The sequence below is a fragment of the Bos indicus x Bos taurus genome, chromosome 5, assembly GCF_003369695.1.
Source record: "Bos indicus x Bos taurus breed Angus x Brahman F1 hybrid chromosome 5, Bos_hybrid_MaternalHap_v2.0, whole genome shotgun sequence".
NCBI lineage: Eukaryota > Metazoa > Chordata > Mammalia > Artiodactyla > Bovidae > Bos > Bos indicus x Bos taurus.
In genome coordinates, this window is record NC_040080.1 from 8,726,673 (window position 1) to 8,870,851 (window position 144,179).

Below are 144,179 nucleotides of genomic sequence, written 5' to 3' on the forward strand. Positions count from 1 at the left end.
CCTATATGCTGCAGCGAAGATTCTTGATTCCTCACCCACATCTCTGACCTGGTACAGTCAAATAAATAAATGGAGAAGAATAAAAAAAAGAATGTCATGTAGATCTAGTCATTTCCAGTAGGATCTGAGGAGATGGCTGCTGAAGGGCTTCCAGAAAAGGTTTTTTCTCCTTAACTAAAACTGGGGGAGAGTATGCCTCTTCTTCATTGTGATGAAGAATGGAACTTCTTGTGATGCCTGGAACTGCAACAGCCACTGAGAAGAGACACCACCGATGCTCAGAGGATGGCATCGATGAGCCATTGAATTCCACAAGCCAGAAATTTTCCTCCCTCTGGACATCTTATATAGGACATCACAACCCTTCTGGTCAGGTCAAGGTTCCGTGTTCTTGACAGCAAACCCTCCTAACTGGTTCTCTTGCTTCCTGGCCTCAGCCTCACTCATTTTCGTCTAGTCTTACTGGGGCACTCAGTAGACACCCTGACAAGGCTTACTATTAATGATAAAGGACCCAAAGGAAACAAAAGGCTGTCTTCCCGTATAAGTCAAAGACATGATGCCTCAGTCCTTTATCTGATGGCGGGAAACTGAAATCAGACCTGCAGTCGCATGTCCTGCTTCTTGCAAATCTGAATAGGCTTCTTCCCCAGGAGTCTGAAGGCATCTCTTATATTCCCAGGATCTGGCACACTTCGTTCATTCATTCGTGCAGTGGTGTGCCGGAGCTGGCTCCTATACGCTCGTGAGAGTCGATTGTGCACATCTCTACCCTACTCTGATTCAGTGATGTCATGTCGGTAGCTTGAAATCAGCCAAGGTGGGTTTTTTTGTTTTTTATAAACTTGAATTTTTGAAGCAGTTTTAGGAGAAGTTTTTAGAGAAGAAGATAGAGATTTTTGTTATTTTTCCTCCACATCCCCACATATGCTTAGCCTCCCCCATTACCAATATCCCCCACCAGAGTGGTCCATTTGTTCCAGCTGAAGAACGTGCATTGACACATCACTATCACCCAAAGTCCATAGTTTCTGTCAGGGTTCACTCTTGGTGTGGGTTTTGACAAATGCAAAATGACGTACAACCACCATTATAGGATCAGAGAGATGACTTTCACTGTGAAGCCCTACAAATCCCGTGTTCCACCTCTTCTCCCGCTCACCCTTGGCAATCTTTGATCTTTATATTGTCTCTATAGTTTTGCATTTTCTGGAATATCATATAGTTGGTATTGTAGCCATTTCAGATTGGTTTCTTTTGCATAGTAATATGCATTTTGGTTTCCTTCGTGTCTTTTCATGGTTTGATAGCTCATGTCTGGGTGTCCTGCAGTTTATTTATCCATTAACTTCCTGAAGGCTATCTTGGTTGCTTTCAAGCATTGGCAATTATGAGTAAAGCTGCTATAAACATTCATGTGCAGATTTCTGTGTGGATATAAGTTTTCAACTCTTTTGGGTAAATGCCAAGGAGCATGAGTGATTGATAGATCATATGTTAAGACTATGTTTAGTTTTGCAAGACACTGCCAAGTTTTCTTTCAAAGTGGCTGTACTATTTTGATTTCATTTCATTTGCATCAGCAGTGAGTGAGAGTTCCTGTTGCTCCATACACTTGCCAGCATTTGGTGTTATCAGTGCTTTAGATCTTGAGTTTTCTAAGAGGTGTGTAGTGGTATCTCATAGTTTTAATTTGCATTTCTTTAACGACATATGAGAAGCTTCCCTGGTAGCTCAGCCAGTAAAGAATCAGCCTGCAATGCAGGAGACCCCGGTTCGATTCCTGGGTTGGAAAGACCCCATGGAGAAGGGATAGCTACCCACTCCGGTATTCCTGGGCTTCCCTGGTGGCTCAGACAGGAAAGAATCCACCTGCAATATGGAAGACCTTGGTTCGACCCCTGGGTTGGGAAGATCCCCTTGAGGAGGGCATGGCAATCCACTTCAGTATTCTTGCCTGGAGAATCCCCATGGACAGAGAAGACTGGTGGGCTACAATCCATGAGATCACAAAGAGTTGGATACAACTGAACGACTAAGCACAGCACAGCACAGTGACATATGATACTGAGCATCTTTCATATACTTACCTACCATCTTATATCTTCAGTGAGGTGTCTGTTCAAGTCTTTTGCCCATTTTTGAATTGGGCTGTTCATTTTCTCATTGTTGTTTTAAGAATTCTTTGTTTATTTTGGATCTCAGTCTTAGATAACGTATCTATCACATAGGATTTTTGCAAATACTTTCTCCCATTCTGTGGTTTGTCTTTTCATTCTCTGGTCACATCGTAGGAGTGTTTACATCACTAAATTGACAAACATGACAAATCAGGGCTTTTCCTCAAAGAGCCAGTTGTTACACTTGTACCAGCACACTAAAGCATTCATGTTGTTGAGTGAACTGTTTGCCCTCAGAAATGTTCAGGGCAGTGGGGGAGGCAGGTTGAGGCAATGAAGTTCTGAGTGTGGGGACAGAGACAGAGCAAAGATGCTATGGGACATAAAGAAGGAGAATCCACATCAGCTGTGAAGTTGGGGTGGCTTTCCAGTGCAGAACGTGAGCCTGAAAGGGAGTAGCAGTTGTCTGGATCCAAACAGCCCAATAAGTAGGCACTTGGCTATCTAACTCAGCTGCACTGGACACACTGCATATACGACCAGAGGCCACCACATTGGGCAGAGCAGATAGACTTTCCCATCATTATTGCAGTATTGGACAGCACTGGTCTAGATCAAAAGTGGGAGAAAAACAATCCAGGCAGAAGGAACAGACTGGGAAGACTCAGAGGTCTGAGATACTATGACTCATTTTGGGCAGAGGTGGGGATTTTAGCTGAACAAACAAGCAGGAGTCAGGACATCACAAAATGTCTTTAGTGAGAAGCTAAGGAGTTTAAACTCTAGCTTGAAAACCACGGGGAGCCCCTGAAGGCTTTACTGGAAGCCCGATGTCATCAGCTTTGCATGTTAATCAGCTCTGGCAGTGTGGATTGAGAGGGCCACCCAGGAGGCAGGGAGGCCAGTTCTGAGACCATGGCAGTGACCTGGGAGGGAAGCAAGGGAAATCTGAAACAAGAAGGTGACTGTGGCACAGAAGCAGAGAGAGGGCAAGGTCAAGAGATGGGAAGGACCCAATGGCTGATTGTGTGTGGTCCCTGGGAGTGCTTTGTAAATATTTGTTGATTTCATGAATGAATTATAGCTAAGCCCAGATTGTACAACTTGAGTGCACATCTCCTGGGACATTACTGCACAAATGAAGAGGTACAGGAGCATTTTTTTAGCTGAAGGAGAAAGGGGTGATAGGAAGAGAGACAGAAGAGAGACGAGGACTTCCCTGGAGGTCCAGTGGCTAAGACTCCACATTCCCAACGCAGGAGGCCCAGTTCGATCCCTGGTCAGGGAACTAGGTTTGATCCCTGGGTCAGGAAGGTCCCCTGGAGGAGGAAATGGCAACCCACTCCAGTATTCTTGCCTGGAAAATTCCATGGAAAGAGGAGCCTGGCGAGCTACAGTTCATGGGGTCACAAAGAGTTGGACATGACTGAGCATGCACATGTACACAGACCTCAGCTAAGAGTTCATCTGCCACAACCAAAGAACCCGCATGGCCGCAACGAAGATGGAAGTTCCTGCATGATGCAAGTAAGACCTGGCGCAGTCAAATAAATAGACTAAAAATAAATTTAAAAAGCAACAATTTATTTTAAAGACAGAAAAGAGATGAAGGAGAAGGTGGCATCACTGTCCCATCTGATGGAGAGACTCTGGTGAGGGACCCTGGACCCAAGCAGTGCCTCTCTGGAGTCCAGGGACAAGGGCTACTCAGAGTTGGGTGCAGGTCATTCTCCACCCCACTCCTTGCCACGTGGATGATGGGGCAGATTTGTTTTCCTGAAGGACTGGGCCATTTCACCAGCAGACAGATGCAATACACAGTGAATCTGCAGCATCAGGGGAGACGTTGTCAGCAGACAATGTCCTGGGCAATTGAAGACGGCCAGAGTAGGAGATACCAGCAGACTGGTGCTTAAACACATGAGAGATACCATCTTCTGTCTTTTGGGCTTCCAGAAGAAGCTGGAGATTTTGAGGGCAGATGGCCAAGAGCCAGGTGGCTCAGTGGTAAAGAACCTGCCAATGCAGGAGACACAGGTTCAATCCCTGGATCAGGAAGATCCCCTGGAGGAGGAAATGGTGACCCACTCCAGTATTCTTGCCTGAAAAAATCTCATGGACAGAGAAGCCCGGCAGGTACAGTCCGTGGGGTTGCAAAGAGACACGACTTAAAGAGACTGAGCACGCACACGTGGCCAAGAGCTACTTTAACTCGGGCATCAATGTTAATATCAAGATGCTGGGGCTACAGTGGTTCACAGAACAGAGACGATTCTGCTCACAAGGAGCTTACCGTCTAATAGGTGATAGTAATCATTCTGGTACCATCTTCTGTGTATGTGCTCCTCAGGAGAAGTACCAGGAACCACGAGATAGTCTAACGGGAAGGATGATGGTAAGGATGATGATTTGTGGTTGTGCCATGTGGCTTGCAGTATCTTAGTTCCCTAACCAGGAATTGAACCCAGGCCCTTGGCAGTGAACTAACCACTAGACTGCCAGGGAAGTCCCGGGAAGGGTTTATTTTAGATTAGGGGTCAGGAAAGGACAATTTGAGAAAGTAACATTTAAACCAAGAGCTGGAGAGGTGTAGGAGTTGAGCCAGGTGAAAAGCAGGGGATATGCCTTCCAGGCAGAGAGAATAGCAGGTGTGAAAGATACGAGACAGATCCTTGGCCATCTGGAGGCTGAGAGAAGGCCAGGGGGGCAGGGACATGAAACAAAAGAGGGGAGATGAAACAGAGGAGGCTGGGGAGGGTGAAGGGGGGCCAGACCTCACAGAGCTGCGTTAAGACTTTGGATGTAAACCTAAGTGCATTGGGCGGGAAAGTGGTGCCATTAGACTCATGTTTTACAAAGCTGGCTCTGGGATCTGTATAGAGAATGAATTGGGGACAAGGGGCTGTGCAGGGAGAAAAGGGTAGAGGTGAATTCAGTTGCCTAAGGGAGAGATGATGATAGCATTTCCAAGGTGATAGAAGTATTTAAAGACTTGAGGGCATCCCTCGTGGCTCAGTGGTAAAGGATCCGCTTGCCAATGCAGGAGACACAGGTTCAATTCCTGGTCTGGGATGATCCCACATGCTGCGGAGCTGGGGTGCCACAACTAAGCCCACGCGCCACAACTATTCAGCCTGTGCTCCAGAGCCTGGGAGCGGCAGTTACTGAGCCCGCCTGCCCTAGAGGCCCATTCTCTACAATGGGAGAGGCCGGGACAGTGAGAAGCCCAGACACTGCAACGAGAGAACAGCACCCCCTCACCACAACTGGAGAAAAGCCTGCACAGCCACGAAGACCCAGCACAGCCAACAATACACAGTAAATCAAATACAACAGGTTTTTCTCAGGCTCTTTCCTTGGTATTCCAGGCCAACTTTACACAAAGCAAACGGCAAATATTTGAACCACGCCAGTCTGCCTCACGTGTGACCTGTTTTGCTTGGACTTAGCGGAGATCTCATGATGTCATAGGGCCAACCCCCTGCCTCCGAGCTGGACCACACCTGACAGGAGCGTAAGGCTTTCCTGAGAAAGCTTTCACGATTTCTATAATCTCTGCTTGTGTTTACAGTAATCACTGTTAGGAAATCTCTGTCTGTGTTTCATCGGAATGCCTTGTGCTCTGATGTTCCTTGATTCTTGATGGAGATGAAGACGCTAAAAGAAGATGTCTGGGCTGCCTAGTGCAAATGGTGTTCTGACAGTTCTGAATCATGTCTGTCTATTCCACAGCCAAAGTGACTTGTTAGCGACAAAGAGAAATGCCTGAGTATCCCTAGAAGAGAGATTTGATTAGATTTTGTAGCTGTTTAGCCTGCTGCCAAGTTCTTTCCCTTTGCTGCTCAAGTGTGGTCCATGGACTCAGCAACATCACCTTGGAGCTTGATGCAGGATTGAGTCAGACTCTGCATTTTACATATTCCCCATGGGGCTTCCCAGGTGATGCTAGTGGTAAAGAACCCACCTGCTAATGCAGGAGACAGACATAAGAGGTGCAGGTTCAGTTCCTGGGTCAGGAGGATCCCCTGGAGGAGGGCATGACAACCCACTCCAATATTCTTCCTGGAGAATCCCATGGATAGAGGAGCCTGGTGGGCTACAATCCATGGGGTCGCAAAGAGCTGGACATGACTGAAGTGACTTAGCAAGCACGCATTGGGTTTTTCCTGGTGGCTCAGTAGTAAAGAATCTGCCTGCCAATGCAGGAGACACGGGTTCTATCCCTGAGTCAGGAAGATCCCTTGGAGAAGGAAATGGCAACCTGCTCCAATATTCTTGCCTGGAGAGTCCCATGAACAGAGGAGCCTGGTGGGCCACAGTCCATGGGTCTCAAAAGACTTAGCGACTAAATGACAATAACCAGGAAATTCATAGGAACGTTGGTTTTGAGAAGTGCTGCCTCAGGTCACCCTAAGGCCATCTAAAAGTGGGTGGGAGGGGGCAGTCACAAGACGCTTAAAATGCTGCGAGCCTCGGCAAGCTTGAGGGAGACCAGACTGGTCCAACAGGAACTGGATTTTCTCTGGAAGTTCCTGGTAGCTCCCAAGTCACCCAGAGTGGTTCAGAGACAATGCTGTTTCCTGGTTGTGTCACTGGTGCGAGGCCCTGCGGGGGACCCGCCCCTGGTGCGGGTGGAGAGAGCTGTCCCGGGTAGGGCTAGAGGGCTCCCCTCCCCCCAGAACGTGGAGAGAGCTTGGTCCCTGTCCGCTTAGTCTGGTCCGCGTTCTCTCTGTGGGTGGTTAGGGTGACTCTGGCCTCCTTCTGAATTGAGCTGTCCAACAAGCAGGAGAAAGGCTCTCTGATCATCTCAGAGAGGTTAAAAGCTCTGGCGGATTATGGACATAGCTGGGATGCGGGGAGGAAAGAGAGGGTGGGATGCATGGAGAGAGTCACATGGACACATGCATTGCCATGTACAATGGATTGTTATTGTTTAGTCGCTCAGTCATGTCCGACTCTGCGGCCCCATGGACTGCAGCACGCCTGGCTTCCCCGTCCTTCACCATCTCCTGGAGCTTGCCCAGATTCATGTCCATTGAGTTGGCGATACCATCCAAAATGGATAGCCAATGGGAATTTGCTGTGTGACTCAGGGAACTCATACCCGGGGCCTGGAGGAGTGGGATGGGGTAGGAGATGGGAGGGATGTTCAAGTGGGAGGGAACATAGGTAACCCTATGGCTGATTCATGTTGATGTTTGGTAGAAACCAACACAATATTGTAAAGCAACTATCCTTCAATTAAAAAATAAATAAATAAAAGCTTTGGTGGAACAGAAGGTCCAGATCCAGGGGTTCTGAAAGCTTTACCCACACTGTGTGGTCAGCCGTTCCAGGTCAGTGACTCCTGCCCTCTGCCCAAGGGGTATGTGACACAGACACCAGACCCAGCCCAGAAAAACAAAGGCATTGTGTTTTATTAATATGACCGCTCTCCTGAGGAGTGTTTCAAGGCACAAAACCCAGGCTAGAATCAAGTTGTTTTCCTCTATCTTCCCTGGGACTGGTCTTCCCACAGCATGAGACAAAAGGGACCCAATCTGCAGGCCGCTTATAGCATGAGGTTTGTAAATACTGTAAAATCAAACACTACTTTTGGCTTTTATTTACTGTAACTTGTTCACATCGCTCAGCACTGGAATATTTATCAGGGCTCCTTGGCCTTTGTTCTTTGGTCCTGCCGTGTCTTCTCTGCCCGGTCCCTCCTGCCTGCGCCCTGTCTGCCCCCTGACCCATCACTCCAGTGTCTTCCTCCACCCCTCCAGCCTCTCACGCTGCTCTGGGATCTTTTGAAATGTCTCCACTCCCTCCTCCCTCCCCGCACTTTCATTTCCTAAGGCCGGCTTCCTCACTCTCACCCCCGCCCACCCCCCCCCCCCCCCCACCTCTCAGGGCTATTTTTCTCTTCCCTCCCAAGATCCACCACAGAGTTTTTTCATTTCCCCCTTTTCTTTAAAGGCGACAGGAGAACGAGAGATTTCAGAGTCCAAGACAGCCTGCGTTAACATGGACAGTTGACTTTCTGAGTCAGAAACGCTTCTTCAGTGCCTTGGGTGGAGGCTGCCTGGTCCCTCCTCAGAGCAGGACGGGTGGGATGAGGACAGAGCCCCAGGTCTGTCCCCCCTCGCCTCCCAGCCCCATGTTCCCTCACCATCCCTTCCGCCCCAGCCCTTTCCTTCACGTCTCAGGACCCCCGCCACCAACACACACACTGGCCCCCTAGGTGCCCGGGGCAGACAGGTTTGTTCCTGCTCTGCTAAGACCCTGGGCGTCCTCCTCCAGCGTCCCTCCCTGCCCCCCAGCCAGCCTGCTCTGTGCTTCACCCCCCTAGGTGAGCCCTGGGAGACAGGAGTCTATTTTGAGGTGAAGGAGAGACAGCAGCAGTGGGGTTCCTTCTCAGGTGCAGCTCGTGGGCTCGGGAGGTGCCAGCAGCAGGCCCACAGTCGGAGGAGCAGGAAGCTCTCTCAAAGCCCCCCGCCACCCAGGGTCACGGCCAATCGGTCCATGAGGCGCTAAACAACGTTCTTGAGGGATGGGCGTCTCTCTGTGCCGCTGGGCAAAGCGTCTTCAAAATACAGAAAACCAAGAGGGGAAAGAAACAGAGCCCTGAAGAGACACCCTGGGAACCACGAAACAGTAGTTCTAAAGTCCACCATCTTCAGCTGGGCCTTCTCCAAGCGCCTTACAGAGGCTAAGACGCTGCTTTCTTGGTTGCAGGGGGAAATGGAGGTTACACCCAAGAAAGCCAGTGAGGGATTTGTGAGAAACCCCACCGTTTCCCAACAGTGCTTGGCTCTCAGTGTCTCCGCTTCTTTACGTCAGCCACAGGCGAGAGGATTAGCTGAGGAATGTTCGCTTGAGGGAGCATTGGCCAGGGGGGCCAGCCTTGCCCAGGCTCCAGGACCCCCTGCTGCTCCAGCCCTCCCCTTGCACCCCTTCCGTGCGCCCAGCTCAGATCTGTGCCTTCATCCTCCACCCAGCAGTGCCCACCCTGGCGGGAGAGGAGGTCAGGGGCCCACACACCCACCCTAGGGCGGGGGAGAAGCAGGACGTTCAGATAAACTAGAACAAGCCCCGCCCTGCTGTTCCGTGTCCAGCGCCAGATGCGGACCTGCTTAGCTCCTCTCAGCGAGCATTTCTGAGATGAGGAGGGAGCCATGCTGACTTGAGGACAGGAAGCGTTTGGATTTCTTTTCCCTGCCTCCCGCTTCCCAACACCCCCGCTGCCTTCTTTCCGCACACCAGCTGAGGGGAGTAGAAAAATAACTATGAATATAAATCTCCACCTGAGTTCCTTTCACATCGACTAAGTAAGCAACTAACTTGCCAATAAATTACTATTTAAAAATGTGTGGACACATGGGCATATATATGCGTGTGCATATGAACATATACACACGCATATATATATACATGTATGTGTGTGTAGTTCCAAGCTTTTCTTCCTTGCCCCATCCCTTGCAGGCAGGCAGCTTCAGACAAAAGCCTCCATCCCCTCCAGAGGGCCTCATCGGATCATGGGTGCCACGTAGTTGGCAGGGAAGAGGCCCAGCTTGTTGTGCAGGCGGCCGGTCCACCAGGAGGGGTTGGAGCTGTCCAGGACCTCAACCACCTCTCCGCAACGGAAGCCCAACTCGTCGTCCTCCAGGGCCTCGAAGTCGTACAGCGCCCGGGCCCATCGCACCCGCTGTTGGGGGAAAACACAGAGAGAGGCCCTGCTGAGCCCGGGCTGGCCAAGCTGGGCTCCAAGTCACCAGCACACACACGGAAGACAATCTGCTGGCCCTGTGGTCCAGACAAAGCTCTCCATGAGCAGCCTGCCCCAAAGGCTGATGGATGGCTCTCCAGAGAGGTCTCAAACCCTGCTGCCACTGAAAGCAGACCTGGGTGCCTAGCCCTGAGCAACCTCTGAGCCTATCCCCCAAGGCCCCAAGGGGATCCTTGAGAGCTGCTCTTCCCTACATCAATAGCCGGTCTTCTTTATTTTCTTCAAGTGACAAACAGCACAGCGTGCCCAGACTAACAGCCCTCGGTGCCAGCACAACCTCATCAGTGATAAAGGCAACAGATCTCCCTCTGCTAGAATGGCAGCCAGGAAATATGAGAACCGGGCAAGGCCCGACAGCCAAACTGAGAACAGCAGGCTGGATGATGCCAGCTGGGATTAGCTCTGCCGGGGAACTCTCGCCCCACCATCACTGGCTGGGTTCCCTCCACCTCTGTGTGAACTCCGTGCTGTGTGAGGCCTCTTCTGGAGGACCAACTGTCTCTCTGCTTGGCCCCTCGGTCTCCTCCACTGAGCCCAGAGAGGGCTGTTCACATACCCCAGCCACTTGGAGTTGCACTGGGTCAGTGTGTCTCCGGTGCATGAGGGCGGCATTCATTTCGGTGCTCATGCCCAGGCCACAGGGCCCATCGTTTATGTCCAGGCTGGCTCCACGGCGTTCCTAGAAACAGACATGACGGACAGCCATCACCACACCGCTGGAAGCATCCCTCATGGGCTCCCCCAGCGCCTTGCTCTGATGCCATGGACACAGCCAGAGCTCCAAGAATACTTACTACAGAGGACAATAAACCCCAGATAAGGGAGAGAGGGTATAGGGTGACAAACAGACCTTAAGTTGTGAATATGATGCCAGATTTCACTCATTCAACCAAGGAATATTTATCAGGCACCTACCATGTGTCTAGGACTGTCTTAAGCATGGGGATGTGTATCTGGAAAGAGAAGGCCCCTGTCTTCAGAGAACATCAGTTCAGAGGGGGAACCGTATGCATTTCTGTGATGAGTGAGCAGAGAGAACTGTCTGAGTTGGCCTGGTGATCAAGGAAGGCTTCTTAGAGCAGGTGATGCTTGAACTCCGGTTTAAAGAGTAGAATTGACTAGGAAACGGCATTTCAGGCAGAAGGGACAGCAAATAGACTCAAAAGCATGAGAGAAAATGCAGTGAACCGTTCTGATAACTAGAGGAAGTACAACGATGCAGGGATATGTGTTTGCATGGGGAGGGAGCAGGGGAGGAGGCTGGAGAGGCAGATCGGGGCAGCTCACGAAGGACTTTCTGTGCCCTGCTAAGCAATTTAGGGATGTTGTTATCTGGCTACATTGTCCATCTCAGTGAGCCACCTAAAATCCCATCTGGAACAAGGCGGGGGATAAATAAATAAATAAGCAAGGCTCCATTTCTGGCCTTAATCCGTTTTTCCTGTAGATCTCGACAGCCAGATGGGTTAAGGGGCACAAAAAGGTATGGAATTGTGCTGATAGGAAAAATGAAGTCATTGTTCACGGAGTCCTCAGGGTGTGTGTGTGTGTGTGTGTGTATGTACGTGATTTTGAGTGTAGGTGTATGTGTATATGTGTGTGTATGTGTGTTTGTATGTGTGTATGGATGTGTGCATGTGTATATGTGTTTATATGTATACACACGTGTGTATGTACATGTGTATGTGTGTGTAGATGTGTGTTTGTATGTATATATGTGTGTATGTGTGTATGGATGTGTGCACGTGTATAGGTATATGTATGTGTGTATGTATGTGTATGAGTGTATGTGCATGTGTATATGTGTGTGAATGTGTGCATGTGTGTATATGTGTGTTTGTGTATGTGTGTGTATATGTGGTTAAGCAGGGACTCATTTAATTCACAGAGACGTCTTTGCCAAAAGCAGTTTCCATGTTTCTGCCCTCTGAGGACCCAGGATCTTTTCTCTGGGCTCAGTGAGTCCAGATGGGACCAGGGTTGGACCGGGACATTCCTCCCCTGACAGACGGTCCTGGGGCCACAACTGGCCCCCAACATTTATTTGTTTCAGTTGTCTCCGGCATTGTGGGGTTTTTCACACGATGAGTGGCAGTGGGGACAAGGCTGCTGAAGCCTGGGGGGAGAGCAGGTCCTCCTCACTCCCTGTGCCCATTTTATCCTTCCCAGGTACCTGATTAAAATGATGCTGCGGCATGTACCGCTGCTGCGCCGGCAGTGGGGCCGGGGGATACTGCGAAGGAGGGAGCAGGGGGTGATCCGACGGCTTCCTGTTCATCGAAGGCCGGATTTCTTCTCCCACAGCCCCGCTCAGGGGATGGCCTCCCTGGGACCGCCGGTCCAGGCTGTTGCCCCGCTGACCCTGGGAGAGAACAGAGATGACACAGATCCATCCTCCTCCCACCTCTCCTGGCCCGACCCAGCCCTTCCAGCAACTGTTCCCAGACTTAGCTCCTGACAGCTCCAAGAAACAGCTGATGGGGGTGGGAGCAGCTTAGAGAAAATCAATGGTTCAGATCATCATGTTTTCACAGTGGCTTGTGCATTCTCAGATTCTCCTGCTTTGGGAGTTTGGGTCTCTGGTTCATTCACTTTCCACCTGGTACCCATCTCGTCCCTTCCTCGTGGGCTTGTTTTTCTGTGTAATCAAGCTTAAATATTCCATTTTACTGACACAATGCCACCCCTCCTTATCGCATGTTGCCACACCGCTGGACATCCTATCCTCCTGATAAGCTCTGCTATTGACTTTGCATGATTTTGAACTGTCATTTATAGCCTGGTGATAAAGACCCAAACAGCAACGCTCTCACAGCACCATGGAAACCAGGCCTGCTGCTGGGCATGTAGGGAAAAAAACAAGACCTTTCTCCTGAATGCTACCACAACCTCATGACTCAGAGACACTTTCTTGTTATTTTTATTTAACAAACAATTACACAGAGCCCTGGGCTTAGCATATGCCAGGCACTGTTCTAAGCACTTGGCAAAATGAACTCATTAAATCCAGTTTAGTGCAGTTTTATGTTTCCTCTCTCATCTCTGCATGCACATCTTAGTAAATGAGTATCTCTGTCCATTTCCTGGTTGAAAGAATTCACAAGGTCCGTATTAACCTTTGTTTCCTTTTTGAACTTTTGTGTACATTTGGGAACACCCTTTTCTCCTTTGATTGTAACTTCTCAGGCTTAAAGTCAACCTGTTACTTGAAAGGGATGGTTTTCTTTACTTCTCCAAAGCACATGTTGCTTTGAAAAGTCTCAATGCCTTTTCAGATAACCTGTCTGTGGGATTTCAACTCTTCCACTCAGTGCTGGTTCCTATAATACCCGTCTCCTATAACCATGATATTTCCTTTGAAATATATTTTATAGATTGCGTGTATGTGTGAATTTACTTTTGGAATCAAATTAACATTTCCTTAGTGCCATCTGGGGACCAGAGTCTGTGGTGAGTGCTATGATTATATCTCACTTATCCTCACCACAGTTCAATGAAGAAGGCATTATATTCTCTCCATTCTACAGATGAGAAAAACTGATGCTCAGAAAGTTTTCTTCACTTGACTGGGTAATCAGGATAGTTAGCAATGAAATCAGTTTTTAAAGCCAGGTCCGTTGGAGATGCATTTTTTAAAAGATTTTTTGATGCGGGACCATTTTTAACATCTTTGTTGGATTTATTGCAACATTGCTTCTTTTTATGTTTTGACTTTTTGGCCCCAAGGCACGTGAGATCTTAGTTCCCTGCCCAGGGATAGAACCCACACCTCCTGCACTAGAAGGTGAATTCTTAACCACTGGACTGCCACGGAAGTCCCTGGAAGTATTTTCTATTAAGACAATACTTCATGTTCCAAACTGTTCCAAGAGCAAGAATTCCACCTCCAGTTTTCTCCTCCAGTGCCCCCTGCTTCTACCCTCCACACCCCCAAATCCTGTCACAAAGCTCTACTTGCTGCATTAGTCCTGGACTCGAGGTTCTAATATCCCCATGTGTAGCCCTACGGCTTCCTCCAAGTTACTTCATCCTTGGGTAGCTCCTGAGCTAGGCTGAAAACTGTGATACGGTAATGTCTGTGAATAATGAAACAACAGTGTCTATAACAAGAGCCCATGTATACTGAGTGCTTGGGGCGTGATTAGGAATGAAGTAAGGGATGGACTATATCATTCTCTAACCTTCAGAACCATCCTATGAAGTAGCTGTCACTATTATCCCAATTTTGTGGATGAACAAACTGAGAATTAAAGAACTTTTCAAAGTCACATACCTAGAAAGTGTTAAGCTAGGATTTAAACTGAGATCTCTGCTTTTCAGAATATGCAGGGACCTGCCCATCAAATGCATGGTTTTAGGGGTTCACATAGGGACCCAAACCGCCCAGAATCTCTGGATTGGGGGTGATGGGGGCCAGCAGCATACCTGTTCCTCCCGGGTCCTATCCCTCAGAAAGATCTGCTTCTGTTTGGAGATGGAATTCTTCCTGTAGTAGTCCACCAGCTTGTTGAGAGATGGAAACTTCTCTGTCCATAGGAAGTAATTACCCTTGTTGTCTCTCATGACTTTGAAGTGCTGAACGTCGTCCTCATGCCTAAAGAGCAAGACAAATCCAAATCATGTATCACGTGGTGAGCATGTCTCTGCCTCCAGGCCCGACTGCATCCAGGGATGCTGGAGTTCTGTTTGGGCAGGAAGCAGAGGTGTGGGTGGCCGGCCCATCCCTGGGCAGGTGGGCTGGCCTAGTCAAACTCTAGGGGTGATTTCTGGGAGAGGCGGCTTAGGACTCAAGCTGAGCTAGAGGGGATTTTTTTTTTTTTTTTTTTTTTTTTGCCACGAGGCTTGCAGGATCTTTGTTCCTCTACTGGGGATTGAACCTCAGTCCACTGCAGTGAAAGCACCAAGCCCTAACCACTGGACCACCAGGGAGCTCCTGAGAGAAGGGTTTCTGGGGTTTTTTGTTCTTTTTTACATGAGCAGAAAGCAATCTTTCTTCTGATACTGGAATCGCCCTTTTACAAGAAAAAAATATTCCAAGTGCTTTAAAGACTACAAGGTTGAGGACTTTTTTCACAATGTTTATTTGAAGCATGGCGACGCCTGAGACCTTACCAGGCTAAGAACTCTGCCAAGACTCAGAGGGGAGGAGTTTTTCAAGCCCTTCTTGTCTTTCAGTTAACAGAAGTAGTCCAAACCAGCTCCTTTAAGTTCAAAAACTACCCTGAGAAATCTGTCACACTTTGTTCTCTACATAGCTGGGATCTCTTGGTTGGTCTTGTTTTGCATAAATAAGGTTACAAAGTAGTTTGAGTTGTTGGGGGAAAAAATGTGCTGAGGCTCAGAGGTGGAGGGGCTTGATCAAGGTCACTGTTAAGGGCAGAGTTGAGGCAAGGACCCTGGTTCTCTAATTCCAGTCTAGTGAGCTGGGACTGTCACACCAAGCACATGCGCTAATTTTTTTCTCATGTTAACTTCTTTTATATCAGCACTTTTGACACCAGCTGAACTCAGAAGCGATAGAGCATGTTTGTACCAGGGGTGGAGAATTCAGATTTTATTCACTGAAAGAGGAGACTGGGCCTTTACTAACAGCCCCAGACATTTTCCACCACTAAGTCATTCTTGTTTGGATGTCAAGTTTTCTTGGTCAAATGGACACACATTTATATCTAAAAATAAACTGATGTTATTGCTATCAATTGCATGACCCAGCAGAAAGGTAAAAAATTTAGACTGTTGGAGAGTAAAGATAATTCTTTCTAAGGGGTGGATTTAGAGGTCTGTGTTCAGAGGGGATAGGCGTTTTGATCTTCCTCCTCATCTTATTTTCAGGGCACTGCTCAGAGCAGGCAAACCTATGCAGTGACCTCTGCCTAACTACCTTGGGGTCATAGCCGACACTTGGCAATCAATCCTTGCTTGCCCTTCCCCTTTTGGCTTCAGTCACTCATATATGCTTTCTTTACTCCAGCACCACACGGCTCGACTCACAGTCATCACTCCCCACATCTGGGTGAGGAGGAGGGAATATTCTTGTGACACGATTATTCATCCACCATCTCTTAGTCAAAGAACTGGGAATGAGGAACATTAACTCTTTAACTCCCATGTACTGACAGGGTGCATGTCAGGACTGTGGTTGGTCATCTGGCCAACGGAGAGAGAGGGGCTGGACCACTGTCCTGAGGTCTGAGAAGGGCAGAGAAAAGGGTGTAACTCAGGGCTCCAGAGTCTCAGTCTAGTGTTTCAGACCCTCAACTAATCCTAAGTGATAGATAATTACAATTAGCTTTTAATTATCTGTGCCAGGACAGAAAGCAGATGTATAAATACATTAGTGATTTTGCTTTGGAATATATTAGACTACATTTCTGCAGAAGAGGTAAAACTGATGACCGTAATAATCACCATCACAAGAGCTTGCATAGCCTCAGTGGCAGGGAAGATCATGGCAGACATCAAAGCCGATCGTTTTTTGTAGAATTCAATTTAATCAAGGAATGATAAACCCTAATTCCTCACTGAAAAAGCCAGCCTCAACATGCAAACCAAGGGCACCAAGAGATGCCTTTCAATCTAACAAGTTGCTTGGTGTTGCCTCTAACTGTGGCCCTGAAGAAACAGGTTTGAGTTGTAAGATTTATTAATAGAGAAAAAGTTCATGAATTAAGACCTAACAAGTTTAGAGTTGGTGATACATTAATACTGGCCTGAGCTAAAATTTACCATCATCCAAGCTATAAAAAAGAAAGCTTTAGTTAAGGGAAATTAAGAGTTTGAGTCAGCTTGCAAGGGCAATGCTTAAGAGACCAAGCTATTCTTGAGCCTGCTGGGGACACAAATGCATACAAATGCTTGACCCATTATTATTATTATTTTTAAATTTATTTCCTCGGTTGCACCAGGCCTTTGTTGCAGCATATGAGATCTTTAGTTGTGGGATGTGGGCTCTAGTTCCCTGATCAGGGAATGAACCTGAGCCCTCTGCCTTGGTGGCATGGAGCCTTAGACCCCGGACCACCAGAGAAGTCCCCTTAAGCCATTTTTTTTAAGTCCTTCCTACTTATTCCTTAAAGTACTTATCTTTAAAGTACCGCACTTTCTAAATAGTGATGTGGCCTCCGTTTATTACCCGAGATTGGATTTAGGAACTTAAAGATGCATGCCTTTCAAGTCACATTGCAGAATCCAGACAGCACTTCCGGTCAGGTAACTTGCCAGTGAGGTTTCACCGCACAGGTTGTCGCACCACTCCCTGTGCTGCTATTGCCATCCTTGCACTTTCACATGTGGTCACCAAGTCTGATGTGTGACTCGCCATCTCCAGCACGCTGACCACACGCGGTCTGTTCAGACTTGGGGCTTCTCTGTGTGGGGCTATGTCATGTTAAACTGAGTCATTTCCTCCCGAGGGGTGGGGTGCCGCACACTGGCGAGACTTTGCTGTCAGAGTGCCCCCATCCCAGGCCTCCTGGGCTCTGCTCTGTCCCTGTCAGTTTCACAGCATTACAGAGGGTGGAGGTAGGCTTTCTTTCTGTGCAGCCACCTACGACTACGGATGTGTCCTATGGCGGTGCCTGGGGGTTTTGATTTTTCTCTGCCCTTCTTCAGACATGCATTGGTAGTAAAAGAAAATGCTAAGATTGCAACCCTGGACTTCCCTGGTGGTAGAGTAGATAAGAATCCACCTGCTAACATAGGGCACATGAGTTTGATCCCTTGTCTGGGAAGACTCCACATGCTGCAGAGCAACTGAGCCCGTGAGCCATGGCTCCTGAGCCCAGCACCTAGAGCCTGCGCTCCACAAGGGAAGCCCCTGCAATGCATCGTGAAGAAGAGGAGCCCCTGCTCACTGTAGCTAGAGAAAGTGCAGCAACGGAGACCCAGCCCAAACAAAAATAATTAATCAAAAAAAAAAAAAAAGATTGCAACTCCAAGATGGATGTGGACCTCTGGAAATTCTGTTCCTTCTCCCTTCCCATTCCCCTTCCGCAGACACTCACCCAGTACCTGTTGGGTTTACATGGTGCTGTGAAACACACAGAGGTGAGGTTGATAAAAATCCTGTCTTTCCAGAAGCACCGGGGCTGGAAGGGGAGGCAGGTGAATGTATTGATACGTTGTGCCCAGGCCCCTTGCCACCATGCTCCTGAGGGATAGGTCATGTTTAAGAGGTCACCTTGTCGTTTTAGTGCTTTAGTAGGTCAGGGCGGAGTCAGGATTGGCCAGTACCTGACGGATATGGAGAAGTCCCCAGGGGAGCTCTGGCTGGCCCGGATGATGAAGCAACCAAGCTCCTTGCCCATCAGCAAGCTCTCTGCCTGGTGTCGTGAGAGGCCTTCGTGAAACCACCTATCAGGTGAGATAAAAACAGAGGATCTTGGTGAGATGCCAGACTGATGGGGTTTGGGAATAGGGAGGGAAGGAAGTCAGGGAGAGATGACCCACAGGGAGAAGGGTTGAGGAGAGACTCCAAGAGGGGCCAGGCACTTTTGAGACCAAACAAACGCTCTAGTAGTTTCCAGGCGAGGCAAGTGAATGTCCCCTTGAGGTACCTCCTGCCCTGTCCCCCCAGGAGAAGTCTCTCTCCTGCCTGCTTGGAAATCCTGAGTCATGGAAATGTGCCACTGCACAAAACGGGAGAGTGTGGGAGGGACTCACTGCAGCAGCGGCCACCTGCCAGTGGCTGTGAGAGGGACATCTCCAGAAAGGGACTGCAGGAGCAGAGGGTGCATTGGGAGGACAGGGACCCCTTCACGCTGGGATGGGCAGGGCCCTTGGGTGCTGGCTTCAGGCTGAGACCTTGGTGGCTGGGAAGAAGGGTCATAACCAAGGGTCTCTGGGTGGCGTGGGGCAGGAGTGGCTATGCCTTGTCCCTGGCAGACGCTGTGGGGCACCCAGGGAGGTCCCCATGCATGCTTGGAAGTGAACAAGGCTGGCGGTAGCCAGAGAGAGGCTTCTACCCGGCCAGCTCCCGGGCCCTCTCTAAGAAACCCTGCTGGAAAATAACCTTTGCTGTGGAAAGAAGGAACCAAGGAGAAACTGCTCTTTCAGGTTAGCAGTCAGGGTGGCAGCCTTTGGAAGTGTTGCTACAGGCGGTGCAGTGAATGTGAAAAAGGCTGAGCACTTGCACACAGGCAAGACAAACAGTGGCTCCAGCCGCAGGGCAGGAGGCCAGGAACCTCTCTCGCCCTCGGAGCAGAGCAAGTGTTCGCAGTTCATCGGTGGCCAAGGGTGGGGTGGGGGCGGTGTCCCTTTGCTGCAGCATAGCTACCTAATCACTGCCCCCGGAAGGCGAGCATGCGTGTCCCTTTAAGGTGAGCGTCCAACAGGTCTCTGTGAGCCCTTCCCTTGTGCCCTTCGGAACTTAGGAACTGAACCGACAGAGGTGGTGGGAGGATTATCCTTTTTCCAGACCTAGGACTGCAGCGGAAAGTTGGTCAGGATCTGAGGGGCCAGAAACAGGGTTTCTGACTGTCATCTGCCTGGAGATCCTGCTGGAGTAGGTGCCATACGAACCTACGGGACTGACGAGTGGCCACCACAGCAATATAATGGGGAGGGGAAAAGAATGGGACCCCCCTCCACAGCAGCCTTCCTCAGAGGAAGTCTCTTGAAAGAGGGAGCAACCAGAGAGGGAACTGTTTAGAAAATACACCCTTGTCCTCTATCTGGGTTTGTTGAAGTCACTTGAAAGAAGTGACTTCTTTCAAGACTTACAAAAATGTCCACACGCTACTTGTGAAATGAGTGCCAGAGTTTCATATTACACATCGGTTCCAAAGCTATTCATTGACTGAACAGCTTTTATTAAACATGTACTGTGAGCCGGGCCCTCTTCTGAGGCTGTAGTGAACGTAGTGGTGAGCAGAACAGACAAGCACCCTCATGGAACTCACATTCTAGTGGGGCAGACATATCATAAACAATGAAGTAATTAGAATATGGAGTCAGCTGATGTGATGCTATGGGGAAAATGAACACAGAGCAGAGGTGGGGAGGGGGCAGTCACTTAAAATGTGGTGGTGGGGAGGGCGGCGTTCTAACCCCAAAGGAGATGGGGGAGGGGAGGAGGAAACAGCAAAGGAGACGGGGAAGGAGAAGCCAGGGAGGTGGGAGGAGATCCAGGAGGAAGAATGTCCCTGAAGCCCAGTGAGGAATGTGACGGTGCTGAGATGATGGCCGACAGTTGACCACTGGGACCCGCAGTTCACTGGGACCTTGATAAAAAGGTTTCCAAGGAGTCATGGGGCTTCCAGGGAGAACAGGAGGAGAGGAATTAGAGGCGGCGAATATAATGATTCTTTGGAAGAAGTGGAGTTGTAGCGGGAAGGGGATTTGGGATTAAGGGTTTTGTTGTCTGGTTTCATGTTTGGTTTTTTTGGTAAGCCGGGGAAAATCGCAGGATCTTTGTTTGCCGCCGGGTATGAGCCAGCAGAGAGGCAGGAAAGCTGATGTGGGAGAGAGGGGAGGACTTCTGCTCAAAGCACAGACGGTTCTTTCCAAACAACTGCAGGAAAGGCAGTGTCTGAGCAGTTGCGGGATGTGGGTGGAGGCAGTGAGTCAGGACGGGTGGCATAGACGGGCTTTTCTGGGGGCCTCCGCTGTCCTGGAAGCCAGGCGGTCGGCTGAGAGTGTGTGTGGCCGGGGGTGGGTGGAGGAGCTGCAGGTGTTCCTTGCTCACCTAGAAGGGGACAGGGCAGCCTCAAGGGCCCCCTGGCTGAGGTCGGTGGTCATTCTGCTGGTTCAGTGGTCAGTGCTGATTCTCTGTGAGTGGTACGTTTGCACCTCACCAGAGTCACCAACACCGCTTTGGTTTTCTAACAAACCTTTGCTCTTCGGCTAGACCCTGACTCTCAGACAAGATTAGATTTCTATCTAACCCTTGTGGTCAATTCTTGAGACGCACATGACCCAATCTCAACTTTTCGTTTCCTCTTTATGGAGGGAATTTCCCCAACCTCTCTCACTGAGTGCAAGCATGGTTTCGGGAAGCTCATGGTTTCAAGAGCTTCATCATGTCATCCTGGAACTGGGATGGAGGGTGGGTTGGGAGATAGGGGAGAAGAGCTCTTGAAGCAGCAGCTGTGGAGGTGGGGTGGCCGACAGCGCCCCCACTGGAATTCTTGGAAACGCCATGGTTACAATCAGAGATGCCTTTGGTTTATAAATTTAAAATAGGCGATACTTGCACATGGTATCAAATTCAAAAGAGAATGCCGTGAAATGCAAATCTCCCTCCCACCCCTGGCCTTCAGCTGCGTGGTTCCCTCTCCAGAGGCGACCGTTTTTGACAGCGTCTGGGCTATGCACGGATAATTTTAGTGGCTACTGAAAAAGTAAGGGGAGTGTGTGTGGGCAGGCCTATCTCCACAGGCTGGAAATACTTACTCAGGAAACTCGATTTCTATAAAATTCTTGGGCACGTATCCTTCTTGGCTCCCAAGCTCCGCCTTGAACCACTCCCCTTGGTTACTTAGGATCTACAGGGAGGAGAAGGAAGGATGAAGTCACTGAGGGGAGGACACCAAGAAGCAGGAGAAATGGGCTGCAGGGCAAAGAACCTATGCCCCCCAATCCAAATTCCACCCAATCCAAAAGAACAAAGGCTTTTGAAGTTAGAGGAAAATAAGTCAAAGAAGGCTTCCCAGGTGGTATAGTGGTAAATAATCTGTCTGCCAGTGCAGGAGACATAAGAGACAAGAGTTTGATCCCTGGGTCGGGAAGATCCCCTGGAGGAGGAAACGGCAACCCACTCCAGTATTCTTGCCTGGAGAATCCCACAGACAGAGAAGCCTGGCAGGCTACAGTTCACAGGGTCACAAAGAGTCAAACACGACTGATCAACTAAGTGCGTACACACACACACACACACACACACACGCCAAAGAAACCACAGGACCACTGGAGGGGGAGCAGCAGGCTTATCTTTGGAGTTTGGCTTCTCTTGTCCCCAGGCTATTTTTGTACACTTGGGCCACCCCCTCATGTGACTCCACCCTGGTGTGGCCTCCCAAACTCAGTGCTCAGGGGCTTCTCCGAACCCCTCTTCTCCTGTTTTGAAAATTTGTGTCTCAGATCTTAGCACTTTAAGCTCCTTATCTAGGCAGGTGGTTCTCTGCCAGGTAACTGAGAACCTTTTACAATTTTAATTTGTTCTTTTTTACACTAGCGGATTAAAACTTAAACATCAAGTGGGGGCTAGCTTTGAAAACAGTAACTCTTTGTGTTCATATTCCATGTTTGCACAATTTGGACATAACTCAAGATACCCGGAATATCTCTTCTAAATTTGTTTTTAGACAGCGATCATAGGCAAAACCAGAAGTTTTTTCTCATTACTATAAGGTCTTACCTTGACCATAACCCCAAATGTTATCACCTGCCTTGATTACTTATATGACTCTCCAGACTTGGTTCTATGTGGCTTCTGGTCATTTCAGAAAACCTCCTATCATCAAAAGACAAATACTTGACTTCCTCTCCACCCTCCCCTACTGATATTTCTAAAATATGTAGCACAGACTCAAACAATAATTCAAAATGAAGATGGCAGAACAAAAAGATGGGAAGAACCTTGACGATGTCATGGAGCTACTGAATTAGCTGCTTAGGAGTCCTCCAACGCCTGGACTTTGTATGAGAAATTATAAATCTTTGTTATCATTTTTATGACAACCTAGATAGCATATTGAAAAGCAGAGACATTACTTTGCCAACAAAGGTCCGTCTAGTCAAGGCTATGGTTTTTCCAGTGGTCATGTATGGATGTGAGAGTTGGACTATGAAGAAAGCTGAATGCCAAAGAATTGATGCTTTTGAACTGTGGTGTTGGAGAAGACTCTTGAGAGTCCCTTGGACTGCAAGGAGATCCAACCAGTCCATTCTAAAGGAGATCAGCCCTGGCATTTCCTTGGAAGGAATGATGCTAAAGCTGAAACTCTAGTACTTTGGCCACCTCTTGCGAAGAGTTGACTCATTGGAAAAGACTGATGCTGGGAGGGATTGGGGGCAAGAGGAGAAAGGGACGACAGAGGATGAGATGGCTGGATGGCATCACTGACTCGATGGGCGTGAGTCTGAGTGAACTCCGGGAGTTGGTGATGGACAGGGAGGCCTGGCGTGCTGCGATTCATGGGGTCGCAAAGAGTCGGACATGACTGAGCGACTGACCTGAACTGATCTGAGGCCATTTTAAGTTTGTTTCTCATAGCTGAAAACGTCTTAACTGATGGAAGAGAAATGATAAAGAGGAAAGAAGAAGATGGATAGGAAAGCTTACTCGGAGCAGGGACCACCTGGGTTGCCCAGGTGAGTTACTAGGCAAAGTCTGATGACAAAATAAGTACTTCTGGGGCGTGGGGAAGTGAGGTGCGCTCTTGGGACAGAACTCCTCAATCTGGCGGAAGTTTAGATTGTGACCCCAGGAGTAGAGAGAGGGGAAACCAGGGCTACAGGGCCTTGTAGCCCACATTCAAAAGTCTGGATTTCTATCTTGAAATGTACGGAGAGCCATCAAAGGATTTTCATCAGGGAAACAGCACAGTGAGAATCAGTGTTAAGAAAAGCGTGGGGTATCACAACTTGAAGATGGACTGTGGGGGTGAAGTCAGGGGAGAGAGTGTAGGAAGAGGAGCGTAGCCATCCAGGCATAGACGAAGGAGATCTGGGCTAGGTGGAAGTGAGGACAGATTTCAAAGGAATCAGGAAGCACAAACGGGCAGGATTTCGTGACTGTTCGAGGAGCTGAGGGAGAAGGGGATTCTGGGATGGCTCTGGATTTCTGGCTTGGGAGACTGAGTGGGTGGTGATGCTTTTACCAAAATAGAAAAGACAGGAGGAGGAACAGGTCTGAGGGAAAGCTCTTGGACCTCAGATCGCCTGCGGGTGAATCAAGTTGCCCCTGGGACCCTCAGAGAAGGAAAGCTCAGGGAGCACTGGAGATGTGTGTCTGGGTTCAGCAGTGAGGTGAGGGCTGGAGCTGGATTTCAGAGTCATCCAAAAAAGTGGGTGGACTTGAAGCCTCTGGTTTCTGCCTCCCAGAGACGAGAAGAGAATTGAAGAGAGCAATGGAATTGAGAAGCAGTGATGACCTAGTTCTAATACCACTCCTGAGTTTGGAAGAAGCCCTTGGTCCTTGGGTCCTTGGTTCCCTAGATGTCTGACCTCAGGCGAGTCAATTATCATCTGCAAAATGGGGGCAATAATAACTGGCAGCCCCTTCACGGAGCTGATGCAAGGATCAAATGCTCCCTCATCCTTGGACGTCCTCCAGAGAGTACAGGCTGTGTTTTTAAATATAATTCTGTCCAACGTGATATTCTTATGAAGGAGAACTCCAGGTCTGAAGGACACGGAGGGTTGATAAGTTCTTTAAAGTGTTCTATGTGTATGTTTTGAATGTGATCATTTGTTCTGAAGAAATAAAAGTGTGTCCCATATTTGAGTTCTAGAATTGCTGAGAAAAGGAAACTTTATAGTTTCTAACATCAAATGTGACTGTTGGTATCGCTAAGGACGTGCGGGTATGTGTGTGCCGAGGAGGGTGGCGGGGGTAGGGGAGCAGGAAATCTAGGTCAAAAGAAGAACTAGGAAACTCGGCACCAGGGCATCGTCATCACATAAAAAACACAAGGGCATTTTACTCTGTGCCATCTCCCCCAAATTTCAAGGCTCTGGAATTCCTTTCTCCCATCACATGGGAAGACACGTGGGTTGGGGAGCAAATGTCAAATACCAAGGTGAGCAGGGATGAAGTAAAAGAGACCATTTGGAAATGGGCTCATCGCAGTAGGAATTACATTTTGCACTTAGCTCTCTGACCCAAAACTGGCTGTAATTTTAGTAATCGTGGCTCATACTCATTTACACCCTGTAGCCACCGAAAGATTATCCCACAATGCCATCCATTTTCCTCACCACGTGATACTTGGTCTGCCTGACATTGTGTTCCCAAAGAGGCAAATTTATAGGCTTTTTATGATGTATAAAAGGCAAGGGTTTAAAAAAAATCTCATTTTCAGCAAAGAAGAGTCTTTGGGGGGTGGTGGTGGTGGTTTCCTCCCGCCGTTGTTGGCAGGGCTGGTACTTCCTGTCCCTCTCATCTCTCCATCTCCTCCGTTTGTCTATCTCTTGTCCCCATCGTGCAAACCTGCGCAAGGAGTTCAGCCTAAACCCATGAGGTTTTACCCTCAACTTCGCTGTAACTTAACTCTTACAGTGTTGCCTCCCGGAATCATTTTCTGGGTTACGTGGCCTGAGAATAAGTTAGACGTGGGAAGAGGACAAAATGTACGGCTGGAAGAATTTCAAAATTGGATGAAATTATAGCTCTTAGAGGCATAGCAGAAATCAGAAGTGTTGAAGAAGTTAATTATGTAGGACTAACTCTGGGGGCTCTTTGGTCGCTGTTTTAGGGGGAAGAAATGGGGTCGTGTTAGATGAATTGCAGAAGCACATAGAGATGGCCTGGCTCAAGAGACATTTTTTAATAATGATTGGCAGGTTCGAGTGGGAAGTGTAACCGGGTGCTGTGTGCAGCTGCAGGTGGAGAGGTCGTGATACGCACATGAAACATTCAACCCCTGACTTTTGGAATGTTTCTCTTACAGGAGAAGTGGGATCCAGTCATGTGGCTAGAGTTCCATGTCTGCCATCTTGTTTACCATTCTGGGATCAGCATCTAGTCAGCAACTGCTGTTTGCATTTGGGTGCTGGGAATACAGAGATGAATAAGCTGGGGCCTACACCCTGGGGACCTCACAGACTGCAGCAGGCAGCTGGTGATGAGCAAATCAGACAGTTTTTGTATCTTCTAATGAAAAAGTCTGTTTAGTGTTTTAGAACTAAAGGCATAACATGAAAGAGCACTCAGGAGTGCATTGCTGGGGTAGTCAAGAACTGGCCTTGAAAACAATTTCTAAAAAACCCCCAAGAAACAGAACACCAATTTCTAGGCTCCGGGGGCTTGCTACCCATATCTGGAGGAGACAGTTGTATGCAGAGGCCCACAGGCGGGCCCACTGACCACCATGATACAGACCTTCCATGAGACTCAGCCAACAAGCCCCATCCCTTTTCCTCTTTACCACTATGGCTGCAATGGATAGAATTTGAAAGGAAGGAAGGGTTTGGCTTTCTGATAGAATTCTAAATGAGTGTGCAGAAACACAGTGTAACAACTCAAGAAATATGTACTGAGCCCCCATCTAGGGCCGTGACTTGTGTCAGGTGCTGGGAAGACACAAAGATGAAGCCGGCAAGACTCTGCTCTCAGACCAGCGGTGGGATGACCCACTCATTCATTCGTTCATTGACTCTTCCTCACCTTTCTGCAGGCCCAGCCTCCACCCCCGCAGAGCTCTGGGGAGTGAAGCAGCCACTGTGAGACCAGACAATCAGGATGGCATGGGGGGAGAGCAGCAGAGGTGGTGCTTCCGTGCAGAGAGCGGAGCTCGCCTGCTTGTAAATAGGGTGTGAATGCCTTGAGCAGAGTGTGTGAAATGCCATGGAGGAGCTGAAGAGGGCATAACGAGTTTACTGGGGTAGTGGGGGGTGGGGAGGATTCATGAGGGTTCCCCGGCAGAGGTGGTCAAAGGCATGTGTGCAGAAGAAGGACATTCAGAGTACAGGGAGAGCCTGAAAAAGGACAGTGTGCACATTGCAGTGTGACTTGGGCCATTTCATACACAAAGGTGTGTGTGTGTGTGTGTGTATACATGTTCTTGCACTTGAGCATGATGAGGTTGGGTGGTAGGTTGAGCTCAGATGGCTTAGATTTCCATCCACTGGTCACAGGGAACCACTGAACACTTCTGAGGAAGGAAGTAATATGATCTAATTTATCTTCTAGAAAGATCCCTCTGGGTCTAGTTTTTAAAATAAAGGAGGAAGAGAGAGGAGAGAATGGGGTCAGTCAAGGGGATGTGGCAATAGTCTGAACAGTCAAGGGCAGAATGGGTGATATTGACAATATGGGGATCATTTATGGATCATCCGGTTTCCTTTTAACTGGTACCAGGCTCCTCTCCGGTGAAGATGTGGGTTGCTTGGGAGACAGGATAAAAGGGAAATATTCAGAGTGGAGTACAGTGTTTCTGGGTGGGACAGGGCTCCTTTCAGATGCAAGGAGGGACAGTTAGCAGTTTCAAGTCCTATAGGTGTTTAGCAGAACATTCTACACTCAGGAGGTCACTGGTGGACTTTAACGAAGTGTTGGGAGTAAGAGTCAGATTCCAGAGGGTCTAGTGGAGTGAATGGGAAGTGAGGAAGTGGAGACAGCCAGCACAGAGAACTTTTCCCAGTGTGGCCATGAAGGAGAGGAAAGAAATTAGAAGCTGAAGCAGAGTTGAGGAAAGATTTTTGCTTTTTGTTTTTCCTTTTCTGGAGAATAGAGAAAACTTAAGTCAGATGATTTGGTTTGAAATGGGAGGTGAGGATGGGACTTGCCCCCACACCCACCTCCCAGGGGCCTCTTTTGGGTGAGAACACTGCAGAGTGGTTGATAACCGCATGGTCACAGTACCCAACAGGGAAGGGAGGGACTTCTCACCTTGTCCCAGACCCCTCAGTGACCTTGGTAAGGTCCTGAAGAAGTGAGGGTCACTTTTTCCTGGGTCAGGAGCCCAAGCAGTATTTTGACCTTGAGAAGCTCCAGCATTGAAGGCGTGCTCTTGGGAGCCACATTGCCAGATCTTGCACATTGAGGGCAGTTACATAAACACTCGGAGTGGGGAATGCATGGACGCTAAGTCGCTTTAGTCGTGTCTGACTCTTTGCGACCCCATTGACTGCAGCCCGCCAGGCTCCTCTGTCCATGGGATTCTCCAGGCAAGAATACTGGAGTGGGTTGCCATGCCCTCCTCCAGTGGATCTTCCTGACCTAGGGATTGAACCTGCCTCTCTTACGTCTCCTACATTGGCAAGCAGGTTCTTTACCACTAGCACCACCTGGGAAGAGGGCAGGAAGGGGATTGTTCAAATTCCACCTGGTTTGTGCCCTGCGGACACTTTCCGATTCCCCTGCTCACGTGTGACAAGGCTATTTCCATAGTAAGCTTTTATCTTAATGGAGAGACAACAGTGGCTACATGGACTGCTGAGGATTGGGGATCAGGCTATCCGAGGTGCTCAGAGGCCACGGTGCATGGGTGCCACAGACTCTCCCATCACTTCTTTAAGGGCTTGTGCTATTTGGCACTCTGAGATGCAGAGTCCATGCAAGTGTGGCGCATGGAATGTGGATGAAGTCCAAGGCCTCTTCAGCTCAGCAAACCGCCACTACAAGTCAAGTGCGGGTGGAAGACAAGCTTTGAGAAACCCCAGAGTGGCCAGGTGTGACTGGCCTTCACTGACCTGAGTTTCCTCCAGCAGCCTTTCCAGGCGTCCCCACCCACACCTTCCTCCTGTTCCAGCCGTGCTGAGCCTCCTAATGCTGACCAGACTCTGCCTGAGCTTGACCATCTCTGAACTTTCACCAAAAGCCTGACTCACCTTTACTGCTTTCCCTGACAACTGACGTTGCCACCCCTTCCTACAACCCCATCTTTCAAGGTGGGATCCTTGTCCCATACCTGTGCTCCTGAGCACTTAGATAAAACATCTATGAGAAGCCCTGCACACGGATGTATTTCCCACTCCAGACCACAAGCATCTCAGGACAGGGATTGTGGCTTATACAATCAGATTTCCTTCACCCCACCTGGTGGTTAGTGCACGGGTGCTCAGAAGAAACCATTTTGGTTGAGGTGAATTTTGGATTTTGAAAGAACTGTTTGTGTTTCTTGAGAAACAGTTTAAGCAGTTCAACTGTTAGATTAACTTCGCGATTAGACCAGAATAACCTAAACTCTCTCTGGCTCTCCTGGGCCCCATGTCACCTACCTTCAGAACATCGCCAGCGTGGAAGCCCAGTTCATCTTCTCCCGAGGCCATGAAATCAAACTTGGCAATGGCTTCCATGTTGTAACGTGAAGCTGGAAGAGAAATAATGTGGTCATTGTGTTTTCTGCCAGAAGGGCAGTCCTAGCGGTTGGTAGTGGAGGATCCAATGTCTCCAGGCTGGAGAGGGAGGTGCAGGCACACAGGAAGGGTTTTTGTTTTCAGAAAGAGCTGCCTGAGCCCCTAGGATCCGTTTTCCGACATCGTTCTCTGAATCTCCAGATGCCAGGAACAGGAAATGAAGGCCAGTGACCGCCTTCCCCCTCTCCTTTCATCCCCATTTGCAGTCCTGGCCTGTGATCATTTCTGGGGCATCTCTGTTTCCGGTTGATAAGGACAGAAGACTCGCTATCATCGCTACCTTGGGGCCTGAGGGGCTGGAAGGACTGTTCTGTAAACACTGTCCCTCGGCAGCTATATTTAACCAGCCGGTGTTAATTAGACAGATGCCATTTTCACTTTTACATCTGAATCATTTAAGAGAATTAGCTTTGGTCAGTGGGGAACTTAGCCATCTTCTACATGGTTTGAGAGTAGAAAGCATTCTCGTTTTAGACCTGGGAGACTCAGATTCCAACTTTTATTATTATTATTATGGAAGCCAACATGGTTTTGGAAATTTTCATTTTCATGCCTCTGAATTGAGTGAAAATATTGGCCCCTCTTAATAATATGTGAGACCTGTATAAAGATAAATAAGTCAACTTATGAATGAAATATAGTTGGGTTTTTTAGGAGACAGTGGGGTGTAATAGAAAGAGAGAAAAGTCCTGGTTTTGTTGATGGACAGCTGTGTGAGCTTGAGCAAGTAAACCTCCTAGAGTCTCAGTTTCCTTGTTTGTAAAAGGGTGATCATAATGTTCAGTGGAGAAGGATGTAAGATGAAATTAAATAATAGACACCAGATGTTATCCAAGACAAAACCAAGTTTGAATAATTTTGTAGAATGAATTTATCCTCAGCAAACACAGTCTAACCAAAAGCCGCAATAATTTTCTTCTGATTTTCCCCACCTCCTATAAAGTTTTCTCTTTGAAATTTGATGCTTATTCTCCATGACCCTCAAGTTCTTTGGTTCTCTGCTCACCGTCAGGACACCGTCTTGAACGCTGCTGTTTGGCATTAATGTTTTGCAAAATTTGTCTTAAGTATGAAACCCTGTAGCTCAGAAACCCTCAAACCTAACTGACTTTCTATGACCAGTAAACTGGGACCACATGTGTCCTCTCAGTGGGAAATTCTGCCCAAGTGAGGAGATTTAGGTAAATTACGAAGGTGGTTGCGGGTGGGAGGGGCTGACTTGCATAGATCAGGGGATTAAAGCTGACTGCTACAGCAGTGATAGCAAGGGGCGCCTCCTCTGATTCTCCACATTTGCTTGGTCTTCCAAAGGCCATTTGTAGGGATGAGCATGACAAAGCCCAAAGACATATTAAGCAAAAAATATCTCAGGAGCCAAAGTGAAATGTCATAGCTCACTGCCTGAGCTTTATCACCAGCCAAAACTTATTTCCAGACTCAAAATCTATATACTTTTTATGAACTTTCTTCAAGATCTGTCCATCTAAGGCAAATTAAAATTTTTGTGACCCGGGATGACCCACTCAACAGGAAGGAGTACTCTGTCCTCCTGGGTGAAAGCTAAATGCTTTTGCTGATTGGATTCACCCCATTACTTTCACATGCAAAGCTTTCCCTAATTAAGGCCTTGCCTCTGGTTTGCAGGATGATGGGTTCCTGTGGGTCACCCTCATGGTATCAGCAGCAGACACTGGTCACATCAGGAGATCAAGTGTCAGGTGAATGGTCCCGAAAACCAAGATCCCATTTCTATGCAAATTTACCTTAATAAGCAGAATGGAGACAAGGGGAGGGCAAATGCTAGACATATTAGAAAATCACATACATTAGAGATAAAAAAAAGAACCTAAGGCATGCTCTAGAGATGACCTTGAGCTTAGAAAGATCTTTCCTACCTTACATATAACTCAGATCAGGCCTGGATACTTGGTCCAAGCTGGCTCTAAGTCATTCAGTGAGAAGACTGGAAGCAGAAGGAAAATTGCTTCTGAATGGTGGCACTTTTCTCTGCCTTCCCCTAGGAGGCAGGTGGTGTGGCAAAGCCAACAACAGAGGCACACTGCAGAGCTCCCCAGCTTGTAATATTAATCCTGGCTCAGAAAACCCAATTAAACAGGCCCACTCTTCATGAAATCACTTTGAAAAAATTTGCTTGTGTCCCATTTCCATTTGTGAAATGAAATCTGTTCAGATGCTGCTTGGTGGCAGAGAGATGCCCCGGCTGGAAGGGGTGGGGGATTGCTCCGTTTTCGTTCAAATCACAGGGCTTTGCAAGCTCTTCCCTTGAATTTACCATTCTCTGCTTCCCTAATAGCAGAGAATGGTAAATGTGCCAGCCCCAGGGGTTGGTCTTCTGTTTGATCATAAAAATGCGTGGAAATTGATATCCTATTCCTTGCTATCCATTAGTTTTAATTTTGAAAAGTTAAAAATTACCACCCAGGGAAAAAAAAAAAAAACAGAGCTAACACAGTTTATTCAGTATTTATCCATTTTGTTTGATAGTCTGTACCTACCACTGCTACATACTGCATCTGCAAGAGAAAAGTAATAAATGATGGAGATAGAGCATGGTAGCAACAATTCCACGAGAGAAAAGGTGGGGGTGGGGCAGAGAGAGAAAGGGCAGCAGCCTCAAGAACTCAAGAACGCGGTGGAGCCTTCTCACTGCTGTTTGCAGTAGAGTGCTCCTGACCTCAGGGGAACATGAAGACAGACACCTCTTCAGAGAGCCGCACAGACGGGTTAAATGTGCTTTCCCTTCCAGTGATCAGTCTTAGAAATGGCTGCACTGCTACCTGCCATAGAGTGTGAATAAGAAGTGACGGCATTCAGGTGCCAAGCCGCTGTCAGCCGCTTCCCCTTATTCATCCCAGGCCTGGGGATGGTAGCATTTGTCCAGGAATCCCGCCTCTGAATTGCACAGGGCTCCTGCCCCAGGTGCTGGCTCTGTTTCCTCACCAGCCCTCTGCATCTCTCTCCCTCTCCCACTTGACAAATGGCATGGAATGCCCATTAGCAGCCCTGAGACATAGATCACCCCGCATGCCAACAGGATGCCCTCGGCACGATTTTATCTGCCCTTGTATTTCCATTTAAGTTTCTTGTACCACCAAAATCCCTGAAAAACAGTCAGGCTATATACTACGGATGTTTATCTGCTTCTAAAATATGTCACCACAGAGGATGAAAACAAAAGTTGGGAGACAGTTCTTTAAAAGAGTCTGCATTTGAAAGCCAAAGTCAGGGGATGTGTTCAGAAGAAATACATAGTTTCCATCAAAATGGTACCAGGGAAGCAACTTCTTGAACAATTTCAGCTCCTCCTAATTTGGCTATGAACAGCCAAGGCTTTCGTTTTCTGTATCTCTGAAAAAGAGTATTTGCATAACAGCCCAGAGCTGGTGGAAGATGCAGGCTCAGGCCCCAGGGAAAGAAGGAATCCTGTGTGCGTGCTCAGTCGTGTCTGTTTGTGACCCCATGGACTGTATCCTGCCAGGCTCCTCTGTCCATGGGATGTCCCAGGCACACATGCTTGAAATCCTCACCCTTTCAATCTGCCAGGCAAAGCCCTTCTTGGAGGCAGTGGGAAGGAAGCACTTCCCCACCTCCCCGCCTAAATTGACAAGGTCAGTGGCTTTTCAGATGTGGGAAACCTTATGCTGCCAGGAAAAAATGATGCTCGCTAAGCCTCACTGTACACAACAGATCTGTTCTTGAAGAGTTATTATGAAGAGAGTATTTGTAAATGGAATCATATTAGCGTGCATTATGGAGACTCATTCTACAAAGGAACCCCATGGTGAATCCCTGTATTAAATGAAAGGGAAAATTTGTTATGCAAATAGCTACCTTTTAATTTCTCTGTTTTAAAGGCTGGGTTTTTTCGTGCACTGAGTCTTAAAATAGATCGCACCTGTGTATCTTCTCCCACCTTACATAGTGGGTTAAATAAATTTAGTTTACCCTTTTCTTAACCCCCAAATGCTTTGTAAAAACCTATATATATTGATATATAACATTTTACCTTGGAGTATAGACGTGTGTGTGTGTGTGTGTGTGTGTGCGGGCTCAGTTGTGCCCAACTCTTTGCAACCCCATGGACTGTAGCCCACCAGGCTCATCTGTCCATGGGATTTCCCAGGCAAGAATACTGGAGTGGGTTGACATTCCCTCCTCTAGGGGATCTTCCCCACCCAGGGATCAACTCTCATCTCCTGCATTGCAGGTGGATTCTTTACCTGTTGAGCCACTGGGGAAGCCCGAGTATAGACTAGTAATCCTCCAGACCGTTTTTGCAAAGGACCAGAGAGAAGAGATTTTCAGCTCTGGGGGCTGTACAGACTATGCCACGACCAGGCGTCTGTCCTTTTTCAGGCAGGCAGCCTGAGAGAACAGTAAACCAGCAGGAGGAGCTGGGTTCTAATACAGCTGGATGCCGTCACCGACTCAATGGATGTGAGTCTGAGCAAACTCCAGGAGGTGGTTAAGGGAAACCTGGTGTGCTGCCGTCCATGGGGTTGGAAAGAGTCAGACACGTCTTAGAGACTGAAAAACAACAAGTTTTATTTATGCTCACTGAAACTTGAATTTCATATAATTTTTACATGCCAAAAGATATTATTATTATAATTTTGCCCCACTGTTCAAAAAAGTGAAAACCATCTCATTTGTGGGAAAAATACATGAGTCAAATTTGACCTACTGGCCATAGTTTACAGACCCCATATAGTCTTTAAAAATTTTCTTTTTGTTTTTTAGAGAGTTTGGGAATAGGCTATTTTTATTTTATTATTTATATACTTTCAGCCATGCCCTGAGGCATGTGTGATCTTAGTTTCCGGACCAGGGATCAAACCTGTGTCCCCTGCAGTGGAAGAGAGGAGTTTTAACCACTGGATAGGGAAGTCCCATGTAGATGTTTTTAGCTATATCCTATCTCCCCTGGTAGTCTGTAAACTTCCTGGGGTCTCATGAGTAGATGAACCTGTATTTGAACCTCAGACATGCCATTTACTTCCCAAGCATCCTGCTTCTTCATCCTCAACCTGATTCAGTTCAGTTCGGTCTCTCAGTCATGTCTGACTCTTTAAGACCCCATAGTCTGCAGCACGCCTGGCTTCCCTGTCTTTCACCAACTTCCAGAGCTTGCTCAAACTCATGTTCATCAAGTTGGTGATGCCATCCAACCATGTCATCCTCTGTCATCCCCTTCTCCTCCTGCCATCCTAACCCGGTAGCAGCCACCCTTACTTCATGGGGGTCTTGTGTGTAAATGTGTATAAAGACTCTGGCACACAGTAGGCATCTGATGAACAGTACCAGCAGTTGCTGTTATTTCTCCTTACATGCCTTGTGCTACCTCGCCAGTGCTTAGTGGCACCTAGCAAATGCTTGCTGAGAGACTGGCAACATGATGAACGACCTGCCATCAGAATTACAACTGTAATTGATTTCCTCAGAAGAGGGGCAGCCGATGGAAGGACCCATTTACAAGGATCGATTAATTTCCCATTCAAAGGTGCCCTGACTTCTTGGCAGACTCAGCCAGAGATAATGAAACATGCACCCACATTAAAGGTTTGATTTATTTAATCCAATAGAGGGCAATGGTGCGCCCCAAACCATGGATTTCATCTTGTAACTTTCTATGCATCTTGAGTCCCTCACAATCCTTCTCCAGACAGGTTGGCGACTGTCTTATTTGTCTCTGGTGCATTTTAAGGCATAAACTTTAACATTTCAAAGACTCTCAAACCCATAAAATACAGAATTGCTTCAATGGAAAAGAATCGGAAGACATCTGCTCCTACACATTTTCTGATGCTTCAGTTCTCCTTGAGCTCCCTGGGAAGCAGGTCCCCTTTCATCTCCAACTGACCAGCCCCTCACTCCTGTCTGTGGGTCTAGGTTGATGTGTGTTGAAACCTCAACTGTGTGTTTTCTTTTATCTTAACCTTCCAGCTGTGCCTAGAGCCCTTCTGCCTTTGTTTATCACCTCTTACAGGGCATTGGACAGAGCAGCAAACCGAGAAAGGTCATAGAGGGCCCTTCTTGAAAATTCATACTCATAGGGTGGACAACGGGGCTTCTCTGGTGGCTCAGATGGTAAAAGAATCTGCCTGCAATGCAGGAGACCTGGGCTCAATCTCTGGGTCGGGAAGATTCCCTGGAGAAGAGAATGGCGACCCACTCCTGTATTCTTGCCTGGAGAATTCCATGGACAGAGGAGCCTGGTGGGCCACAGTGCACGGGGTTGCAGAGTGGGACGACTGAGTGACTAGCGTGCACACACACAGGGTGGACGGCTACCTATCACTCACCTGTTAACCTTGGCTTATCTATTCTTTCAGAGACCCAAATCGATCTGTTTTGGAAAAGAAAGTGAAAACAAAGAAAAAGGCTGAGCATGACCAAGAGATCAAGGCTGGTCTTTCCTCACTTTGGGTTCTCAAATGACAACATTTTGCCTCTGTTCTAAACCAGCAGAATTCTTGCTCACAGGGTGCCTCTTAATCAGCCAGCCATGCTGGAAATAACCTTCTTGCTGAATGTCTTACAAGGCTTACAGATTTCTTTTCTGCGCCTGCTCTTGAATTACTCCTAACTCGTCCTCTGGAACTCTTATAATAAAGTGCCTCCAATCCTATTTTCATAAGATCCCTTTTCTCCTTTCTCTTGAGATTTGGATCTGAAGTCACGTGTGGAGGGTGAGGTGGGAATTGGAATCTTGGCTGCTACCATCTACGGCAGATAGCCATGAACTTGGGAGCAGCCACCAGGGGCTTCTGCTTTAAGCAATTTACAACCAACAGCTCCTGTGCTTCTCTGGATCTCCCGAGTCAGAAACGCAGGACCATTCCTTTTTGGGTTTAGCATCTCTGAGGCCTTCTCAGGAGGATCTGGCCTGTTTCCATAGGTACTCTCTCCATGGGATATAAACATTTCTGATTATTATCACAACCAGAGTGACCCAAGACAAGCAAAATGTACCCCACCAAACCATTTCTGGCTAGCTGGCTAAGATTTTAGTGCTCTCTAAAAGCCTCCATTTAAAATGATTTTGTCCACAGGGACATTCTTATTTTCCTCTCGTCCCCAGGTGACTCAATATTTCCTCCTCCTAAGTTCCAGGAAGGACTTCCCTGGTGGCTCAGTGTTAAAGAACCCACCTGCCAATGCAGGAGACGTGAGTTTGATCCCTGGGTCAGGAAGAGCCCTTGGAGAAGGAAAAGGCAACACACCCCAGTATTCTTGCCTGGGAAATCTCATGGTCAGAGGAGCCTGGTGAGCTACAGTCTATGGGGTCACAAAAGAGTTGGACACAACTTGGCAACTAAACAACAGTGACAACAACAAGCCCCAGGAAAGGATAAATCCCCTGGCATGTCCGCCCTGGGTAAAGACATGCAACCAGAGGGGGCCTTTGAAGCTTGTCCGAAGATGGTGATTCCTTGACGGCTGACCTGCTGATGCCAGTCCTGGAGCCACTAGGAAGTGGCTTATGAACGGAAGCCTCAGGGGACACGCCATCTCCCTGCACAGGTGTGTCCCACACAGAACAATGCATCCTCTAAATGCTTCCCTGAGGAAAGCAGCAACAGAGCGGTCCCTGATGTCAGGTAATGGGCAGCAGGCAGTGGGATAGGAACGTGGGCAGGGAAGGTGTGCTGCCCGGGATGGACTCAAGCTCAGCCCATAACCATCCACTGCAAGGCTGGTGGCACCCAGCCCAAACTTCTAACATCTCTCTCCATCAGGGCCTCCTGCAGACCCTCTGCCAGCCTCTTAGTTCCAGTCCAGCCTGGGATCCCCAGCCCCACCTGGACCCCTTGGCTTTGCCCTGAGATTTTTTTTTTTTTTTCCTATTTTCCAAATGGGAATCATCTCCCCAGCTAGAAGGCACTTGGTTTATAGGTTTGGAAGCTAAAGAAATATATTTCAAAGACTAACAGACAAACGTGACACAAACTAGAGAGTCCCTCTAAGCTCCTGATATCCTTATTTAATCAAATTGCTCTTCGGCTGGTCCCTGTCTGTCACTGTGGATTATGGAGATTTCATTGGTCTCAAGGATGCTTTCCTCTATTAGCTCTTCTTTTCCTCCTTAAGGTTTTTTGTTTTGGGCAGAGGATGGCAAGGGGAGGAAGGTAAAGAGGGAAGAGACAAGTCAGGAGACAGTCCCTGTGCAGGTCCCTCCCCTCCCCTGCCTTGTAAATTGAGTGATGCCCAGGAGAAGGGTCATCAGTCGTATAAGGATGTGAGAGTTCAACCATAAAGAAGGCTGAGTGCCGAAGAATTGATGCTTTTGGATTGTGGTGCTGGAGAAGACTCTTGAGAGTCCCTTGAATGGCAAGGAGCTCAAACCAGTCAATCCTAAAGGAAATCAACCCTGAGTATTCATTGCAAGGACTGATGCTGAAGCTGAAGCTTCACTACTTTGGCCACCTGATGCGAAGAGCCGACTTATTAGAAAAGACCCTGATGCTGGGAAAGATTGAGGGCAGGAGGAGAAGAGGGTGGCAGAGGATGAGATGGTTGGAAGGCATCATTGACTCAATGGACATGAGTTTGAGCAAATTCCGGGAGATAGTGAAGGACAGGCAAGCCTGGCATGCTGCAGTCCATGGGGTTGCAAAGAGTCAGATACAACTGAGTGACTGAACAACAACAGAAGAAGGGTCACTTGCTCTTCTTTCTTCCGAATATTTATTACCTTACTTTTCTTTCATCAACACCAGTGCGGCTTATAAAACACAACTTTCTCGTTAAACTCAAAGTGTACCGTATAAGATCTCATTCATTTTCAAGCTTTTTGTAAGAAAAAGATCTCTTTCTTTAAACGTAGTGTGTGTGTTCTCTCAAACTTTAAGCAAATTCTTTTTTTCCTGTCTTGTCACTCTGCCAGGTGAGGCTGCCAGCCACGGTGACCTGGTTTCAAAGCTCAAGTCTGTTGCTGACTTGGTAGCAGGGGAAAACAAGTTCTCTGTGCTACAGTTTCTTCATCAGGGCTTGAGAGATTTCTCACCTCGCAGCACAGTGTTTCGGGAAGATAATACAGGAAGTATGGCTCATTCTTGGGAACCGACAGTTTGGTGGATCTTTCTCCAAAGCACTTTTTGCCTCTTAGCTATCTACCATTCTGTTTTGTAGAGAAAAAAAAATTTTTTTAACTTCAAAAATGTCAAAACTCGTAACACAAGCATAAACTCCTTTGCAGCTTTTCAAGGCCCCCATCTCTGCCCCCATCTTCCTCTGGGCAAGTGTTAGCTTCTCCCTGCTTACTGAGAACCCCAGACTGCAATGTATCAAGTGCATTGTAATCAAGACAATCTAGTAAGTAACGAGAAAAGATAGCATTGACCAAAGGGAAGTGGGGAAATGGAAGTTTGAGAAACACAAAACTGATTTGGCTTCTGAACCTTATCCGTGGGCGCAGAGCTCGGTCACTGTGTTGCTATCTTGAAACAGGAAGTCCCAGCTCTTCCCTGTAGGAAGACCTCAGGGAACATGCCTCACCAATGCCTAGAAACAAGAACCAGAGAAGACTAAGTTTCATTCATCGGTATGATCCATTACGTGCCAAGGGCTTCACAAAGGGCCACTGTTTGCAAAATGCATAATCATAATCATTATTATTATTCACATTTTCTATATATTTTTTGTTGTGCCATAGAGCATGTAAGACGTTAGTCTCCCGACCAGGGATCAAACCCGTGTCGCCTGCGTTGGAAGCACAGAGGCTTAACAGTTGGACCACCAGGGAATGCCCTCATTCACACGTTATGAATGAGAAACGTTATGAATGAGATTAGGGTACATGTCTGCTGGCTCCTAAGGCTGTGCTCTTTCTTCTCTGTCCTAGCGAAATATGCAAGTCAGTTCAGGATAATTGCTAACTAGCTTAGGGCCCCCGAACCTTCCTGGGTTGCTGTCCTTCAGCCAAGAAATTGATGGGAACAATTCTCACATACCCTCAAAATTCAAGCCCATTGCTCTTTGGTCAAAGAGCAAAGACTCTAATAAACCTGGCTAACCTAACACCAAGCAATTGTGCTTTCTGGCAATTGCAGACGTGGAAACAATCTCAGTTAATAAACTTACAAGGAGCTGTCCTCTTCTTTCCTTTCCGTTCTCCCTCTCTTTCTCTCTCTCCCTCCCTGTTTCTCTCTTGTGATGCCATATTTTTCTAACCTTTCCCACCATCACCTTTTCCTACAACGTGTTCTACTTTTTTTTTTAATGTGGATCATTTGCAAAGTCTTTACTGAACTTGTTACAATATTGCTTCTGTCTTGTGTTTTGGGGTTTTGGCCTGAGGTATGTGCCATCTTAGGGATTGAACCAGCACCCCCTGCCCTGGAAGGCAAAGTCTTAACCACTGGACCACCAAGGGAAGTCCCTGCTCTGCGTTTTTTCTCTTTTTCTGTGTCTTCAAAACATCAGCGAAACTTACCATGAATCTAGTTAGAAAAAGTATATCTAAAATGTCCCTGTTTAAAAATCTTCTACACTGTTTGTATTTAAATAGCCCCATGAAAACATCAATCCAAAACAATAGCCACAAAAATGAAACAGAAAGAGCCCACCCCGCTGAGGTGTTACCTCCAGCCTGACTCTGCTGCAAGACGAATCTATCATTGCCACTTCCTCATTTTATCCTGATTGTTTCCTAAAGCAATAACAATTGTCTGCAGAAACACCACGAATCCTGCTGGCGAAACCCAACCAGGAGTGAAGCATTAAAAATGCCCACACAGAATCAGAAATTACTTAAGGAGCCCTGTTCAGAGGGCCGGGGGGGATGGTGGTATATGTGAGTGGAAGACAAGAAAGAGACAGCCCAACAGACATTTTACACATCCCCAGGCTTCATTTTTTCACTTCCTATTTTCTATTCACATCATGAGTTCCTCTGGAATTTATGACCAGGATTTTATGGAGCCTTCATGTTCTCTTTCCCTTTCCCCCTTCTGTTCACTTCGCATTTGTTTTTATTGATTTGGGCTCTGAAAGCTTTGGCTCATTTATCACATATTTGAAAGCCTTCATCTTCTTACTCTGCTGTCACCAGGGCTGTAACACCATTCACAAACACCACAAATACTCTCGGCCTCCCCCTCCCTTCCCGCACCACCTGTGCTCGGGGCCACCTTAACTTCACCAGAGCACACAGGGTAGAGTGGATGACTGCGTGACCACAGCTACTTCAATCTTCTTGTCACTTTTACTTATATTCCCCAGCCCCCATTTATTATTGGAATGCGGGTCATTGTTTTAGTTCACTGGTCACAAAAGCTTGCAAAAGCGGACATGAACCCTTATGACAGCTTGCCTTCCTTCATTTCATGCCTATCCCTGAGAAATTGGAGGTAATTACATTTTTATTGATCAAGTCACCCCATAAAGGTACTAAAAAGCTGCCAACAGAAGGGAGGATATTGTGAATTGCTTCCATCAAATGAATAACTGGAATATTCTTGTTTTTTGGATATGTAGGTCTTAATTTGAGTTTGTTTGAACAGAGGAACACCTGTATGGGCCTTGTTTAAAGTCCTTCTCTTTCTTTTTTAATTTCCAGTTTTATTCAAGCAGGCCCTAAATCTTGGATTCTCAAAGCTGAAAGTGATTCAGAAAGTTGGTCTTTTCCCAATTTTTAAGATGATAGAGAATGGACGTGGCGGGGGTGGGGCAGGTGGACTTGAAAGGAACAGACTAACAGCTTGGTGAACTGGTTACATGAAACCAAAATGTCTGATGATAATTTTCAGTCTGAATTTTTCCCTAAGAAGAAAAGAAAATACAAGAAGATGATGCTTATAAGCCCCAAATTCTTGTGTCTAAGCTTAAATATCAGCCTCCCCCACCACCATTCCAGGTCCTCCACCACACTAACTCCTTGTTCTCCGGGTCACACTGCAGTTTTCCAATATTCTTCTCAAAATGTGTTATCTAGAATTGGATTCAGGATTCAAGATGTGGTTTCGGCTGGGCTGAGTAGTAAAGGACTATTTAATTGTTAGATCTATACAGAAGGTCCGTGTAGTCAAAGCCACAGTTTTTCTGGTAGTTATGTGATAGTTGGACCATAAGAAAGCTGAGTGCCGAAGAACTGATGCTTTCAAGCTGTGGTGCTGGTGAAGACTCTTGAGAGTTCCTTGGAAAGCCAGGAGATCAAACCAGTCAATCCTAAAGGAAATCAACCCTGAATATTCATTGGAAGGACTGATGCTGAAGCTAAGGCTCCACTACTTTGGCCACCTGATGCAAAGAGCTGACTCACTGGAAAAGACCCTCATGGGGGAAAGTTTGAAGACAAAAGGAGAAGGGGGGAGGCAGAGGATGAGATGGTTAGATAGCATCACTGGCTCAATGGACATGAATCTGAGCAAATCTGGGAAATAGTGGAGGACAGAGGAGTCTGGTGTGCTGCAGTCCATGGGCTTGCAGAGAGTTGGACACGACTTAGCGACTGAACAGCAACAAGATTTTTATAGTGGTGTCACACTGTTGGCTCTGAGGGATATAGCAACTACAACAAAAGTCTAGGTGTTTCTTAATGTGAAGGAGGGTCAAGCCAGGCTTGTCCACTTCTTCAGGGGATGTTTTTGGGAAAGAAAATGTGAGGTTCAACTTTAGTCTCTCTGACTTTCCTCTTGTTTTTGTTCCCTGTTGGCAGGTCTTTAGTTCATCGCAATTTGCCTAGGTGTGGATCTGTATCCCTCCTCTTGCTTATCTCTTCCAACTGTCTTTCCATAAGCAAATTTGATGGCTTTTTGGTCTTTATTCCACAATAAACGGAACACGGGCTTTGCAGGCAGGCAGAGTTAGGTTTGAATCCTGGCTCCTTCATTTAATAATTGTGTGGTCATAAGCAAATTGGTTATCTCTGAACTCTTGTTTCCTTCCCTAAAAACTCCCTCCAGGTTGCCATTCACGTATTCATCACTATTTTTTGTGTATCAACTGCAAACCTGCCAGCTTCAGTAGTTATCTCTCTACCTGTCTTTCTTATCTTGTTCTCTAGGGTATCATGAAAAATGCAACCAGATGCCTTGCTGTGAAAGCAAACTGTGCCATGCCCGTGGCCCTTTCCAAACCTCAGGAGAAGAAAATAAACCAGAACAGGTCAACTCTTCCTTGAGGGATGCTTGGGGAAATACAAAGTGGAAGAAATTCGGCTTCTCACTCACTTTCCCTCTTATGTGTTTTCTGTTCCCCGCTCCTTGTCCTCTTTTCCAGTCTGTTGTTTCACTTTCTCGTGTCTTTTAGATCAGCTGCTGTCACGTTAGCTGATGCACTCCCATCCTCCTTCCACCCTACGCTGTCTGCTTGACGGAGCAAAGACCCCTGTGAGTTGAAGAGTCCTGACACACACAGTTTCTGAGGGTCATTTTTCTATTCAGAATTCGTCAATGTCATAGGTAGGTAAACAAAATTTAAAAAAAAAGTCAGGAACAAGACTAGTGCCTGCCTCACAGTGTGCTGCGGAAAAACAAGTGATATATCCTCCAACCCACCCAGCATGGGGCCTGGCACATAGGCGTTGTTAGCTATTTTGACTACTTGCATTTTCCTCAATTATTGAGACATGTGGCTCAAGGGGAGCACGAATGAGGAAGTACAAAACAGCCAGTTTAATGTGAATTTCAGATACATAACAAATTGTTTCAAGCTACCTCCCAGATCCACTCAAGTCTCTCTTGGGACTTCCCTGGCGGTCTAGTGGTTAAGATTTCACTTTCCAAGGCAGGACATGTGGGTTCAGTCCCTAGTTGGCAAGCTAAGATCCTACATGACTTGCAGCCAAAAAACCAAAACATCAAACAGAAGCAATATCATTGGCAAATTCACCAAAGACTTAAAAAATGGTCCATATTAAAAAAAAAACACCTTAAAATAATGACTCTCTTGTTGTCATTTCAGGCCTTCAGCAATCTCTTTCCAACCTGTCTCTCTAAACTGACTTCAGAGCACCACCTACCCTTTGCAAATGTGCCTTAGTGAATGGCTCTTCATTGCTCTCTAAGCAGCCCATCCACATCCTTCCTCTGTACTGGTCCTCCTCCTGCCATCTAACTCAGGCTGCCATGCATGTACAGCTGCGCAGGTTGTCTACTGAACAAGGACCCCCAAATCTTCAGTGGGGATTGAAGAAATTCACCTGGTGCCCGTCTAACCAAGCTCCCAGTCCCAGGGGGGGACTGCACGTGCCTAGAACCATAGGCACACTCCTCTAACTTAAATAAAGGCAGCTGGCTGAACTTCAGCTGCTCCTATAAGGCCTCAGTCAGGGGATCCCTGCTCACCCCCTGAGCTCTCACTCTCTCTTACTCTTCTTGGAGACTCAATGTCTCTACCCCTTGCCGGCTGTTGTCGCCTTGTCAAGTGAGACGAGCAAGTACGTAGGCTTTGCAGTCAGACTGCCAGAGTTCAAATCCTGGCTCAACTACTGGCTGCATGGGTGACCTTGAGCAAGTTATTTAATCGCTCTGAGCCTCAGTTTCCTCATCTTTAAAACAGAAATGGGGCTTTCCTGGTGATCTAGTGGTTAACAATCCACCTGCCAACGCAGGGGACATGGGTTTGATCCCTGGCCTGGGAAGATTCCACATGCTGCAGAGCAGCTAAGTCCATGAGCCACAACCACTGAAGCCTGTGTGCCCTGGAGCCCATGCTCCGCAACAAGAGAAGCAGCTGCAGTGAGAAGCCTGAGCATCACAACTAGAGAGAAGCCCCTGCTCGCTGCAAGTAGAGAAAGCCCACGATCAGCGATGAAGACCGAGTACAGCCAAAAATAAGTAGGTAAATAAAAATTTTAAAATGTCAGGAACAAGACTAGTGCCTGCCTCATAGTGTGCTGGGGAAAAACAAGTGGTATATCCCCCAACCCACTCAGCATGGGGCCTGGCACATAGGCGTTGTTAGCTATTTTGACTACTTGCATTTTCCTCAATTACTGAGACGTGTGGCTCAAGGGGAGCACGAATGAGGAAGTGTATATCTCACGAAGTCGGGGTGTGAGATAAAACACGGAACAGCCAGTTCAATGTGAATTTCAGATAAGCAACATATTGTTTCTAGCATAAGTGTGTCCTAAACATTTGCCTTGTCCAGAGAACTCTCGAACAGGTAGACTGGCTCACGGTCGAGGACGATGGCTAAGGATTGTTTGATCTTTTCACCCTCTCATCTCGATTCTCCCTGCTGCCCCTTCTCCCCACGCAAGGCCTGTCCCATGAGATCTTTCACACGAAAAGTGTGGCGGAGGCTCTCCTGAGGGATGAGACCTGAGGTCTCTGAATGAAGCCTTTAGGCGTTCTTGTGAAGGTTGTGGTTTGTGTGTAGAAGTATGTATTTTCCCATTCATATGCCCTGTGAGCCACAAAATGTCATACATCCCACTTTCTCTACCTTTCTGGTGTTATTTGCTGCTTTTGACATTGTGTGTGTGTTCAAAGACACGCTATTACTATTATGCATTCTGGAATGCTAAGTGTTTTGGTAAGTGGGTTTTATATACTGGAATTTCTCTTTTTGATAAGTGACTTTTCGTGTAATCCATGTTTGTGGTAAAGCTGGAATCCTCTAAACCTTCTTATGCATTCAGACTTTTCTCTTGTGATTATTCTGGCATTTCGCATCGTTATTCTCAAATTCACTATCTGCTCTCTCCTATCTATAACGTGTCAAAAATTTCCATGCTTGGCATTTGCACTACAGTAAAAAAATTCCTGGGCACCGGCCCCAGTAAATTATTAGTAGTCTCATCACGTAGTCATCAGGTTGACATTTACTTGTATCATCCATGTATCTAGTCCTGATGACAAATAATCCCTGAATGGGCTGCTGATACTTCATCCTTTCTTTATATGATTTTGCCTTCCTAGAGCCTTGTCTCTTCCTGGAATCATTGCAGAGGAAGTTACTAAACCACCAGCAGTACCAAATGTGGTTCTGTTCTTTTCATGATCTTCTTGTTTTTTATAGTCTTTCATTTCAAATCCTTCATGACTATCTCCCTGCCCAGATTCTTTCCTTTCTCTCTTCTCTGTCTGCACGACCAAGAAGCATCCATTTCTCCTCGTGTTAGCCTTCAGATTTTTTGCTGTTTGACCTCACTGCTCTCATGCTCCTTCTTCCTCTTGGGAGTATCTCCTATACTTTATCCTTTCACTCAACAAGCATCAGTGAGTGAGTGTCGAGTGAATGGATAAAGTATAGGAGATTCTTCTATAGGAGATACCTGGCATTGTGCCAGGCACCATGCTTGATGTGGAGATCTGGCACGGATCCGAGAACACATCCTACCCTCAGATGGCTCAGAGTCTTGTAGGACAGACAGACAGGTCGACCAAATAAGCAAGAGAAGTGTGACAATGGAGCCAAATGGAGTGGGTGAGGAGCTACAGGAGTGGCTCCTCATATCTGGCTCCTGGTTTGGGTACAGGCATAGCAGGGACCGGGGAAGCTTCCCTAAAGAGGTGCCAGTTGAACTGAGCCTTGTGGACAAGTAGAGGGCACGTATACCGCAGACAGAGGTGTGTGTCAGTAGGAGCTGGAGCGCCCAACTGGTTCATGATGGCCATTGTGGATTGGCAGGAGGTGGGGTTGGTGTTTCCGGTGGGGTCAGGTCATGGAGGGCCTTGCGTAGCATAGGAAGGATGTTGGACTTTATCCCTAGGGTGATGGAGACTCACTAAATGCTTTGATACTCTTTGCATTAGGTACTGTTTAATCTGGTGGCAGTGTGCAGGGTTAGAGGGCATGGTGGGCTAGAGATGAAGAAACTATTACAGGAGGCTTGGCCTGAGATGATGAGAGTCTGAACTATGACAGTGAGAGGCGGGGCTCTTCCTTGGCATTCCTGTGCTTTTATCTCCACAGTAAGTGCTTCCCATGTATCCTCTCACATTTATCCTCTTCATTTGCAAGAACCTGAAGGGTCGCAAAGAGTCGGACATGACTGAGCAACTGAACTGAACTGAGGAATAATAACTATCATTTAATCCATCTGATAGATAAGGAAACTGAGACTCAAAAAGATTAGATAATGCCCCAGGTTCACAGGCATCAAAATCTAGTGGAGCTAGAATTCAAATTCAGCCCGCTTTGCTCACATGGTAAACCTCGTTTTAACTCAGGTGAGTCACCAGGACTTTTTGACCAATTAGGAGTGACTAAAAGGTAAAGAAGAGTCTAGAGCTGGACCGTCCTATAGGAATAGAATACAGATCACAAATGCAAGCCACACATGTAATTGAAAATATTCTAGTAGCACATTAAAAAAGAAAAGGACAAATTTTAATTTATTCTATTTAATCTTATATATCCAAAATACTATCACTTCAACAAGAAATCAGTCTAAGATATAAAAATATTTCGTCTTCTTTCTCTGAGCTAAATCTGGTGCATAATTTACCCTGAATGCACATCTCGGTTTGGACCAGCCATACATGAGGTACTTAACAGCACACGTGTCTGGCGGCTGCAATATTGGGTAGTGTGGTAATAGAACGGCTTTCATCTTTCTTCTGTGGGCAATATGGTAGATGGAGATGACATTTTTGGAGGTAAGAGAATATAGGAAGAAATGATCCTTTGGAAGGAGTTTGAAATTCAAAACATCTAGGTAGAAACATCTAGGTAGAGATTCCTAGTCTCTGTCTTCTCTTGTCTGTTGGTGTGGATCTCAGCAAAAAGGTCTGAGTGGACATATACATTTGGGAGCTATTCTCTTTAGATGGTTGTTAAAACCCCAGGTAAGAAGGAATCACAGGGGGAGATTATGTAGATGGATGAGCCTTTGGAAACAGCGGGAAGGCATGGATGCCTTGTACAGATGAAGGAGTTTATCAGTAGCAGCAGGTGAGGTCTCTCCCCTTGAACAGGAATGAAGGACAAGATGAGCACGGATGCAGAGGGTAAGTCTGTGCAGGTAAAGGGTGGGGGGATGATGGCAGGGGTCCTCCTAGCTCATTCTAATTCTTTCTTCCCTTCTGTAGAGAAATGAACCCTGGCTTTTATGTTTGACTGCTCACAAAATGTGTATGTGAAAAGGGGAGGAAAAGGCAAACAAAATATAAATATTTGCCTAGCTGGGGACCAAAACCAAGATGAGCCTTTATTACTCCTAATTACCACCCCATTTTCTTTCTCTCTCATTAAACTTTTTATTTTGAAATCATTATGGACCCACAGGAAGTTGCAGAGTACAGAGAGTTCCCCTATTACTCTTTATCCTGCTTCCCCTGATAAAGATATCACGAAACTATAGTATCAAAACCAAGAAACCGATATTGGTATGATACTACTAACTGGACCTCTAGCTTCCCTTTTACCACTTCCTAGCAAAAAGTAAACTGACTAAAAAGGAAAAAGTGACGTAAGATGTAATGTCCAACCTGGTCAAGAGCTTGGTGTGTGTTAAAGAGGTTTATCCCTGTAACTAATTGACCTACAAAGACACTGCAGTAAATGCCACTAAAATGCTCAAAAATACCTTCTTACAGCCATTTGTAATTTGCTCCAGGATTATTTGGTTAAACCAGGCTCTTCTCGTTTGTATGGAGAACAGCAAGGAATAGACTGCTGTATTAGAGATAGGTATAGATATATAGAGAGAGATTCAGCAGCATCTCTGACAAGAAATGCATGGTTCAGAAGAGGGAAGCCATGTGCCCAAGGCTGTACTGTTTTATAATCTGGGTCTCGCTGACTACAGCACTTAAGCTCAGTTGACGACATTATACTATCTCTAGGTATGTGGCTATTTCATGCCCTCATCAACACAGAGGAAAACCGATGGATTAGGAAGGAGTCAGCATTCAGATAAGTGACTCCATTCAATGTTCAAACAGGGAGGATTTCAGAGGAACCCACAGCACCCAAACAATACATTCCTCGATAAACGCTAAGGGGTTAATCGAGCCAGTTCACAAAACAAACAGACTCAAAGGAGACAGGCGCATTCCTCAAAAGCAGGATCAAAGAAAGAACCAAGAATCTCTTTGCTTCAAGAAAACAAAAACCAAAGAGAGAAAATTAAGCCGACTTGAAGAGAACAGTGGCTATCCATCGACCGAGGGTTGGTCAAGGCGAATAACACATTTATTTACAGAGTGAGAGAGTTCTGCTGTATTTTCACTGCAAGTGATAATTTGTTAACGGGTAAATATGGAACGACTTTCTTTCTTCCTCGGTGATAAATGAGCTCACTTTCTCAAAAAAAACCCCAATATGTCTGGCAAGAGGTAGAAGACAGAAAAAAAAAGAAATATTTCATCCATTAAGATCTGAAAAGCAAAAGAAATACATATTTCTGATAGCTGGCTGGAAAGAGGTTAGCCTTGACAATTCCTGGGCGGCTGAAGAAGGAAAAATTTAGCAGGAACAGGCTGAATAAGGGTGGTCAGATGCCTTAAGGCTGAGTGATCTCTGTAAAATGACATTTTTCCTACACCAGCTCCTTATTTATTCTGTGTATCTACACCTTCCCTTATATCGCCGAGTATTATATGTGTGCTACCAGTAATAAAATAGTTTTTGTCAAATCCAAGAAGACAGGCTGAGAGCAATTTGCAGCTGTGGGAGCAGGACACAGGGTTTTGTCATCTGTTATAGCCACTGGGAAGGGTCTTCAGCCTTCAAGGGCCAAGACAGAGCAGCACACACGTGATAAGAACAGAGGAAATAACTGAAATCAACTCAGCTCTATTAATGTTGTTATCAAATAGGCAAGGGAGGGAAGAAGAAACAAGTCCCTCTTTTGATGGATTGGCTCTGCATCGACCCAAGATCAAATTCAGCCAAGAGGTCAGTTTTGTCATTGATTTCCCACCAACTGTGCCACTCGACCATTCGTATCGAACCCCAGCCATTGGTTTGGGGATGAAGAGATGCAGTCTGCATTTTGAAATCCGTGCAAATGCTTAAATAGACCCTGCTTTCCAGGCAGGCAACAAGAATAACCACCAGATACAACTTCAACTCACCTCACCTTCTAGCTGTTGAAACATGAGACATTCCTCCCATATCTAGTCCACTGCAGGGGAACTGTTTTTATCAGGGTCTTTCAAGACCGGCTCTGAGACATATCGTAGATATTACCACCAAAGTCCCACAAATAGACAATGAAATAAAAACAATGCCAGGCCGACAGGCACACCCAGGCAGGCAGAGAGGGTAGGAGTCTCATCACTGCCACCTTCCCCCAGATCACTTTGAACTGCAGATAAGCTAAGTAGGGCCAGCATGGCCACGGGGGCAGCATGTAAATGTGATCAACGGGGCATCTGGTTTCCTGTCTCTCTGCAGCGTTCATGGAAGCGATCATGAAAAAAAAAAAAAAAAAAACGGGAAGAAGTGAGGAGGAAAAATAAGGAGAGACAGGGCCCCTTCTAGGGAAAACAATTTTAGTCCTGAATTCTCAACTGTGCATTCCGGTGATGGCTTCTACTGAGCGCTGGGTGACAGACACGCTGAGTTAGATCCAGGTTGGGGCCAGGCAAGGGGCGGCAGCTTCTGCCTCAATCTTTCTGCTCTCCCTTTCCCACTCCAATCATGATAAATATATTTATACTCACTTGATTATGTCAGCCAGACAATGCTCCCCTAATTGGCAGTGATCAGGTTCCAGAATTGCTCAGGTGAACCCGCTGTCTCTATCAGGCAAATTGAGAAGGGGCCGCTAATGGCGTCCTCATTAACAGTTTCCAGTGGAATAAAAAGCAATCCCCCGACTCATGCATGGTAGTGAATTTTCCTAACAGCTCCTAAAACCAGCCCTTGAGGAACTCAGGCTTTTATGAACCTGCCCAGCATAGAATGCTTTTATAAATCTTCCCCACCCCCGGCTCAAGTGCACAGAAAAAAAACCCCATAGCCACTTCCTTCTGCTCTTTTGTTCTTTTACACTTTTTCTCTTTTCTTTTAGAGGGCTTATGGAGCTAACTGTCATTTTTGGTTCTTGGTTCTTTGCAAATTTCAGAGACATCTGGCACGCACTTTACTGCATTTGCCAGCTCTGGTGTTTGTAGATACGTACACGGTCTCTGCTGCGTGTGCCTGTGAACATGCCACGTGTATAACTTACCAGTGCATAATTTGGAGCTTGAGTGTGTTGGTATATACTGACACGTAAGTGTGAATACCACAGTACTGATCATAAGTAACTGCTCAATAAATATTTGTTACATGAATGCACTAAGGCAAATGCTATTCATTCATTCATCAGACACTTGAATGCTTCTTGGGTGCCAGGCACTGAGCTAGAAGCTGGGTGTTTGGTGATGCATACGAAGTCCCTGCCCTCAGGGAGCTCACAGTTGAAGGGCGGGAGGCAGGCACAGGAACAGGCAATTATAAGACATCTAAGAGACACAGAGATAGAGTATTGTATAGGGCAGCACAGAGCTCCAGGGAGAGAGAACTTAGCCCACCTATGGGAGGAGCTGAGGCTGGGTGTTTGTGGGGGTGTCTCCTGAAGGTGGTAAGGGTTCTGGACAAAGAAGACAGCACAATCTGTGGCAAGACACAAGAAACAACAGGATGTGAGTAGAGAACCAGAAGCCAGAGGATGCTGCAGGAAATCATGGAGGCAGGGGGTTGGCAGGAATGAAGAGGGGGCTCAGGCAGGGACTGGATCTGGGGGGAGGATACTGGGGGGAGTCAAGGAAAGTAGCTTCCACTGTCTCAGTTAGGGCCCCGATTTTTCTGGATTCTGTCAGAATGTGTATACGCACACCTCAAAAAAGAATTTGGACCAGCTGCAGAAGCTTTGCTGGAGTGCAGTCAGGAGTTCTGGTCATGCCCTTAGCCTGACATTGACGAGCTGGGTGAACCTGACCAAGGGCTGGCCTCTGGATGGGTACACCAAGGGGGTGGACTCTGAGGGCTCTAAGAACCCTCCCAGCTTTTATTCTCTAAGTTACCTAGATTTTCTGAGGTTTGCAGATAGACCAAACCTGGCTCTGGTCCATTTACACACCGTGGGGCACGAAAGGAATGAGACCTCTTCCGAGCAGCATTCAGGATCACAGAATCACTCACCATCTTTCAGTATGGAGTCAGCTAGAGTGCAGTTTCGTAGAATCATTAAGAAGTGCTGCGTGATGGAGATGCCCTACTGTCTTCAGCCTGGGTCACAGTCTCATTATCGCAATTCTGAAGACCCCCAGTTAAATTTATAGCACAGATCTCTGTTTGATTTAATTTCTGTGAAGCATTGCTTAGCTCACATCCTTTCTGCTCAAAAATTCTCAAGGATTCCACTTTACTTCGAGAATCAAGCCCCCGGATCTTAGAGTGGCATTCAAGACTACCCCTGATCTTGCCCCCTACCTTAGCTGCTACAACCTGCACCTCTGCCAGCTGGAACTCCTAGCAAAGGCATCCAGGAGTGTTCCTAGCACTCTTCTCTATCTCAGTGCAGCCTCCCCACTAAAGGTCCAACTCAAATTCAAGTCCGTCTCCTCTGGGAATGCTGTCTGATGACCCCTGTCCTTTCCTGAATCCCGTGGAGCGCTCACTGACCATGTAGTTCATTAGTAACTATTCAATTTGCCCTGTGGTTCTGGTCTTCTTGCCCTTGGCTAACTTGTGAGCCCCAGGGGATAGGAACCATGCCTCATTCCTCCTTGCAGGGTGTGGACCTGGCATAGTATCCAGTTCATGGAAAGTTTTTTTGCTGATGATAGGTTTTCTACATTGCAGCCTCTATGAGACTATTGAATAAAATCCATCAGAAGTGTGCTTACTATTACTGTTATCATAGTGATGTTGAAGTTTTTTAAAAAATATTTATTTATTTAATAAACTGTGCCAGGTCTTAGCTGTAGCATGTGGGATCTGGTTCCCTGACTAGGGATTGAAACTGGGACCCCCTGCAATGGAAGCACCTAGTCCCAGCCACTGAACCGCCAGGGAAGTCCCTGTTTTTCCTTCTTCTCGGGAAAAATGGAACCTTGGAGAGAATGGTTTGGTGCAACTGTGCTGGAGTAATGAGAACGTGAAACATTTCTCCCACGTTTCATAAACAGTATTTTACATGCGCTATTTGGGAGCTTAAAGTTCATCCAGGAATGAGTTATTTCACAGATCAGAAGGAGCATATGTGTAGTCCACCAGGGGCAATAAGCTCTCTGCTAAATTTAAAGGGGAAAACAATTGAACGCTTCATCCTGAAAGTAGAAAGGTTTTGACATCACCTGATCAGAGAGGAACATGAGGGACCTATTTAATTTCTGGCCCCCACTGTTCAGGTTTTCTTGTACATGTTCCATTGAACAGCACATGGGAATTTTCACAAAAAAGGAACTGGCATGAAATCAATAAGGAAAATCACCGTTTCCTTACTGATCCAACAGCATTTAAGGAAGCTGAGCTCTGCCAATTTGTAGCTGGGCAGTTTTTTAACTGTGCAGAATTTGAAACTGGGCAGTTAAAACCACCATCTAAGCTGGCAGCTGTGATTTTCCCAGAAGCAGAGCTTCAGGAAGAAAAATATCTTTTAAACGTCAGTTCCATTTTTGCAAAATTGGATCTGTTCATGAAAAATTGCTGTAAGTCCAGGGTTTTTTTCTTTTCTTCCCTCATTAGTAAAGGATATGATGATTTCTTTTTTGCCCACATGGAAATGCATTCATTTACTCAACAAATAAATATTTACCGAGCACCTACCATTAGCCAAACACTGTTTTAGGTGCTGGGGATGCGGATGTGGACAGAAGAGGCAAAGTCTTTGATCTTTGGAGCTTGTCCTCTCGTGAGGAGGGGGTGGAGAGACTGATAATAACCAAGTAAATGAATAAGTAGATATCTTAGTAGTTATCAGGCACAGATAACTGAAACAATGCTAATATCTTATTGTACCTAGAAAATCAATTTCCGGAAAATTAAACATTAAGACTCCCACATCAGTATTATCTTAGCTCATGTAAGTAACATATATTAAGGGGTCTTTTGAAAAGAATAACTAGTAGGGAATATACGTATATTACTCTTTGCATATGACATTGACATTCCCTGCTGACCTTTAACAAGTCTTCGAGGAGCATTTCTAGAAGGATTTGTGCCACTTGCGTTTGCTCCGTTTGGGCACAGTATGGCCCTGTGGCCCGCATAGTGGTCCACCCTGGAAACCTCTACGTCCTTCCGAGCGCCTCTCTCTCTTCTCCTCCTATTCCCCAAAACTGGCACCCCTCTCTACTGGGTCTTTATTTATTTTTAATTTATTTTTTAATTGGAGTATGGGGATGACAGAGGATGAGATGGTTGGATGGCATCACTGACTTGACGGACATGAATTGACGGACATGAGTTTGAGCAAACTCAGGGAGTTGGTGATAGTCAGGGAAGCCTGGGGTGCTGCAGTCCATGGGGTTGCAGAGAGTCGGACATGACTGAGTGCCTGAACTGAACTGAGCAAGATGATTAAAGAATGGAATTCATCAATGATAACATGGATAACTAAAACTGGCCATGAGCTTAGGATGAAGGGGGTACCATTTTATGACAAACAAACCTGAAACCTCAAGAAGTTAGGCTGTCTCACTGAGATCCCTATGTATGGATTGCTACAGCTTTTTCATAAAAACTGAAAACACAGTGCATGGATGGGGAAGCCTGGGGTACTGCAGTCCATGGGGTCGCTAAGAGTCGGACACAGACGAGCAACTGAACTGAACTGAATACTAAAAAAAAAAAAAAGGCTCAAAAGTCACCTTCTCTGTGCAGCCTTGCTAGATCTACCAAAGTGCTAATTGTCTGACTCTTTGTGACCCCATGGACTGTTGCCCACAGACTCCTCTGTCCATGGGATTTTCCAGGCAAGAATACTGGAGTGGGTTGCCATTTCCTACTTCAGGGGATCTTCCCAACCCAGAGGTCGAACCTGTGTCTCCTGTGTTGCAGACAAATTTTTTACCATCCGAGCCACCAGGGCAGTGCTGAGTTCTTCCTCCCTTTTGCTCCGAGGTTATCCTGGCACCTTCTGACTTCAAGTACAGCATCAGATGAAAGATCTTGGCCATGCTTTGTTTACTTCTGTGTCTTCTCTTCCAAACTATAAGCTCCTCTAAGCAGGGTGTGTTTTATTTGTAATCTTAGAGAATAGCACAGTACCTGGCACATAGTAGCCCCTCAACAAATATTAATATTTGATGAATGAATGGATGGCTTATCATCTTGTCTGGTTTGGCTTCTCCTAAACTATGCATTTGAGAATTTCATGACTATTGCAATATGACATAATAAAAGCAACTGACAAATATGGTAAAGAACTTCACTTTGAGCATATTAACACTAATTTTAAACACTTGAGCTAATGGACTGAAGCTGATAAGGGGTTCCAAAGCCAAATTATTCTAGACAATATTTCTGCATGTACTAAATTCAGAGATTGTTGAGAAGTTCAAATAAATGATTAACGCATGTAAAACAGAACAATTAAGTAATCTGGATCATTTACTGCAGAAAAGGAGCTTGAAGACACTTAATAATGGTTTTTAATGAAAGGAAAGATTGTATTCCAAGGATGACTAAACACCTTCATTCTGCACATACATAAAAAAAGAAGAAATAAGAAATTAAGTGCTACAAAGATGAAAGTTATGGGAATTCCCCGGCAGTCCAGTCGTTCGGAATTCACACTTCCACTGCCGGAGGCCTGGGTTTGAACCCTGGTCGGGGAACTAAGATCCTGCAAGCTGCGTGGTGTGGCCAAAAAATAAAAAAAGATTAAACTTAAAAATAAAAGAGAATTCAAGAGTTTCCTATTGGGATGTGTGAACCCATTTCAAGTTACTGTTACAAAAAACTCCCTTGTCTTGAGAGCTTGCATTGTTCTCAATGCTTCACCATTTATAATTTCATCTAACCTTTTTAACAAACCCAGGTGGGTTAGTTTAGTTACATTATTCCCATTTTACAGGTGAGAAAGTAGAGGCATGGGGTGGATAAGTAACTACCCTGGGTTGCACAGCTGGAAGACGTGTGTGTGCTCAGTCGCTCACTTGTGTCCAACTCTTTGTGGCCCCGTGAACTGCAGACCATAGACCAACTGTAGGCTCTTTTGTCCATGGGGATTCTCCAAGCAAGAATACCAGAATGGGTTGCCATGCCCTCCTCCAGGGGATCTTCCCAACCCAGGGATCGAACCCAAGTCTCTTTTGTCTCCTGCATTGGCAGGTGGGTTCTTTACCACTAGTGTGCTGTGCTGTGCTTAGTCACTCGGTCGTGTCTGACTCTTTGCAACCCCATGGATTGCAGCCCACCAGTCTCCTCTGTCCATGGGGATTCTCCAGGCAAGAATACTGGAGTGGGTTGCCATACCCTCCTCCAGGGGATTTTCCCAACCCAGGGATTGAGTCCAGGTCTCCCACACTGCAAGCAGATTCCTTACCATCTGAGCCACCAGGGAAGCCCACCTACTCTGCTTACTGCCGGCTTGAGGCTGAAATCCATCTGAGGATGGATGCCTAAAGCCAAGCTCACTAAGTTAATGGGACCAGTTTAAATTTAAACAAAATCATAATTGTCCATCCTTGCCAAGGCAATTAACTGTCCTGTGGGCTGGATTACACCAGTGTGTGTGTGTGTGTGTGTGTGTGTGTGTGTGTGTGTGTATGTATATGTGTAAATTAGAATATCCAAAAAATAAATCCAATAACAAAAAAAATAAAATTTTTCTGTTCTTCATTCTGGTGAACTGGTCTACCAGACCTTGTCTTCCTGATGAGAAAGTGGTTTTGTTCTGGGGAGTCGACGTACATGGTTTAAGGATCTACATGTGTGCACGTATTTATCAGACCTGACATAAGTCGAATCAAATTTAGATATCATGGTTTTACTTTCAGAGTGATGGAATTTATTCTTGGGGCTGAAAAGCCAGCATCTTCCTCCTGCTACTTTTTCCCAAGGCAACCTTGTTCAGCAGGCCTGGGGGACAGAAGCGATGGGGTTACCGGCAGCACAGAGCAGGGGCCGCTGGTTGAGCAACCCTGCCGTCTGTGCAGGAGAGAGTCAGCACTCATCTGACCTGCCGAGCTCTCCAGCCCTGAGCTACTCTGGGGCTGCAGGAGCCTGGAGGCTGGCTCAGGAGAAGCCAGTGCCCGCAGAAGCCCTGTGAAAAGGGTGTGAATGAGTCACTAGATTTTTCAGGTTGACTGAGATGACTTCTGTTGATTTTCTTCGAATTTAGATGTGTTATCAGTGTTCACACGTTGGGCATAACGGGAAGATGAGTGCACATTTTCTTGATAGAGCCCGACAGTCGGCAGCGTTGTGATAAGATTTGGGGTAAGATGTGACTCTGCAAGAAAGCTCTGGTCAGCGCGTGTGGCATGCATCCCCATGTGCCCCGGGGCCTCGAGGGGTGTTCTGAGCTGGGAGGAAACCCAGGGTGACAGGCATGAGTGTTTTGTGTCATTGTGCACAGGTCGGTCTGTGTTGCTATTTACCATTTTAGGGCATCAGAAGTCACTGCTAATTTGTCCCACTGTAATTTCATGGTCTGGGAAAAGCACTTGCTTCCTAACCTCGGGTTTCCACAATAACCAGAACAATGGTTGGTCAAAGGTTTGCGTGATAGAAGCACACTTAACCTCTTCTGGCCTTAGTTTCCTCATCTTTAAAAAGGATATAACCATGTACCTATCTTGGGTAGGGTTAAACAGACTAAAAAGTCAAAGGCTAAGAGTGGTTCCTGGTATTTAGTTTGCACCAAAATCACTGCAGATGGTGACTGCAGCCATGAAATTAAAAGACGCTTATTCCTTGGAAGGAAAGTTATGACCAACCTAGATGGCATATTAAAAAGCAGAGACATTACTTTGCCAACAAAGGTCCGTCTAGTCAAGGCTATGGTTTTTCCAGTGGTCATGTATGGATGTGAGAATTGGACTGTGAAGAAAGCTGAGCGCCAAAGAATTGATGCTTTTGAACTGTGGTGTTGGAGAAGACTCTTGAGAGTCCCTTGGACTGCAAGGAGATCCAACCAGTCCATTCTAAAGGAGATCAGCCCTGGGTGTTCATTGGAAGGACTAATGCTGAAGCTGAAATGCCAATACTTTGGCCACCTCATGCGAAGAGTTGACTCATTGGAAAATACCCTGATGCTGGAAGGGATTGGGGGCAGGAGGAGAAGGGGACGACAGAGGATGAGATGGTTGGATGGCATCACCGACTCGATGGACATGAGTTTGGGGTGAACCCCGGGAGTTGGTGATGGACAGGGAGGCCTGGAGTGCTGTGATTCATGGGGTCGCAAAGAGTTGGACATGACTGAGCGACTGAACTGAACTGAACTGAAGTTTATATGTATATTAATGCATGCACTTTGTTCATACAACTTTATATTTGACAGAGAGTCACTCCACTGCTTGCACAAAATAGATTTTTGGTAAATATTTGTTAGTGAAATACATATGCAGTAACCTGTTCTGACTGATCAGTAATCTGTTATTCAGGGACAGATTGGCAAAATTGGATATTAAGATTTTTATCTCTCATAAAGAAATATATATATACATATATAAGCAGAGAGTTCTGCAATCAAACATGTCTGCAGAGAAGCAGGGAGATAGGTAGTTTTGCATGAAGATCATAAAGGAAATGGCCTGAAGAACTGAGCTGAGGAATATCACTTGAAGAACAAGTAGCAGCGTCCATGACTCAACCCAATCAACAGAATTCCCTAAGGCAGTAAAAACAAAGAAACAATCCTCCCCAAATCACTTTAAAACTACAAAATATATGTTACTTTTGAGTCTAAAAAATAAATGAATATGAGAAACGGGAGTCAAATCCCTGACCTATATTTACTTTCTACTGATTTTCTAATAATGACAGCTTCAACTTGAATCATTTCATTTAAAAAATAGAATGAGCACTATAATGTTTTAGAAGCTGATACAGTATGACAAGAGTCCCTTAATGTTAGGCTGAATCATATGAAACTGCCACTTCTTTTGGTAAAAAAAAAAACTGTCAGACATTGTCAGTTTTGAATGGTGCAGTCTAATATATTAATACTTAAGCTAATTGACACTAAACCAAAATTCTTATATTACCTTACCCTTTATTGCTTTTAACTAAGACTATAAAACTAAATTGGCCAATTCCCTCCCTCTTAGTCTCTTAAAATTTGTGCACAGTAGGTACTAAACAAATGCCTTGTTAATTGAGTAGTGCTTTCCATCTTCTGTCAAAAATTAGGCCAAAATTTTGCTACCCTACCTAACGCTGAGACTACCCTAAAATATAATTAACGCAGTGTTAGCTTCATTTCATGTTTCATGATTTAGATAAATCCTCTCTGTTCCTTGCTGGGGCAGCACTGGGAAGATAATTAATACATTATTAATACATTGCAGAGGCAAACAAGGCTTGGCTTGCACACACAGCCACGACAAGAATAGATTCAGGTCAGAAATATTGTTGCTAGTAAAGAAAAATGTTATTATAATAATGAGAAATTATTGTTTATGTGACACATCACTGCATATTGACACATTATAGACTTATAAATGAAGCAGATGGTAGAATCAGGCAGGCTTGTCCCATCACTTAGGGTCTGACTTGGGCATCCAAAGTGCCCTGCGATGAACTAGAAATGATCACCTTGGGGATCCTAGGATTGAAGAGCCTCATTATTACTCATATAAGGTTTTATAACAGTTGGGATGGGTCCCAAACTTAGGAGCATTTACTGAAATAACTGAGCAGGCAACATGAAATGATTTTCAATTCAGAAAGCAAAGAGCTCCTTCTACAGTGGAAGAGACAGGAGAGCTCAAGAAGGAATGTGGATTACCTGTGAGTTATTGCACCTCCCTGGGCCTCAGTTTCCTCATATATGTTAATTACCTCCCAGAGGACAGTCATTCTCTGTAACATCTGTCATTGCATGGGATTATATCCTCAAATGCTATGTATTTCTTTGTTGGAGGGAGGTGGTGGGGAAGCAAGAGCTCTGAAATGTCTTATTTTGGTTTTGGTTGACCCAGTGCTGTGAGAGCAGCCACGTTGCATAAGCGGAGTTCTGAGAAAACAGAGTTGCTTTCATTTTTCAAACAGAAGAACCACAATCCTCCCTATGTTTGGATCCTTCTACAAATTAAATATATGGGTAAGAGAGAGCCCACGAAATGAGCAATTTTAACCTTTCCCTCAATGCTGTGGATTTTTCTTAGAGATTTTTTGGAGCATAGAGTAGGCACAGTTCTGCTCTATTAGTGAGATCCCAGCCCAAGGTGACATGCTCCTACAATAATGTCTTCACGCTAATTACCTTGTAGAATGGTTAGGGCAAGAAAGTTCCAAACATACTTGAGGTAATAACCAGTCACATACCCAGAAGGTCAACAGTTCAATCAAAGAGAGAAAAAAATTAGCATATCTTAAGAAATAGTTCAAGTGGTTTTGTACAAGAACTCTCATTTAAGTCTACAAGAATACTTAAAATACTGATAAGCTAGGTAATTCTATATTTCCCTTTTTAACTCATTGAAAGCCTCCGACTTCAAGGTGCAGTCTCAGAACAAGAAGCATCTGGCAGGTGAAGGGAGAAAGTGTGTAGTTAGGGAAATTGGCTGGAGTTTTAAGTGAGGGGTCTGTGCCAGGGCTGTAGCTCAGAAAGCTGGGGGGAGGGCAGTGCACTGGGCTGCTGATGAAAGAACAGAGGCAATGCTGAAGAGCTGGCATCAGATGAGGGCTCTGGGCCAATCTTCTATTATAGTAACAACACAGCTTTAATCCGTGATAACAATAAACCCCTCAAGCAACTGTACATTAAATCACTATAAACAAAATTACAATCTGCGCTCATCAATGCAGTTTCATAAAAGGTTTGATCTTTCCCCCAAATTTCCATTTTTCTATGATTTCTAATGAATACAAAAGAGCAACAGCTGGAAACCATATCCATTGCTGTCTGTTTGAAATGACTGGAGTCATCTTTTGTTTTGAAGGGCACAGTATTTTCATTTATTTTAAAAATATTTATTGAGCACCTAATGTGTACTTGGCAATAGTAACATGGTTAATCATTTTAGAGATGATTCCTAAAAAAGACTTTCTGCTCTGCCAAAGGTAAAGTGTTAAAATAATAGAACAGCCCAAGGATTTTTTAAAATGTGCTAAAGGGTAGTACTTTTCATTCTCCAAGAGCCCCACACTTTGCACACCGAGTTCCTTTCAATTACGGGTGCAATGCAAGGTGGAATTGTGTAGAATACAGTCCATGGGCTATTGATCTGAATGGGTACAGTATTCAGTAGATAAAATATAGCTAAGCTGGGATGCGAAGGATGGCTTTTCTCATTTAAACTACAGGAAAACATTGTGGCTGAAAATCAAGTTAGAATGAAAATAAGTTATTCAATTCAGTAACTTTTAAATAGGATGGGGTCTTTTATATTCATTTAAAAACATGAACTATGCAAATGAAAAGTATGAAAAAGAGTAAGAAACCTCCATGTACCCTCCACTCACAGGGTTTTTTTTATGTCTATTTAATAGACTTTGTTTCATTGCGGAGGGTCCTACAGTTAGTTGCTCAAGTGAGGACATTTTTGTATCTGGGACCAGCCTCCAGGGATAAAGCTTTTTTGTAGGACATTTTTGGCCCGTGGAATTCTCTGCTTTATCCTCTAGCCACTTTACTGTGAGCTGTTGGGGAGGGGTGGGCCTGACAAATGCTAGGATGGCTGTGTTCTTCAGCAAGTCACAGGGAGATGGACACCCACATACATAATTTAAGGCTGACATAAGTGTATGGATGTGAGAGTTGGACTGTGAAGAAAGCTGAGCACCGAAGAATTGATGCTTTTGAACTGTGGTGTTGGAGAAGACTCTTGAGAGTCCCTTGGACTGCAAGGAGATCCAACCAGTCCATTCTGAAGGAGATCAGCCCTGGGATTTCTTTGCAAGGAATGATGCTAAAGCTGAAACTCCAGTACTTTGGCCACCTCATGTGAAGAGTTGACTCATTGAAAAAGACTCTGATGCTGGGAGGGATTGGGGGCAGGAGAAGAAGGGGACGACAGAGGATGAGATGGCCGGATGGCATCACTGACTCGATGGATGTGAAACTGAGTGAACTCCGGGAGTTGGTGATGGACAGGGAGGCCTGGTGTGCTGTGATTCATGGGGTTGCAAAGAGTCAGACACGACTGAGCAACTGAACTGAACTGGAGTGCTGGGGACAAAGAGATGAATTCTGTCTGGGGAAGAACTGGGGAGAGAGAGCGGGTTTGGGTCTCACCTTTGAAGGTTGGCTGGCATTTCGAAAGGTGACTATGGGGGATGGGGATACTCAGGTAAGAGTGAAGGCCTAGTTCCAGAATGGTGAACAGACACAGTCCTTGGACCAGAGTGTGTGTTCTCAATGGGATGGGTGTGCTTTGACTGTAAAAAATGTTAAAGACTTCTAGCTTACTGATGGAAGGGTTCAATGCCCCCAATTCTCTAATTTTCTTTTCCAACTGGGTTACCAAGTCTTACTGAACTTTTATATATCATCCAGCTGCTTTTGAAACCCTAAAGTCATATAATCCAGTAATAATTTACTTTCAGAGAGCATGTTACAGTTTACAAGTGGCTTTTTTAATACACATTATTACATTTGATCCATATAACAGCCCTGTGACACCACAGACTCATCTCCAGAAGCTATTTCCTTTTGAAAATAACTACTGGTTATAGAAGCTACTAGCTATAGAAATCAGACAGATTTCCACTGGGAGCTTTATTGTGCTAGAAGCACAAGCCAAGATAAAGTCAGCAATTTGGGAGAGATGAAAGGAGGGTCCTAAAACAGACAGAGATTGAGAATCCCAGGAGGATGGTAAGATAGCAGTTTCGGAAATGGAGAGAGACACAGAAGAGGCAGGAGTGCAACAGGAAGTACAGGATGGAGTGAGGGGGTGGGGCTCTGGTACTGGGTGGGCGGTGGTCCCTGGCGCTGCGGTGAACACCCAGCCAGCCCATGGCCAATACTCGTTCACCCCTGTTCAGCAAGTGTTGGCTTGCGTGTATATCGAATGGTGCCATGAGAAACACAACTCAAAAATCTAAGATGGTGGCTTTTAGAACATGGATATTTAATAATATATAAAAACATGGATAAAAATATTGAACATGGATATAGAGTGACAAATTTTTTATAACATTTTTCTCACTTTACACATCTGCATGTTCTCTCATTCTATAGCATTCCCATATATCGTGACTTTGATAAACTGTTTTTCAGTGCACACACTGAAATGGTGCACTTTTGCAACTACTTAATAGAAGCTAAAGCAACCAATGGACTGTGATTGTAATCTAGCTGGAATAAATCTTACTGACGTAGGATGTATCAACATATCCATTTAGCTTGCTGCAAATCAGTTTACTTTTCTACTTAGAGACATGATGTGAAATGAAATTAATCCAGTTGCAACAAGGCAAGTGCATTCAGTTGAATAAATCCCTTTATGTGGAAAGGAACTTTGTTTTGCAGCTGATTTGAAAGAAAATCCACGTGGCAGTATAATGCCTTCCCTGGAACTGAACAAATGCATTTATCCCAGCTTTATTTACAGTTAAAGTCACATCAGACCTATTTTATATGATAGTGCACTCTATTGTCCTTAGGTGAAGGTCACAGTGAAAGCATTTGCAGGACAACTAAAGTTTTACAATGGAACTTGGCCTAAGGACTGTTGTTCTAAGGCTAGACTATGAACTCGGCAAAGACGGACACCTCCTTGGAGAGAAAAGAGACAGATAAAAACCAACAAAACCATGTATATCCTTTTCTATTCTGTCTCCTTTGCCTCCACTGTCAAAAGGGCAGTCTACACATACAGTGTATATTTAATAAATACATTTTGGTGGTGTCTATCACAAACAGGCAGCACTTGGAGAGGGTCCAGAGAATAACAAAGGGATTAAGAGGTTGGGTAGAGACTCTCAGGGTGACACGCTAATGAAATTGAGGTAAATTGAGCTAAAGAGCTTGGAGAAGGGAAGGCTGGTTTTGGCAGCTGCAAAGGTAAGTTGGTCTTGTTTACCATTGCCGAATGTTAGAAAGCACAGCATATGAAGGGTAGGATGAAAGAAAGTCAACTTACGTCTGGTAAGGAGGTACAAGATTAGCAATGCAGAAGCAGTTTTGACTTAGATGGTTTATAAGGCATCAACACAGGTCCTTAATAAATGTTTCTTAGGGGGACTTCCCTGGTGGTCCAGTAGTTAAGAATCCAGCTTGCAATGCAGGGACATGGGTTCAGTCCCTGGTCAGGGACCTAAGATCCCACGTGCCGCAGAGCAACTAAGCCCACCTGCTGTAAGTATTGAGCTCATGTGCCACAACTAGGGAGTCCGTGGCCAAAACGAAAGATCTCGCATGATGCCACGAAGATCCTGAGTGCCACAACTAAGACCCATCACAGCCAAATAAAAAAAATTTTTAAAGCAATCTTTCTTTGAAAATGTTACAGTTGAAGAGTAGGCCACCTTTCTGAAATGAGTTAGGTGCTGTGCAGTAGGGAAATGACTCAGAGGATCTCTCAAGTTCTAGCCAGTTCTTATCCTATGAATTTTCAGCAGCCAATGCCAGGAGCCGACTTGCTTCTTGTCCACCTTACTCCATAGCTGGAAGCCCTTGACCTCTTCCTGCAAGTCAGCCACACTGTACTCTCAGCCCTAAGGCTCTTCTTGGTTGGAAGGGATTTAAAAAGCTCACTCTAGCTAAGAGCTCAGCTAACTGTCATCAGGTCATCCCCTGCTGCTAGGCTGGCTCTGAGGTGTCCAGTTCTAACAAGTGGGGTTCTGCCTTGCACCTAAGTCTATCTCTTACTGGATTTACCAGAAATCCACCCAAGTCTTCCTATGATAACACCGAAATCCTTTCTTGCTTTCCAGGTCTAATGTGATTTTGGGATCACATAACGTATCCAGTCTAGGACTGAAGCTTTGTTTCAGCAATACCACCCCCCACCCCCAGCTCAGACTTGATGTCCAGTCTCTGAACCGCAACCCTGCTATCTAGGCAGTCTGTGCACAGAGCATTGGCGACAAGCTCTCTGAGATCTCTCCTCTCATCTGTGGCTGGATTCTCTGCTCGCCGGCCCCCCCACCCCCAGGCTCCCAGCGTCATAACTCAGGCCACTACCAGTCCCCTTGCTCTTCTCCTATCAGGTGATGACACGCCACATGGCTTCATTTTCCTGCATCCTGCTGTGAACCGTTGCACACATGAGTCCCTCTCTACAAACCACATACCTCTGCTATGGGCCTTCCCAATCTCGTTGCTATTGACATGTACGGTTGGTTCCGTCTTTATGGTGGGGGGTATTCTGTGCATTATAGGGTCCAAAACTAGTATTGCTAGCTTCTAGTCACCAGATGCCAGAGGCAGCCCCTCTCCTCCACCCCCAAATTGTGACAAACAAAGATGTCTCCAGGCATTGCCAAATGTCTGTGATGGGGAGGGTGTTTCAAAATTGCCCTTCGTAAGGACTTCCCTGGCGGTCAGGTGGTTCAAACTCTGTGCTTCCACTGCAGGGAAAAATGAGTTCAATCCCTGGTTGGGGAACTGAGATCCCGTATGCCACATGGCATGGCAAAAACAAAAGAAGAATGAAAATTACCCCCTTTTGAGAATTCTTGCTCTACAAGAACCCAGAAAGGCAAGAGCATTTTAAAGTCAGTTATAGATACTTTGAGGAAAAGTCGGAATGTTTAAATCTGGTAAACATTTAACAACTCTGCTCTGCTGCTGTTGCCGTTGCTAAGTCACTTCAGTCGTGTCCGACTCTATGCGACCCCATAGATGGCAGCCCACCAGGCTCCCCCATCCCTGGGATTCTCCAGGCAAGAACACTGGAGTGGGCTGCCATTTCCTTCTCCAATGCATGAAAGTGAAAAGTGAAAGTGAAGTCGCTCAGTTGTGTCCAACGGACTGCAGCCTACCAGGCTCCTCCATCCATGGGATTTTTCAGGCATGAGTACTGGAGTGGGTTGCCATTGCCTTCTCCGAACTCTGCTCTAAGCTAGTTAAAAAGAGTTTCCCAGGTGGTTCAGTGGTAAAGAACCTGCCTGCCAATGCAGGAGACTGGGGTTCAATCCCTGGGTCAGGAAGATCCCCTGGAGGAGCAAATGGCAACCTACTCTAGTATTCTTACCTGGGAAATCCCATGGACAGAGGAATCTGGTGGGCTAAAGTCCACGGGGTCACAAAAGAATCAGATATGACTAAGCGACTACTAACAACACAAAACTAGTAATAAACACCAAATAGAATTTTGTTAAGGTTTGTTTAACAACATAAGGGGTAAAGTGAGATGAAATCCCTTCACTCTAGGTCAGTGTTCCTGAGATCTTATTGTGCAGGAGAATCACAAAAGGACTTTTTAAAACGTTCATATCCTGATTTGGCAAGTTTCAGGCAGGATCTGATACTCAGTCCTAACAGGTTCCCAGGTGGTATCAATATCACGGGTTCCCAGACCTTCCATTGAGCAGCAAGGCCCTAGAACAAAATCACTCGTGAGAGGTAGGGGAGGGGCTATTTGAATCGTAATAGTTACAAGGTCATGAGAGCAAGATTAAAATTTGTATTAGAAGAACAGTCTAGAAAAATGTGACTGTTTCTTGCATTTTTCTGTAAAGAATAAAACAGCTCTCAGAGATGCGTTTTGAAATGTGACATTTCTATTCGCTTGAAATTATAAATATTATACAAGCTACCTGCAAAAACTGGTGAGCTGCTATATTAGTTTGGCAGAACTTGGAAAGGTTTCCAAAACCCTGATGCAAATCTGAACTTCAAGGTTTTCATAGTCCTTGTTTTAGGGAGGAAGAGGCTAGGGGTGCGGAGGCCTAGGGAAGGGGATGGAGAAAGGAGGATCATTTTAAATGGGGCCTTGCAAAGAAACAGATTCGTGAACCTGCCTCAAATGACAAATTATTCCGTGCTGAAATTATACTGACACCACATGAAGTTAATGCAACCTCGAATCAGATAACTCAGTTATGGCTATAAACCAGTTGCAAAAAATGAGTGCTATTTACTGTAATGTATAGCGATCAGGGTAATCAAATCTCCTGAAAGCTGCCGAAAGCCTGATACAAAAATTTCCTCTGCCTCTGAGTAACTCTGACTTGGAGCTTTGCAGACATCTGACTCACTGCTGCAGATCCTCAGTAAGGAAAGGCCCATTCACATTTGTTCCTAGTTTACAGTTAGAAAGATTTAGGCTCACTAGTTTGTCTAAACATGTAGATAATAAGGTCCTGACCCTTATGAGATCTCTTCAGGCCAGTGTTGAGACTAGCTCTGCCCTTATGCCAGCAGATAAGTATTCACCTTGGGGAAGGAGAACTAACACTCTAGCTCTGAAATATCAATATATTGATGGGTTGTTATCATTTGGATCAAGTGTAATAGAGTTAAATATCTCTACATTTAAAATTCTGTGCCTAGGGTTTTCTTTCTTTTCTTTAAAAAAAAAAAAAAAACAATAATGTAAGTACAGAATAAGGACGAACTGGCTTCATAGTAGAGCATGGGAACTCATGGGTATGTGTTGACCACAGTTTCAGAATGAGTCAGCATACTAACTGAGTGCCAAAAAGACTAATGCAAATCTTGGGCCATATTAATAGAAGTATAGGGTATAGATCAAGGGAGGTTACTATTCCATGGTATTCTGCACTGGTCAGACCACTCCTGGAGAGCCCTGTCCCATTCTGAGCACCATGATTTAAGAGATGCCTCACATCATAGTCCATCAGAGGTAAACACTTAAAATGATGAGAGCATGTAAAACCACATCACAAGAGGAATAGCTGAAAGAACAAAGGATATTTATGCTTGAAAAAGAAGATGTTAAGGGGACATGACGAGAAGTAAAAAAGAACAGGTTATCTGAGAAGAGTCTGAGGTAGAGTTTCCAGCAGCAGAAGTTTAATTTCTTTCTGGATCCCAAGAGCCTTCTTGACTCTTTGTCTTTTGCACGGTAAACAGGTCTTCATCAAAGAAGACTCCGTTCCTCCTACGATGTCCTTGAGTGCGAAGAGCTTATGTCCCTTTGCCAAGCCATCTTCCTCTGCCCCCAGAACCACCTCCTTCAGGAAGACCTCCCTCCAAAGCCCCACCTGAGTCCTCTTCCTCAGGAGGTGGCACTGCGGAAGCATTTGCTTTCACTCGTCCTAGATCCCCTAATAGCTTGTTAGCTCTTTAGAGGAAAGGGCCCCATTTTCTTTTTGTTTTGATTACCCTAAATGTTCTCAGTACATCTGGGTCCTTGAATTAGGGACTGAGGGGATATCTGCTGACGGCAGCCAAAAGATGAATTAAAGTAACCAGACAAGGTGATATTTTTTTATAGTGCCTACATGACAAAGCATTACAGTATGTTCTCTTGATGATAACAACACGTAATTGACCCTTTGCTTTATGAAATAATATGAGCTGACAAAGTTGGCTAGTATAGTAAATCTTACTTTTCCCTACATCTTGCATTTCAAAATAAAAGCTGTGTGTCCAGGGGACTTCCCTGATGGTCCAGTGGCTAAGACTCCATGCTCCCAGTGCAGGGGGCCTGGGTTCAATCCCTGGTCACAGAACTAGATCCCACATATCACAACTAGAGATCCCATACTCCACAGTGGAGATAAAAAATCCAGGTGCAGCCAAAAAAAAAAAAAGTTCTGTGTCGATGCCACTATTTAAGAGCCCCATCTTCCTTGTGTCAGGTCTTAGGAATTACTCTCCAGCTGGGAGATTCTTCGATTTCACACGTCTCCTTCTTTGTTTACTTGGATATTTGCAGGGTGCCGAGGGTAGCAAAGAGTCAGACACAACCGGGCACACAAGTACATGTATACCGGTGTCAAGTCACAACATCACACAGCTTCTGGTTTATAAAATGAATGAGTTGTCTATCTAACAACATTGATCTCAGACAGAGAAATTCCACAAATGAGTTTAAATGAGAAAGCACCCTGGTATGCATTTTTAAAAAAGAGAGGTTGCACATTTATATTATACCAAAGATAAAAACATCTTTGGGGGTAACGATGCACAGCTCTTCTCAAGTCTCCTGTGTAGTGGCTTAAAGAACAGAGGCATGGATGGGGCACTCTGAGTCACCCACGAAGCTGAGAATAGAATGCAGAACACAGAAGCCAAGTTCATGCTCTGCCATTCGCGTCACTGGACAGTATTACCTCCCACAGTCCAATGACCTGACATGGGACAGAGCAAATTATACACTTCTCGGCAAGAAGCTAATACAATTCCACTTTCCAGCCTGACGTTCAGGTAGAAAATGCAGTGAGCAAAAGGACAGGGCCCCCGATTTTTTATCATTGGCTGTTAATCACAAATAGAGACTGACACCTTTTTGGCTGCTGGGGTAGCCAGTCTGTCTGTGCTAATAGCTCTTGGCTCAGATGCTTCAGAAGACCAAGAGCAGGGTGGTTCCTGTGATGCGTAGAAGAACTTTGATTCTGAGTTACCACCGTTTGACAACTGATATTACAAAAGCCTGGTTTACTGACATCCAAAGCATGAGAATTTTCTGCTTGTTTTATCTTCCTGGAGAAGTCCAAAATAAAACTGGGGCTGTGTCATGGGTTTTGTATATCCATGCACTGTGGACACTTTTTAGAAATCTGAAACAAAGGCTAACACACAAATTTGTCCTAATTATACTGACTCAAAGATTCTTCAACCATCTCCCAAAACAAAGGGTTTGGTCACATCCTTTCTCATCTCAGGGCATCTGTGTTCAGTGCTGCTAGCTCTCTCTCAACTCCAATTTCCAAGCACATTTCAGAGACGTTAAAGGAAATAACTGTTAGTGATGAAAAATCAGGTGGAAGATGTGCGTCCTTCAAGAGAAATAACCTTTTTAGAAGGATAAGTTCTATCAGCCCCAAATAAGTCCATCAGCATTCTTTATTTCCATATCATATCCTGAACTACCCAAGAGGGATCATAAAATACCGTGGTACGTCTGTCTGATGCAGAGCACAGTGTTGGAGCAAAATTGTTGCGAGACTGCCAGCCCTGCAGGAAAAGGAGGCAACCAGCGGCACGACACACAAGTAGCCCACAAAAGCAGGATCCATGCTGCTAGTTTCTAACAGGATTTGGACATTAGAAAGGAACCCATCTGAACCGGACGCCAGCTCTTATGACCTACAGGGAAGGGTGAATGTTCTTGCCATCTGTCACTGAAAAGGTCATTTTTCTCTGCTCTCAGACTGCAGGAGGATGAGATAGTTTGCAACAGAGAACGGAAGGGGCTTCAGAGAACATGTGGTCTAACCTCTCACTCAACAGAGAAGGAAACTGAGGCCCAGAGAGGTTATAGTGTCACGTTCAAGGTCACGCAGGTAATTTCCAATAAAGCCAGAATTCAGATTTCCAGAACCTGCGTCAAGAGTTTCTTGATGCTGTGCCCAGACCAGTGTGGGAGAAGGAACCCTGGCTACAATTTCACAGCCTTGGTACTATGTCTTGGTAGACATTAGCAAAATTACCTTGAGCAACTCACTTAAACTTGCGAGCTTTGCCCTTCCCACTCTGCAACATGAGAGGCAAAATATGTGGTCTGCCTGCCTCACAGATCATAGGCAGATCAAACGAGATAATGTGTGAAAATGCTTTTTAAAACTTTATAAGGCTCAGGTAAAAAAAAAAAAAAAAGGTAAGGTTAAAAAAAAAGAATTCCATATAAAGCATGTTTTTCCTTCTGAAGATATATGGATGGACACTGTTGGCGGTGGTGGAGGGGGAGACAGGGAGTGTCCATGAGCCACTGAATATTCTGTGTAAAGGTGTGTGTGAATGATGCTAGGCATATTTTTTTCCACCCCTGGTGCTTCTATAGCTTTCATCAGCTTCCTAAATGTGTCTCTGAAACTCCCCTGCTCCTTTAGCCTCACCACCACCAGTAAGAACCTCTGTGCTGTGGATATCAACATGTTTATGATCAATGTAAAAGGTTGATATAATGTATTAAAATATGACAATTTTCTTAGATTTAATGTGTAGTTGGGATCTCCTTGCTAGCTTTACAATTCAATAATCCACATTTTTAGAATACAAATCTGTTCGGGAGAGGGGAATTAATCTGACCTCACGCTTTGCTCCCTAAACTACTAAAAGTCTATAACTTATAAAATGAAGATGAAAATTCAAATGATAAATCAACCAGGTTTTTTTTTTTCCTACTAGTGTACTTCCTTAGTAGAATGTCCTAGGTATTTTAAAAGATTTTTCTTTAAAATCATATTTAGCAAGAGAACTATCTACTTATTATTTACTGAGTTCCTACAGAGTTTCCAGCAGTGTGTTTCCAGTATTTTCCCATAAAGCACCAGACAATAAACACAAATCGTAAACCATTTGTAGGCTGCCACATTAAGCCTGTGGTTCTGGAAGGCTGAGAGGTGTGGAGAAAAACAAATGAAAAAGTATTATTCATGACCAGTTGATCAATTAGCCTGCTTTTCATTAAAAAACATAAAAAGGCAGGACCAATTTAGCAATGCTTGTGTTGGAAATGCGTAGAAACATTAATGTTGGATTTTTTTTCTCATTTATTTTTAGTTCTCTTTAGAAAATCATACTTGAGAGCTTTCTGTAGCAGCAATAGAAGGAGTGAATAAGACAGCACTGGAATCCTTTTTTAATGTTAATGAAGGGGTAGGGACCAATGCCTGGTTTGTGAGGCCTTTTCTGTGTACAGTTATGTATTTCCAAAGACACAGACTGACTTATGGAATGTCTGAGTGACCGAGATAACCAACCAGAGAAGTTACCTACTATCAAGACTCATCCATCATCCCATAAAGAAATCCAATGTGGTCTTTTATGAATCTGACAATGGCTATACTCTTGTGTTTTAGTGGTAAAATTTTACACAGTACAGTAATGTAAAAAACGAGAGGCATTTTCTCCCCTTGACTGTATCAAAATGTCATCTTCTGCCCCAAGACTCTGAGGTCTCATAACTCCCTTCTTGTATTATTCCTTTCAGTTTTTCCCCTTCCTCTTCCTTTATACTGAATAGTTCTACATTTTCCAGTCTTAACATTCTCTCTTTCACTTAGACTTTCTTATACAGAGCCTGAAACTATAGAATTGCAATAAGCATACTCATCTATGCTTACTAGAGTGCTATTATCAGATGAACAAAACCTAAAATATATTTTGGTAGCAAGAGTCTCAGGTTTTGAATAACTCAAAAGAACTTAAAACTTGGGCGGTGATAGGATGCCAGGGTGGGGGCAGGCTGTAGCTGCTTTTCGTTCAGTTCCATTTCTGTTCCTTCTCATTCCATGTGTCAGAAGCCTTTGGAGAGAATGCTCTGGAATCAGACCACCTGGGTTCAAATCAAGGCTCTACCATATACTAGTTAAGTGACCTTGTGCAAGTGACCTAAACTCTCTGCACCCCAGTTTCCTCACTTACAAAAGAAGGGTAATATTAGCCCTTGCTTCATTGCGCCCTTAGGAGAAGCAAAATGAGTTAACACTGGTACAGTGCTCTTGGCAAATAGCAATAACAGATACTGTTTCAGAAACTTTATGTGTATAAATTACTTAATCTTCAAAACAGTATGATAAGATAGCTACCATTATCACTCTCATTTTATAGCTAAAGAACCTAAGACATAGAAAGACTAAGTATCTTGTCCCAATTGGCCTAGTTAGTAACTGAAGGATTGGCTCTCAAACCTAGACCTACAGCAAGCTCTCAGTAAGTGTTACTTATTACTATCATCATCATCATGGTTGTTATTACCTGAACTTAACAAAACACTCAAATATCTGCTGTGGCTGCTGATAACAATGAATGTGTATGTCTAATCCTTCTTCAAAGTATACGGAAAATGTATATGACCCCCAAACAAATAGTTGATTTAGGAAAGGATTATCACCTAAAGCCATTAAGTGAGGTTTGTTGGGAAACAGGATATCATCACAAAGCCTAAGCATTATCTTGCCACACTACTTGTTAATTGCAAAAGGATCCCTGAACTGAGATCACTACCTTGAGCCCCGATCAAACCGAGTGTCACAAATAGAGGGGAAATCTGGAACTAAGTGTCTCCTGTTGAGATACAATATGGAGCACCTTGTAAAATGCGTTCAATTGAAATGTAATCAATGCTTTATTTCTAATTTGGAGTTTATGGGAAATATTGAGGATAGAGGAACAAATTAAATGACACCGCTAGGCAAAAACAAATTAGAACATTCAACAAGACAACACCTAACCTTTTCAAAAACACTAATGTTGAATAAAAGACATGAAGCCTTCATGTAAAAAAATATTTTTTTCTTTAAAAAAAATTAGATCTTAGTTTTTTTTAAGGTATGGAAGACATTTGGGGGACAAATGGTTAAGGTTAGATATGGTCTAGATACTAGATATTAATGAATCACTGTTCATCTTCTTAGGTATAATGATGGCATTGCAGTTATGTAGGAGAATGTTCTTATTCTTTGATGTGTACCGAATTATCTAGGGGTGAAGTATCATTTTGTCTGTAACTTACAAGTAGTTAGAAAGAGATACATATAGGTGGAACAAATATGTCAAAAAGTTAGCAGCTGTTGAATCTAGGAGGTAAGTATGGAATTATTCACTGTACAAATATTTCAACTTTTCTTTATGTTTAGACATTCTCTTCACTTTGTTCATAAGACGTAGGTCTTATATCTTCTTTGGAGGGCAGTTTAAGACTTTAATCTTCACGTACTTAGTAATAATTTCTTTTAATTACAAAATGTTTGCTGTGAATGGATTTTTTTAATCTGTCTTCTAAAAATTACTTACTGAATATCCCATTGGTTCATTGGTTCATTGAAACCTAATGTAATATTAACATTGTCGAAGAGAACTCAGTGCCTAGAACAAGGCCTGACATGTAGTAAATGTACAATGTGTTAATAAACATTCATTTGTTAAATGAGGCTACATTTTCCAAAGAAACTGTAAAGAGGTCAAAAAAAGATGCACGCACAGGAGGCTGTGTTGTTCCTTTGTAGATCAAGACATGCTGAGTTACGTACTTGAGGTGGACAAATAGGAGGGTCGGTTGGTCTCATCCTTTGATTCAAATAACTTAGGCCATAAAGATTCTTCACCAAGTTTTGAGTTTCATGACTGCACAAAAATGAAGCCTCTGTTCCTCAGACTAATCAAGTATCAACTATAACTTGTTTAAGAAATCCCAATGGAATCACCCACAATAACACATGTTTAAATGCGTGCGTGCTCAGTCATTTCAGTCGTGTCCGACTCTCTGCGATCCCATGGACCGTGGCCAGCCAGGCTCCTCTGTCCATGGGATTCTCCAGGCAAGAATACTGGAGTGGTTGTAGACTTTTCCTGAGTGAGGAAAAGAAGCAAGCTCTGTTTCAGGCACGAGCCCTGCAAATCACCAAAACCTACAGGTGTTATTCTCTGAGAATCAATAAACATGTGGGAAGTAGGCTCATTTTCAGCCCCTCCAGAAGGCAAAGACATAAAAGAGATGGCTTCAGGCAGTAAGTCAGATATATTTTGTATAAAAGGTGGGAAGAAAATGATCAAGATTCAAAGAAATCATTAATACTGATATCACCTTGTGTTTTCACAGCACCTTTTTCCTAAGCCATTTCATATCTATGTTAACTCATTTATTCTTACAATATCCCTAAGAAATAGATGTAGAACAATTGAAATTTTTAAAAAAGATAGAAGATTTTCATTAGGGCCTAAGATATGAAAGATATTCAAAAGGATATTATATTAGCAATAGAGATATTTCTTCATTTTGAACAAATCGATCACCTCCTTCCCCTATGCTTCAGTAAAGTCATTAAAAAAAATAAAATCTATTATAATGGGAGAATCAGATTACAGTTTACTATATGGGAGACATTCTAAGTTCAATCTAAAAATATAGTTTTATTCAATGATATAGGACTGTCTCCCTTTACCCAAAAAACCACTCCCAGTTCTCCAAAAGGGTACAAATCAAATTTTTTAAAATTTGAAATTTAAATACAGTTAGATGGTTCTCAATTTTATTGGTGCTCCTTATTTAATAATGAATCCTTTTGTAAAGAGGATCATTTTAAAATTATTTTATAAAAGTGAAGTTTTATAAACAATACTGGGTTGTTAAAGCAGAATACGCTTATACTCAGTCCTTTCTGAAACTAAAATAAGAAAAAAAGAAGAGAAAAGAAAAGAGGACCCACTGAAAAACTAATAAATCTATGATAAATGCAGTTGTAGGTAATGAAACATTTTTCAACCTGAGGTTTCCCACCCTCAGATGACAGAACATGAGCAAATGTAATCTTTTCTATTGGAGTTTTAGATCCTAAACATTTTTCCCTTCTCTTAATTCATCTGGGGTTGTATACTTTCAGTAATGTACAGATGAAGTTACATATACTTTATTAACAAGATCTAATTCCAGATATGTAAGCATGATATTTTTAAATTGGATTAATCTTTGGTGGGTATATTCAATCCTCAGGTTCAAAGAGTAGGGTGTCAAAGAGTTGTGTTCAGATTTTATGCCTGAACTGAAGATGGTCTTAGGGACACAGTGTTAACTGTTAATAAAAGGATAAATATAGACAACACTCTCTCAAATCTCATTTCAAAGTACAGTTTTCTTTTTGTAAAGGAACTCAATCTGGGGTTCTTTATAAAGGCAACATATAGGCAACATAAACACTAACAGAAGTAGAAATGCAAGCCCCAGGAACAAATCCTGACCATGCAGTACTTGTGTTCATTCATTGCTACTCTGCCCTCCACCTCCCACACCCACGCTAATTCGGAACAAATGCTGACACTGGTGAAGGGGAATTCCACCCTTGTACTCCCAGGTCCAGAGTCTTTCCCTGAGATGGCTCAGAAGTCAATTAGTGGAGTCTTCTTGGATAACGTTGGCTGAAAGGAGCAAGTCTTCTAGTTCATTCACTGGAAGTTGAATCCTACCACTACAAACACTGTTACAGAAAAAGATTTAGAGACCTTAGCTGATGAGCTGAAAATTAAAACCAATATTTACAGAGCCCAGGGGATTCATTTTAATTAGATTGACTCCAAGAGAACATTCTGCAAATAGTAAAAATCTGAGACCTCTAGAGCGTGTAGACTGATGTTGCATAAAGACATACCTTTCAGAAGAGAAGAGGTTGAGTCTATGGCTTTGCACCGAATGGTCAGAATTCTCTCTTGCAAGAAGGAAGCTGAATTCCGACGTCAAAATGACTGCATTTCAGAGCCCGGATCCACCTTGGGCTGTCGTCCACATAGCGCACTAAACCAGGGCACAGGCTCGCAGATCCATTGAGTGCCTCCTCCTCCCCGACTTCTTACTCCCTCCTCCAAACTACCCCCAGTCAGCCCAGCAGTCTGTATGCAAACCACACAGGAACTAGCAGATATGGGGCTTCAGAGAGTTGGGCGTGAGCCTTAGATTATGTGGTTTTGTTTTCTTGCTGCCGGAGTTGAACTAAAATGCAGGAGGTTCACTGAAACACTTTTGCTTCTTTATGCTTGGTTTCAGTTTTAACAAGTTTGCCCCTAACGATTATGTTCACATAAGAAAATTTTTAATCCTAGAGATGGTCCATTGGCAAGTTACTGCTGGTCTTAAGGAAAATGCACTTTCTCCAAGTAGGTATGAGCATCTGGAAGAACATTAGGACTTCTTAGGGGAACTTATTTAACAGAATCCTGGATCACTCACATCATTCAAATCTCAGGGGAAAAAAAAGCTTTTTTAGTGTATTCAGCCCATAATATTACCCTTAGCCCCTAATACTACCCCTAACAAAAGAAAGAAGAAAAACTCAAAACCAAGATGCATTCCAACCCCAGCTTTGCCATAACCAAGTGCGAGCTGGGGCTGGTTACTTAGATTTGGGGAATTTAATTTTCTCCTTAATAGGCTGGACTAAAATATTTCTGGGATTTGAAGACTTTTTTCATTGGCCTAACATTTTTATCACCTTCAACTTCCTTAGTTCTTACCTTCAGATTTGTAGCTCACGCGCCTCTTTCAGCTCCTTCCTCCTAGACCAAGTGTAACTTGCTAAGGCCTCTTCCTCTGTCTCTGCTTTTGCTAGAAAATGGATTGCCAACATTGCATCTTTTGCACAAAATTAGAGATATTGCGACTTGCTAAGAGGCACTGTTCAGAGTCGGGGGACCAGACCCAAAATAAAGATGGAAATGTTGGCTGACAAGATGTTCCAGCATTAATCAGATAAGACAACTTGGGGATCTCGAATTTAAACTTATTCCACATTGTGGAATGGTATCCTTTTCTCTTTGCCCCTTTATACCTAAACCTTGCTCAAGATTTGTTTTTTGGGGGGAGGGGGTGGAAATGTTGGTTATGATCACTCAACAATTTTATTGAAATAGAAAAGAAGAATCTGAGTATTTGATCATAGTAGGAGCTCAGCAAACGATTGGTCAGATGACTTAAAGGAAGTAATTTGTTCCTCTTAAATCTGTAATAGACGGCTTTCTCTTTATTCATGCAAGTCTGTCAAAGATTCTTGAATCCAAGTTGCATCTGAATAGGGTCCGCACTACTTCCACACGTTATAAAGACAGAAGTTTCAAGGTAACAACATGTGCCCAATTTTAAAACAATCACATCTCCACATGGGCCTCAGGGTTCTTCAGTCTCCAAGGTCTAAGGGTCTTCTTGGTGGGATCATCGTTATGCCTGATGACCTCATCCTTGGTTCTCAAACACTGGAATTCTCTGGCCACAACTCTTGTCCCAAGCCAGTGGTTTTGAATTGGGGAGAAAGCAGACTGTTGACTAGCGCTGTACAGGAAGCACCATGGTGTTCTCAGCACTCGCCCTAACGATGTAGCTGCTTTTCCTCCGGACACCGCCCCCAGGACACAGAACACAACCCCTTCTCATCCAAGAATGGGGCAGAGTGCAGAACAGGAAAATCTCACAGAGAAGTTCTTTCAGTAGTAAGTAATGATCGGCAGACGTGGTACAGAGCAATAGGGCAGGAAGCAAGGCTCCTTTAGTGGTTAATTTCCTAGCAGTTCTGTAAAGGCAGAACCTAAGAATAAAAACTCTCATGTGAGACTGTCAGCAACTTGGTCCTCACCATCAAGGGACACTCAGAATAGTGTGTCCCAATCAGCAAATTTGGGAGGATTAAGGAATATATGAAATCTGAATTTATCCACCATGGAGAAAATTTTGTTTGAAACCGTATGTATTTAAAAATTTTCAACAGTTCCTTTTGAGAGGTTGTTGTTGGCATCAGAACTTCTTATGTAAAATTACACTAACTTTAACTTCATGGTTCAACGTGTACTCTTCATCCAATAGCATGGGTTCAGACGTTCTCTTTCTATTCATTCAATAGACAGCGTTTGTACACCTACTCCTTGTTAGGTCTGTTGCAGGTGCTGGGATGTATCAGAGAACAAAACATAGTCCCTGCTCTCCTGGATCACACATTCTGGTAGAGGAAGAAATAATACGTGTGTCAGATGGTGGTACTGCTAAAGAGGATTATAAAATCGGGCAAGAGTCACAGACTGTGTGGCTGAAGTGGGGTTGGGATTTAATTAGAAGATCAAAAGACATCTGAGCAATGTCCAAAACAAAGCGAGGGATCTGGCCTGGTGGCTTTTGGGGAGAAATAGCTTTTTCAGATATCTGGACTAGCAGGAGCAAAGCCTGAAGGTGGATGCAGTGAGTGAGGTGGAGAAGAGTAGAGATGGAGGTCAGAGCGGGAGTAGGGACCAGAATACACAGGACCTCAATGGCCATGGCAAGGTCTTTGGATTTTACTCTTGAGATGGGAGTCAGTGGAAGATTTTGAACTGGGGTGTCATATGCTCTGTGAAAGTCACTCAGTCATGTCTGACTCTTTGCAACCCCAAGACTATACAGTCCATGGAATTCTTCAGGCCAGAATACTGGAGTGGGTAGCCGTTCCCTTCTCCAGGGGCTCTTCCCAGCCCAGGGATCGAACCCAGGTCTCCCACATTGCAAGTGGATTCTTTACAGCTGAGCCACCAGGGACTGTGTTTTAAGTTTTTCAAGGCTCACTCTGATCACTGTATTGAGATTAGACTGTAATAAAGCAAGAGAAAAAGCAGGGCGAGCAGATAAGAGGCTGCTGCCATGATCCTGGCAGGACATGATGGTGACTTAGGACTGATGGTGGGAAGTGTTGAATTCTTAATATACAGGGTAACAAAAAAGTCTGGAATCATAAATAGGATTATTTTATTGTGTATTAGAACATGGCATTGATAAACCATTTATTACCTACGGAGCACACATAACCCAGAATCAGTAACCACTCTGTGTCACAGGTGTACTCATGGATATCACAGGCTGTATGAGAGACAAAGAGAGGCGTCAGTGGTGACCCCAAGGTTCATGGCCTGAAAAACTAGAAGCAAGGATGTGTCATTCACTGAGACAGGAGAGACTGTGGGTGAGAAGGTCTAGAAAACCAGATGAGGAGTTTGCTTTTAGATGTATTAAATTTGAGATGTCTGTGAGACATGCCAGTGGGGGTGTCAAGGGAGTTAGGCACCTGAGTCTGGAGGTTAACACAGGTTAGGGGTGATGATGAAATCTTGACAGTTGTTGAGAGAGAGAAGGGTGTTGAAAACCACGAGACTGGATAAAACCATCCCGGAAATGAACACAGCAGAGAACTGACCCCTCCAAAGTTGAGAGGTCAGAGAAATGAGAGGATACCAGCCAAGGAGACGAGAAGGAGAAGTAATGTCTTGGAAGCCAACTGAAGAAAGTTTTGTTCACTTTTATAAAACTGTGAGTTCAGAAAATAAATTAAAACCCACACCAAGTTATTGGGGCAAAATGATGTCTATGTTCTTGATGCTACAGTATTGCAACTAAATTATGGTGCCCCCAAATGGAGGAAAGCAGACATCTGTTTGTACATGTCACTTTCAGTTCAGTTCAGTTCAGTCGCTCAGTCGTGTCCGACTCTTTGCGACCCCATGAACTGCAGCACGCCAGGTCTCCCTGTCCATCACCAACTTCCAGAGTCCACCCAAACCCGTGTCCATTGAGTCAGTGATGCCATCCATCCATCTCATCCTCTGTCGTCCCCTTCTCCTCCTGCCCTCAATCTTTCCCAGCATCAGGGTCTTTTCCAATGAGTCAGCTCGTTGCATGAGGTGGCCAAAGTATTGGAGTTTCAGCTTCAGCATCAGTCCTTCCAATGAACACCCAGGACTGGTCTCCTTTAGGATAGACTGGTTGGATCTCCTTGCAGTCCAAGGGACTCTCAAGAGTCTTCTCCAACACCACAGTTCAAAAGCATCAGTTCTTTGGCACTCAGCTTTCTTTATAGTCCAACTCTCACATCCATACATGATCCCTGGAAAAACCATAGTCACTTCAGCAGAGTTAATTCCATAGCAGGTAGCATGTGAGCCTTTTGCCTGTCTGATCCACTCAGTGACTGCTACCAGCCTCTCCACCTACAATGGGACTGTTGTCTTTGAGTTTGTGTTGTTCTCTTTTTTCCATCTGCCTATTCAATCACAACCTATGTATGTACTGAATATTCTCAAGTTCATGAGCCCTGCCCAGCACACTCTCCCTTTGTCCCAATTTTTTCTACTCAACTGTCTCCTGGGCATCTTCACCTGGTCACACCAGACACCTCACCTCACATTCAAAATGTCCAAAATAGAATTCATCACCTTTCCTGCCAAATCTGCTCCTCAGACTAGGTTCCTATCTTAGTGAAACTAGCAACCACCATTCACAGAGTCACCCCAAAAAGAAACTCGAGTGTCACTGTAGACTCCCAGATATATCTGGAGCCAAGTCCAATAGCTTCTGTGCTATAATTTCATACACAAACGTGTGTCAAAGGAGAATGAGTGGAGTGGATTATGTGCCACAACAATGGCTTCTGCTTTGGTTATGACTTTTATCACTTTATGTTTTAGGATTTTTTTTATGTGAACCATTTTTAAAATCTTCATTGAATTTGTTACAATATCGCTTCCATTTTTATGTTTAGGTTTTAGGGACTTGAGCTCCCCAGCCAGGCACTGAGCCTGCACTCCCTGCATTAGAAGGTGAAGTCCTAACCACTGGACTGCCAGGGAAGGCACCTTCATCACTTTGGCTCAGATGGTAAAAGTGTCTGTCTACAAGGCAGGAGACCTGGGTTCGATCCCTGGGTCAGGAAGATTCCCTGGAGAAGGAAATGGCAACCCAGTCTAGTACTCTTACCTGGAAAATCCCATGGATGGAGGAGCTTGGTGCAGGCTACTGTCCATGGGGTCACAAAGAGTCGGGCACGACTGAGCGACTTCACTTTCACTATAAAATTCTGTTCTTTTTCCAGTCCCTCTGTTCTGCTTGCAATCTAATTTTCTGAACACACTCAGAGATTCGTTCTGAAAGAAGAAAATGAATAGGTTTAAATTGAAAAAATTGAGATCTCTGACCTTCTCAAAATACAAAAGTTAAACTCATGACTGAGAAGGTCAATGGAGCTCAACATTAAGAACAAAAGATTGATTCTCAGCATAGGGGAAAGAGCATAGAAGTGTATACAGGAGATTTGGGTTCAAGTTCCAGTTAAATCCTTGCTAGCTGAATATTTCTGGACAATTCATATAACTTATTTGTTCCTGCAAACTCAGCTCAGTTTTAACTCCTCCAGAAAGCCTTTCCTAACCATGTTGTTTAGAAAAATTCCTTTTTTACTCTCAGATCAATCTATGTTTGCCTTTATCATAGTAATTTATCACAGTTACTGATTTATTCCTGTTTCCCTTATTGGACTGTAACCTTCTTGTATTCCCATGGCTCAGCATAGTGCCTGGCTCTAATGAAGAATGAATGCATGTTCCTCAAACTTAGCATTCTTACCTATAAAATGGGATAATATCACCTATATTTCAGACTTCCTTTAAAATTTACATAAGATATACATATGAAAATCTTCATAAACTATAACTCAATGCAAAAAAAAAAAAGCACTTTTGGTTTATTTCTCACTACTTTATAAAGTCCAACACCTTATCATGGCCTTCAAGGTCCTGAACCACCCGTTTCCAGACCATCTTTTCAATTTCCCTCTGCCTTCTGCTCTCATTACTCTATATTACAGCCAGCTAAATTGGTTATAATGCACCAATTTCTTTCGTATTTCCTATCATTTTATATTATACTTACCCATCTACATGCCAGTATCAACAATGTAGGCTGTTATTATAGTAATTATGATTGAAGCAGTAGGAACTAAAAGCAAAGGTAACTTTCATTTACTAAGCATTTTCCTATTCTCTACATGTGTTTTCGTCCATTCTAGTCAGTATTCCACACAGCCACCATGGTTCTTTAAAACATAGGTTTGATTACACTTTCATTGCCTTCTGGATAAAACCCACCTGGCAGTACAGACAAGGCGCTTCATGATCTGACTGTCCTCTGCCACTTCACCTCCCTCTGCTGTTTCACTAACAGTCTTTGTGACTGCCATGGTAGCTACGGAGCTTGCAGTTTTACCAGGATTATAGGCTCTCTCAGCTTTCAAGCCTTTACACATGATGCGTCCTTTGCCTCTAATAGCTTCCTCTTGTCTATGCAGTGAACTCCTGTCATCCTTTAAGAATCAGTTCAGATATAAATTCTTCTCTCAAGGCTGCCCTCAACTACTCCTTGGTAGAATCAGATGGTCTCTCCTCTCTCATTATGCTATGCATACCTTGTCACAATCTTCTGTGATGGTGCCTGTCACCTCCACTAGCCTGTCAACTTAATCGAACTCGATTCTATCTGAGTCCTTGATGCTTTAGGTGCTCAGTGAAAATCAGTTGCCTGTTTCAATGACTAGCCATCAGGGGTACCCAGGGCCCTCACTGGAAGCACTCAGTCATTTCCCATTACTTTTCATCTCTAGAGACTACTACTAGAGATTATATTCTTTGTCCTTCAGATCACGTTTCCAGTCAGTTAAAATTAGACTAATAACACGGATTGTAAAATTTATTCTTTCATTGAAGGATTAGGCAGTGCCACAGCCCAACTGATCACAAAAGGAAGACATCTGCCTTCATACCGCTGGATAGTCACAAGCAGGGATTATTTTAACCCGAGGCGTCTCCCTTCCTCGAAGTCCTGGGAGTACCGGGCATCAGCCGAAGGAAAGGCCGGAAGTGAAGAGCCGGAAGTGAGGAAGCGGAAGTGGGGGAGGGCGTGAGCTCTCCGGCCTGGTTGGAGGAGGCGGATCAGCTTGCGGGGGGCCGGCCTGGTGTTTGGTAGGGAAAAGGCCCAGATGCCAGGTGGCTGGACATTCCCCTCAGGTAGTAGCCTCTCATTTGGGGGTGGGGCTGGGGATGGAGGGGGCCTGGAGGGGTGCTCTCCGACTGCCCATTCCATGCGGGTCCCTACGCCTTGTCAGGCGAGGCGAGAAGGGGACAAGGCCCGCAGGTCTCCCTGAGGGAAGGTCACTGTTGTGTGATGGTGTTACATCACTCCCTCCTTCTAGAAGCTTCTCCAATACCCACTCCCACTACATTGCATGCTCTCTGAGGGCAGTCACTGGTCTGAGTCATCTGTGTGACCCAGTGTCCCCCACACGGCCTGCATGGAACACAGTGGTCGTTCTGAAACCACTGTTGAACGAATTAAGTGATGCCAAGGAATGGATACAGGAAGCGGATTCTTCCTCTGCTCTTTACCTTCAGTTCTTTGTGGAGCATGTCATGTCTTTCCCACCACCCCTTATGTGGTGATTTTTTCCCCTTATGCTGCAGATGGGGAAACTGAGGCTCAAAGAAACCTTAATAGGAAATGGCAGACTAGGACCTCAAATCCATGCCTCTGGAGTCCTAATTAAAGTAATGAGGTGAGGTACTGAATGCCTAGGTGTGAGCATGTTGTGAGCCTACAGCGAAGAGTAGCACTTACACAGCGCTTCACTGAAGGGACTCAGTGGTTAAGGATCCACCTGCAATGCAGGAGATTCAATCCCTGGGTGGGCAACATCCCCTGGAGAAGGAAATGGCAGCCCACTCCGGGATTATTGCCTGGGAAGTCCCGTGGACAGAAGAAGCCTGGTGGGCTACAGTCCGTGGGGTCACAAAGAGTGGGACACGACTTAGTGGCTAAGCAACAACAGCATGCCATTTACACCAGAGGGTGGAAACTGTGTCTTGTGCTCCTGTTTCTCTGTTTCTTAGAAATGGAGCCTGTCACACGGTAAACTCTGGGAAATAATAGTTGAGTGATTTAGTGAACGCACAGGCAGGACTCTAGTTTCTCTGCCTCTTGCAGTGTGCTTTCCATCAAAACAGTAACACCTGCTAATGCCCTGGTGATCTCTGTAATCCTTCTTCCAAAACAATCTTGGCCAGAGTTTATTTTCTCCTGAGTTGATCTCATGTCTGCAGGCAGAATCGGTATAAACACAAAAGTTGTTCTGTCTTCATAGCACTACCCTAAATGTGTCTTTCCAAAGATGCCTCTTGGTACTCAGCCTCTTAGATGCTGTTATAGTTAGTGTCCTAAATCTTTGGATAAAGTCAGTGTAGCCCCTCAATCTCTTATTCTCAATTCTGATATCCAAGAAGTTTTGAAAACCACTTTTTTCCCCCCTAACTTATCTAGGTCCAAGATTTGAACTGAAACAGCCATTTGTCTTTACTTATTACAAATATTTGCAAATTTTTATTGCAGTCATGTTGATGTGTTTAATTGTTCAGACCTCTTTACTTACCCCAGACCTTTGTGTGGATATCATGTAATATATAGTGTAGGCATGGCATTACTTTTCAAAAGGTTTTCACACACCCCCCCCCCCATTAAGTCTGAAGTCCCTAACTTATTTGGCCTCAAAAGATTCAGATAAGAGACTGTGGACCTGTAGTTTAATGTCAGTTGGCAACTTAAATAGTCTCCTGTTATTCAGGTAAAGTTGAGGGAGAAAACAGCCTTTGTCAAAGAGTTGAATAAGTGGGTAAATGGAGTAAGAAAATTAAGAGATGTTTTATACCTCATTATTTATCTTGGAAGTGTTAATGGGAGAAAGCTCCTTAACTAATTGATATTTTTAAATGTATGCAGCATGTTTTACATTTATTATTTCTTCCACAAAGCTATATAAAAATAAGTACTCAAGAAATACTTGTTGATTGATTTGAAAATGTTTGCTTTAAACTCTAAAGTTAAAACTAGATATTAACTCTAGTTTTAATTCTAGATTCATAAGCAAACATTAGAACTTTACTTGACTGTTGCAAGGGTTGGATTATATTTTTAAATGTCATATTTATAACCCAAAGCTGTAGAATCAATTCATGTTTGTCCCAAAGCAAAATCAATCCACCACTTGGTCATTCATGCAACATATTTGAGTGCCTGCTAGGTACCTGTTTATGCAGTAGAATTTACTGATAAGATGATCATGGTTGCTGCTCTCAAGGAGTTTCTAATCTGGTGGTGGAGAAAGCCGAAGAGAAAATGACAAACACGTAATTATACATCCTGATAAGTGTCATGAAGGAAATAAACTGGGTCTGAAAAGAGCATGATGGGAGGACCTAAGTAGTAAGTGTGGTGGGTGAAGGCCTTTCAGAGGAGAAAACCCAAATTTACAACATGAAATATCTTACTTCCCTATATATTGTAAGGACTTGGGTAGCCAGGCAGCCAAAATTCAGGTGTGAACATTTATCCTCTCGGGCACTACGTTTGTCTCGTATCACTATATTTACAATCTCAAACTTTTGAAGGACTGAGTAAACTGAGTGTTTGCATATAGCCAGGTGTCTAAACACATAATAAACCAACCTAATTTACAATGAACACAAATGAATTTCTTGTTAGCTTGAGAAGATTTCAAGATTTCAAGTAGTAGAATGGTGTGTTATGTATTCTGTGTTCATGTCACAATGTACTGTATGTTAGTAAATAATACTAATTCACTTATGTACTGTATGTTAGTAAATAATACTAATTCACTTATCCAGACATTTTTCTTTAGTTTTTTGAATGGTTAAGAATATATTTAATTTTGATAAATCCAGCACATCCCATTGTGAACTACTCTATTGGATGGAAGGCTATTATGTAGATAATTTTCTATGGCAGAAACTTCATCTAAGAAAGCATTTTTTTAATTTAAAAATGCAGGTTAAGAATAGAGGAAAACCTAGATATTACGATTTTGTCCCTCCAAAATATACATAGGTAGCTATTTGAAAAAGAAAAAAATTTTAACAACTGTATTCAATTCTAGCAAGTTATGATTCTAACAAGGCTTTTTTTTTTTTTAATAGACTTGTAAAGAAACAGATCAATATTTGTTGCTCCAAGCCAATGTCACAGTACATCGCTGCATTGAGTGAGCTTGGTAGAGGGCAAAAAAGGACAATAGAAAAAGAAAACCCTCATGACTGAAAATTTAATAGCTTATTGAAACACATTATAAGTCGAGTTTTCACTGTAGGAGTGAGTCAGGTAAAAATGTCTGTATTCAAAGTGCAAACAGGAGAGAAAATCAGAAAATTGTAAAAATACACAATTTCTCTTTTTTTGTCTAGGGTTGATGATGGTCTCTTTAGGAGAAATCTTAATTAAAAAGATACATTTTCTGCCTTGTTTATTTGAGAATGCGTTGCACTTCTACCAAAAAAAAAAATGATTACTTATTCCCTTCTTTTATTTTTTAAAAAAGAAGTGATAGTTTATTTAGGTTGCTTCTGAAAATTATGTCTTCCTTAAATACATACAGAGAAATTCATCAAACCTGAGCTAAAAATCAAGAAGGTCAAGGAAGAGAAACAAAACTAAAAATAGCAAGCATATTTGTTATGGATTTTTAGCATTTTTTCTTTAGTATGTATGCAGTTTCTCTAGTAAAATCTGATTATAGATTGTTGAGCACTCATTGGGTCTGGATGCTTATCAGGGAATATGTTTCTAAAGCTGAGTAAAGAAAGTAATTTAACCTTTCCTTCGACGTACCAGCCTTACCAGGACTAAAACATTGGTTTAGGGCACCGTGGGTTACATGTAGAGTCCACTGAGGACAATTTCTTAATAGTTGATGATCCTCCCTTCTTTTAGATTAACAAGAAAACAGACCATATTTAGATTTGATTCTAATGACTTGTAAGTTCTGAGAAGGATAGGACCAAAGGTCAGTTGATGATTGTAAGACTCAGTTTTCGCTTGATTAGTCTCGGGACATAGCATATTTATACGTGACAACAGATCTTGAGATGTCATAGTGCAAGTTCCATTTTCTTGTCCACCATTAATTTGTCCACTGTTCTTGTAATACTTTATAATAATTTTATTTCTGGCCAAAGAGGTTCAGGGATACTTTTTTTTTTTTAATTTTTGACTGTGCTGGGTCTCTGTTGCTGCGCCTGGGCTTTCTCTAGTTTTGGTGAGTGGGGGCTATTCTCTCGTTGTGGCGCCTGCGCTTCTCATTGCAGTGGCTTCTCTGGTTGCGGAGCACGGGCTCTAGAGCGTGCAGTCTTCAGTAGCTGTGATACATGGACTTACTTGCCTTGCAGAATGTGGAATCTTTGCAGACCAAGGATCGAACCCGTGTCCCCTGGCATTGGCAGGCAGATTCTTAACCGCTGGACCGCCAGGGAAGTCCCAGTGATACTTTCAATGGAAACTTTTAGGTCTCGAAAGACCACTTATGTTTCTTTAAATAACATAGGCTAATCCCTCGTGAGATATTTTCCCGTATTGATCCTAGGAACATTTACATGGTCCCCTCAGTTCTGGCTGATGTATGTGAGGCGCTGATTTGGAAACTACAGCTAGATTTTTCAGACTGAATTGCTCTTCTGGAGACTTTTAAAAAATGTTTAACTTACTTATTTTTCGTGTGTATTCCTTTGCAGAAAACTGAAACCTTGTCAAGATGGAGAGGAGTCATTTGTATTTGGGAGCAGCAGACTTGGGGACCAGCTACCTCTCAAGGGTTCTGTAAACCAATGACACAAGCACCTATTGTGTTGCTTTCAGCCCCCGTCCTACCTTCAGACTGGTCTTACCTATGGCATTCAGGAGGCAAGTGAAAAACTTCGTGAAGAATTACTCAGATGCTGAAATAAAAGTCAGGGAAGCAACTTCTAATGACCCTTGGGGTCCTTCCAGTTCTCTAATGTTAGATATCAGCGACCTGACTTTCAACACAATTTCTCTCTCTGAAATTATGAACATGCTATGGCAGAGACTCAACGACCACGGGAAGAACTGGCGCCATGTGTATAAATCCCTTACCCTAATGGATTATCTCATCAAGAATGGATCAAAGAAAGTTATTCAGCATTGCAGAGAGGGGTACTGTAACCTTCAAACGCTAAAAGATTTTCAACACATAGATGAAGCTGGAAAAGATCAAGGTACCAGATGAAGAAGTTTATACAGTGTGCTAGTAAAGAGTAAGAGTGTGGGAGGGGGGTTACTTTAAAGCAGAAGCTGGGGAAAAGTAGTTCTTAAATGTACGAGCTGCCTTTCCTCTGGGACAGTTTGGGTTTCCTGTTTAATCCTTTGTGTTGACTCTTGAGTGCCTTTGAAAACAATGTATGTATATTTTTCAAAATGATGTGTGAAACTAACACAGTTAGGTGCCTCATAAAAGGACACCTCGTAGACAATGAACATAAAAGAGAGATCATGTAGTATTCATCCTTCTCAGCCTGACTTATTTCACCTAGCATAATGCCCTCAAGGTCCATTCATGTTGTCGCACAAGGAAAGATTTTATTCTTTCGGACCTCAAGGGCATTATGCAAAGTGAAATAAGTCAGACAGAGAAAGACAAATATTGTATGATTTCTCTTACATGTGGAGTTAAAAAAAGGAAAAGTTTATAGGTACAGAGAGCAGATTAGCAGTTGTCAGAGGCGGAGGGAGGGAAGAAAATGTGTGAACTATTTTTGTTTTAGTCTAAATAAATTGATTTAAAAAATAAAGTGAAAAAAAAAATACACCAAAAAGTTAAAAAGTGGAACTTGAGTTCCTGCTTAATTTACATATGACAAAATAGCAATGAATAATTTTCCATGAGCAAGCTTCATGATTAAAGTCAAGGAACTATGTCCTTGGAGTAAATGTGTTATTTTAGGGAGCTAATCTAAAGTATTACTCCTGGTACGATTTTATAAAGATACAGGATATCATATTAAGATCTCTTTCATGAGTTAAAAGCTCAGAGTATTTTTTTATCAAATAGGGTTTTCTTTCAACCTGGGGTTGAATCCTGACTCTGCTGCTGCCTAACTGCATATACTAAGGTAACTTATTAGATTACCTCAGTTTAGCTCTCTGTACATTGGGATAAGAACAATGTCTGTCTCATAGGATGGTTGTGAGGAGTGTAAATATGTTTGCCTGTTTCTCCCCAAAGGATGTCAGCTCCATGAGGGCAGGGACGTTGTCTACCTTGCCCATTGCTGGTTCTCAGCAGAAGAGGCACCATCAACATTTGTTAAGAGAGATAATAAATGGAAGAAAGAATATGCAAATTGTCCCAATTTTGTTTAAAAAATTATATTTATGTATATGAAATTTATTATATAAGAGTTTAACAAGTGGTCCTGGTAGGACTAGAGATGATTTTTTTAAAATTTTGCTATTGTGTTTTTTGTTTGTTTTGGCTGCTGTGCACGGCCTGCGGGATCTTAGTTCCCATACTAGGGATCAAACCTGCGCCTCCTGTAATGGAAGCTTGGAGTCTTAACCACTGGAGTGCCAGGGAAGTCCCTAGAGATGATTTTTATTTTGTTTTATATAAACTTGTATGTTTTAAAACACAGTTTATAATTAGACCAAATAAAACTAACATGGCCCTGTGAAAAAAAAGAACAAAGTGAATAAACTAGGAAGCATGACAACTTAATATAATAATGTCACTGTAATTATAATTAGACTGGAATTTAGTCATAAGTGTGATAAACTGTTTCCAAAGACTATGGACTCTTCAGAAACTATGATGGGAGTAGTTTTATGAATACAGAAATTTAGGTCATGAAGTAATATTGTCGGGGGTGGAAGAGAAGTCGGGAAAGGCTGCATAGGGTATTGCACTGGGATGATTCAGTAGTGCCTGATATTGTTCTACAGTGGTAAAGAATCAGCACTTCCTCCCATCTAAAATCAAATTATAATTTGTTGAAGTGAATAGCCTAATGAATCATGAGAAGAGGATAAAATTCAGTGCAGTCTCTGTTAAGTATACCTTTTAAAAATAGAGTCTTTTTTAGAGCAGTTTTAGGGTTACAGAAAAATGATGCAGAAAGTAGAGTTCCCACACGCCCTTCCCCACCCACACATGGTTTCTCCTGTTAACATCTTGCATTAGTGTTGCACATTTGTTACAATTAAACCAGTATTGATACAGTAATATTAACTAATAGTCCTTAGTTTACACAAAGTGTTCACACTTTGTGTTCTGCAGTTCTATGGGTTTTGGAAAATGCATGATGTCATGGATCTGCCATTCCAGTATTGTGCAGAATAGTTTCACTGCCTTCAAAGTGCCCTGTGTTCCACCTGTCCATCCTCTCTCCCCTGCCTTGAGCCCTTGGCAGTCACTGATCTTTTTATTGTTTCTGCAGTTTTGTTTTTTCCAGATTGTCATATATTTGGAATCATTCCATATGTAGCTTTTTCAGAATTTTTTTTCTCTTAGCAATATGCTTTTAAGATTCTTCTATATCTTTTATAGCTTGAGAGCTGATTTTTTTTTTACTTTAAAAAACAGCTTTATTGAGACATAATTCATACACAATACAGTTCACCCATTTAGAGGTCACAGTCCTATGACTTTTGGTGTGTAATTAATTTTTAAAATTGAGATAAAATAAATGTAACATAAACTTTGCCATTTTAAGTGTATGACTCAGTGGCATTCATTACATTCACACTGTGGCACAACCATCACCAGTGTCTGTTTCCAGACGTTTTCATCACCCCCAACAGGAGCTCTGTAACCGTTCAGCGGCAATTCCCGTGCTAACCTCTAATCTGCTTCTGGTCTCTCTGATTTTGCTTATTTTGGGTGCCTCGTGAAGTGGAATCATGTAGTAGTAATTGTGTTTCTGTGTGTCTGGCTTATGTCACTTACCATGTCCGCCAAGTTCAGCCATGTTAGAGCATGTAGCAGAACTTCATTCTTTTTATACTGAATCACATTAATCTGCAGGTACTTAACCACATTTTGTTTATCTGGTCATCTGTTAATGGGCTGTTTTCACCTTTTGGCTGTTGTGAATAATGCTACAGAGAACTCTAGTGTACAAGTTACCAGACTCCTGCTTTCAGTTTCTTTCTTTCAGAAAGTATACTTAGGAGTGGAATTGCCAGGTCATGTGGTAAGTCAATATTTAGCTTTTTGAGGAACCACTAAACCGTTTTTCTTAGCAATGGCACCATTTTACATTCCCACCAGCAGTGTATTAATAGGAGGATTGCTGTTAACATCCTTGGTGATCCTGTTTTTGTTTTATCTTTTGTATTATAGCCATTCTGCTGGATGTGAAGCAGTATTAATACTTACTGTGGTTTTAATTTACAGTTTCCTGAAGACTAATGATGTTGAGCATCTTCTCATGTCTTTGTTGGGCCATTTATATGTCTTCTTTAGAGAAATGTCTATCCAAATTCTTTGCCCATTAAATTTTTTTTTGAAGAGTTCTTTATATATTTTGGATATAAGACCTTTATCCAGATAGATGATTTGCAGGTATCTTCTCCCATGCTATATAGGTTGTTTTCTTCCTTTCTTGATTAAATTTTGAAAAAGTCCATTTTATCTGTTTTTCCTTTGGTTGCTTGTACTTTGTGTCATAAGTAAGAACTCATTGCCTAGTCTAAAGTCACAAAGATTTACACCTATGTTTTCTTATAAGAATTTTGTAGTTTTAGCTATTACATTTATCTTGGGTCCACTTTGAATTAATTTTTATATATGGTGGGAGGTAGAGATCCAGACTCATTCTTTTATACCCAGTTGTCCCACTACTATTTGCTGAAAAGAGAATTCTTTCCTCATTGAATTATATTGACATGCTTACAGAAATCAATCAACCATAGATATATGGGCTTACTTCTGTACTCAGTTCTGTTCCACTGATCTGTGCATCTATTCTTATGCCTGTGCCACACTATTTTGATTATTGTAGCTTTGTAGTAAGTTTTGAAATAAAGGAATATGACTTTATTTCCAACTCCAACTTTGTTATTTTCTGGTATTGTTATGGCTGTTCTGGGTTCCTTGCATTTCCATATCAAGTTTAGCATCAGCTTGTCAATTTCTTCAAAAAAGACATCTAGAATTTTGTTTGACATTACGTGGAGTCTGAAGATCAATTTCAGGAATATTGGCATATAAATAATATTATTTCCTCAAATTCATAAACATAAGAAATCATTCCTTTTATTTAGGTCTTCTTTCATTTCTTTCAAACATGTTTTGTAGTATTCATTGTACAAGTTTTATTTCTTTTGTTAAAATTTATTTCTAATTTTTTTTTTTGGTGCTACTATAAATGAAATGATGGGTACTTCCGTGGAGGTCCAGTGGTTAAGACTCCACACTTGGGCTGCAGTAAGCATGGGAACTAAGATCTTGCACAGACCAAAAAAAAAAAAACCACAAACATTGTTTTCTTAATTTCATTTTCAGATTTTTCATTGCTAATGTGTAGAAATTCAGCTGGTCATCTGATTTTTGTATATTAATCTTATATTTTATTACTCTGCTATAATATTTTCTGTAATAACTATTTGCTGTAATACTTTTGGGGTATTTTGGTCTTTTTTTATATAGATTTCTTTGAATTTCCTACATACAAGATTATGTCATCTGCAAATAGAGATGATTTTACTTCTTTTCCACTCTGGATGCCTCTTATTTCTTTTTCTCTCTTAGTTGCTCTGTCTAAAACCTCCTGTACAATGATGAATAGAAATGGTGAGAACAGACATTCTTGTCTTGTTTCTGATCTTAAGAGCTTTCAGTCTTTCACCATTAAGCATGATGTTCCATCCATCATGTGCTCAGTCGTGTCTGACTCTTTTTCGATCCCATGGACTGTAGCCCACCAGGCTCCTCTGTCCATGGGATTTTCCAGGCAGAATACTGGAGGGGGTTGTCATTTCCTCCCCCAGGGGGTCTTCCCAACCCAGGGATGGAAACTGAATCTCCTGCATTGTAGGCAGATTCTTTCCCACTGAGCCATTGGGGAAGCCTCGAGTATGATATTAGGGATGGGTTTTTCATAGATACTCTTTATAAGGTTGCTGGAGTTCTCTCCTGTTCCTAGTCTGTTGAGCGACTTTCTCAGGATAGGGTGTTGACTTTTGTCAGATGCCTTTTCTGCATCAGTTGATGTTATGTGTTTTTCCCTGTTTCCCTTGCATTTTTAGCAGAAATCCCATTTGGTCATGGTGAATGTCCTCTTTTTTTAAGTGTTTATTTTAGGTCTGGTTGAGGCTTGATGATAAAACTGGAGAATATCTTCTTGAGTCTTGAGCATGCTGTACTACTTAATCCAGAAATTACAAAGAAATTACAAATTATTAGTTCCCTGAGTCATACAGCAAATTCCCATTGGCTCTCTATTTTACATATGGTAATATAAGTTTCCATGTTCAGTTCAGTACAGTTCAGTCGCTCAGTTGTGTCCTACTCTTTGTGACCCCATTGTCTGCAGTACACCAGGCTTCCCTGTCCATCACCAACTCCTGAATCTTGCTCAAACTCATGTCTGTCGAGTCAGTGATGCCATCCAACCATCTCATCCTCTGACATTCCCTTCTCCTCCTGCTTGCAATCTTTCCCAGCATCAGGGTCTTTTCCAGTGAGTCAGTTCTTCGTATCAGATGGCCAAAGTATTGGAGCTTCAGCTTCAGCATCAGTCCTTCCAATGAATATTCAGGGTTGATTTCCTTTAGGACTGACTGGTTTGGTCTCCTTGCAGTCCAAGGGACTCTCAAAAGTCTCCAACACCACAGTTCAAAATCATCAATTTTTCGGTGCTCAGCTTTCTTATTAGTCCAGCTCTCACATCCATGTATGACTACTGAAAAGCCATAGCTGTTACTCTCTGCATACATCACACCCTCCTCCTTCCTTCTTTCCTACCCATAAGACTGTCTTCTATATCTGTGTCTGCAGTGAAAATGAAAGTCCCTCAGTCATGTCCAACTCTTTGTGACCCCATGGAATAGTCCATGGAATTCTCCAGGCCAGAATACTGGAGTGAGTAGCCATTCTCTTCTCCAGGGGATCGTCCCAACCCAGGGATCAAACCTAGGTCTCCCATATTGCAGGTGGATTCTTTACCAGCTGAGCCACCAGGGAAGCCCAAGAATACTGGAGTGGGTAGCCTAAACCTTCTCCAGCGGATCTTCCCGACCCAGGAATCAAACTGGGGTCTCGTGTGTTGCAGGTGGATTCTTTACCAGCTGAGCTACCGGGGAAGCTCTGCTGCCCTGCAAATAATTTCATCAGTACCGTCTTTCTAGGTTCCATATATATGCGTTGTGTGTGTACCAAGTTGCTTCAGTCGTGTCCAAGTCTTTGCGACCCTGTAGAAAGGTTTCTCTGTCCATTGGATTATCCAGGCAAGAATGATGGAGTGGATTGCCATTCCCTTCTCCAGGGGTCTTCCCGACTCAGGGGTTGAACTCGAGTCTCTTATGTCTCCTACATCAGCAGACGGGTTCTTTACCACTAGCGCCACCTGGAGTATATGATATTGTTTTTCCCCAAGAGTTAGGTTTTAAAGGCATAATTTTTTGGATAATGGTGAATGGGGTATAATCATTTTTGTACTTCACAAAACGGCTATGTTATTACTGTATTTACCACTATGATAATATCTTTTTAAATGGAAAGAGAGGGTCAGCCATTGCTTTAAAGAGTTTATGAGCTATTTTGAGAAAGTAGATAAGCATGCAGTTATCAATATATAGAAAAATCTATTTATTCATTTATACCTTTTATATGTACAAAGTATCATATGTACGGTTATGTTTGAATACACTGTCTTTCAGATTACCTAACGTTTGAGTTTAGGATTAAAGAAATACAACTATGCTGTGTTGGACTTTATAAATACTCGCTTTGTTAGCATCAAGAAAGAAAAAAAAAAAAGGCAAGTTAGAACTTTCAGCAGAAGTATACTACAGTTGACCCTTGAACAACTGGGGGGTTAGGGCGCTGACACCGTCCCCCTCCGGTGAACAGCGGAAAATCTGCACATAACTTTATAACCTGTTTTCAGTTTCACATTCTCAGGTTCACCCAGCAGTGGATTGTGTGGTATCATAGTACATATTTCTTGAAAAAAAAATCTACATTTAAGTGAACGCACGCAGTTCAAACCCGTGTTGTTCAAGGGTCAACTGCATATTCATTTGTTGATTATGGAAGGCATATCAGTTATCGATTGATAACTGGTGCACACTACTAATTTAATAAATATTAATGAAAAACTATTGCATTGGGGAAAGTATTACTTATTTTATGTTTTATACACTTCTCTTTTTGTGTTTGTTCTCCAGTGAGTGTAACATATTAGAATAGTAGCTCTTGAGATAATTCATACATAAGTAAATATACATATATTTAGGGGGTGGATACATATGTAAAACTTTGTTATTGAGATGTGCTGTTGAAATAGTTCAAAACGACTGGTTCTCATGATAATGTCAGGACCATTAATGTGTTTCCAATCTACCTTTCTACTCATTTCTTTAGTTTTCAATCTAATGCATTGTATCACCAAGCAATCCTGATATATTATTTGCTTATACACCTCTACTTGTACTTAAGATGTTTCTTCTTCCCTGTAATATTCTTTCTTTGATATCTGCTCTTTGAATTCCTATTTAGCCTTCAGATCCTAGCTCAGAAGCGTCTTCCTTTGTACCCCCACCCCCAACTCTCTTCCTTTCTTCATTGGGCAGAAATAATTGCTCCAGCAGTTTATGCATAATATCAGAGTGGTATTTTTATAGTGTATCTTATCTACTATGTATATCTGTTCTTATCTAAATTCTGAGGGTATATACCATATGTTAAATGATTAGTAAATTTTTATTGAATGGAAGTCATAAAAATAACAAGAGACTTGAAGAAAGGAATGTGATCCTTAAAAAACTGCTTGGTGCGAATAATTTTGTTCAATCAAAGAAGAAAAAAAGCAGAGTGAAATCTGTAGGGAGAAATTAATCAAGGAGAAATTGTAGTGACCCAAGTAATCTACAGCTGGATCATACCCTAGATACAGGTTATCAAGAAGAGACCGGAGAAAAGATAAAAGTAGAAGATATTATAGAAAAGAGTCTTTTTTTTTCCTCCATGGTCTTTATACTTGCTGTTCCCTTTGCCTGGAGTCCTCAGATATCTGTAGTGCTTTCTACATCCTTCAGATCTCTGCTCAAAAAGTCATCTTATTAGTGCAGGCTTCTGTGCTGTGCTGTGCTGAGTCGCTCAGTCGTGTCTGACTCTTTGTGACCCCCATGGACTATAGCCTGCCAGGCACCTCTGTCCATGGGGATTTTCCAGGCAAGAATACTGATGTGGGTTGCCATGCCCTCCTCCAGGGGATCTTCCTAACCCAGGGATCGAACCCAGGTCTCCTGCATTGTGGGCAGATTCTTTACTATTTGAGCCACCAGGGAAGCCCAAGAATACTAGGGTGGGTAGCCTATCCTTTATCCAGGGGATTGTCACAACCGAGGAATCAAACCCGGGTCTCCTGCATTGCAGGTGGATTCTTTACCAGCTGAGCTACTAGGGAAGCCCATGCAGACTTCTAGATCTACCCTATTTACAAAAAAGCAGCCCCGCCCACTCTTTGCACTGATAAGTTTTGCACCTTCTGTTTTCTTTTTCTTCATGATATTTCTTGTCAGATGTTGGTATGTTTTATCTTATTATTTATGACATAGCTTCTCCTACTAGAAAGTAAGTTTCATAAGGACAGGAACATTCTGTGTCTGGTTTGTTTTTTTTTTTTTTTTAAACTTTACATAATTGTATTAGTTTTGCCAAATATCAAAATGGATCCGCCACAGGTATTTGTCCAGGCTTCATCTCCAACGTTACAACGGTGCCTATCGCAAAGAACATGCTTAGTAATTAATAACAGAGATACTACTGGGGAAAAAAGTTGAGAAAACAAGTCAGAAGAGGTGGGAAACGAGAGAGACTTATTTGCAAATAGTACGTTAATATTTTCAAATGATATTCTCAGTACGGTTTTATTCAACCTCCAGACAGCTTTTCAGGTGAAGTAAATTTAAAGCAATGAATCAAATTGTTTATCTCAAAATAAATACATGACTTTTAAAATCTGTGCCTCAAGATTTTGACGAACTCTTAGAAAGCGTTTTCTGCCTCTTACTGGTTGTGGAAGCATTTTCCCTGCAAAAAGTTTTGAGCTGCTTGAAGAAGTGTCAGTTGGCGAAAGGTCAGGTGAATATGGCGGATGAGGCAAAACTTTGTAGCCCAATTCATTCAACTTTTGAAGCATTTTTTGTGTGATGTGTGGTCGGGTGTTGTCGTGGAGAAGTGGACCCATTCTACTGACCAGTGCTGGCTGCAGGCGTTGGAGTTTTCAGTGTATCTCATCGATTTATGAGCATATTTCTCAGAGGTAATGGTTTCACTGGGATTTAGAAAGCTGTAGTAGATCAGACTGGCAGCACACCACCAAACAGTCAGTGACCATGACCTTTTTTTGGTGCAAATTTGGCTTTGGGAAGTGCTTTAGAGCGTCTTCTCGGTCCAGTCACTGAGCTGGTCATTGCCGATTGTTGGATAAAATCCACTTTTCATTGAATGCCACAGTCTGATTGGGAAATGGTTAGCTGTTGTTGCATAGAATAAGAGAAGATGCTTCAAACGATTTTTTTTCATTTTTGGTCAGCTCATGAGACACTTATGGAGATTTTTTTCACCTTTCCAATTTGCTTCAAATGCCAAATGACTGTGGAATGGTCAATGTTGAGTTCTTTGGCAGCTTCTCAGTTGTAAGAGGATCAGCTTTGATGATTGCTCTCAGTTCATTGTTGTCAACTTCTGATGGCCAGCTACCACAATCATCTTCAAGGCTCTCGTCTCTTTTGCAAAACTTCTCAAATCACCACCGTACTGTATGATCATTAGCAGTTCCTGGTTCAGATGCGTTGCTCATGTTGCAAGTTGTCTCTTCTGCTTTACGCCCCATTTTGAACTCGAATAAGAAAATTGCTCAAATTTACTTTTTGTCTAACATAATTTTCATAGTCTAAAATACATATAAAATACAGAGCAAGTAATAAGTCATTAGCGAAAAATCATAAAGCAAGAAATGCACATTAAAATACTGTAAACATAACCACATTTATTTAAGAATATATTCCAATATCAAACAGTAAATTTCAACAATGCAAAACTGCAATTACTTTTGCACCAACCTAATAGTTCACACAGTGACAGAGCCAGGATTGCAGTCTAGGTGTTTCGGTTTCAGAATCCATGTTCTTAACTACTGCAGTGTATCGGTGAATGAATGAATGACATTATCCCCATCCTCCTGATGCTCGTCACACTTCTACTCCGTCTTGTCAACACGTGTCTGTCTCCAGACTTGACCAAGCATTTAACTAGTTACACAAAGCAGATAGGAAGGACCTAAGAACTGAACTAGCTCTATTCACTAATCTGGAGCAGGAGCTGAGCAGTTTATCCTTTTTTGCATGTTTCAGAGTTATTTATCTTATACCATTTATGGTTATTTATCTTATACCATTCAAAGATGGTATAAGAAATGTACCCCTTGCAGCTCTCATGGCTTAAAAAGTCCTTCACTCACAGGAAGCTCAAATCTGGTGTTCTGTGACAACCTAGAGCGGTGGGATGGAGTGGGAAGTGGGAGGGAGATTCAAGGGGGAGGGGACATATGTACTCCTATGGCTGATTCATGTTGATGTATGGCAGAGACCAACACAATATTGTAAAGCAGTTATCCTCCAATTAAAACAGAAAATGCTTCACTCAAGTGTAACTAATTTGGGCAAGTAACTTGATACAGCTAGCGTGACTGGCCAGTTTTCTTTTATCTTTGATTTAGGGCCCATTACAGGTAAGGCTCAAACTCATCAGAGAAGATGCCTTGTTTCCATAGTTGAGTCAAGAGTCCTGAATCTGCTTGACATCCTCAGGGAGAGTGTACCATCCTCTCCTTTATGTCCACAGTGTCTGTATACCTCTGTCAGAGTACACTGATATCCGTGTCTGTATCCCTTACAAAACTTGAATTTCTCTTCTTTTTTTAAAAAATACTTATTTCCTTATTTTTGGTGTGTTGGGTCTTAATTGTGGTTCTTGGGATCTTCGTTGCAGCACGTGGGCTCCAGTAGTTGTGGCGCGCGGGCTCAGTTGCCCCACGGCACGTGGGATCATAGTTCCCTGACCAGGTATCAAACCCGCACACCCTGCATTGGAAGATGGGTCCTTAACCACTGAGCAACCAGGGAAGTTCCCCAAACTTGAATTTCTTAAGGGCGATAATAGTGTTCCTAGTACTTAGTATGATGCCTGGGTGTAGGATCACCCAATAGGTATTTGGTGAATGGATGATTAATACCTTTATGTATTTATACTTTCAGCAAATTTATAGCAATTGACTTTCTTTTAGGAATATAAAAACTGTAAAAGTGATAACTGACTCCTTTAATAATATTTTCCATTTCTTTACTATAAATTATTTTTAAAGTATATTTTTAATGCTAACAGTGCTTTATTGAGATGTAACTTACGTACTTTAAAACACATAAATCTTAAGTGTACAGTTTGGCAAATGTTGATAAACATATCCATCACCCACTTAAAATAAAGAACATTTCCATCATCCCAGAAAGTTCCTTTATTACCCTTTCCAGTCAAGCCTCCCTTTTTCCTAGAGGCAACGACTATTTGATTTCTTTTACCATATAAATTGGGCTTCCCTGTGACTCAGTGGGTAAAGCCTGGGGGAAGCCTGGGATGTTGCAGTCCATGAGGTCGTAAAGAGTTGGACATGACTGAGCAACTGAACAGCATATGCCATCAAGTAATGGGACTGGATACCACAGTCTTAGTTTTTTGAATGTTGAGGTTCAAGTCAGCTTTTTCACTCTCCTCTTTCACCTTCATCAAGAGGCTCTTCAGTTCCTCTTTGATTTCTGCCATTTGGGTGGTGTCATCTGCATATCTGAGGTTTCTGATATTTCTCCCAGCAATCTTGATTCCAGCTTGTGAAACATGCAAATGTTTCTTAAGTTTCTCTTAAGAGAACAAGGATAGTTTTGGCCTTCATGGATATTGTACTCTAATAGAAGAAAAAGACATTTATCACACAGACAGTTACAAACCGTGGAAGCCTCTGAAAGACAGGTATTGGTGCTGTGAGTGTGTGAAAGTGAAAGTGAGTGAAGTCACTCAGTTGTGTCCGACTCTATGACCCCATGGACTGGAGCCTACCAGGCTTCTCCGTCCATGGAATTTTCCAGGCAAGAGTACTGGAGTGGGTTGCCATTTTCTTCTCCAGTGAGTGTGTGAAGGGGGGCCTAATGTGACCAGTGAGGCCCTGAGGTACGTGTAGGGTGAGGCGGAAAGGGGTTGTTATCTCTCAGTAGGAGGCTTTCCTGAAGAAGCGAAATCTGGGTTGTTCCCTCTGCCAGGAGCTCTCCCTGTGCAGGTCTGTGCAGCTGGCTTTTTCTTGCTGTTTAAGCCTCAGCTGATATGTAACTTCCTCAGTAAGACTTTCCTTGACCGCACCCTGAATTGATGTTAGCACATCTCTCTTCTTCATTTCCTGTAAAACATGAATTTTTATCTGAAATTATCTTTGTAAGGGATCTTGTCTGTCTTTTCCTCACCGGTGCCCCCACTACTTAGAATATTTCCTGAAACTTAAAGTATACAGGAAACGGTTAAACGACTGCGTAAGTTAACATCCTTGAGAATTACCTGTTGCATAGTTAATCTAGAGACTTGCATGTTCTCATCCTTTGAGTTTGGGAGGATTGTTCATACTGGCTTTTTCCTCGTTCATTTTTCTATCCTGTTGATCCTCCTCTCACCCGACTGTGTCTTTTTAAAAAAATTTTTTTCTAGTTTTCTTGAGGTGTATTTGACATATGGGACTTCCGAGGTGGCATTAGTGGTTAAGAACCCGCCTGCCAGTAGCACTGTTTAAGTTTAAGATATACAGCATACTTACGTACATCATTAAATGATTACCACCAGAAGTTTAGTGAGCGTCCATCATTTCATATGGGTACAAAATTTAAGAATTTTTTTTTTAATTTCTTATTTTGTATTGGGGTAAAGCCAATTAACAAACAGTGTTTTGATAGTTCCAGATGAACGGTAAAAGGACTCAGCCATACATATACAAACCCTCCTCTCATCCACGTTGCCACATACCATTGAGCAGAGTTCCATGAGCTATACATTAGGTCCTTGTTGGTTATCCATTTTAAATGTTACAGTGTGTACATGTCCATCCCAAACTCCCTAACTATCCCTTCCCCCATCCTCTCCCCTACCACAGCCCAGCAACCATAATTTTCTTCTCTTAAGTCTGTGTCTGTTTCACAAGTTCATTCGTATCATTTACTTTAGATTCCATGTATAAGGGATGCCATATGGTGTTTCTCCTTCTCTGTCTGACTGGCTGCGCTCAGTATGACAGTCTCTAGGTCCGTCAGTGTTGCTGCAGACGGCATTATTTCACGCATTTTAATCCACTGGGTCTTTCTAATGAGGGTTGCCAATGGTAGCATCCTACTCTCTGGCCATAGTGACGGGTAGATGACTTTCAAGCTGGGCCACTCAGTGTGATTCTCGTGGAATTTTCAAATTTGAATAATGAAGAAGGAGACTTCTCAGGTGACACAGTCTGAGGTGTGAGTATGGAGCTGTCTGTGGCCTTTTCCACATCCAGATTGAAGAAGCGGACCTGTGAGAAGAGAAAAGGCGTCACAGAGGGAAGCAGAGGTGGTTGGGCGAGGGTGCTGACAGTTTGCTAGTCTCTGCTTCATTTGTATCTGTAGCCCAGTTGCAACCCCTGATTTTCCCACAAGCAGTTCAAATTGAGGTTTTGTCACTAATGACCAGAAGATTCCCAATGAAATGGTATACAGCTTTGTTTTTGTTTCAACCTTCATCTCAACTAACAAGCTTTCCATCTTGATGTGTCTTATGTAGTATCTGGCTGTTGATCTGTTACGTAGTTTAATTTCCTATCTCAGAGAATCTGTTTTCTCTCTCCTCCCCGTCCTCTCTTTGTCTCTCTGTCTCCCTCTCCTTCCCTCCTCCTCTCTCCCCCTCTTCAGTCCCCTTCACTATTCTCCCTTTTTCCAAACACAGAGCGGTTGCTGCCTAACTGTTTCAGCACTATCCTGTTTTAGTTTGTTGTTGTTGTTTAGGTGCTAAATCGTGTCTGACTCTTTGCGACCCCATGGACTGTAGCCCTCCAGGCTCCTCTGTCCATGGGGTTTCCCAGGCAAGAATACTGGAATGGGTTGCCACTTCCTTCTCCAGGGGATCTTCCCAACCCAGAGATCGAACCCATGTCTCCTGCATTGGCATACAGATTCTTTACCACTGAGCCACCAGGGAAGCCCATTATATTTTAGTACTATATATTCATCCTTTTCAGAAATGTATTGGTAAGAAGTAAGTAGATGCCATCTTATTACTATTGTTATTATTTACCTCATCATTGAAGCAGGTTTATTGGGTTCTTGAATCTTTTCACTTTCAACTCTGATCCTTTTAAACATCCAGGTTCCTACTCTCCAGTACCTAGGGGACGATGGGAGGTGGCTAGGGCAGTGGGCATCCTTGAATGGGAAGTTCACTTTGGGATGATTTCTTCCCAATTTTCTGTGAAGTGTTGTGGCCTCACTGTCCTGATGCTGCAGACTGCTCAGGAAGGAGGCCTGAGGCTGTGGGGGGAAGCCCCTCATCCTTGTATTTGACATTCTGCTCAAGGCACCTGCTTCTCCCTTTGAACTATTGCAGCTGTCCTCAAAGCCACCCATCCATGCAGACTCTGAGTAGAATGTTCCACATCTGCCCCATAATTTGTAGTTCTAACCTTTTCCAATTAGGAAGGTTCTAAGAAATTATTTCAGGCCAAATAACTTTCTCAGGCAGCTAAGTTGTAAATTGCAACCAGTATTTTTCATCTGTTGGCTCCATTTGCACTGCATGAAGAAGAAAATGGAGACTTTTTGGTAATTTTCTCCTTTATTGATTCATTCACTCAGTAAATATTCATTAAGTATTTACTATGGGCTTCCCTGATGGCTCAGTTGGTAATGAATCCGCCTGCAATGCAGGAGACCCCAGTTCGATTTCTGGGTTGGGAAGATCTGTGGGAGAAAGGGTTAGGCTACCCACCGCAGTATTCTTTGGCTTCCCTTGTGGCTCAGCTGGTAAAGAATCCACCTGCAATGCGGGAGACCTGGGTTCGATCCCTGGGTTCAGAAGATCCCCTGGAGAAGGGAAAGGCTACCCACTCCAGTATTCTGGCCTGGAGAATTCCATGGACTGTATAGTCCATGGGGTCGCAAAGAGTCGGACACGACTGACCGACTTTTACTTTCACTAACTGTGTGCCAATCATCTTCTAGACACTAAAGAGTCTCTACCCTCATGGAGCTTGTATTCCAGGTGAGAAACTAATAAACAAGTAAACAGACGCCTATATAGTACAGTATTAGGTGGTGCTCAAGGCCACTTTGAAAAACGAAATAAATAACGTAGTGCTTTCAGAAGAGAAATTCAATGGCATATTTAAGATGAAAAATGTAATGCCAGTGCATGATGTGATTTCATCATATGCTTACTTCTCAAAGTGTAAGAATAGGAGTATAGTCATTGACAATTCTGATGAAATTTGGATTTCCCTCTACATTTGCTAAAGGTTTTTACAACTTTGCTTATTTTTTCTTAGAATAAAATTCTATGGTAGCCTTAATTAAAATTTTCTAAGCCAATTAATGTATTTTTCAGGTTATTATATCCGGGAAAAGTCAAAACAAGTTATAACGTTGCTGATGGACGAACAGTTGCTGCATAGAGAGAGGGAAGTGGCGTGTCGGACTAGACGGCGTACCTCCTACTCTATGACATTTCCTAAAAGATTACCTGGTGCGGGTAACTCACCAACAGCGTGCGCTTCTGCCCCCACACCAGAAATTCCTGTTTCAGAGAAGAAGAATAAGCTTCTTAAGATTGCACGGCTACATAATAAAAGTGCGTATAATGGGCATTGGCCTAAAGTGCAATAGATAGCATTTAAGAACAATTAAAAAGTAGAAAACATTGGGTTTTAGTACTGAAGTATTAATGCTATGTTAGTAGTACTGTTACTACATTAGACATCATAATGTAGACAACAGTGATGAAGGATACTGTTCAGTAGATAATTTTATGACTGTTTCTGAATGCAGTTATCTGGGATGCAAATAAAATGTTTTTGAGCTTTAAAGGTATTAACTAGTACTACCCTATTTGGCATCCGGATTGAGTTTTAAGATGTTAATCATAACTGGAGATGAAGGAGAAGTGTGTTCGGAGACTAGGGGTCTGGGTGTGCACACATTTGCATTCTTTGATCCTCCAAATCAGGACATTGACATTAAAAAATGTGCCTCCAAATTCTGAGAATGCTGTAAAACTCTTCTAGGAAAGTTCCCTGTGTTATATAACCCTTTCCTTTACCTAAAACGTTAAATCTGGACCACTGAAAAGTAGTCCTTCTTAGAAAAGAAGGCACTTATTTATAATGTTTTAATAGAAATCAGAAAGGCAGTTATCTTTTCTACTGAATTTGCTGAAACACAAAGGGAAATCCCACAGACAGATGAGCCTGGCGGGCTACAGTCCACGTGGTCAAAAAGACTCGGGAAGACTCGGACACAACTTAGCGACTAGACAACAACAAAGGAATGTCATTTGGCTCTAACTTCTCCAGTATAAACCCTGTTCATAAATTGTGTGTAAAGAATGGACAGTTTGAAGAAGCAAAAATATTAATGAAATGTGACTTAGGTAACTGGCCCTTGAAAGCAGCTACACACTTTGTGCCATAGTGAGGGGCATAGTAGGAGTAACATACACATATGTTATGTTACATATATATATGTATGTTACATATATGTTACATACATATAGGAGCACATAGTTGAAAGCATCTTCAAATGCCTGACTCCCAGCTTTATCATGTAACCATATTAAGCAAGATATTGAAAGATAGACATTCCAGGTGTCAGTTAAATATTAAAAATTTTAAATGTTAATATTAATGCCAATACAAAACAATCCTGCTAAAAATCATTAAAGTATAATACTATTCTGACAAGTCAAGAGTTCTCAAATGTTCACTCCATTTGCACTGGTGTGGACTGGGCAGTTGAGAGATAGTAAGAGAGGTGGGTGTTGTAATTATAATAGTATTAATAAATACCAACCAAATACTTCTAAAAAGTACTGGAACCTCTTTCTTTGGGAACCTGGTCCTTTGAAACAAATCTTGAAAGAGACACATTCTGAAATTTTCTCATAGAAGCCTTAAATTCAAACTGATACCTAAAATGAAGTAACAGAGTAAAATAACCAATTATGACTCACCTAGAGTTTCTGCATCTCTTTCACTACTTCTCTGTTATCATTTTTGTTCTTCCTTCTTCCATTTGCTTTCCTCTTCCTTTCTTTCATTATAAATATATTTATTAAATTTATAATTTGAAATTTGGATATCTAGCAGAACTTTGGAGTGAAAGCAGCGAATAAAACAAAGCCCCTCTCATCATGTAGCAAATATTCTAGTGCCAGAGATAAATATTAAACACACTTAAATAAAACAGATGTAAAATACTGTGTCAGATAGTGTCAAGTCCTGTAAAGCAAAGGGAAGCAGTGACAGGGCAGAGAGGGACAGGAATGGCTTTATTTTAGGTCAGGTAGTGAGGGGGGTTCTTTTGGAGGAGGCAGAGATGTAAACAGAGACCTGAATGAAGTGAGGGAACTGTCCAGGTATATCTGGGATCTTTGGGCAGAGGAAACAGTGGTGCAGATGCTCTGAGATGGGAGAAAGCTTGGCGCCCTTCACCGTCAACTCATGAGATGAATCCCTAAACTGCTGCAGAAGTAGCTCAGCTCTGAGCCATTTTCGTGATTCATATACGAAAATCCAGCTTATTGCCTTACAGTCACTGCTTTTTTTAAACCCAAAATGATACTTCCCAGCTTTATGATAGCTTGTTATTCAACTAGACTGAGCTCTGAATACCTTTTGACTATTAAAAAAAATCAGTCTACCTGCAAATGAAGAAGTTTTGCTACAATTCATTTTTTTCATACTACAAACATGTATTGAGTACCTGGCTACTATGTGCCAGGCACTGTTGGCTAGGCCTGGTAAACAAATCGGGTGTATTTCTGCTCTCACAGAGGTTATATCCGGTGATGGACTTTCAGTCCGTTTAAAAAAAAGATGTTCAAAAGGAGTTTTGGTGGATGGCAGCATCGCTGAGGTGCATTTGTAGCGAAGATTTAAAGTGAATAATGAATTTTTACATATAAAGCTGTAGTAAGTTTGTTAAAGAATCTGTTACATGATTTTAACATTTCATTTACCATCACTGTATATCGTATACATACAAAGGGGATATATAGAAGTGCGTGTTTGTGTTCAAAAAAGAGAAACTGGATTAAGTAAGCTTAGCAATACTAGCCATATCCATGTAGGCGTTTGAATCTGAAACTGTATTTTAAAAGAAGAAAAAAAAACTGTTAATTCGGCTGGGCCTGGGGAAGATAAGAAAGTTTATTAGGAGGCATTATTAATAGGACAGGAAAAACAGCAAATAAAAACTTGGAGATGTGTGGATCAGTTAAAATCAGGGGCACCCGTGAGTGACAGTATTAGGGCCACAGAACTGGTAGTGGTGTAAGCATAGTAAGAACTTCTCTCTTCTAAAAATAGTCCGGAACTAGGTATTCTAGGACCAGTATGGCTCTTCATGATGTCAGGGCTCTTTTCTTGTTCCACCAAACTCACCATGTAACTTCCACTTTATGATCCACAATGGCTGCTTGCCTCCAGCCATAACCTCTGCCTTCTAGCCAGCAGGAAGGAGGAAGGGTTGAAAATATGAATGCCCCTTCCCTTAAGGACGTTTATGGAAATTGCCTGTAACGTTTTGGCTTATGTACTCTTATTGTTTAGCACTTAGTTACATGGATGCTCCTAGCTTCAAGAAAGGCTAAGAAATGTAGTCTTTATATAACAGCAGCATGTGCCCAAATGAAAGAAAATCTGTTGTTAAGGAAGAAGGAGAGAATAAATATAGGGGACAACAAATAGTCCCTACCATAGTGGGAAAGAATACAAGAAATGAATTAATCATGGTAATACATGGTTGTCAGATTAAATGGAATAGAAAATATAAATTTTAATACATAGAAAAATGCGGGCAGATAGTTGAGAGTACTCTGCACCGTTTATAAATACAGTTTATTAGCAGTATTTGGAAATTTGTTTGATACAACTAGCAAGAAGGATCCATAGTAGGCCTTGGAGAACAGAAGGGACGTTCAGCTTAGTCACAGAACTTAGCTTTCTTATTACTGAAAACAGCTGTTGGTGGAAGATAATTCTTATTGCTTTGTGTAGAAATGAAGGAGCTACAAATTGGAGGGAAGCTTTCTAGGAGACAGTTGTTTGAATCTAGGACCTGCTCAAAGGTTATTGAAATGAGGAAAAGGTAATGTTTAAAGACAGAATATAGAGAGGGAATGGATACATAGATGATATATTGGAGAAGAAAGACAGAAATCGAAAATGACTCTAACATTTGAGTCAGAGAAAATGAAGGCAAATTATAGTTTCATAAGGGTAAATTTCCATCAGAAGGAATTTAAAGATGCTTCTGAATTATTTAGTTATAATGAAATGTAAAATTGAATGCATTGCTAGAAATCTGATACCCTGGCTTTAGGATCCTGAGCTGAAACAGCTGTGCCTCACTTCTTTGTGGTGAATTAGCAAGGGAAAAAAGATACTTCAGAGAAGGTGTTATACACACACCGCTGCTTCTACTCCTTTTCTCCTATTCCTGGATGTTTTCCTCATGTTTTAATTCGGGTGGATAGCTTGGGTATTTTTTATTTAGATGATTTTGTTGTTTGAAGGAAGAGATGAGCTGAAGGATAAGTGCTGCTTGATGGCAAGACAGAAAGCTGTATAAAGCACAGTGATAACTCAGCTTTTCTGAGCTGTAAGCATCAGAGTTAGGGCCTTTCCTCAGAGGTAATAATTATAAAAACTATCACCGGAGACATTGCTTACAGCTAGACCAGCAAAGCATTACCTCTGTGGATCATCAGGTCTTCTATAAAGAGCTCTTTAGCGGTACTATTCTTTGCAGTGGAACTTGACCTGTATCAGAGAAGGATTGCTCTGGCCTGTGTTAAATGTAATAACATTTCACATCATGGAAATATTTCCCTAAAAATTGCATGATTCCTGTTGAACCAAAAGTTAGAATTCAAAGCAGCTGTCATACTTTAATAAGCAAAAACACCCATGTTGGACTTCCCTGCTGTCACAATGGATAGAGTCTGCCTGCCAATGCAAGGGACACAGGTTCGATCCCTGGTTTGGGAAGATTCCACGTGTTGCAACTAAGCCTGTGTGCCACAGCCACTGAGCCTGTGCTCTAGAGCCTGCGAACCACAAGTCCTGAGCTTGTACACCACAGTTACTGAAGCCTGTGTGCCTAGAGGCCGTGCTCCATAGCAAGAGAAGTCACTGCAGTGAGAAGCCCACGTACCACGACTGGGGAGTGGCCCCCACTTGCTGCCACGAGAGAAGGCCCGTGCAGAGCAGTGGAGACCCACCACAAAGATAAACAAACAGTACATGCATCAAAAACAGAAAAACCACCAGCATTTTCCCACAGTGAACTTTATATTTATGGAGAGTTGATGTAGAGCCATATTTGGTGGCTTTATCACAGTCTCAGCTGCAGAGTGTGTGGTTCAAGTGTGATTGCTACTAAGACATTTACACTGATGAATGTTTAAGCAGTGATTTTTTTAAAATTTAAAAATAAATATACAAAAAAGAAACAGCAGCTTATACCTCTACCACCCTAAACCAACCACTATTCACATCTTAGAATATTTGCTTCTAGTCCTATTATTTTTCTTCTTTTGTTTCAGAAAAACCACCTTATTCTTGTAAAAAAAAAATAGACCCACTGAAAAGCATCAATCACTTCCAATCCAATCACTCAGAAATAGCCATAATTGATACCAGATGAATGTAAATTCTAGGCATCTTGCTAACCATCCATCCATACAAATACGTATGAAGATGAATAACTAGAGAGAAACTTTCTATAAAAATGGAATTGTGCTAACGCTAAGTTTCACTGACGATATTTCAGGTCTGCTTCTGGTAATAACACTTATGAGGAGCTCCAAGAAACTCATTTATTGCACAATAATTAAAGACTAGAAATTATATACTGAGACATTTCTGGACTCACCAGAGGTATGGGAAGTCTCCAAGGATCTTCTAAAAACTTAAATAATGAAATATATATATGTATTTTTTATTGAAAGTCTAAAAAATAGTAAGTATCAGTTGTCTCCAAATTGCACAAATTTAGTGGAGGGTTTCTAAAGCCTGGTACTATTGACATTTTAAGCCAGATAACGCTTTGATGTGGGGACCGCCCTGTGCAATGTAGGTTGCTGAGGCTTATCTCTGGCCTATACCCACTAGATGCTATTATCTCACACCCCTTCTCTTTGTGAGAACCAGAAATGTCTGCAGATGTGGTCAGATGTCTCTTGGGGACAAAAATTGCCCCAAGTTGAGAATCACTGATTGACTACATTTAAAATCAAAGTCCCAAAAGGATTTTAAACATGGAGTTTGATCAGCTAATTCCAGAACTCATCCGAAAGGAGCAAAAGGTCAGGCATATCCAAAATGTTCCTGAAGAAGAATAAGATGGAGGGCTTGCCTTTCTAGATCACAAGAACAAAGAGCTCTGATCATGGCAGTGTGGTAGTGATGCAGGGATAGGTGCTTGGCCAGTGGAGCCAACGATAGAGCCCTGAAAACAAGCCTGTACAACTGTGTTATCTTAGCGTATGACCGAGGTGGTGTTTCACATGGTGGGGGGAGGATGAACTGCTTAACAGTACCAGGACATTCATTTATCCATGCTGGGAAAAGTATAATTAGGTCTCTGTCTCATATTGTGCACAAGAATGTGTGTGTGTGTGTGTGTGTGTGTATGTTAGTCACTCAGTCCTGTCTGACTCTATGCAACCCCATGCACTGTAGCCCACCAGGCTCCTTTGTCCATGGGATTCTCCAGGCAAGAATACTGGAGTGGGTTTCCATTCCCTTCTTCAGGGGATCTTCCCGAACCCAGGGATCAAACCCAGGTCTCTCACATTTCGGGCAGATTCTTTACCATCTGAGCCACCAGGGAAGCCCACACAAGAATGCATCCTGGAGGAATTAAGGACTTAAAGGTGAAAAAGCAAAACTTCAGAATGTTTAGAAGAAAATATAGAATATCTTTTCCACATTGGAATAGGGAAGGATTTCTTAAACCAAGAAAAGCGCAAACTATTAAATACTATTTTTTAAAGTATTTGTAAATTTGACTACTGTGGTAGGCAGAATTCTGTGAATAGACCTCAATGACCCTTACCTTTGTTGAACCCCCTCTTTTTTTTTTTTTGAAATGTTATTTTTATTTTTATTTATTTATTTTTTTTTTTGGTTTTAATTTTATTTTATTTTTAAACTTTACATAATTGTATTAGTTTTGCCAAACATCAAAATGAATCCACCACAGGTATACATGTGTTCCCCATCCTGAACCCTCCTCCCTCCTCCCTCCCCATACCATCCCTCTGGATCGTCCCAGTGCACCAGCCCCAAGCATCCAGTATCGTGCATCGAACCTGGACTGGCAACTCGTTTCTTACATGATATTTTACATGTTACAATGTCATTCTCCCAAATCTTCCCACCCTCTCCCTCTCCCACAGAGTCCATAAGACTGTTCTATACATCAGTGTCTCTTTTGCTGTCTCATACACAGGGTTATTGTTACCATCTTTCTAAATTCCATATATATGCGTTAGAATACTGTATTTATGTTTTTCCTTCTGGCTTACTTCACTCTGTATAATAGGCTCCAGTTTCATCCACCTCTTTTGAATGTAAGGATAACCTGTGAATTATGATGAATTATCACTCCCATGATTATGTTACATTATATGTCAAAAAAGGGAGTATTCAGGTGGGCTTAATCTAATCACATGAACCCCTTATAAGCAGAATTTTCTCTCACTCAATGATCCCCCACCTTTTTGGCCCCGGGGACCAGTTCTGTGGAAGGCAGTTTTCCATGGGGAGGGGATGGTTCAGGCAGTAGTGGGTGATGGAGAGCAACGGGGAGTGGCAGCTAAATTCCATGGGGAGGGGATGGTTCAGGCAGTAGTGGGTGATGGAGAGCAACGGGGAGTGGCAGCTAAATTCCATGGGGAGGGGATGGTTCAGGCAGTAGTGGGTGATGGAGAGCAGTGGGGAGTGGCAGCTAAATTCCATGGGGAGGGGATGGTTCAGGCAGTAGTGGGTGATGGAGAGCAACGGGGAGTGGCAGCTAAAGCTTCACTAGCTTACTCACCTCCTGCTGTGCAGCCTGTTCCTAACAGAGCAGGGGTTAGGGCACCCTGCTCTTGCTGGTGTTAGAAGAAAAAGTCGGACAGGTTCCAAGATTGAGAAGGATTTGATGCACCCTTTCTGGCTTGAAGATGTGCACGCTCAGCCACTCAGTTGTGTCCAGCTCTTTGTGACTCCCCTGGACTGTAGCCTGCCAGGCTCCTCTGTCCGTGATACTTCCCAGGCAAGAATACTGGAGTGGGTTGCCATTTCATACTCCAGTGGATCTTCCCTATCCGGGGACTGAACCTGCATCTCCTGCATTGGCAGATAGCAGTTTACCACTGCTCCACATGGGAAGTTTGAAGATGTAGTGATAAGCAGTGTAGGTGGCTTCTAGAAACTGTCCCTCTGAAGCATTTGTCCTGAGTAAATACAGTAGTAAAGTGAAATCACAGAGGTGGTGTCTGTAGTGGATGCTGTGGTGTTTCCCAGATTCCTGCTTCAAAATCAAGGCACTTATTCCGTCAGCTGCTGGGGGAGCTGGCGCAAGAGGGGTCTCGGCTGAGTTCTCTTCAAACTCCCTACAACTGAAGAAAACCTTTCTGCCTAAAGTTCTGCCCCATCCCTAAAAGAACCTACTTTCAATGACTTGTGGATATGGGCCAGCCACCTTGCTTCAAGGCAGGACAACTGTGAAGGGCTGTTCCAGCCCCAGAGCTCCCAGGAGGATTGGCCAAGAGCTCTGTTGCAAGCGCACTGCAGTTCAGTTTCTCCCTTGGCCCAGGCCTGCCTCCTTCCCTACTCTAGATGTGGTTTCTGAGAGTGTTTCCTAATGAATCCCCCTCATACAAATCTGAGTCTCAAAGTCTTGTTTCCTGGGGAACCCAACCTACAGCAGTGACTTTGCCTCGAGACTCAGGATATAGGACAATGATATGTACATAAATGAGGAAAGAATTATAAAGCAAAATGTTAACAATTGGCGGCTCTGGATGAGAAGTCTTTGTACTATTCTTGCATCTTTTCTATCAGTCTGCTCCATGATATTAAAATTGTTAAGGTTCCAAACTCGTGATAATCTTAATCACCATGAGGCTTTGAAACCTTATCAGTTCTTCATTTTCTATGATTGATGCACTTGTTCATTTTTAAAAGTTAATTTTGGGGGCTCCCCTGGTGGTCCAGTGGTTAAGAATCTGCCTTGCAATGCAAAGGACACAGGTTCAATCCCTGGTCCAGGAAGATCCCACATGCCAAGGAGTAACTTAGCCCATGTGCCACAACTACTGAGCCAGTGCTCCAGAGCCCACCAGCCGCAACTACTGAGCCTCCGCACTGGAGCCACTGAAGCCTTCACACCTACAGCCTGTGCTCTGCAACAAGAGAAGCCACTGCAGTGAGAAGCCAGAGTGCTGCATCAAAGAGTAGCCCTTGCTCACCACAACTAGAGGAAGCCCGTGAGCAGCAACAAAAACCCACCACAGCCAAAAATGCTAATAATAATTAAATCATATTTTTAAAAGTTAAGTTTGTTAGGTAAGTGACTTAGTTTACTTCAATTACACCTAAAAGGACACTATTAATACATAGCCAAAGTGTCTATTAGATGCTAAATAATACATAGAACAATTTGTGCACTCACGGAGCATTTCAACTCCAAAATGCGCAGTGGCGTTGTCACTGTCTGATAGTTTGAACATCAGTTTGATATCTTATCTGAGAAGTATCACAAGCTTCACCAGTTCTGCTTTGTGTTATTATCTGAGTGATACAGGCTCAATGAGATCTATAGCTTCTCTCTAGATTGTTTCTGCCAAGTAACTACAGCCTCGGTATCTAAGCGCTCATCTTTGAATGACTCAATAGCATCACTTCCTGCAACATCTTGACTTTTTCCTTTGAGGTTTCTCATTCACATACTGGTCCTCCTTGGCTGTGACTTCACAGTCTCAATTCATAAATAGCTTGTGATATACAAGGTACTTCATTTCCACTAGGGAGCTAAATGTGTGCTGTGTGTTCTCCCCCTCTACTTGATTGTGAAAACCCAGAAAGCAATGTTGTGTAATCACCTAATTTAATTAAACACACTTCACTGGCAATGTTGTGCTGATACTAAAAAAAAAAAAATCTAAATGGATTTCTGTAGACTCACTGTATTCTGCCTGCCTTCTTGCCCCATAAGATTATTTAATATACATGCAAGGAGTATGTCAAGGCTGTATTTTGACATGCTGCTTACTTAACTTATATGCAGAGTACATCATGTGAAATACTGGGCTGGAAGACACACAAGCTGGAATCAAAATTGCCAGGAGAAAATACCAACAACCTCAGATATGCAAATGATATCACTCTAATGGCAGAAACTGCAGAGGAGCTAAAGAGCTTCTTGATGAAAGTGAAGGAGGAGAGTGAAAAAGCTGGCTTAAAACTCAACGTTCAAAAATGAACGTTCATCACTTCGTGGGAAATAATGATGGGGAAAAAGTGGAAACAGTGACAGATTTTATTTTCTTGGGCTCCAAAATCACTGTGGATGGTGACTGCAGCCACAAAATTAAAAGACACTTGCTCCTTGGAAGAAAACTTAGGACAAACCTAGATAGCATGTTAAAAAGCAGAGACATCCCTTTGCCGACAAAGTCTGTATAGTCAAAGCTATGGTTTTTAAAGTAGTCATGTACAGATGTGAGAGCTGGACCATAAAGAAGGCTGAGTGCCACCAAAGAATTGATGCTTTCAAATTGCGGTGATGGAGAAGACACTTGAGAGTCCCTTGAACTGCTTGCTAGGAGATCAAAGGAAATCAACCCTGACTATTCACTGGAAGGCCTGATGTTGAAGCTAAAGCTCCCAATACTTTGGCCACCTGATACAAAGAACCAACTCATTGGAAAAGACCCTGATGCTGGGATAGATTGAGGGCAGGAGGAGAAGGGGGTGACATAGGATGAGATGGTTGGATGACATCACTGACTCAGTGAACATGAGTTTGAGCAAACTCTGGGAGACAGTGAAGGACAGAGAAGCCTGGCATGCTGCAGTCCATGGGATTGCAAAGAGTTGGTCACAACTGAGCAACTGAACTACAACAACTTCTGGGATGTCTAAAACTTAAGTCCATATCATTTCAAGGATAATAAGTTGCTGAATGCTCAAAGACTGATAGTATAGATCTTCATTAAATCACTTGAAAGTCCATAGATGATCTAAACCTCAAATTACTGCTGTTTGCCAGGATTAGTTATAGAATCTCTAAGTCCAAAATAAGCTCATTTTAATGATTAATTTTTGGATAAAGTTATAAGAAAATGAAAAGTTAGAGCCATAAATGCAAAATTTGTGTTCTTCAGCATCTTTGGCTTATACCATACTTGCTCCTTTTGCCTATGGAGTTCCTTCTGCTTGGAATCATTTCTCCTCTGTATTTATCAGAATCCTAGCTGTCCATCAAAGCCTTGTTCAAATTTTCCTTCCAGTTTGAGGCTCTTTCTGATTACTCTGGGGCACACTGATTATTTTTTCCTTAGAATATCTATTCATTGTTGTTGTTGTTCAGTCCCTGAGTCATGTCTGACTCTTTGTGACCTCGTGCACTGCAGCACGCCAGACTTCCCTGTCCTTCACTATCCCCCTGCGTTTGCTCAAAGTAATGTCCCCCAAGTCAGTGATGCCATCCAACCATCTCATCCTCTGTTGTCCCCTTCTCCTCTTGCCCTCAATCTTTCCCACCATCAGGGTCTTTTCCAGTGAAAGTTATTTTAAGAAAGTTTGGCCTGTAATTGTTTTCCTCTAATTGTTTCCTATAAGTCCGTATTTTAGACTTACCTCACTAGTCAGTCTGTAAACATTTTGAAGGCAAAAATCAGGCTATTTTTCTTGTATAACTCTTAAAATGATTTTGAAAAATTATATACCCCCTTAAATATTTTTAATTGACATGTGAAATTCTGTCTTAGCTATAGCAAATGCAAAGGATATAATTCAAAATATTGACTTTAAAGACAAGAAAACAATCAGAAGTGTTTCATGAGTTTTTTAAGAGCATCTAAAGGAATATAGACAATGCACCCCACTCCAGTACTCTTGCCTGGAAAATCCCATGGACGGAGGAGCCTGGTGGGCTGCAGTCCATAGGGTCGCTAAGAGTCGGACAGGACTGAGTGACATCACTTTCACTTTTCACTTTCATGCATTGGAGAAGGAAATGGCAACCCACTCCAGTGTTCTTGCCTGGAGAATCCCAGGGACGGGGGAGCCTGGTGGGCTGCCGTCTATGGGGTCGCACAGAGTCGGACACGACTGAAGCGACTTAGCAGCAGCAAAGGAATATAGATACTATTGTGATTGATATCTGTAATCGTTCATTTTAAAAAAATGCATGGTCTTCTTTGTTAGAAATTTTGTATCATTCTCTTTTCTCCTTGAAGTCATATTTCTATTTCACATCTCACAGAATTTTTCCTAACAGAAAGTATGCTTATGCTTGAAAGCCTTCTCTACGTGAAATATGTATATAAATTGTGATTATTTTTCTAAATTGTCTGCAACCAGAGGCTTTAAGTGGAAAAATAGTCCCTTTAGATTGACTTATCATTGTAATTATTTTTAGTACACAGTCAATCACAACCACATAAATGTATTATACATTTTTATAAATACTTATTAAACATAAAGAATAAAATTTTATTGGAAGGACATGTTTTTTATGAACTACATGAAACTGTTCATTTACCACATGTGAATATTACTTATTGCTTGAAATAAACAAGGTTCAATGAAAATTCTGTTTCTGTTTTACATTTTTATAGATATAAATGCTGAGAAGACTTGTTCACATAAAATTGTCGGTGGGAATAGAAGGTGTTTTATTATAGCAGTGTCAATCAATTCTATGATTTCTTTCCAAGTAATATGCCCAGAATTATACAGTGATTTATTATAAAAATGTTTTCCATCACTTGTCAACTGTTAACATGATTAGGTCTTTCTTCATTGTTGAAAGCAAAGGATTGGAAACAGCCTACTTAGGAAAAGACTTGTTAAACAGTCACTGGGAGCAATTTATGTTCTCAATTTCTGGGAATAATACCAAAAAACTTTCGCTAAAATGTATCAAATGACTATCAATTATACTGGTTACACATTAAGGTAACCCAATATACTCAGAATGTGTGGGAAAAATAAAAACACTAATTGCAATGTACCTGTCAACACAAATGTTTCTGAGAAATGATTCTTTGTGTGTGTCATATGCTTTAAATGAATTTTCATCAAATCTTCAGAACTGCAGGTTTGTTTCATTCAATTACTGGAAAATATTTATCATATTTACATAGTTTACAAAGCTGGTCCTCATTGTCAAAACAACCAGTCAAATCAGATTTAAACTTCCTTTCAGAAAACATTTTACTTTATTTAAATACACATGGAAACAGCCATCACTCTGGTTGTATTAACACTCTCAAAGCTAAGGCACAAAGCCTTGCCCAAGCGTGTTGCATTGGTGGAACTCCCCTTAGGGCTTCCCTCGTAGCTCAATCGGTAAAGATTCTGACTGCAATGCAGGAGATCCAGGTTTGATCCCTGGGTCGGGAAGATCCTCTGGAGAAGGAAATGGGAAGCCACCCCAGTATTCTTGCCTGGAGAATCCTATGGACAGAAGAGCCTGGCAGGCTCCAGTCCATGGGGTCATATGAGTCAGACACGGCTTAGTGACGACACCACCACCACCACAAAGGCTTGCCCTGAGTGTGTTGCGCTGGTGGAATGAGGTGCTTCTATGCCCGATGATTTCTTTGCTCTTCTCTTCTGGGACTCTTCCCCAGGAATGACGCATTCTTTGACAGTACCAGGGGGTGGGAAGCAAGAGGACACTGTCCTGCTTCTCCATACTGTGATACATCTGAGTACCACACATCCTGGTGTGGCCCCAAAGGCCCGTGACTTATGCCATGCTTTCTGAGAGAAAGAAATACGTGTAAGACGGGACAAACTTTGAAGCTGTGCTTTGGGTTTTTCATGCCTTGAAGAAAAGAAGCTTCCCTACACCAGTCTTTTTTACTATTGTTTGGTGCCTCGGAGATTCTTATTCTTGTAGCTGAAGGGAAGATGCTCCATGATTAGGTGGGTGAAGAAAATGTCTTTCTTTGTAAAGTGGGAGAAAATTGATTATGAAAGGAGGAGGAAAAGAACTAGCCAGATGCTTCTGCATAGCTGCATTCTCAGGCAGGTCAGTTTTTGGTAAGAATATATACAAAACTTGCGGATCTGAAAGTTACATCCTTTATAGCTGTCTTAAGTGAAGAGGAACTAAAAAGCCTCTTGATGAAAGTGAAAGTGGAGAATGAAAAAGTTGGCTTAAACCTCAGCATTCAGAAAACGAAGGTCATGGCATCCAGTCCCATCACTTCATGGGAAATAGATGAGGAAACAGTGGAAACAGTGTCAGACTTTATTTTTCTGGGCTCCAAAATCACTGCAGATGGTGACTGCAGCCATGAAAATAAAAGACGCTTACTCCTTGGAAGGAAAGTTATGACCAACCTAGATAGCATATTCAAAAGCAGAGACATTACTTTGCCAACAAAGGCCCATCTAGTCAAGGCTATGGTTTTTCCTGTGGTCATGTATGGATGTGAGAGTTGGACTGTGAAGAAGGCTGAGTGCTGAAGAATTGATGGTTTTGAACTGTGGTGTTGGAGAAGACTCTTGAGAGTCCCTTGGACTGCAAGGAGCTCCAACCAGTCCATTCTGAAGGAGATCAGCCCTGGGATTTCTTTGGAAGGAATGATGCTGAAGCTGAAACTCCAGTACTTAGGCCACCTCATGTGAAGAGTTGACTCATTGGAAAAGGCTCTGATGCTGGGAGGGATTGGGGGCAGGAGGAGAAGGGGACGACAGAGGAATAGATGGCTGAATGGCATCACTGATTCAATGGACGTGAGTCTGGGTGAACTCCAGGAGTTGGTGATGGACAGGGAGGCCTGGCGTGCTGGGGTCGCAAATAGTCGGACACGACTGAGCGACTGAACTGAACTGAACTGATGCCCACCTAACCCTTGGGAAGTCTTTAAATACCCCCTGAAGTGTGTATACTACTTTGAAGATAGATTCTTAGACTTTTTGTGGTGCCCAATAACATGCTGGGATATAGTTGATTCTAATACTTTCATTTACATAGTACTTAACATAGGAAGGAAAGTGATACTGACTACAAAAATCATTAAATTCAGCAAATAGATATAAACAAAAATAGCTTATCTTCATTGGCATGTTCTTTTTCTTTAAATTTTTCAAATAAAAAATTTGTTTAAAGTTTCTTTTTCTCAAAAAACCTGTATATTTCTGATTACTTTTGCCTGGAACACATGAAATTCACACCATAGTAATAAAGTTCTTTTAAGTATTAAAATAATTATAGATGTTACTCCTGCTTTGCTAGAATTTCATTTGAGTAATTTTCACATTTTCAAACTCTGTTTTCTATATTATACCTTATTTTTTAAATGATTCAAATAATAAAACTGTAAAATAGAATCATTGATGGGAGAAAGGGCTAGAAATGAAGCTGTATTTTTAAAATCTGTCCAAACTTGTCAGTTATGATAAAGGGATATATTAAATGATTAATACTCATTGGTTACCACTGGCGCATAATGTTTTGTAGACAAAATGGATCGTCAGAAGTGATTAACTGAAAAATTGTGAGCCAGTGTGAAAACATGACTACTTTTTTGTCAAAGTAAAATCTTAGCTTTATGTTGTTGACAGAAAACACTTCCAAGGCAGGACAGAAACAAGAGCAGTGTCAAGACATGGAGGTGCCCAGTGGAACTGTCTTGTCCCAGGAAACACCCATCAAGATTAATGCTTGGAAATCGACAGAGGTGAGTCGTCACCGTGGTTTCCTATTGCTGCTCTAACAAGTTCCCAGAAGCCTAGTGCCTTAAGTCAACACAAAAGTGGCATTTGACAGTCCTGTAGGTTAGAAGTCTGACCCAGGGATCACTGGGCTAGAATCCAGGTGTCTACAGGGCTGCATTTCTTTCTGGAGCCCTGAAGGGAAATTTTGTTTTCTTTCTTTTTCGAGCCTCAGGGAAGAGAAACTATCTTCCTTTAACTTTGCTTTTGATACCTTCTGTTATTCAAAATTGTATTAACAAAGTTTTCCTTTATACTTTGTGTCTTAAAAAATCTTAAGAAAAAAATTTTTTATCCTAATATAAGAAAAGTCTCTTATTTTTTCTTCTAAATGAAAGTGAAAGTTGCTCAGTTGTGTCTGACTCATTGTGACTCCCATGGACTACATAGTGCATGGAATTCTCTAGACCAGAATACTGGAGTGAGTAGCCTTTCCCTTCCCCAGGGGATCTTCCCAACCCAAAGATCGAACCCAGGTCTCCTGCCTGGCAGGCGGATTCTTTACCAGCTGAGCCACAAGGGAAGCACTTTATGCACTCTAGAATTTTACTATATAGTGTTAAGATAGGGGTCTTATTTTATTTTATTTGCACGCCCTGTGGGTAAGCAAGGGCTTCCCAGGTGGCTGTCTTGTAAAGAATCCGCCTGCCAATGCAGGAGACACAGGTTTGATCCCTGGATTGGGAAGATCCTCTGGAGGAGGAAATGGCAGCCCACTTCAGTATTCTTGTCTGGAAAATCCCATGGACAGAGGAGGTTGGCAGGCTACAGTCCATGGGGCTGCAGAGTCAGACATGACTAAGCAACAGAGCATGCACTCATGGATAAATAATATTGAATTTATCAAAGAGTCCATCTTCCTCTATTCATGTAAACATTTTTATTGTGAAGTAATTATAGACTTATAGGATGTTGCAGAAATAGTACAGAGGCCCAGGTACACTTCACCCAGCTTTCCAGCAACAGTTTTAAATTTTAGTGAAGTCCAGGTTATCAATTTTTTACTTTATGGATCATGCTTTTGGTGTTGTATCTTAGAGCTCTTTGTCTATCCCAAGATCATGTAGGTTTTATCCTCTGTTTTCTTCTAAAAGCTTTATAGTTTCATGTTTTACATTTATATCTCTGATCTATTTTGGTTTAATTTTTGTGTAAGGTGTGAAGTATAGTTGAGATAAAAAAAAAAACAAAACATTTTTCTCTACTGATATCCAATTGTTTCAACACCATTGTTGAAAAGACTGAAATTTTACTCTAAGTGTTTAAGTGTAGATTTTCCTTATCTCTCTTCTTTCTCACCCTGCGAGACTCTCCAATGGACAAACTCTCACCTCTATTTAATTCTGAGACAGTTATCTCTGGTTCAAATATTTCCTACTGTTTATTTTTATTTTTCTCTCTTTCTTGAGCTCTTCTTATCTGAATATTAGTAATTCTATTTCTACCTTCATGTCTCTTCAGTTTTCTTGATAGACTCAATTTAATGGTTTCTTTTTTCTTCATGTAGAGTTTCTCAGTCTGATCTTCCAGTTTGATATTTGTTCTCGGCGAATCCATTCCACTGTTTATCCTGACTGTGTTCTCTGTTTCCACGTTCTGTTTTTACATTTGATATTTAATGTTTCTATTTCATTCTTTTTATTGTGTTTATTCCTGTTACATATTGCTTGTCCCTTTATTTATTTTAGTTTGTATACTAACTTTAAGTCCTTGGTCCATCTTTTCTAATATCTATACTTTGACAAAACCTGTAATTCAGTGTTTTTTTAAAATCGTTTTGGTCCTCAAATGACTGTTTACCCCTCGAGATTATGGCTGCTTTGTCTAGGACTGCTAGAGGTCAGACCTTAGTCCGTGTCAGCTCTGTCAGCTTAAGTGAGATGGGGGAGAAGTGGACTGCGGGGTGGAGAACACGTCCTTCCCCTCCCCTTTCCGTCCAAGAATACCAGAGTTAATCATTGCTCATTCTGAGGATCAGTGCCTCGGATTAGGTCTGTATCTTTAGCACCCCAAGAAGCAGCTTTAGAGGGAGGCACTCCTTCAGTGGTAAACCACCTGCCCCAGGGGATTGGAAGAGGAAGGGTGAAGAAGTGTCTTCTCAAGCCTGCCTGCTCAGTCCCATGGATTCTTCTCACCTGCTCAGGGTTTCTGCACTCACTGGAGGCACTCCCTTCAGAGGACAGCCCCTTTCTTTCGCTCATGTCAGAGATACTCCAGATCCAGTCTCCAGACCAAGGGATACTGTGGCTCAGTTGCTGGTGAAGTTTAGTCTGTGTCCTCTCGAACCCACTTGTGTAATACTTTGAGAAGCCAGAGTCCAAGGCTGTGACTGATGCCAGGTTAATTATTTCAGGTTCCTTTGTAAGTAGGGGAGCCCAATGCCCAGGCATCATTTTAAGCAGTCAGCCCATGTTCAGCACTCCTGTCCTCGATGATCATTTTAAATCTGTATTTACCCCTCTGGAACTGACCCTTTGGTTTTTTCTCTCTTTCTCTCTCTCTTTTTTTTTTTTTTCACTCAAAGATCCACAGCTTCAACCTCCTCACTGTCATGTGTTTGCATTCATGCTCTCATCTGTGAAGATGTTCGTCTTATCCTTTAGCATGATGATGCCTTTAATTCTCACACTTTTCTCTTTTCTTTTCCGTTGCTCTGTGTTTGGAGAACACATATCCCTGCAGTATGAGCAAGTAGAACGATTTTGACTGGAAATCTGTTCCAGTCAAGGCCCTATGAAATTGTCTCATTCGTTCGTTTTTCTGTTTTATGTATTTCTCCTACTAGAAAGAAAGGTCCGTTTCTAGAGCTTTGGAGACTTTTCTGGTCCATTATTGAATCCTCAGTTGCCCACTTTGTGTTAATGAAAAATGAAGTGCATGAATGAGGAGACAGTCAATGTTAGTGCCCTTCCCCTCTTTTCCTGTGATAGAGGCTTGTTCGGCCTCCTGCTCTGAGTGCTTCATTCAGGGTTTTGCCGGAGGTCTTATGAGGGGGTTGGAACTATTTCCTAGTCTTCTGTTCCCAGCCTTTTCCCCCTAGCCACTAGGTATCGGATTTACCTGATTTTCTAGTAGCTCAGAAAAGTGCATAGGATTAAAATTCCACTGTATCTTAATTGCAAAGTAGCCCACAGATTGAAAATCTATAGGTTATTTTCAAAGTTATGAGGTTAAGTCAAAATGATTTTAAAATTTGCCATCAGTTTATTTGCTGCTGCTGGCTTTTAAGGGAGAGAATAGACTTGAATAATCTTAGATGCTATGGAGTCTCACAAAGACATAAAATGTCACCTACTGGGTTTTTTGTTTTTTTTTTTTTAATATCAGTCTTTAAATTCTCATCATTATTGTTTTTTCTTTAGAGGAATCCACTGTAATTGATTTACATCATTTCACATCTTATATCCATGAGCAGAAAATGGTGCCCATCTCTCGAAGTTTAAAGCTAGATTTTCCTTTTTCAAAGCATGACTATGTCAGAACACTCTTCCGTCATCCCATTGACAAACATTGCTGTTATTACTGTCAAGAATACTTGATGCAATCCAACATGTCCTCTTCAGTAATCTTCTCTTGTAGCAGAAGACAAAACCTACCAAGATGAATAGTAAATCTAATTGTTGTTGCCAAATGTCCTGCATCTACATTAAAATTCTCATGTTCTTAATACAGAATGAGAAAGAAATGATATTGTTGATTGCTTTGGCAGAATGAGGGGTACTTAAAAAATCTTTTAAAAACTTTTAATAGCAACTTCTTTAACTATTCTCTTTCTACAAATGCAAAAATGATCTAAAAGCAGTAAGTAAAATTCTGAACAGAATAGGACTTTCAAAACCAAATAGTACTTGCCTCTGATACATTCAAAACTAGAGAAAGCCTTTAAATTTATGACACTTAGACATGGATGAGTTCTGTCTTTGCATACTGTCCAGAAATTTTATTATTAAATTTGCTAATTAGTAAGGCTATTTGTAGCTTTTCATCAGCTCAAAAGACCTTCCTCTTTTCCTACTTGAGAAGATCCAACAATGAGGTTATGATTTTTTTGGCTCTCAGTTGTTTCCATAGCAACAGTTAGGGATGCTATAAATTGGTTCACACAAAATTAAAGCTGACCAAAGCCTTCAGTGTAGTTCTGAGTTACTAAATCGCTAGTGACAGAAGAAAAATGTTTATTTCTTACTGCCTCTGTTTATTATTTATTAAGTGAAGAGTAAACAATTTTTATTCTTGAGTCTATTAACATATATCATTTATGATATTTGCAAAAATTTGAACATATCAAAGCTGTTAGAGAAATGAACATTATACTTATTATGTTAATTCATCTTCCTTTTACCTCTTTTTTGCATCTTTGCTTTGTGCTTAAAAGTCATTTGTTTCCATTTTTATATTTTTATTCTTTTTAAATTAGAAAATACTGAGAAAAGTTTAAACAATATAAAAGGGTAAGAACTTATTTATCTCATGTTGTATTCTTGATGTATAAATTAATCTTAATTTATTTAACCCATCCCTGTTGGTAATCATTTTGGGATTTTTTTAATGTTTTTGTCTATTAAAAGCAGTGTTGCAATAACAACCTTGTACATGCATTTTTATGATGCTGTCCCAAAAGTGGAATTGCTGAAAGGTTATATTTATTTTTAGTTTTGAAAAGTACTGCCAAATTGTCCTCCCAAAAGTTGCACCACTTTATATCCACCAAAAGTGTATCCCCTCATCTTTGTATATACTGAGTATTATCAAATTTCTACATCTTTGTCAATCTAAAAGGTAGAAAAATCTTGTTTAAATTTCTTTTATCTTAATTGTAAGTTTGAACAACTTACCACGTGTTTATTGGGCTTTGTGTTTCTTTTTATTTATTTATTAATTCATGTCTTTTGCCCATTTTTCCACTTGGTTTCTATCTTTTTCTTTATCAGTTACTAGAGCTATTTGTCTGTTAAATATTTAACCCATTATCTGGTCCTTTATCTAATCATTTTTAGTTTTCACTTGATTTTTTAAAATTTATTTATTTTTAATTGGAGGATAATTGCTTTACAGTGTTGTGTTGGTTTCTGCCATACATCAACATGAACCAGCCATAGGTACAATGGCCCCTACCTCTTGAACCTCCCTCCCACCTCCTACCCCATCCTAGCCCTCTACGTTGTCACAGAGTACCGGATTTGAGCTCCCTGCATCATACAGCAAATTCCCACTAGCTCTCTATTTTACATATGGTAAAATATGGGCCATAAAGAAAGCTGAGCACTGAAGAATTGATGCTTTTGAACTGTGGTGTTGGAGAAGACTCTTGAGAGTCCCCTGGACTGCAAGGTGATCCATCCAGTCCATCCTAAAGGAAATCAGTCCTGAATATTCATTGGAAGGACTGATGCTGAAGCTGAAACTCCAATACTTTGGCCACCTGATGCAAAGAGCTGACTCACTGGAAAAGACCCTGATGCTGGGAAAGATTGAGGGCAGGAGGAGAAGGGGACAACAGAGAATGAGATGGTTGGATGGCATCACCGACTCAATGGACATGAGTTTGAGTAAACTCTAGGAGTTGGTGATAGACAGGGAAGCCTGATGTGCTGGAATTCATGGGGTCGCCAAGAGTCAGACACGACTGAGCGACTGAACTGAACTGAATGTATATGTTTCAGTGCTGCTCTCCCAATTCATCCCATCCTCTTCTTCTCATTGTGTTCACAACTTTGCTCACTATGTTTGCATTTCCACCACTGCCCTGCATGGAGATTCATCAGCACCACTTTTCTGAATTCCATATACATGCGTTAATATACAATATTTGTTTTTTTCTTTCTGTCCTATTTCACTTTGTATAATAGGCTCTAGGTTTATCCACCTCATTAGAACTGACTCAAATGCATTCTTTCTTATGGCTGAGTAATATTCCATTATATATGTACAACTTCTTTATCCATTTATCTGTCAATGGAAACCTAGGCTGCTACCATGTTCTAGCTATTGTAAATAGTGCTGTGATGAACATTGGGATATAAGTGTCTTTTTCAATTCTTGTTTCCTCAGGGTATGTGCCCAGTAGTGGAACTGCTGGGTCATATGGTAGTTTTATTTCTAGTTTTTTAAGGAATCTCCATACTGTTCTCCATAGAGGCTTTATCAATTTACATTCCCACCAACAGAGCAAGAGGTCCCCTTTTCTCCACACCCGCTCCAGCATTTATTGTTTGTAGATTTTTTGATAATGGCCCCTCTGACTGGTGTGAGGTGATACCTCATTGTAGTTTTGATTTACTTTTATCTAAATGAGTGATGTTGAGCATCTTTTCATGTGTTTATTGGCCATCTGTATGTCTTCTTCGGAGAAATGTCGGTTTAGGTCTTTGCCCCTTTTTTCACTGGGCTGTTTGTTTTCCTGATGTTGAGCTGTATGAGCTGCTTATATTAATGTATTCTGTAGATTAATCCTTTGTCATTCATTTGATTTTTTACTTTATTTATGGCTTTTTTTTTTGCCTTTTAAAAATAAAAACACATTATCCACCACCCACCCCCACCCCACCCATGTTTCGCCTTTACTGTCATACCGCTACCACATTCCACTTCTAACGTCAGAGACATGGGTTTTCTATACTTCAGGGAATTCTCTGACAGCTGGATGGCCTACAATTTAATCTATTTCTGATGCTTTCTCCTGGAGACAGCATCAGATCCCACAGGCTAAGGGCTCAGTCCACAGCACTTCTTCCCCCCGCCTCTGCTTCAGATCCAATTGCAGGTCCCAGGTTGGCACCCATACTTTTGGCTGGCCGCTATAAATCCACGTCCCAGTGACCCCTTCCTGGGGTTCGATCATTTGATAAAACAGCTTTTAGCAGTATTTGCTTACATAGTCCGGGAAAGTTACATTTATCGGTTTATTATATAATAAAGAATATATAAAGAACACAAATGAACAGGCAGATGAAGAAATATGTAAGCTGAGATTGAAAAATGCACCCAAAGCCATTTTGTGTGCAGGAGCTTCTGTAGCCACGGAATTGGGTGTACTAGTCTCCCAGCATGCAGTTGTGTTCACCAACCCAGAAGTTCTTTGTACTATGTACCTAGGATTTTTTAGTGGAAGCTTCATCATATAAGCATGATCGATCATTAACTGAATCTCCAACCCACCTCCTTTCTTGGAAGGTTAGGGCTGAAAGTTTCAAGTGTCTAACCATGGCTTGAGCTTTCTCATGGCCAGTCCCCATTTTGAAGCCTTGAAGAACCCGCCAAGAGTCCCTTCATTAGAACAAAAGATACTCCTATCACCCAGGAAATTCCAAGGGTTTTCGGAGCTCTGTGCCAGGAACTATGGTTGTTGTTGGCGGTGGTGGTTGTTTAGTTGCTAAGTCATGTCCAACTCTGTGACCCCACGGACTATAGAGATATACAGGGGAATCTCTATAGCTTTCTCTCAAATTTGCTATGAACCTAAAACTAATCTAAAAAATAGTCTCTTGAAATAAAAAGCTGGGGTGACATTTTATAAAGTCTTAGACTAGAGAAAGTATTTCTAAAAATAACTTCATATCTGCTGCTCCTGCTAAGTCGCTTCAGTCGTGTCCGACTCTGTGCGATCCCATAGACGGCAGCCCACCAGGCTCCCCCATCCCTGGGATTCTCCAGGCAAGAACACTGGAGTGGGTTGCCATTTCCTTCTCCAACTTCATATCTAGATGCCATATCTAGAGCAGAATTTGACTACATTAAAATTGGACTTCTATAAGATTGTGATATTGTGATCATAGGAAGAAAGACACATTTGGTCTTGTCCATGGGTCCTGAACTTCCCAGGTGGTACAGTGGTAAAGAATCTGCCTGCCAGTGCAGATTTAGAGATGTGTTTGATCCTTGGCTCAGGAAGATCCTCTGGAGACAGAAATAGCAACCCACTGCGGTATTCTTGCCTGGGAAATCCTATGAACTGCACCATGTCAGGCTCCTCTGTCCTCCACTCTCTCTCAGAGTTTGCTCAAATTCATGTCCATGGAGTTGGTGATGCTACCTTACCATCTCATCCTCTTTCACCCCCTTCTTTTGCCTTCAATCTTTCCCAGCATCAGGGTCTTTTCCAATATCAGCTCTTTGCATCAGGTGGCTAAAGTACTGGAGCTTCAGCTTCAGCATCAGTCCTTTCAATGAATATTCAGGACTGATTTCCTTTAGGATTGACAGCTTTGATCTCTTTGCTGTCCAAGGGACTCTCAAGAGTCTTCTCCAGCACCACAGTTCAAAAGCATCAATTCTTGCGTGCTAAGCCTTCTTTATGGTCCAACTCTCACATCCGTACTTGACTACTGGAAAAACCGTAGCTTTGACTATGCAGACCTTTGTTGGCTAAGTGATGTCTCTGCTTTTTAGTACTGTGTCTGGGTTTGTCATAACTTTCCTTCCAAGGAGCAAGTGTCTTTTAATTTCATGGCTGCAGTCACCATCTACAGTGATTTTGAATCCCAAGAAAATAAAATCTGTCACTGCTTCCACTTTTTCCCCTTCTATTTGCCATGAGGTGATGGGACTAGATGCCATAATTTTTGTTCTTTAATGTTGAATTTCAAGCCAGCTTTTTCACTGTCCTCTTTCATCCTCATCAGGAGTGTCTTTAGTTCCTCTTCACTTTCTGCCATTAGAGTGATATTATCTGCATATCTGAGGTTATTGATATTTCTCCCAGCAATCTTGATTCCAGCTTATGATTCATCCAGCCTGGCATTTTGCATGATATACCCTGAAGACTGTTGAGAGTCCTTTGGACTGCAGGGAGATCAAACCAGTCAGTCCTAAAGGAAATCAACCCTGAATATTGATTGGAAGGACTGATGCTGAAGTTGAAGCTCCAATACTTTGGCCACTTGATATGAACATCTGACTCAGTGAAAAAGACCCTGATGCTGGAAAAGACTGAGGACAAGAAGAGAAGGGAGTGACAGAAGATGAGATGGTTAGATGGCATCGCCAACTCCATGGACATGAATTTGAGCAAACTGGGGGAGAGAGTGAAGGACAGGGGATCCTGGCATGCTGCAGTCCATAGGGTCACAAAGAATTAGACATGATTTATCTACTGAACTCTACATTAGAAAATAATAAGCAGGGTGATGATATACAGCCTTGGCCTACTCTTTTCCCAATTTTAAACTAATCAGTTGTTCCATGTCCAGTTCTAACTGTTGCTTCCTTGACCTGCATACAAGTTTCTGAGGAGACAAGTATGGTGGTCTGGTATTCCCATCTCAAAAAATTTCCAATTTGTTGTGATCCACATAGTCATAGGCTTTAGCGTAATCAATGAAGTAGAAGTAGATGTTTTTTGAATTCCCTTGCTTTCTCTATGATCCAGCGAATGTTGGCAATTTGATCACTGGTTCCTTTCCTCTTGGAAACCCACGTTGTACATTTGGAAGTTCTGCTGAAGCCTAGCTCAAAGGATTTCAAGCATAGCCATGCTAGCATGCAAAATGAACACAATTGTACAGTAGTTTGAACATTCTTTAGCATTGCCTTTCTTTGGGATTGAAGTGAAAACTGACCTTTTCCAGTCCTGTGGCCACTGCTGAGTTCTCCGAATTTGCTAACATATTGATTGGAACACTTTAACAGCAGTATCTTTTAGGATTTGAAATAGCTCAGCTGGAATTCCATCACTCCACTAGCTTTGATCCTTCCTAAGGCCCACTTGACTTCACACTCCGGTATGTCTGGCTCTAGGGGAGTGACCACACCATTGTGGTTATCTGTGTCATTAAGACCTTTTTTGTATAATTCTTCCGTGTATTCTTGCCACATCTTCTTAACCTCTTTTGCTTCTGTTAGATCCTTGCCATTTCTGTCCTTTATTGTGCCCATTCTTGCATGACATGTTCCCTTGACATTTCCGAATTTCTTAAAGAGATCTCTAGTCTTTCCCATTCTATTGTTTTCTTCTATTTCTTTGCATTGTTCATTGAAGAAAGGCTTCTAATCTCTCCTTGCTATTCTCTGGAACTCTGCATTCAGTTGGGTGTATCTTTCCCTTTTTGTCTTGCCTTTCGCTTCTCTTCCTCAGCTATTTGTAAAGCCTCCTCAGACAACCACTTTGCCTTTACTGCTTGGCAATAAAAAGGAACAAGTTATTGATGCATGCAACAACTTGGATGACTCTCTGGGAATTATGCCAGGTGAAAAAAACCAATCTCCAAAGGTTACATCCTGTATGATTCCATTTATATAACATTCTTCAAATGTCAGAATTACAGAAATGAACACACTAGTAGCTGTTGGGAGCAGGGCATGGTAATAAAAAAAAGCATCAGGAAGGAGACTTATGGTGATGGAAATCTTGTGTATTTTGACCATAACAATGTCAGTATCCTGAATATGATTTTGTTCTATAATTTCGCACAATGTTACTTATAGGGGAAACTGTGTAAAGGACACACAAGATCTCTCTGTGTTATTTCTTACAACTGAATGTGAATATACAATGATTTCAGAATATTGATGAATTATAAAAAGTTGCAAATCACCTGGAAAATGGTTTGACAGTTTCTAAAGATGTTAAAAATAAATCTATTCTATGACTGAGCCATTCTCCTCCCGTGTAGATATCCAGGAGTAACAAATACAGTTGTCCACAAAAAGATTCATGCAAGAATGTCCATAGAGCTTTATTCATAATAGCTGAAACGTGGAAACAACCAAAATGTCCATGTGCAGGAGAGCAGATAAACAAATTGTGATATTTTCATACAGTGTTATACTTTTTACAGAAAAAAGTACCAATACACCCAAAACATGGATGAATCTCACAAATACTATGTTAAGCAGTGGGAATCAGATACAAAAGAATACGTAATGTATGGCTACGTTTATATGAAGTCCAAGAACAGGCAAACATTGATGGTGGTATAAAGTATAATACTCTTTACTGGTGATGAGAGGATGGTATCAACAGGAAAGGATCTTGAGAGAACTTTCTGGAGTGAAGGAAATGTGATTACTTAAGTATACACAGAATATTAAGTTATTGAGCTTTATACTTACAGTTTTGCATTTTACTGTTTGTTAATTATGCCTCAGTAATTACTGAAAAAAACATTTTCCCCTATTCATGGGGGAAGAAAGACAAGTCATCCAATCCCACTGTGAAGACTTTGTTTGGATCCTTCTCCAGACAAGCTGTAGAAAAACCTATTTATGACAGTTGTGTTAAATTGAAAGTCTGAACAGTTTATCATTATTGATGACATTGAGTTATTGTGACGTTCATCAGTTCAGTTCAGTCGCTCAGTCGTGTTCAGCTCTTTGCAACCCCATGGACTGCAACACATCAGGCCTCCCTGTCCGTCACCAACTCCCAGAGTTTACTCAAACTCATGTCCGTTGAGTCAGTGATGCCATCCAACCATCTCATCCTTTGTCATGCCCTTCTCCTCCCGCCTTCAGTCTTTCCCAGCTCTTTTCAAATGAGTCAGTTCTTCACATCAGGTGGTGGTCAAAGTATTGGAATTTCAGCTTCAGCATCAGTCATTCTAATGAATATTCAGGACTGATCTCCATTAGGATGGACTGGTTGTATGTCCTTGCAGTCCAAGGGACTCTCAAGAGTCTTCTCCAACACCACAGTTCAAAAGCATCAATTCCTCTGTACTCAGCTTTCTTTATAGTCCAATTCTCAGATCCATACATGACTACTGGAAAACCATAGCTTTGACTAGACGGACCTTTGTTGCCAAAGTAATGTTTCTGCTTTTTAATATGCTGTCTAGGTTGCTCATAGCTTTTATTCCAAGGAGCAAGCATCTTTTTAATTTCATGGCTGCAGTCACCATCTGCAGTGATTTTGGAGCCCAGAAAAATAAAGTCTCTCACTGTTTCTACTGTTTCCCCATCTATTTACCTTAAGTGATGGGACCAGATGCCATGATCTTAGTTTTCTGAATGTTGAGTTTTAAGCCAACTTTTTCACTCTCTTCTTTCACTTTCATCAAGAGCCTCTTTAGTTCTTTGGTTTATGCCATAAGGATGGTGTCATCTGCAAATCTGAGGTTATTGATATTTCTCCCTGTAGTCTTGATTCCAGCTTATGCTTCTTCCAGCCCAGCGTTCCTCATGATATACTCTGCATATAAGTGAAATAAGCAGGGTGATAATATACAGCCTTGACGTACTCCTTTCCCGATTTGGAACCAGTCTGTTGTTCCATGTCCAGTTCTAACTGTTGCTTCCTGATCTGTATACAGATTTCTTAGGAGGCAGGTCAGGTGGTCTGGTATTCCCATCTCTTTCAGAATTTTCCACAGTTTGTTGTGATCCACACAGTCAAAGGCTTTGGCATAGTCAATAAAGCAGAAATAGATGTTTTTCTGGAACTCTCTTGCTTTTTCAGTGATCCAATGGCTGTTGGCAATTTGATCTCTGGTTCCTCTGCCTTTTATAAATCCAGCTTGAACACCTGAAAATTCACGGTTCACATACTGTTGAAGCCTCGCTTGGAAAATTTTGAGCATTACTTTACTAGCATGTGAGATGAATGCAATTGTACAGTAGCTTGAGCATTCTTTGCCGTTGCCTTTCTTAGAGATTGGAATGAAAACTAACCTTTTCCAGTCCTGTGGTCACTGCTGAGTTTTCCAAATTTGCTGGCATATTGAGTGCAGCACTTTCACAGCATTATCTTTTATAGGTGTAAACACAGCTATTATTGTTAGAGTTCTTATCATTTGAGATACATATTGAAATAAGTGATATATCTAAGATTTGCTTCAAAATAAAATAGATGGGAAGTGGTAAAGATACAAATGAAACAAGACTGGTTGAGTTGATTCTTGTTTAACCTACTTGACTGGATTATTGTCTGCTTTCTTTACTCCGTGATAAAAAGTTTAAAATTTTAAACATGGATAAAAGACACACACAGGTAACTTTAAAACAGAATCTGCCTCTGAGATAGTAAGTTCTAAGGATGCTCAAGAAGTGGTAGGGAAAGTTAATCCCTCAGAGAAATCATTGCTTATCTGCACTAGGTAGCAAAGAGCAATTTTTTTCATACTTAGAAGGTACAGATTGCTTTTTTACTTATTTATTTATATTAATTGGAGTATAGTTGATTTAAAATATTTTGTTAATTTTGGACTACAGCATAGTAATCCAGTATTTTTACAGATATACTCCATTAAAAGTTATTACAAGACAATGGCTGTCATCTCCTGTGCTATCACAATATATCCTTGTTGCTTGTCTGTTTTATCCATGGTGGTTGGCATCTCTTAATCCCATGCTCGTAGTATGCCCCTCCGCCTTGCCTCTTCTCTTGGTAACCGTTAGTTGTTTTTTATATATGAGAGTCTGTTTTGCATATACATTTATTTGCATTATTTTAATATTCCACATGTAAGTGATGTCGAACAATATTTGTCTTTCTCTGTCTGACATTTCACTAAGCATAATATTCTCTTGGTCCAGCCACATTGCTGCAGGGAGAGGGGATTTTTAAGGGTAGAAAACCACTCAACACTCAGTGGACACCCAAGTGTAGATAACTTCTGTGCTAATTTTCAATCCAAATGTATGATAATGTTAGCACATACAGACACATTGTGTCTACGTAAATTGTCCATTTGCTGTAGCAAATTGGAGCAATGGGATTAATTTTTTTCTACTTTCGTGTTCTCTTTTGCTTTCCATAAGGACCTGATGTTATTTTGTGAGGATGATCCAAAGCCAGTTTTGCCGATAATTCCTACTTCCATTGTCTCATCAATGGCGCAGTTGTCAGAAGGGCAAACAGATGTTTATAATCTCTGGGATACAGGTAAATTAAAGAATAAAAATTGTACTCAGAAACGTGAATAAGAAACACTGGACAGATATTGTTTTTCGTCAGATTTTATTTTGTGAAATATAGCAACAGTGGCTTTAACTTTGGTCCTGTGGGAAAAGATTAACATGGATAAATTCAGTCCACACAGGGTCCAAGAATCTTGTTTTACTATTTGTTTCAATGTTTTTGTCTGTTTTGCTTTATTCATTTTCATTGTTTCATTTCAAAAATTATTAACTACAAATGTTAAATCTTTTATATTTGTAAATTTTTTTTCTTTAAAGCATAAAGTTCATTTTAGCTCCTTTTCTTGTTTGTATTAATCTTCTCTTTGATGAAGAGCTTATATTTTTCAGAAGCAAGCATTAGATGAAAATGTGAGAAAGTGTGAAGCATGGTGTCCCACAGATTGGTTAATGATCTCTTGAGTAATTAACACTAGAGAATGGCACAGTGCACTACTGGCCTCCAGTAAATTACACTATCGAATTCCAGCCAGGCTCTACTGCTACTCAAGATCTGATTGATCCACTGTCCAGCCACTCCAGCCTGTCTGTTCTCCATGAACTCAGTTTCCAATACATTCTTCCCTTGATTTTCTCAGGAAAAAAGGATAAAAGGTCTGTGAAGATGAACAAAACGTTCCGAGTAGTTTTTATCTGCTCATATATCTTTGCTTTTATTTTCATCCAGGCATCCTTTTCACAGAGTTGGCTCCTTATATTCCGAGTTTCATCTTCTCCCTCATCTTTGGACCATGCACCTTAGTTTCCCATTATATAGAGTCCCAATATCCAAAATATTAAAACTGAAGTTTATTAGTATAGTTTTACTGTAAAAGTTCACTTGTATATAGTTTTCTTATAAAGCCAGTTCCGAGACTGGTGAGGATATTTTAATCAACCCAGAAACAAGAAATTGTGGGTTATGGTGATATTTGTAGTATAAGGTTGGCGTTATTCACATAAATAATTGGTTATAAGTGGTAACAATTTTTTAGACAGCATGCTTTTATTCTTAGAATACACTTTATGTAAATTGGTCCAGATCCAGAAATTTGAAAGAAAACGTAAGGAAAATGTTTTTGTGTTTTAATATCTCCTAACATTTCCATCCCCTAATATTTTTAATAGACTTTCTAAGAACAGTTTTAGGGTCACAGCAAAATTGAGGGAAGGTACCAAGATTTCCCCATATACCCCTCTTCCCCAAACAAGCGCCACATTCTGCACTCTCAGCATCCCACACCAGAGTGCTGCATTTGCTGCAAACAGTGAACCTACATTAACACTTTTCTTTTTAATCATCCAAAGACCATACTTTTTGTTAGTGTTCACTCTTGGTGGTGCACATTCTATGGGTTTTGACAAATGTATACAACACGTATCCACCATTACAGTATCCTACAGACTGCATCTCTGCCCTAAAAATCTATGCTCTGTCTGTTCTTTCCTCCCTCCTCTGTAACCCCTGAAAATCACTGACACTTTAAATATCTTCAGAGTTTTGCCTTTTTCCAGAAATTCATGAAGTTAGAATCATGTAGTATGTAACCTTTTCAGATGGCTTCTTTCAGTTAGTAATGTGCATTTAAGGTTCCTCCATGTCTTTTCATGGCTTAATAGTGCATTTTTTTTATTAGTGCTGAGTAAGATATATGAGGGAATTTATCCATTCACCTACTGAAGAACATCTTGGTTATGTCCAAGTTTTGGCAATTTTAGCTAAAGCTGCTGTAAATACTCCTGTGCAGGTTTTTGTGTTTCATGCTTCTCTCTGCCAGCGTTTTAAACAAGAAATTGAGTATAAATGAGCATCAGAAGCAACCCTTAAGAGGAAAAAAGTCACAAAGCATATCTCTTGAGAGATGATTCTACCCTTTTACTTGTTTAGGACTCATCTTAATTGGAGGAGCTTTTCCGATTTTTTTTAAAGATTTTTTTTTTTATGTGAACCATTTTTAAAATCTTTATTGAATTTCTGTTTTGGTCTTTTCTCCAGTCTTCCCTTCACACTGATCTCAGAGATAGCTTGCAAATGCAGATCTTAGCATTTCATTTTTTTCCAGCTTAAAACCTTTTAACAGTTCTCTACTGCCAGTAAGTCTAATTTTTTTTTTTTTTTTTTTTTTTACTGTCTTGTAAGACTTTTCATAGTCTGGTTCGGGCCAACCTTTACAGCCTCACCACCAATACTGCCAGTATTCACAATACTTTGTGACATTCTATTACTCTCTCCTTAGAATGTCTTTGTTCCAGTTACTTCAGCTGCGTAACACATCGCTCTAAAACTTTTGTGGCATAAAATAGCCATTTATTCTGCTCACAGATTCTCTGGGTCGGGAATTAGGACAGGGCACAGTGGGGGCGACTGGTCTCTGCTCCATGACGTATGTCTGGGCCTCAGCTCGCGAACACAGAGGCTGGGGACAGGAATCATCTGATGGCTCATCCACTCACTTGTTGGGTAACTGATGCTTGCTGTGTCCGCTGGGCCTCAGTTTCTCTCCACATGCGTCTCCTTATGTGGTCTCTCCCCGTGGGCTAGTTTGGGCATCCCTGTAGCACGGTGGCTGGGTTCCAAGGCTCAACATCCTGTGAAGGCAACGACCAAGCAGAGCGGAATAATTTCAAAAGCCACGCCAGGATACTTCCCCCACCCCATTCAGTTTATCAAGGCAATCGAGAAGTCTTTCCAAAGTTCAAGGGGAGGGTACGAAGATGCCTACCTCTCAATGGACAAGTGTCAATGTCATATTGAAAAAAAAGCATATGGAGTGGGAAGTGTATTAGCACAGTTGTCTTTGGAATATACAGTCTGCCACAATTCTTCACCAAATAATGAATGCTTAACAAAATCCTATTCAAACAGCAAGGCCCAGCTCGTTTGGCAGAAACCAACACATTTCTGTAAAGCATTTATCTTGCAATTAAAAAATAAATAAATTAAAAAAAACCCCAAAAACCAGCAAGGCACAGCTCAAATGTCACTATTGCTATAAAATCTTTCCACACACTAGTTTCTCCTTTCAATGTGTTCCCACAGGACTTTGCCCATACCCCCAAAATAGAATTTATAGTTTTGTATCATAATTATTTATTTAATAAGATTTATTTATTTTTACATTACCTAAATAATAAGTGAATATATTCTGATTTTTAAAATTCAAACCATGTAGATAGAACTAAAATCTCCCTTCCTTGTTTTGGCTGTTGTAAACAGTGTTGCAGTGAACACGGGGGTGCGTGTATCCTTTCAGACCATGTTTTTCTCCAGGTATATCCCCAGGAGTGGGATTGCAGGGCCATCAGTGAGTTCAGTTCAGTTCAGTCACTCAGTCGTGTCCGACTCTTTGCGACCCCAGCACGCCAGGCCTCCCTGTCCATCACCAACTCCCGGAGTTCACTCAGACTCACGTCCATTGAATCAGTGATGCCATCCAGCCATCTCATCCTCTGTCGTCCCCTTCTCCTCCTGCCCCCAATCCCTCCCAGCATGAGTCTTTTCCAATGAGTCAACTCTTCACATGAGGTGGCCAAAGTACTGGAGTTTCAGCTTTAGCATCATTCCTTGCAAAGAAATCCCAGGGCTGATCTCCTTCAGAGTGGACTGGTTGGATCTCCTTGCAGTCCAAGGGACTCTCAAGAGTCTTCTCCAACACCACAGCTCAAAAACATCAATTCTTTGGCACTCAGCCTTCTTCACAGTCCAACTCTCACATCCATACATGACTACTGGAAAAACCATACCCTTGACTAGACGGACCTTTGTTGGCAAAGTAATGTCTCTGCATTTGAATATGCTGTCTAGGTTGGTCATAACTTTCTTTCCAAGGAGTAAGCATCTTTTAATTTCATGGCTGCAATCACCATCTGCAGTGATTTTGGAGCCCAGAAAAATAAAGTCTAACACTGTTTCCACTGTTTCCCCATCTATTTCCCATGAAGTGATGGGGCCGGATGCCATGATCTTCGTTTTCTGAATGTTGAGCTTTAAGCCAACTTTTTTGCTCTCCACTTTCACTTTCATCAAGAAGCTTTTTAGTTCCTCTTCACTTTCTGCCATAGGGGTGATGTTATCTGCATATCTGAGGTTATTGATATTTCTCCTGGCAATCTTGATTCCAGCCTGTGTTTCTTCCAGTCCAGCATTTCTCATGATGTACTATGCATAGAAGTTAAATAAGCAGGGTGGCAATATACAGCCTTGATGTACTCCTTTTCCTATTTGGAACCAGTCTGTTGCTCCATGTCCAGTTCTAATTGTTGCTTCCTGACCTGCATACAGATTTCTCAAGAGGCAGGTCAGGTGCTCTGGTATTCCCATCTCTTTGAGAATTTTCCACAGTTTATTGTGATCCACACAGTCAAAGGCTTTGGCATAGTCAATAAAGCAGAAATAGATGTTTTCCTGGAACTCTCTTGCTTTTTCCATGATCCAGTGGATGTTGGCAATTTGAACTCTCGTTCGTCTGCCTTTTCTAAAACCAGCTTGAACATCTGGAAGTTCACGGTTCACGTATTGCTAAAGCCTGGCTTGGAGCATTTTGAGCATTACTTTACTAGCGTGTGAGATGAGTGCAATTGTGTGGTAGTTTGAGCATTCTTTGGCATTGCCTTTCTTTGGGATTGGAATGAAAACTGACCTTTTCCAGTCCTGTGGCCACTGCTGAGTTTCCCAAATTTGCTGGCATATTGAGTGCAGCACTTTCACAGCATCATCTTTCAGGATTTGAAATAGCTCAACTGGAATTCCATCACCTCCACTGGCTTTGTTCGTAGTGATGCTTTCTAAGGTCCACTTGACTTCACATTCCAGGATGTCTGGCTCTAGGTCAGTGATCACACCATCGTGATTATCTGGGTCGTGAAGCTCTTTTTTGTACAGTTCTTCTGTGTATTCTTGCCATCTCTTCTTAATATCTTCTGCTTCTGTTAGGTCCATACCATTTCTGTCCTTTATCGAGCCCATCTTTGCATGAAATGTTCCCTTTGTATCTCTGATTTTCTTGAAGAGATCTCTAGTCTTTCCCATTCTCTTGTTTTCCTCTATTTCTTTGCATTGATCACTGAGGAAGGCTTTCTTATCTTTTCTTGCTATTCTTTGGAACTCTGCATTCAGATGCTTTTATATTTCCTTTTCTCCTTTGCTTTTTGCTTCTCTTCTTTTCACAACTATTTGTAAGGCCTCCCCAGACAGCCATTTTGCTTTTTTGCATTTCTTTTCCAAGGGGATGGTCTTGATCCCTGTCTCCTATACAATGTCATGAACCTCATTCCATAGTTCATCAGGCACTCTATCTATCAGATCTAGACCCTTAAATCTATTTCTTACTTCCACTGTATAATCATAAGGGATTTGATTTAGGTCATACCTGAATGGTCTAGTGGTTTTCCCTACTTTCTTCAATTTAAGTCTGAATTTGGCAATAAGGAGTTCATGATCTGAGCCACAGTCAGCTCCTGGTCTTGTTTTTGTTGACTGTATAGCGTTTCTCCATCTTTGGCTGCAAAGAATATAATCAATCTGAGTTTGGTGTTGACCATCTGGTGATGTCCATGTATAGAGTCTTCTCTTGTATTGTTGGAAGAGGGTGTTTGCTATGACCAGTGTGTTCTCTTGGCAAAACTCTATTAGCCTTTGCCCTGCTTCATTCCGTATTCCAAGGCCAAATTTGCCTGTTACTCCAGGTGTTTCTTGACATCCTACTTTTCATTCCAGTCCCCTATAATGAAAAGGACATCTTTTTTGGGTGTTAGTTCTAAAAGGTCTTGTAGATCTTCATAGAACCATTCAACTTCAGCTTCTTCAGTGTTACTGGTTGGGGCATAGACTTGGATTACTGTGATATTGAATGGTTTGCCTTGGAAATGAACAGAGATGATTCTGTCATTTTTGAGAGTGCATCCAAGTATTGCATTTTGGACTCTTTTGTTGACCATGATGGCTACTCCATTTCTTCTGAGGGATTCAGAAAAAGTAGTAGATATAATGGTCATCTGAGTTAAATTCACCCATTCCAGTCCATTTCAGTTCGCTGATTCCTAGAATGTCGGCATTCACTCTTGCCATCTCTTGTTTGACCACTTCCAATTTGCCTTGATTCATGGACCTGACATTCCAGATTCCTATGCAATATTGCTCTTTACAGCATCGAACCTTGCTTCTATCACCAGTCACATCCACAGCTGGGTATTGTTTTTGCTTTGGCTCCATCCCTTCATTCTTTCTGGAGTTATTTCTCCACTGATCTCCAGTAGCATATCGGGCACCTAGGACCTGGGGAGTTCCTCTTTCAGTATCCTATCATTTTGCCTTTTCATACTGTTCATGGGGTTCTCAAGGCAAGAATACTGAAGTGGTTTGCCATTCCCTTCTCCAGTGGACCACATTCTGTCAGATCTCTCCACCATGACCCGACCGTCTTGGGTTGCCCCACGGGCATGGCTTAGTTTCATTGAGTTAGACAAGGCTGTGGTCCTAGTGTGATTAGATTGACTAGTTTTCTGTGAGTATGGTTTCAGTGTGTTTGCCCTCTGATGCCCTCTTGCAACACCTACCATCTTACTTGGGTTTCTCTTACCTTGGGCGTGGGGTATCTCTTCACGGCTGCTGCAGCAAAGCACAGCCACTGCTCCTTACCTTGGACGAGGGGTATCTCCTCACCGCCACCCTTCCTGACCTTCAATGAGGGATAGCTCCTCTAGGAGCTACCATATGGAGCAGGCCATATGGTAGCTCTATTTTTAGTTTTTTAAGGAACCTCTGCACTGCTCTCCATAGTGTCTGTACCAGTTTACATTCCCACCAACAGTGTAGGAGGGTTCCCTTCACTCCACATTCTCTCCAACATACATTGTTTGTGGATCTTTTGTTTATTCTTTTATTTATTTATTTTTGTTTGTGGATTTTTTGATGATAGTCATTTTGACTGGTGTGAGGTGATACTTGTTTTGATTTGCATTTCTCTAATAATTGGGAATACTGAACATCTTTTCTTGTGCCTCTCAGGCCATCTGTATGTCTTCTTTGAAGAAATGTCTATGTAGGTATTCTGCTCATTTTTTGATTGAGTTCTTTGTTTTGATGGTGTTATGCCTCATGAGCTGTAAATTTTGGAGATTAATCCCATCAATCACATCATTGCAAATATTTTCTTCCAATTTATGGATTGTATTTTCATTTTGTTTATTGTTTCCTTTACTGTGCAAAAACTTTTGAGTTTAAGTAGGTCCCATTGTTTATTTCCATTATTCTGGGAGTCAGAGCAAAAAAGATACTGTTGTGATTTATGTCAGAGAGTGTTCTGCCTATGTTTTCCTCTAGGAATTTTCTTGTGTCCCGTCTTTAATCCATTTTGAGTTTATTTTTGTGTGTGGTGTTAAAGAATGATCTAAATACATTTTTTTTTTTACATGTAGCTGTCCAGTTTTCCCAGCACCATTTTTGTTGAACAAACTGTCTTTCCAACACTGTGTAATCTTGCTTCTTTTGTCATAAGTTAATTGACCGTAAGTGCCTGGGTTTATTTCTGGGCTTTCTATCCTTTCCATTGATCTATACGCCTGTTTTTGTGTCAGTACTACACTGTTCTGATGACTGTAGCTTTGTAATATACTCTGCAATCAGGCAGTAGGATTCCTGCAGCTCCCTTCATCTTTCCTAAGATTGGTTACTCAGAGTCTTTTGTGTTTTCAAACAAACAAACAGAAAAATTTTGTTCTAGTTCTCTGAAAAGTGCCATCAGCAATTTGATAAGGACTGCATTGAATCTGTAGATTTCCTTGGGTGGTATGGTCATTTTAACTATTAATTCTTCCAACCCAAGAACACAGTATATCTTTCCATTTGTTTGTGTCATCTTCAGTTTCTCTCATCAGTGTCTTATAGTTTTTGGAGTACAGGTCTTTTGCCTCCTTAGGTACTTATTCCTAGGTATTTTATTCTTTTTGATGCAATGGTAAATGGGATAGTTTGCTTAATTTCTCTTTCTGATATTTCAGAACGTGTATGGTTAATGTGTGTTGTTAGTGTATAGAAATGCAACAGATTTCTGTATATTAATTTTATATCCTGCAATTTTATCAAATTCATTAATGAGGCCTGGTAATTTTCTGGTAGCAGAAGTTCTTAATTTTAATGAGGTAGAATTTCATTCTTTATGATTTGTATTTTTTTGTTTCTTGTGATCTATAAAAATTCTTTCTTGTCTTAAGACCATAAAGGTTAAGATTTTTATAATTTTGCTTTCCACAATTAAGCTCTTAATGCCGCTGGAATTGGATTTTGTGTATGGTTGAAGCAGGAGTCCATTTTTACTTCTAAATGAATAACCAGCTGTCCCAGCATCAATTATTGAAAAGTCTGTCCTTTCCCTGATGAACTGAAGTACCATCTATAGCCTAAAGCAAGTTTACACATATGCATGGATTTTTGTTTCTCAGCTTTCTGTTCCACAAGTTCTGTTCTGTTCCACAAGTCATTTGGCTATCCCAGAACCAACAAATACTTGTAATTACTCAACCTTTGTAATAATTCTTGATGACTTTTCCTTTATCAGGAAGAGTCATTGTTTCTTTTCCTTTTTTTAAATTTTTTTGACCCTTTGCTTGCTTTCCCACATAAAAGCTTGTCATGTTCCTTGAAAAAACCTCTTAGAGTTTTTTATTGGCTCGCCAATCTTTAAATCAATTTGGAGAAGTGACCTCTTTACAATATCAAATTATTCTGCTTATTTAAGTCTTCTTCATTGAATTGGCTTCCCTGATAGCTCAGTTGGTAAAGAATCTGCCTGCAATGCAGGAGACTCTGGTTCGATTCTTGGATCAGGAAGATCCCCTGGAGAAGGGATAGGCTACCCACTCCAGTATTCCTGGGCTTCCCTTATGGCTTAGCTGGTAAAGAATCCTCCTGCAATGCAGGAGAACTGGGTTTGATCCCTGGGTTGGAAAGATCCCCTGGAGAAGGGAAAGGCTACACAATCCAGTATTCTGGCCTGGAGAATTCCATGGACTGAGGAGTCCATGGGGTCACAAAAAGTCACACACGACTGAGCAACTTTCACTTCACTGTGTTGTATTTTATAGTTTTTCCCCATACAAGTCTTATGTATCTTTTGTTAGATTTAGTCCTATGTACTTTATGTATTTTTTGTTGCTACTGTAAAAGATATAATTTTATAAATTGCATATTCTAACAGATTGTTGATGATGAGAATGAGTAGAACTACTTTTTGTATATTGATTTTATAGCCAGTAACCTTGCTCAACTAATTCTTACCAATTTTCTTGTAGATTCTTCTCAGTTTCTTGGGTTGAAAATCACATCACTTGTAAATGATGGCAGATTTATTTCACACTTGTAAACTGTACCTTGTATTTCATTTTCTTACCTCACCTTGCTAGGCAGAACCATTCAGGGAATGCTGAGTAGAAACTGTGATCGTGGTCTTCCTAGATTCAGTCTGTATCTTAAAGAAAATGATTTCAGCATTTTGCCATTAAGATAAGTTTACTGTATGTTTTTTGCAGATCTCTATTCCTAATTTGTCAACAGTTTTATCATGAATATGTGTTGAATTTTATCCATTTTTAGTATCTATATGGATGGTTATAGATTTTTCTCCTTTAAGCTGTTAATTTGGTAAATTAACTGATTTCCAAATGTTGAAACAACCTTGAATTTCTGTAATACACTCAACTTGGTGATGGTATATTATCTTTTATATATCTTGCTGGGTTTGGTTTGCTAATGTTTTATTTATGAGTTTTGCATCTGTATCCATGAGTGAAATTAACCAGGACTGTCTTTTCTCATATTTTATTTGTTATGTTTTGATACTGGGATGTTGCCAGACTCATAAAAAGATTTGGAAAGTGTTTGCTCTTTGTTTATACGCTGGAATAATTTGTGTAGGGTTGTTTGTGAGATGATATGAAAGTAGATAAAGTATTCTGTACCTTCAGTAATGGCGCTGGTAGAAGGACTGCAGGCAGGGAAGGCACGTGGCTACCCAGAATACATCTGTCTCCTCATGAAGACAAAGCACTGCCCCCTTTATAATGAGTAGGTCCAATATAATCAACCTGACACCAGGTAATTGGCTGCTTTTCCTGGGAAATGGTGCCATGCTAGGGATATAGCATTAACTTCTACTCTTAACAGGTTGGGCATTCAGCAGCTATGGTAGCCATGACCTTGGTGACAGAAGACTCGTGTTGTTGAACCCATGCAGTCTCCACCCCTACCACACGGCCAAAGTCCACCGCACAGCTACTAGAACGACTAAGGGAAGAGGGCGGTTGACGTCCATTAAACAGAGTGTCTTGCCCGTCTGATTTTTGAGAGCCTCTTCTGCAGCGAATGTCCTCTGGCAGGCACTTCTATGGGGCGTGAGTGTCTTCACACAGTGTGCGCATACACCCTGAAGATTCATCCGCGTATTGGTCTCTAATCCTCCAATCTTTTTTTTTCCAGGTCCCTGATAGCCCCCATCGACCATGAACTGCTTCTTGCCTTCCATGTGAAGTGTGCATCTGTTTGCAATTCTGTCTTCTGGAGGATTTTCCTACTCTTTCAGGGCACTTGTGAGTGAGACTCTGATTTAGCAGTTAACTACTGCTGGCTACTCCTGGCATTCCAGAGATTCATCTGTAAACCAGCCCTATACTTTTCTCTGTTAACTGGCAGTTCTGCATGGAGCTAGAGGTGGAAGTTGAGCGGGGAGTAGTAAATAATGAGAGCAGATTCCGTGGAGTCTGAGCCATCTGTCTGTATAGTTTCCATGGGCCTTCTGGCTCGGTCTGGACTCGTCTGTTCCATTTGCTGTTACAATAGAATGCTGCTGTGCAATCCCAATTCTTTGTCCTTTGGACCAGGCAACACCCATTACATGATGGGCACATAGTTGTTTGGTGTTCTGAGGTGTAGGCAAAAGAAGACATGACTCCTGAGTCCTAGAGGTCAGCTTTGTGATTTTCCTACTGGGGCTCACGAGATGCTCTGCTTACCATCTCTCTCTGCATCAGGCACTTGTGTTGGTTCAAGGTTATATGGTCCAGCTGTCTGAGAAGCTTATGCAGTGGCCTCGGCCTGTGGCAGAACCTTTTCTTGCTTTGATCCCCACTAAAAAATGGCAGTAAATGGTCAGAGCAGCACAACCCAAATGTGGTATACATTGCTTCTGAAATTCCAAGACGCCTGTTTCACTGTGATTTATTTCTTTGTGTTGGATAATTCAAGGGGCAGCGACTTGTCTCTCACTGCTTTTTTTTGTTTTTTGGCTGCAGCTGGGGTTGCAGCATGTGGGCTCTTAGTGGGATCTGGTTCCCTGAGCAGAGATGGAACCTGGGCCCCCTGCATTGGGAGCATGGAGTCTTAACCACTGGGCCACCAGGGAAGTCCCAATGACTTGTCTCTCACTTTAGAGAGGATATGTTAACATGCAGCAGACCACTGAATACTCTTAAAAACTCCACAAATGTTGCAACCCTAGCGCATTCTGAGGATTTATCTCCCACCTCTGCATGCATGAAGCGCTGAGGGCTTGTTTCTTCCTGCTTATTAAGTCCAGTTAGCACTGTGTCATCAACGTGAAGGACCAGTGTGATGTTCTATGGGATATCAAGGAAATCCAGGTCTGTCTGGTCTCTGATGAAAGAGATTGAAGCAAGACAGTAAAGGTATACTCTGTCTCTGCCACATGAAGAC

The 144,179-nt window shown here is 42.6% G+C and overlaps 2 protein-coding genes across 3 annotated transcripts in view; one reads left to right on the forward strand and one right to left on the reverse strand.

Moving 5' to 3' along the window:
• Positions 1-9,439: 9,439 nt before the first annotated feature.
• On the reverse strand, positions 9,440-75,322 carry GRAP2 (GRB2 related adaptor protein 2). Of its 2 annotated transcripts, XM_027540725.1 has the most exons (8): positions 75,103-75,322; positions 28,771-28,862; positions 21,280-21,371; positions 18,121-18,240; positions 14,314-14,482; positions 12,062-12,250; positions 10,445-10,567; positions 9,440-9,807 (listed from the first exon to the last, which is right to left on the reverse strand). In XM_027540725.1, exons 2-8 carry the CDS (start codon positions 28,846-28,848, stop codon positions 9,628-9,630), a joined length of 951 nt encoding a protein of 316 aa, XP_027396526.1. In that variant the 5' UTR covers positions 28,849-28,862; positions 75,103-75,322; the 3' UTR covers positions 9,440-9,627. The 2 variants fall into 2 exon arrangements, with proteins under 2 accessions (XP_027396526.1, XP_027396525.1); XM_027540724.1 differs by lacking the exon at positions 75,103-75,322 and having other exon boundaries at positions 28,771-29,094.
• An 11,687-nt stretch (positions 75,323-87,009) lies between these two features.
• The window catches only part of ENTHD1 (ENTH domain containing 1), an 87,293-nt gene continuing 30,123 nt past the window's right edge, over positions 87,010-144,179 (forward strand). The window contains exons 1-4 of the mRNA XM_027543515.1: positions 87,010-87,358; positions 103,024-103,266; positions 118,493-118,608; positions 132,338-132,461. Of these exons, the coding sequence (XP_027399316.1) occupies positions 87,010-87,358; positions 103,024-103,266; positions 118,493-118,608; positions 132,338-132,461 (832 nt within the window). The remainder of the gene's footprint in view (positions 87,359-103,023; positions 103,267-118,492; positions 118,609-132,337; positions 132,462-144,179) is intronic.

What these genes read in the sequence shown, in the direction of transcription:
- GRAP2 (XM_027540725.1), bottom strand. Translation starts at nt 28,848, where the DNA reads ATGGAAGCCATTGCCAAGTTTGATTTCATGGCCTCGGGAGAAGATGAA. An exon ending in ACGCTGGCGATGTTCTGAAG is followed by an intron (nt 21,372 to 28,770) that starts GTAGGTGACATG and finishes TCCTCCCTGTAG; the next exon opens with ATCCTAAGTAACCAAGGGGA. An exon ending in ATAGGACCCGGGAGGAACAG is followed by an intron (nt 12,251 to 14,313) that starts GTATGCTGCTGG and finishes GTTCTCTCCCAG; the next exon opens with GGTCAGCGGGGCAACAGCCT.